The following is a 122,047-nucleotide window of genomic DNA, read 5'->3' as shown; positions in this document are numbered from 1 at the left end:
TATACATTGAATATTATATCATACTGTATACAATATTTTGATTAAGCAATTGCACATCCAGTGTCCAGTGGTAAATATTTTATGCATACTCAGGATGAGAACAATTTTACAATAAATCCAACAGGTAAGCTGACCTGACTGGAAAAGGATTTATGTTAGATAAGGCATAACTTTTTGCCTTGTATCAGGCCATGTTTAGACAATTCAAAGAGTTGTTGCGTGGAGTCTTTAAATTACAGAGAGCGTGACACTATCTTTACACGAGGCACCGGATTTAATATTCTTATTTCGTTTTTATACATCCCGCAAAGCCAATCGGACGCCCCTCTTGTTTAGAAATATGAAGTCTCTTTATCTCATTTAATTAGATTCACAATGTTTTGAATCTTTTATGGGAAATCATTTAGCATATATGGTATGTTACTTTCTACCACAGTAGAATGTGTTGTATTTTTTCATACAATATAAGTTACACATTTTGGCTGGGAGGGGTTATTTTGGATTAAATAAAACTTACCAACATCAGTCTACTTTTATTCTCTCTGGTGTTTTTTTTTTCGGGGGTGGAATTTTTAGTATTGTCGACTCGAAGTGAAATCAAAAGATGGAAAATTTATTCAAACCGGGGAACAAAATATTATATTGGTATACTTTTAGACAATGATCGATTACGATCTCTTATTCAACAACGTGTCGGAACACAAGTTGAGGAGCAGTCCGATGATGATAGCGACGATGAATCTGATACAGATAGCAATTCCACAGCATATCTTAATGTCTCGGCATTCGAACAAAATACACAGAGCCGCAAGCCAAAGGGGACTTTATTAATAGGCAGTTCGATTATCCGAGATTTCAATCAGACTAGATTTCAGTTGGATATCGCTCCGATTTGTGTCAGAGGAGGCAAAATTTTCGATATAACGGCAAAACTACTAAATCTGCCAGAAGATTCCTATCTCGAAAACATCATCCTGCAAGTAGGAAGTAATGACTGTCTTGACAAAGGTTTCCAAGTTGAATCGTTCAATGAAGAATATATGACTCTTGTAATGAAAGCCAAATCCTTATCGGAAAATGTTGTTGTCTCTGGTCTTTGTCCTCGTCTCGATGACAGATTAGGTAACATTCACAAGGCAAATGACATACTCCGAAAAATAGCCAATGATGAAAATTTGTATTATATTGATAATGAGAGTGTCCTCCGTTTGCAGAACGGTTCAGTAAATACAAGTCTCTACGAACCGGACGGTATACACCTGTCTATTCATGGTACCTATACAGTGGCTCATAATCTTAAAATTAATTCCCAGAAGGCAAAGATAACATCAGAAGAACGACAGGTGTTGATAAGTCAAGGGGTGGACCAAATTAAGTCTCAAAATCCGAAGTCCTCTAACATAAGACATGTGCAAAATACGTCTAGCACCAGAAAGCACGTACCGTACAGGAAACAAAGAGATTATCGAAAATCTAGAGAACCATACAGAACGAACAACAGATCATACAATTCTTCAAACAGAAGGAATGACAGAAATCGTACATATAACAAAGCGTATATGAGAAACGACTTCCACAGGAGTAATGACACTTCGTCCCGCTATGAGACAATGCAAACAGAAAATGACTTATCAAAATTCATGTTGGTACTGCGGTGAATTTAATCATACCGCCTCTGTATGTAGACATGGAAAATATGTTCAATGTAATAATTGTTATGAATATGGCCACAAGGCCAAACATTGTCAACATTAGGTTGTAGGCCATGAAGAGAGTGCCGTAAGGATAGGCAACTCTGAGAAAACGGGTTTTTCTGATGCAACTTCGTGTACGCGGAAAAAACTTAAATATGGTAAAAAACATAAACGAAGTAAGAAAAAGTCGAAAGGGACAAAACCCGAAATCGTTATAGATTATCTTAATATTCGCGGTATGACATCAAAGATACAGATGTTTAATAAACATTTACTTAATGATTATGTTTCAATTTTTAGTTTGGTTGAGACCTTTCTGAAAAATGATGAACGCCCCTCAAAATTAGATGTCTGATAAGGGGACGACCATTTGATATTCTGGGGGGGGGGGGGCAGGAGGATTTTGAAAATAAATAACTCAGCCTTGATAATCACAAAAATAAATGGTTTGTTCTGTGGTAGTTCGAAAATAAATAACCTGACTTAAAATGAATAACTCGGCAGATCTTTAAGCCATTTTATAAATGCTATTCGAAAGTATGAGGTGGCACCAGATTCTTCGTAAAATTCATCTTTTTCAAAAAAAATTCGGGAAACACTTCCCAAATCTTTTAATAATAAAGGTATAAATATTATTTAAATATACTTGAAATGTCTGAAAATGGGTTTCATTTAACTTGAGGTATATTGGCTCAGGAACACTTAACTCACTTTTATTACAGGGCTGTAACTACATTGAGGCAAATGCCTTTATGTAGGAAATTTTAAAACCAAAAGCTTGTCTTCATATCAAATTGTTTTCACAGCGAGTGTTTGCAAGAAGCAAGTTCTGTTCTCCCTTGGACGTAGCACCTGTTTTTTCGGGATCAATGTTTCTTTAAATTTGTCTTTTGTTCATTGATTGCCCTTCTGTATTCTCTTAGTGTTGCATTCCTTTTGTAATTTAGTAATTTTGTTTTCAACTTGATCATGAGTTTTATTTTATCTATGACTTTTTAGCTAATTTTACAACTTAACTACTTTAAATTGTATCCCAGTTAAGAGCTACATCAAGTTGTAATTAAAATATGTTATTAAATACTTGACATAGTTATATCACTGATAATCTGCCCCCTCTTAACTTAATTTGAATAAAACCCATATAATTTACAGGTATAAAAGATTTAAATTCTGCATGCCGAAACAACAACAAAAAAAAAACAAAAAAAAAACCAACAGCCACATACTTAACTATGTGAATTACATTTTTACTTCATTCTTCATATTGGTCTTTTGATGTTGTCCATAAAAACTTAAGTCTTACGCTGAATCTATACATTTTGCTTTGAGACCAAAATATTGTCAAAAAATTATTAAAACAGAATTTGCGTTTTCAGAAAAAGAAAGGGTCTGGGAACGCCCAGAAAGCACGATTTTGCATCATTTTTTCTATAGTTTCTTTGGGCTTTCAGCAGCTTCAAAACCTTTCAAAATTTTTTGGCAAATATATTTGGCAAGACTTTTAAAAGAGGCTAGTCACAGCCAAACTCTAATACCTTGTATGTATGCAATAAAATTGAGAATGGAAATGGGGAATGTGTCAAAGAGACAACAACCCGACCACAGAACAGACAACAGCAGAAGGCCACCAATACATGTATATGAAGTTTAGAATTCATAAGATTCATTTCCACAGAGGATGATGATTAATTCTGATTAAATGGTACATTATAATGACTTGACTGTACATGTATTATTTATAATAAAAAATGAATTTAAAAATTGTGTTTTCAAATATTATTAATATAGTTATGAAAATAAATAATCAGTCCCTTGTTTTAATGAAAATGAAAAATCTTGCTTCAACAGTGCAGAAAATAAATAATCTGTCCTCGTAGTTTACAAAAATAAATAACCGATCCAAAACAAATCCTCCTGCCCCCCCCCCCCCCCCCCCCCCCCCCAGAATATCAAATGGTCTTCCCCAATTGGGTTGGAAAGTGTAAGAAAAATGCCAAAGACAAAGGGGGTATAGGAATATGCTTACATGAAAATTACCCTATTCTAGATGATAATTTATTAAATAGTAAAAATGATAGTTATGAAAGATTATGGGTACTTACACGCATCAATGGACTGAAAACGGCTGTAGGGGTAGTTTATTTGCCAAATGATGGTATAAATAAACCAAAAACAGACGAAATAATGTTTCAACTTCTTGAAGATGTTTCAAACCTATATTCATTAGGCTATGAAGTTGTCATCACTGGCGATTTCAATGGGCGATGCATTGACATATGTGAATTTACCGGGCAAAATATAATGAAACTGTCTACTTCATACAATGGCCGTCGTTTAAGTCGATTTGTTGAAGCCTCTCAGCTAATTATTGCAAATACTCTTACTTCTTGTAGTGGACACTACACAAGAATACTAAATAATCAAAAATCAGCAATTGATTATATTCTTTTATCCTCAAATATAACGGAAGCCGTATCACGTGTCTATACTGATGAATCTGGAAATTTTGACCTACATAGCGACCACGTTATCCTTAGAGTAAACATTAAATCGAATACCAAATCCCTAAAACCTAAAAGTAATACAAATGCTATATTTTGGAATATCAATGAAAAGACGAATTGACCTGTTTTTGAAAGTAAACTGAGCGAAAACTTCTCTAATTTTAATGTATTGTGTAAAGAAACTATGAATGTTGATCAAATATGGAACAGCTGGAAAGAAAAGGTAGAAAATGCAGCTATAAATTCAATCGGTAAGGCAAAAACTGTCCGGAATGATAGAAGTTTTTGGGACAAAGAGTAAGATGAACTTTTAAAACAAAGGCGCGAGGCAAATCGACTTAAGCGTATACATGATAAAAACCACCCACACAACAATGAAGTAGGCCAGCGACTAACAAATATCTATAAAAAACGAAAAGAAAAAGTTCACCAAGCTATTAAAAGTAAAGAGCGTTTAGTAAAAATGAAACAGTTCACGAGCAAATGCACAAATTCAAAAAATAAAATTAAAGGCTTTTGGGATTTTCTTAAATTAAAGCAAAATGCTAGTGTGCCATGCGAAATAATAGATCCTGTTAATTCAGGTGTAAGATTAACGGAACCTGATTAAATTAATAAAGCCTTATCTGATCATTTTAATTCAATAGGATCAATGCAAAATAGCAAAACCGAATTAGCTAATGATGTTGAATCTTTGATGTATAGCCGGGTAAATGGAGTTCCGGCTAAATGGAAATCAAGAAGGAATATTTCGCTCCTTAAACTTTTATTTAAGCAGTCCGGCAAGACCGAACAACAAACTCCAAACCATATGTAAAGTAACATACAAACAATAACAATATATATAAGCACAAGCAATTAAAGGATTAAGATGATTAACATATGCCAAATAGAAATAACAATAGTTTAGAAGAGTAATTGATGTCCGACACGTATAAGTAAATTATTGTCTAAACTGTTACAGAGAATAAGTAATTAAATGAATAGAGTAAATGAATTTAAGTCCTTTGTCCAAGATTATGACATATAATCCGTGTAAAACACTTATGCCTAAATTTACGACAAAGTTCAGAATAATAAAATAAATGCAAAACCTAAATATACATTAAAACAATTGAATAAATAAAATGTTGTTTAAAACTATTTTCACACAGCACAGTCTAAATAGTCCGGTCATATATTCCCGCGGCCCTTGAAGACACGACCCGGGTCTTACTGTTCATCTGAAATTGTTCCGAAAGTTTCTTCTGTGATTGTGGCGTCCTCTTTAACGATAATTTTGGTTTGGATGATTATCTTCTCTTGTATTATTTCGAAAATTGTCCAATTCGTCTTCTAGTTTTGTGATTCGATCCCGCATATGTTCTTTGTCGCGTTGTAATTGGTATTGCTGGTCGATTGCTTCGCATCTTTGATCGTAAATCCGAAAATTAGCTTCTTCAAGATCAGTAATGCGTTCCCGTAATTTTTCCATATCTTTTTTATCATCTGCACCTTGTTTTTGAAGTTTTTCTAGATTGCTAACAACACTGGTATGCTTTTGATTTAACTCTTTAAACTTCCTCTCATAGTGTACACTTTTAATTTTGAATTTAACTCTCTCGGAATTCACTCGGTCGTGCCTGAGTCTTACGTTATCTATAAATTCCTTGATATATTCTAAGGTTGGAAAGAAGTCCATCAGTTCTATGGTATTAAGTTCCGCACAAGGAAACATTGACATAGCTTTCTGTTCTTTGAATTTTCTCATTCTTTCTGCGTCACGACGTAACTTTGATTTGGATTTAACTTTAACAACTTTCACGTCCGGTTGTCTGTGAAAGTTACACATTCTGGCGAAATGTCCAAAATTTCTGCACTTATAGCAAAATGACGTTTTTGCTATACATTGTCTAAAATGAAATTGATTGTTCACAGTCTTTCCACAAAGCTTACATAGGTAGTTGTCCATATGTTGAAAATTTCTTGTCTGAAAGGTAGTTCCATGATCAGACATCTGGTATCTCCAGTCTCGGCCAAAATTTCTGGTTCTCCGCGTATCCATTTTTCTGTTTGCTGGGGGATCAGCTTCACAGGTAGAACAAGGTAGATCCGATAGATGCGTTGCCCGGATGTCCTAACACCAGATATAGCCGGGTAAAATGGCGTTCCGGCTAAATGGAAATCAAGAAGGAATATTTCGCTCCTTAAACTTTTATTTAAGCAGTCCGGCAAGACCGAACAACAAACTCCAAACCATATGTAAAGTAACATACAAACAATAACAATATATATAAGCACAAGCAATTAAAGGATTAAGATGATTAACATATGCCAAATAGAAATAACAATAGTTTAGAAGAGTAATTGATGTCCGACACGTATAAGTAAATTATTGTCTAAACTGTTACAGAGAATAAGTAATTAAATGAATAGAGTAAATGAATTTAAGTCCTTTGTCCAAGATTATGACATATAATCCGTGTAAAACACTTATGCCTAAATTTACGACAAAGTTCAGAATAATAAAATAAATGCAAAACCTAAATATACATTAAAACAATTGAATAAATAAAATGTTGTTTAAAACTATTTTCACACTGCACAGTCTAAATAGTCCGGTCATAGATGTACAAAATAGATAACAATTTGATTCAGGCGGAAACACCTTTATTGCTTTCAATAGACCGACAAGAAATTACGCAAATTCTTAAGCGAATCAAAAACAGTAAAGCTAGTGGGTTCGACAACATACCCAATGAATTTCTAAAATACGGTGGTGATATACTTGTTGATTCCCTTGTTGAACTTTTCACTAAGATAACCGATTTGGAATGCATTCCTGTTGAATGGCATAAAGGTATTGTAAAATTAATTCACAAAGGAGGTTCGGTTCATGATTTGGCAATTTACAGGGGCATAACCTTAACTTCAAATGTATATAAGGTTTATTGTAAAATTATTGAGGACAAAATTATGAATTATATTGAAGATAAGAACTTATTAGGTGAAACTCAAGGCGCCTTTAGAAAAGACAGAAGAGTTGAAGATCATATTTTCACTCTTCATGGGCTCTGCTCCTTAAGAAAAACAAAAAAAGAAAAAACGTTTCTAGCTTTCTTAGATCTATCCTCTGCTTTTGATAAAGTCTGGAGAGATGGTCTTTTTTATCTTCTTTGGCAAAATGGTATTCAAGAAAAATGCTGGAAACTACTACGTTCCCTCTATAAAAAAGTAAGTAACAAGGTCATTTTTGGGAATTACGAATCAGACTGGTTTGATCAAGAATTTGGCCTAAAACAAGGATGTATATTATCTCCTACACTATTTTCTATTCTAATGTCTGATCTTGTCTCAATGATAAAAGAAAAGAATCTCGGTATCAATGTAGCGACTGAAGTTATAGGTAGTCTACTCTTCGCAGATGATATTGTTTTACTAGGGAAACTAAGAAGAATTACAAACCCTATTGAATATTGCCAGTGAATTTGTTTCTAAATGGAACCTAAAGTTTAATGCCAAAAAATCAAAAGTTCTAGTGGTAGGAAAAAGACTTAACGCATACAAAAGTTAAACTGGTTTAGGTGATGTTTTAATTGATGAAGTATACGAATATAAATACTTGGGAGTTTATTTCTCAAGAACGTTAAAATTTAATCATCATATCGAGAAATACCTTGAGGAAAACTTTGAAAAGAAACTTAACTATATTATTCGCGTTTTAGGAGAACATGGCGATTTTAATCGGTTTAATTTTGGCTGTGCTTTGTGGATTTCGGTTATACGTCCATCCATTGCTCATGCTTGTGGTGTATGGTACCTAACGTCAAAATCCGGAACCGAAATGCTAGACAGCTGGCAGTACAAAGTCGCAAAAGTTATAATAAACTCTAAAATGAACTTTCCAAAATGCTCTGTGTTATCAGAGTTAGGATGGGAATCTCTAACAAATTATATGGACCGTCAAAGGATCACATATTTTGCTAGATTAGACTCTCTACCTGGTACAAGATATTGCAAAATGATTTTTACCGAACTTAAGTTATTAAAAAATTCGTAAGGGTTCCGCGGAACCCAGTGTCTCGCCTACTTTTTCTGTTAATCGCAGGCTCAACAAAAATGAGGAAGTAAATCAATAAAAATATTCCTCTTGATACTGTCTTTTGGTTGTAAGAAGCTTCTGTCCAAGTTTGGTAAAAATCCAGGATAGTTTAGGAATCTAATAAATGTTTAAAAACTTTAACTGCAGACTGAATGTAATGTTAACTGGAAGAAAACAAAATTTCCTTCTGGATACTACCATTTGATCATAAACAAGCTTCTGTCCAACTTTGGTACAAATCCAAAATAGTATAAGAAAGTTATTAAAATTTTAAAAACTTTAACCACAGAGTGAATGTGTTGTTTCCTGGCAGAAAATCTAAGTCCATTTAAAAGTAAAATACGGAAAAAATGGATTTATTTTTTACAAAATGTCCTTCTAGATACTTGCTTTTGATCATAAACAAGCTTCTGTCCAAGTTTGGTACAAATCCAGGATAGTTAAAGTTATTAAAATTTTAAAAACTTTAACCACAGAGTGAATGTGTTGTTTCCTGACAGAAAATCTAAGCCCATTTAAAAGTAAAATAAGGAAAAGATGGATTTATTTTTTTACAAAATTTACTTCTGGATACTATCTTATGATCATAAACAAGCTTCTGTCCAAGTTTGGTACAAACCCAGGATAGTTTAAGAAAGTTATTAAAATTTTAAAAACTTTAACCACAGAGTGAATGTAATATTTCCCGGCAGAAAAACTAAGTCCATTTATAAGTAAAATACGGAAAAAATGGAATATTATTTTTACAAAATTTACTTCTGGATACTATCTTATGATCATAAACAAGCTTCTATCCAAGTTTGGTAGAAATCCAGGATAGTTTAAGAAAGTTATTAAAATTTCAAAAACTTTAACCACAGAGTGAATATTTGTGGACGCCGCCGACGACAACGACGACGCCGACGCCGACGGAATGTAGGATCGCTATGTCTCGCTTTTTCGACAAAAGTCGAAGGCTCGACAAAAATGAATATTTTAATCATATAAATGGCATATTCCAGTCCACTGGACTGGACCATTATATACATGGAAACGTTAATATAAAAACATTTAATAAGCTTTTTGGTATTGACGCTTGTAATAAGCTGAAGTCCGAAATTCTAGAAAAGCGAAGCCTAGGTGATTACCGTTCATTTTATGTCGCACAAGCACGACAATCGTATTTATCAAATGTAGACGATTTTTGGGCCTCTCGTCTTAAATTTCTGGCTAGAACGAATTGTCTTCCATTGAATGCTGTTTTATTCCGCATGAAATTGAAGGATAGTAATGCATGTGAAACGTGTTGTACTGAAGAATCCGTTTTACATATACTGTTAGAATGCCAAGCATATACTGATATTCGAGAACGTTTCCTTTCTGATTTGCACGATTTCCTTCTTAATGCAGGAACCGGCGTGTTTTTCTCAGAGTTGCCTCGTTTTAATAAACTTCAATTTATTATCGGTGATGATATCGGAAAAAAGGTTGATGAAATGGGAAAACAATATCTAACCTCACTCATTAAAGCTCGCAATGAGTTGTTGCATGTTAATGTCTAAATTATTTAAATGTATGAAAGTTTGAAATTGTGTCAAGTTTATGTGAATATGCATGTATTTTCAGAAAAAGTCTATGTATATATGTGTAATCTTTTAAAAATGTCGCAACGTACTTTTACGGTTTCTTTTATTCACTTTTATAATTTTTATTACCAAATGTTGGGTTTTAAAAGAAATTGTTTTACGAATATATTGACATTTTTAATGATAGTGATGTTTTTATTTATGTACACTGTATTTATAATATTTATAGTTTGTATGACGCAAACACTAATACCCTGTTGGTGTTTGTCCCCGATGTAAAGGGGTAGTTTCTCAATAAATATATATATATATATATATATATATATATATATATATATATATATTAGGGATGTTATAAATTAAAGAACAAAAGATTGCTCGCTCGTACTTTTACTTGAAATTAATAGTTTTGTTTAGTTGAAACTTATTTTATTTGCTGAAAATATTGCAAAAAGCATAAGACACATGTTAGTCAAACTTAAGATACAAAATAGACACTAGAATCTCATAAAATTGAGAATGGAAATGGGGAATGTGTCAAAGAGACAACAACCCGACCATAGAACAGACAACAGCAGGTCACCAACAGGTCTTCAATGCAGCGAGAAATTCAAGCACCCGGAGGCGTCCTTCAGCTGGCCCCTAAACAAATATATATACTATATATAGCATGTAAATGCTCAAATATATTGTAATATATAATTTTATACAAAACACATGTTTTTGAAGAGGCATTACTTACGATTAAGACTAACACAAGTAGAATATGTTTGAAGAAGATGAATATAAATATTGTGACAGATATTAGTGTACACATATTTTATTAATTAAATTCAAGTTACTTGTATGAATTCATCATTTATACTGCCTGTCTGCATCCACTATAAACGCTTCTGTATCTACTTTTACCTGAATTCATCATTTATACTGCCTGTCTGCATCCACTATAAACGTTTCTGTCTCTACTTTTACCTGAATTCGTCATTTATACTGCCTATCTGCATCCACTATAAACGCTTCTGTCTCTACGTTTACATGAATTCATCATTCATACTGCCTGTCTGCATCCACTATAAACGCTTCTGTCTATACTTTTTCCTGGATTCATCATTTATCCTGCCTGTCTGCATCCACTATAAACGTTTCTGTCTCTACTTTTACCTGAATTCATCATTTATACTGCCTGTCTGCATCCACTATAAACGCTTCTGTCTATACTTTTTCCTGGATTCATCATTTATACTGCCTGTCTGCATCCACTATAAACGCTTTTGTTTCTACTTTTACGTGAATTCGTCATTTATACTGCCTGTCTGCATCCACTATAAACGTTTCTGTCTCTACTTTTACCTGAATTCGTCATTTATACTGCCTGTCTGCATCCACTATAAACGCTTCTGTCTCTACTTTTACCTGAGTTCGTCATTTATACTGCCTGTCTGAATCCACTATCAACGCTTCTGTTTCTACTTTTTACCTGAATTCATCATTTATACTGCCTGTCTGCATACACTATAAACGCTTCTGTTTCTACTTTTACCTGAATTCATCATTTATACTGCCTGTCTGCATCCACTATAAACGTTTCTGTCTCTACTTTTACCTGAATTCGTAATTATTGTAATGAAGTGACAATGTAAATTAGTGATAATAAAATCTGCTCAATAAGCCATGAAACTAATCTAGTGTAACCTTCAGTCCTTGTATAATCAGTCTTCATAAACAATGTTAATATGTTCTAAAAATTTTCATAAATAGTTGCCAATTTTTCTTAAAACAAAAATGATTTCCATCATCTTTTTCTGAGTCTGGGACAGACATTTAACTTTGGCAGAGTCAGTCATTTCAAGTCATTTAACAGCACATTTCAAAAGTACAAAACAAAAAAATGTATGCAAATAAAAACATAAAACTATTTACAATTATATTAAAGGCTGAAATTTGTAATTAAAGACACAAACATAATCTCTATGGGTCAGTTCTCCTCTTGTATAATTCAGGGATTTTTCAAATGTTTCCTTTTTATGAAGGTAGGCTTGATTGTTACTTAGAACTGCATAATTTAATATTTTTTGCAATCAAAATTTTTATCAAAGTTCCTCCCTCTTTTCGATTGCTAAGCCAGACAGTAATCTGGTGTCAAAGATATCGGATATAATAATCCAGTGTTGATTTCCATGATTCTAGTTGGATGTTTCTAAGGATTGTACATATTCAGACAAATCTCTTACTGGTAATCATGGTAATTGTTACCCGTTGCGGTGTTTACTATCATGAACAATGTTAGGTGTGTAATTGCTTTGTCCATGCCACTTTGATCAAAACATTTCATTATCACTTCATTAGCTGCATGCCCTAACTTTGATCAAAACGTTTCATTATCACTTCTTTAGCTGCATGCCCTAACTTTGATCAAAACATTTCATTATCACTTCTTTAGCTGCATGCCCTAACTTTGATCAAAACGTTTCATTATTACTTCTTTAGCTGCATGTCCTAACTTTGAACAAAATATTTCATTATTACTTCTTTAGCTGCATGTCCTAACTTTGATCAAAACATTTCATTATCACTTCTTTAGCTGGCCTGCATGCCCTAACTTTGATCAAAACATTTCATTATCACTTCATTAGCTGCATTTCCTAACTTTGATCAAAACGTTTCATTATCACTTCTTTAGCTGCATGCCCTAATTTGATCAAAACGTTTCATTATCACTTCATTAGCTGCATGTCCTAACTTTGATCAAAACGTTTCATTATCACTTCATTAGCTGCATGTCCTAGCTTTGGATTTATGTATTCAGGATGTACATTTGTGTTTCAACATCAAAACCATTATTTTCATCTTCAATGTATTCTTCATCATTCTGACACTCATTCAGGTCTTCTTCAGCAATCTCACATTCATTCATGTCTTCTTCAATAACATTCTTTTCTTTGTCAATAAGTTTTAATATATAATCATCACTACTCTGTTCTACAATTACTTTATTCCTTTGACCTTTATTGTGGATCTTCATGTGTCTTGTAACTGATTTTTTGTGTGCAAAGACCTGATCACATAAAAGACACTGATATGGTTTTTTATTGGTATGAGTTTTTTCATGATAGACCAATGATCTACGATAAGCAAACCTAAAATTACAGATTTCACATTTATAAGGTTTATCCTTAAGATGTGTTTCTGAATGATTTATAAGAGCTGCTTTATCAATAAATTCTTCAGAACAAGTATTGCATTTAAATGGTTTTCCTCCAAAATGTACCGCATTAATATGACGAATGAGATTGCAATGCCAGCGGAATGTCTGTCCACAATGCTCACACTGGAGACCTTTTGTTTCTGTATGTATCTGTTTATGTGAAACCAAGTTTCTTGGGTCTGCGAACCCTTTATGACATATATCACAGACATGAGATTTATTGCCAGTGTGGATTTTGAGATGTATTCTGTAGGCTGTGACTAAATAAAACCCTTTACCACAATATTCACATTTGAACTGGCGATCATCATTTTTAATATGTATTTTTACATGTTTTCGTTTGTCATACTCGCTAGCAAATTTCTTTTGACAAGTTTCACATTCAAATGGTTTTTCAGTATTATGGCGTTTCTGATGTTTTCTCATTGTACTGGGATCACGGAAACCAATTCCACATACAGTGCAGGCATAGGGCTTCTCTCCTGTAATGAGATATCAATAAAAACATGAACTTAATGAATAATTAAAGAATTCTTTCTAATATTTAAACAAAGGAATTTGTACCAAAAAAAGTAAATACAATTACATTCCATAGGGTTAACAAACATGACAGAGATCTTTGTGCAACCAACACTACCATGTTTGCCACCGCACCAGATCAAATTAAATGAAGACCATTTGTAGGCAGCCTTCTTATTATCAATTCTCTTACATGTAAGTTTGAAAACATTTTGCATTTTTTTTAAATTGGCCAATCAGAATCAAAGATTGTCTCTGGACAAACATGTATAGTCAGGAATCTGATGTTCAGTAGTTGTTGTTTGTTGATGTGGTTCATAAGTGTTTCTCGTTTCTCGTTTTTTATATACATGTAGATTAGACTGTTGGTTTTCCCTTTTGAGTGGTTTTACACTAGTAATTTTGGGGGCCCTTTATAGCTTGCTGTTTGGTGTGAGCCAAGGCTCTGTGTTGAAGACCGTACTTTGACCTATAATGGTTTACTTTTATAAATTTTGACTTGGATGGAGAGTTGTCTCATTGGCACTCATACCACATCTTATATCTATATAACATATATATATATAAACAGTGTTCCCCCTGTGGCCTTTTAGCTATTTAAAATGATGTTCTTATATATAGATTGTGTTATGGATGTGATGCTATAATTTCTAGAAACAAGATGGTATTTAATAATTCCCTTTTAACCAGGATGCTATTTGAAAGTTGAAGGGAGAACACTGTATATATAAGTGTTTCTCGTAATATTTTATAAATTTTAATTTACAAAGGAACTATATTCAAGTATATATTAAAAGTTAAGTAGTTGTTCACAACTGATCAGGTTGTTCAGTTTTTCTTTTTATACCATATTTTGACCTTTGGTTGTTCTATATCAGTTGCTTTCACATTTGCATTGGATTATACATGTACAAAAAAAAATGTACATTGTTAAAGTATTCATTCTTTTTTTCAGTTGCTTTACTGACATTTCCAATCAAGATTGGTGGAACTTTTTTTTACCAATTGATTAGAAAAATATTTTTGGGTAAGATTTTTTACTTGACTGCAATATTAGAGTAATTATATATAGTCAAGTGACCTTTATATCAATAAATGTTTTAGATACGGCACAATTTATACGATCTAAATCAGTAACAAGTAAGGATTATTGTCTATAGAAAGAAAAAGACAAACAACAGTACACAAAATCTAAATTCAGGCAGTACTTTAAATTTACAAGAGAATATTTGAACCAAGCATCCTACATAAAATCCAGGCAATTAATTATTTATGTTTGACATACACATACATGTATATTATAATTGTGAATATTTTAAATATGACTTTGCATCTAAAAATAACAATGCTTATTCTGCTCATTGTGCTTAAAATTTAATGTACATGTATCATTACCTGTATGAATAGTCTTGTGTCTTGTAAAGCTGATTTTTTCAGCAAATGCTTTACCACAATCGTGACAAGTATATGCTTTCTTTGAATCATGTACTCTGTAGTGCCTAGTCAATGATTCTCTCAATACATATCTATTTCCACACACATCACATACATAAGGTTTCTCTTCACCATGAATCTGTACATGCTCATTGCAAGCAGCTTTTGTGATAAAAGATTTTAGACATATGCCACAAGTAAACAAATTCAGTCCATGGTCAGTTCTCAAATGTCCTTTTAAACCATTTTCACTTTTAAATCTTCTAGCACACATACTACACTTGACCTTTTTTCCATATTTATCCACTTTATCATTTTGATCGATGGAATGGAGTTCTGATTCATTTTCACTTTCAGGCTCCTGTTTAATTTCCATGTCTAAATCTGTGGTAACACTACATGTTACACTGTGTACTTTGAGTAGTTGTTCATTTTCAAAGTCAGTGCTACATTCATAACAGTGATATTTCACAATATTTCGACTTGGTTGATTCTTTCTTTTTGATTTTCTCTTAGAATTGTCATTAGACAACTGTAACTTTGAGCAATCTTCTTTAAAGTTTTTGTTGTGGATCTCCTTTCTTAGAAGAATATTTTCCTCTGTCATGCTATTCAATTCTGAATCATTGTCCTTTTCTAAATCAAAAGCATGAATGATTTTTATTCCTTTTTTGTCCATTTTTCAATTTTTCACCTCTGTAGTCAATATGGAGAGATTGAAAGACAATTTACTCCTATTGGACCTTTGTAATTGCAGCACAGTTATATTCTTGTTTATAAGTCTTGACATACTAATGTAGTCAAACTTAAATATAAAAATTCCATCAGATGTAATCTTCATCAATTATGATTTTCTCAACTGATGGACTTCCTTTAATAATACAAAGCAATTATTCTGAGAAGAGCTGTATTACATGTACATTGTAGATTGTGTACAACCCACAAAAAGATATGTATTTTGTGTCTGAAAAATAAAATGAAGTTTAATTGTATTTAATGTGTAAGAGTAAGAGTAGATAATAATGTGTAAGAGTAGATACTGGAATGAAAATACTTGATTCCTATTACCTATATTGTCACCTTTGTAATTCCTGGTATGGAATAATCCCGTTACTAGATGTATACCAGTCTAGCTAGTACCCACAAAAGAAGTCCCTTAATAAATCTACCATCTTTCAAATAGGATATTGTACCAAGATGAAAATTATGTAAAGATGCTTAAATTTGTAACATATTCAAAAGCTATTTATTAAACTTTAAATAAATTAAATTAAATTAACTGTTAAGTGATTCTGAAATGTATAGGGTGGATAATTGTCTTGAGTAAATGGTTCAAATTTTATTTTCCATTTTAACCAGGAAGTTAATAAAATGACCCTATTAATACTCATAACAGTATTTCTCTCTTAAATGCTGGTCATGACCCTTCGGGAAATATAATTATACATGTATCTAAAGTATGCAATATCATTACCCCTAGAACTAAATTAGTAATTATTCATGTTGATTGTTAATAAATAGAATTGGGAATTGAAACAGGGAATGGGGAAACATACCAATATCATTCATTTTTAAAAACTGAATCATGTAAAAGGAATAAAATTTAAATAAATTAAACCGCCTACCAATGTTTTACAATAATTAGTATAGTAAAGTTTGTTAAAAAACTAAAATATCAATTGACCAGTAATTGTCACTTTTGACCACCGTTTAATACTGCCCAACCTTGATTAAGTATAATTTGGGCTAGGGCATTTGTAGGGAGGACATTGTCTGTAATTTATAATTCTAAAATGTAAACACAATTGATGGCCTCAATAATAATATCAAAATCATTTTACTATACATAATTTTAATATGAGGACAAAGCCCTCAATAGCAGTGGAAAAATCAATAAAAAGAAAAATCTATATACTAATTAATAAATCCAAGATCGTTAACTTTTTTTCAGACTTCCACATTTGCAGAGAAATCCTTTTCAGTATAGTTTCTTGGACGTTAAACAAACAACAATCAATCAATCAGTATCGTTTCTCTCCTCTTTGGACCTTGTGTAAAATATAAGGAAGGAGCATCATATTTGTTGTATCTGATTACCAAAAGAATATTAGCAGTTAAACAATGAAAATAAATTCTGTTTCATTTTTAAATGAGTCTAGTGCTTATTCAACATATGATTTTATAAACAAAATGATTTCTCTGGGGAAAATCACCTGATCAAGCAGGCAGAATTTGTATCAGGGAATCAGACAAACAAATATTTTAATAGGCCTAATGTCTTTTTGGGACATATTAAACACTTTTCTATATTTCAATTACTATTTAGACAGAAATTATGATTGGAATTTGTTTTTGCAATTTTGCAATTTTTTGTTCAGCCCTCAGTCATCAAGCCAATATGATGTAGCTATAGAGTATCTCAAAAGTAATAGATTGTTTTTAAATGATACATTATAATATACATGTTATACAGACTTCTTCCTCTTTCATAGGTAACATCAGCCTCATATTATGAGAAATTGGGAGAAAGACCAAGAATAAGTTCCAGTAAGATTGTTAGACTACTTTAAACAAATAGCAGTCTCAGTCTCAAGTAAACTATATATAGCTACCATTTGGATTTCAATGAACTTAATCTTTATGCATTGCTGTTAAATTATTAAATTAGGGATTTCTTTATCACAAATTACTTAAAACCTTTACTAAATTCTTCCATAGATACAAAGATTTGGTATGGGAGTTTTGCTTTACCTGTAGAAAACTTATTTCAAATAGGATAGCACATCCTAATTTTTATGGAGATGTTGTTTACCGAGCCCTGAAATTTAGTTATGATCCTGGTAAACCTATTGATCCTTTAAATAACAACCCTGCCACATTCTGTATGTGCCTGTCCCAAGTCAGGAGCCTGTAACTCAGTTGTTGTCGTTTGTTGCTGTGTTACATATTTGTTTTTTGTTCATTATTTTTTACATAAATTAGGCCGTTACTTTTCTCGTTTGAATTGTTTTACATTTGTCATTTTGGGGGCTTTTATAGCTGACTATGCGGTAAGGGCTTTGCTCGTTGTTGAAGGCCGTATGGTGACCTATAGTTGTTAATTTCTGTGTCATTTGGTCTCTCTTCAAGAGTTGTCTCATTGGCAATCATACATCTTCTTTTTTATAATTATTCTAAAAGGCTGCCAATTCAACTCTCTAGTTAAACAGTCAGAGCTCAGACATAAACAAGTCGATTTTTGTTTTTGACTTATATAAGTCAAAAAATGTATTTGTTATAAAAATGTACTTTCATTTTCAGACTTATTTAAGTCAGAAAATGACAGACTTGTTTAGGTCTATTTATGTTTATGAAAAGACTTAATTTTAATTAGTGGCCCAAGTGCACCACCTATGACATCATTAACCTGTGTGAGAGTTCACAATGTCCTGAGCTATCTATATTTAATTATCTAATTGAACATGTTTACTTAACATAGATTATTTTCCTCATTTTGTGTGATTACACGTACAGATTGTTGCATTGTAAAGTAGATAAACATTATCTCTGATTTTTTAGACTCTCATGCATATTTTTCCTTAGAAGACAAAGCATTGTCTTTCAATGTTTCATAATTTCATGTAGATGCATGACCTTTTTATAAAAATGCATGGGTCTTGAAGTTGGTCAATTTTGGTAACTTATTGACTTGTAGGAGTCAATATTTGTAACTCTTTAATTTAGGTCAAATATTTCTTGCTTAACACTAATTGACTTATTGAAGTCAAAATTTGTCTTAAATTAAAGGGAGACAAATCTTGAAACTTTCAAATTTAGACCTCTATGAGTCAAAAGCAGATCTAGACTTATTTTTGTCTGAGCTCTGACTGTTAAATCTTTGAATATTGTTTTTATTAGTATAAATATTGATTTTGTTATCAGTTAATTAAAACCAAACTAAATATTATTGTTATATGTATACATAGGTACATCTGGGAACAGTATATCTAACGGGAAATGAATCTGATACGCTTTTCAGTATAAAATTGATAAAATCTCGGACTCCCCGAGACTTCCCGAGACTTACGGATTTTGGTAGCGTCTGACTGAAAAACTATCAGAACTGCTCAACAAATAAACGACATAACTCTAATTGTAAATAAATACAAGTTTTATCATTTAGTAGATATATTTTGTCATATAAAATTACCAAAATAAGTTTGATTTATTTGATGTGAAGTGTTTTATAATAGTTTGGGAATTGTAAATCATCGCGGCAATGGCCGCCATTTTTTTATTACCTTGTTTGCATTCTGCACAATTCTGTGATAAAATGCTTGCGATTTTAACAAATTTGAAGTGACAGAATACAAGTTTGATACACTAGCATCACTATAAAACTAGTTTGAATGACATTTTATTGATAATATCAGAAACTATTAGGATAATAGCGAGTCCGTTTTTAACACATGTCCGTTTCTGTATCGTATCTTTATTAACTATGGCACGACGATAAAATCGACTACAATCAGTTAGTATCAAGTCCCGTCAATATATATGTTCCTGGGTACATTCACTGTTCTACAATCTGTCGATACCTGTATGTTCATTCTTGGCATGGCTCACGGTCATGTTTTTCTCTGACTGATAATGACGTCTTTATACTAAATCCATTGGATGTTGGATGTGTACTGATTGATATTTTAGTCTTAGATACATGATATTTGTATTAGTTGTTTTTGGGTTTGAACTAGCTGTCAGTAACTGCGTGAACTCTCAGATCTGTACTTGTGTTTTTTGTTGTTGTGGGGGTGTATAAATTCCCTGCTACGTTACGTCTGTGTTAAATTGTTTTTATGCTTTGTATCAATCTGATGATGAGTTAAGTCTTTTCTGGATTTTATAGTTTTTTTCTTATGTCAATGTATGTTGTACTGTTACATCACTGTCCCAGGTTAGAAGGGGGGATGCCAGCAAATTAATTTAATCCCACATGTATGTGCCTGTAATTCTGTGGATGTTGTTTGTTGTTGTATATCAAATTTGTTTTTTTGTTCATTGTTTTGTACATAAATCAAGCTGTTAGTTTTCTCGTTTGTGTTATTTCAAGGCCTTTTATAGCTATGTGGAATGGGTTTTGCTCATTGTTGAAGGCTGTACGGTGACCTACCTATAGTTGTTTACTTATATGTCATTAGGGCTCTGGTGGAGAGTTGTATCATTGGCAATCATACTATGTACATCTTATTTTTATATCAGTAATAAGAAGAAGAGAGGAGTGATCAATTCAAAATCATGGGTCCCATTTCCTGTAATGTAAGCAATAACAATAATATCAATATATAGACTGCCACTACTTTTCTTACGCATGACATCTTTTCCTGAGATACAACTCTTGAAATAATGGATGTACAAATTATTTTGGTTCTTGTTTCTTTAAAAAAAAATATCCGGAAGTTGTGTAGTATTAATAAAATCCCTTCGGTCTTCGGAATGGACGCGTCTACATTTTCATTAGTTAGTACCGGTCTGTTTGTACATTGATCTACATTATCACATGAGATAAATATATAGATGTGATATGATGTACTAAAAAAAAGAAGAATGCATGCGCTGCTCATGCTACTTGAATAATTTTATATACACTGCTTTTTAAAATATAAATAAGGAAACAGAGTTATATCCCTGTTTTAATATCCTTGGATGTATCACCGTATTCCTATCAAGATCAAGATCAAGATCTGTCAAGAAAATAAAAACTTCAACTTAAAGAAAAAGAGAGTTTTACATGGACAAAAAACTTTATAGGGAAAATTAAGAAAAAAAACTCTATATGTAGGAAATCACTGAATAGCAACTAAAGATCCAAGTATAAGATTGGAGTACAATAACTGAGTACGAAATCAAGCCGGTAAAGACAATGACAAATAAACTGACTGAAAGGGAACATGTGCTAAGAAAACTTCAAATGCAATTTGGGAATATATTAAGTCTAAGTCTAAAATAAGATCAGGGATAGGTGAACTGTTGACCGACCAAAACGACGAAACGTCTAGAAAGACTGATGACGACAAAGAATAGACTGGAATTTTAGCAACGTTCTTTAACAGCGTATTTATAAAAGAACCAGAAGGAGAGGTACCTACCTTACCAATAAGAGACACTAAAAATAAAATGATACAAATGAATGTTAAGAAAGAAATAGTTGAAGTTTGATAAATCTCCGGGACCAGATAGGATACACCCCAAAATAATCAAAGAGTTAGCTGAAACACACCACCATTAGAAGGAAGATAAATTAAAAAAAATAAAGCCCACAAGAAGGCCAGGAAAACGAAAAAGAAAAGAGACATGGATAGATATAAGAGACTCAAACAGGAAACACAATGGGAAGTCAGGCAAGCCAACAAAAAATATATGGAAGAAGTAAGCACCAATTATAAAGACAACTCGAAGAAATTCTGGTCATATATAAAGAGCAAAGGTCAAGAATGGACAGGTGTAGCACCATTAAAGAACAAATTAGGATTTCTTCAAAGCGACAATAAAAGCAAAGCTGAGATACTCAATGATCAATTCCAGTCAGTATTCACAAAGGAAAACCTAAATAACTTTCCTAACAAAGGAAAGAGCCCATATTCCACCATGGATGATATCAAAATCAGCACTAAGGGCGTACACAAACTACTCAAAAACCTTAAACCACACAAAGCTACTGGTCCAGACTCAATTCCATCCTTCATCCTGAAAACAGCGGCAGACCAACTCGCTCCTTTTCTAACAGATCTGTACCAAACATCCCTTAACACCGGAGAAGTCCCACAAGATTGGAGAGATGCTAACGTGGTACCCCTATTCAAGAAAGATGAAAGACATTTAGCTTCCAACTATAGACCTGTATCATTAACTTCCATTACATGTAAGGTCTTGGAACACATAGTCCACAGCAGCATTATGGACCATTTTGACAAACACAACATACTTACCAACGCACAGCATGGGTTCCGCAAAAAACGATCATGCGAATCACAACTTATAATAACAATCAACGACATTGCAAAAAAACTGGAAAAAGGATCCCAAGTTGACATCATCCTTCTTGACTTTGCAAAGGCATTCGACAAAGTACCACACCACCGCCTTTTACACAAACTAGAATTTTATGGAGTAAACCCTAAAGCTACAAAATGGATTCAATCATTCCTTCAAAACAGAATGCAAAGCGTAATATTAGAAGGAGCTGTCTCCTCTCAAGTCCCGGTACTATCAGGCGTCCCCCAAGGCACAGTTCTTGGACCTCTATTGTTTCTAAGCTACATAAATGACATGCCAGAAACATCAACGTCATCTGAAACAAAACTTTTTGCAGACGATAGCCTACTTTTTAGAACAATAAACAACCAGGCAGACAGCGACCTTTTGCAAAAAGACTTAACATCATTGGAAGAATGGGAGAATAAATGGCAAATGAGTTTTAACGCCAAAAAATGCATAGTTATCAGAATAACGCAGAAGAACAAAGAAGTGAGAGATACATCATATAAACTCCACGGACACACACTAGACAATGTTGATGCAAGCAAATACTTAGGCGTAACTATCAGCAACAACCTATCCTGGGATAGACACATTGATAATATTGTAGGCAAAGGAAATAAAACATTGGGATTTATCCGAAGAAATCTGAAAGACTGCACAAAACCAGTAAAAGCAGCAGCATATACAGCCATGGTAAGACCTTCAGTGGAATATGCCTGCACAGTTTGGGATCCATCGAGCCAAAAAAAGATCAAATCATTAGAACAAGTTCAAAAAAGAGCAGCAAGATTTGTTCATAATAACTACTCAGACCGAACACCTGGCTGTGTAACACACATGGTTAAACAATTACAGTGGGAAAGCCTGGAAGAACGTAGGAAAACCAACAGACTATGTATGCTATTTAAAATCCAGCACGGGCTAATCGATATAGATAGACAACAATATCTAATACCCAACGACAGCCGGACCAGAGGTATAGGCCGCTTCTACCAAGAGAGAACAAAAACCGACACCTATGGACAGTCATTCTTCCCAAAGACCATCAGGGATTGGAATCAACTTCCAGCTAAAACAACATCGACTGACTCGATAGAGGGATTCAGAGCTGCTCTGAAAGCAGGATCTGGAAGGAAGTAAACAGAATAGCGTGTACATAATTTTAATTGTAAATTGGCGAACGTTTTAAATGTAAATAACCTTGAGAAGACTTGTTGCCTTGCCCGGCACTGCGCTAAGTTTTCGCGGGACCATACACATTCAAAATGAATTCGGTTCCTTACTTGGAAGAAGAAGAAGAAACAATATCAGCACCATTATGCCTAACTTTCAACGGCAATCAATAAGAACCAGTACTGTTCCAAGTAGACGAAAAGAAGCACAAATTAGCGCTATTTTCAAAAAGGGCAAAAAACGTATTGCTGGTAACTATTGACCTGTGAGCCTAACTTCAGTGGTGTGCAAAGTTATGGAAACATTGGTACGTGAACATATTGTCAAACATATGAAAAGCAACAAGTTCTTTACTGATCGTCAATATGGATTTATATCGGGCAGATCTACATCTCTTCACTTATTAAATGTACTAGAATGGCTAGAAGCCCTTGGTAATGGTAAATCTATCGATGTTATATACATGGACTATATGAAAGCATTTGGCACTGTTCCACACAAAAGACTAATGAACAAACTAAGAGCATATGGCACAGAAATTTCAGTTCTAAAATTGGTAGACATTTTTCTAAGTGACAGGATACAACACGTTTCGATTAACAACAAAACTTCATCATGGTCAAAAGTAACTTCGGGTATACCCCAATGATCTGTGCTGGGGCCTCTACCTTTTGTGTTATAGTAGTCTCAGTTAAATATTACTAATGAAGCAAGATTTAAATTTTTGTATACTTGCGGTGAGACTGATATAATTAGACTTATTGTAAAATTCATAAGCGACATGTACAACTCTAGAAATGCTTTATTGAGTACTAAATAACTTTGTGGTACTACCACCTCATCAGCAGAGATTATATACATTTATTATTGTTACAATATTTTCTTTTAACAAAGGAGGGAATATACAAATATATATATATACAATGTTTATAAATGTGGTCAGATATATGTTTGTATGTTTATGTATATGTCTTGGTAACAATCCTATAATTTTGGAATTTAAACCAATAAATATCTTATCTTATCTTATCTTATCTTACGAGTGGTAAAAACATGGAATACACTACCTATAGTGACATCACCAACCACAAATACATTTAAAGGTAGACTAGATAAATATTGGATGAACCAAACAATGATGTACGAAGACTACATTTTAGCAACAATCACCGGAAATGGAGAAGATTTAGATTAAGAGACTGAAAAGAGGAACCTAGTTCCTGCATCAGTAACAGAACCTAATTAGTAAACCTAAGTAAGTAAAAGAAACATTGAGACATTTTGATATATTTTTTATATATTTATCTTAAATTTCTAGATGACGAAGTACATAATATAGTTTCAAACTTTTTTATTTGATTTTTATAAAATTATCTATTTTTAAATAGTTACCATATACTTAATCAAAATTTTTAAACTTTTAAATTGGTAAAACATGCTTTACTTCTTTCTAAATTTCCTGCTAAATTGTAATTGCATGCTATGTGTGAGATTCAACTTTGTATTACAGGTTGTTTATATCTTAGACTGTTTTTTGTTTGTTATGTATATGTTTTTATATTCGGTCAAAAGCTCCTTAGAGCTTGTGTTGTAAATTTGACTTATGCCGAATCAAAATAAATTTTTCTTATCTTATCTAATAATATTTTTCGTAACTTTCCGTATTTTCGAAATTAGCACTTTCAGTGTTGCAGCAAATCTATTTCGTTCTAACATGTCTCTGGTTCAGATGACTTTATAAATCGCAAATATTCAAATTTCCAAATTTTATTTTTTTAACAAGAAATACCTAGGGTGGGAATATACCTATGGTAAGACTCTTTAAAATATACAGCTGCTGTTTTATGGAATGATCTATACCTGATGATTTTAGAAAAATTGCTTACTTCAGTTAGTTTAATAATATTTTGAAGTCCTGTCTTGGAATGGAAATGACTGTAATTGCACAGTTTGTGCATATTATTAATATATTTTATTAAATATTAAATTTTTACCATTTAGACCATATCCAAATTTAATACAACCGCACAAAATTTTCTTGAATTAGACTTTGTGCTACCTTAGTTAATCCAGACATAGTGGAAATTGTCCATACGTTAGTATGTATCCTTTATCATTTACATCCTTTATGTTTTCCTGTTTTAGTGCACAATGTGGGCCTTAGTTTTCAATATCTACTTCATGTCCGTTTGAAATGCCACCACCGAAATCAAAAGGCAAAACCCTGAGAAAAAGCGTTGATCGAAGATCTATATATACTTAGGGAACCTAGAGAATATTTTCGGCTAGGAAATATACATTATGAATACATTTACTGTGTGCATTTTCATCCGCTCTATTTTTTCAAATATTTATGCGTACTTGCATACCTTTCCAGGGCAATAGTATACAAACCTGCCATTTCAGCTTCCTTCGGGAGCCCATAGACGGCGTCTCATGTATAGTTTAATGCCGGCTGGTATGAATGAGAAAATGACTTAGATAAACGATGATTCTTTACTCAACAGTGTATTTTTTTTAATTATTGGCTTCTTGTCTGGCGCGTCTGTGGTGAAAATAAGATAAAAGAGTTGGAAAATGAATCAAGTAAGAACACTGATGACCGTAATAGCACTTATGGAATCTAATGGGCCAACTTTAAAGGGTCCGAAGATTGTCTTTTTGACTATAGCATTGATGGATTAGTGACTGCGAAGTTCTTGTAACCATTGTTGGTGCAATTGAACGAACAAATTAGTGACGAAGAAAAAGGTAAGCACTTTGCTACTGTAACTTGACTGTAAGTGTTGCTTTCAACCTATTGCAACTTATTAAAAATTTTTGCCCAAATTGCAATTTGTTCTATAAAACCAAACTGTTCAACTGGTCAGAAATTTGAACAAACTGCTGAAAAAAACCACAGTCAAGTCGTAAAAGTGCAAGGTGATAAAATAAAACATACTTACAATTCATTAAGACTTTAATTCCACTTCAATGTTATTATGAAAAATCAGTTTAACAGTTTGTATAGAAATTTTATTGTTATTGTCATGCTAAAGGTGATAGGTAGTAATTTTGAATTGCTATAAAAATGTCCAGACTAAGCTTTCATACAATTTTTCTTTCGAAAAGTCTTCTATATTCATAAGAATTAAACATCATTTGAATTAAAACATCTTACATTCAGTAAAATATGTGTGAAATTACAATACGTTGTTAATAAGTTTCCATGGGAGATAACCTAAAACATTATTCTTTTGAATATAGAAGACTTTTCGAAAGAAAAATTGATTATCTCCCATGATAATTGAACAGTTTGGATTTATAAAAAAAATTGCAACTAGGGGGGGGCTAGGATGAAATTTAAAAAAAAAAAGGCAGGACAGAAGTTTTGAGTAAAAAAAAAGGCAGGATGAGCAACTTGGCCAAAAAAAAAGGCAGGATGACAATTTATGTAAAAAAAGTCAGGATAAACTATTAAAAAAAAAGACAGGACCGAATAGAGAAAAAAATTAAAAGGCAGAACAGAGATCACAACTAAAAAAAAATGCAGGACAAAATTTTTCATCCTGGCCCCCCCACCCCCATAAAAATCAAATGGTAGCTCCCTAAACTTTGCTACTGTACCCGCCATGGATTAAAACCGACACAGTAAGTCATGGATCTACCACTTGAGAGAAAGGAATATACTCTACTAGCAAATGATGAATTGATTGTTGTTTGTTTAACTTCAAGTGGCAAATATTTCAGGGCGTAGCTAGCACATATCTATAGATCTATTTCGTCAAGTTAGGAGCTGTTAAACTTTTCCCAGAGACATATATATGTCTCTGCTTTTCCCCAATTCACGAATCCAATATCAAAATAAGGTATAATCGAAAGATGAATTTCCAGCTATAAAAATTCTTAAGTAGTAAGAAAACTTCTATTTGTAAAATCACTCTGCTATTTGGATTCTTTATCTAATATTTTCAATATAAAGGATAAAGTAAATTGCTTCGCTGAGCGCAGTTTGATACGACCGCAGAGGTCCACCCTGAACAGTTGGGGCAAAAATAGACACAATATTCGCGCTTTATACAGGTCTGAATTTGGATTGTAATTAAATATTTGGCACATAATAGGTTTCTGACACAGAATAACTGTAGTCAAAGAACTTAGAATTGGTTATTTGAATTTATATTCTATTTGTTGCTTTTGTGCAATACACTATGCTGTTGCGAATTGACCCCCCCCCCCCCCCAAAAAATAATTTGAATAATTTTTTTTTTAATTTCTGAAATCTGAAATGAGAAAAAATTGTCCTCCCCCCCAATTTTTTTTTCACCTCCCCCCCCCTTTTTTCCCCCCCAAAAATTCTTTCCCTCAAGATATGTTTATAATCTCAATTCAAATTTCCAATGGAGTTTGCAACCATAATTACCCATTTAAATACATCATAAAAGTCTTAAATAGAAAATGACATACTTAATCATGGCTAAAATTAATATTCCTTAATCAGCAGTTTTAAATAGTAACTTCTAAAAATAAATTGACAGCTAATCACCTCAAGACAATACAACATTTCTTTTAACATAATTTAAAAACAGTGTAAGGGAGGTAAACCAAACACAATATTGTACTTTTTTTTAATTGTCCATTAACCAGGAAACCCTTGTTTTCCCCCTTTTTTGCCCCTAATTCCTAAATGGTTTGAGCCATAACCCCCCAAAGCCAATCCTAACCATCCCTTTGTGGCATGGAAACTTGTGGTATAATTTCAGAGAGATTCATACACCATCCCACAAGTTATTGTCTGGAAGCTAGAAAAATGCTTATTTGGGCCCCTTTTTGGCCCCTAATTCCTAAACTGTTAGGACTATAACCCCCAAAATCAATCCCAACCTTCCTTTTGTGGTTATAAACCTTGTGTTTAAATTTCATAGATTTTTATTTACATTTACTAAAGTTATTGTCTGGAAACCAAGTGTCTTTGGACAAAGCTGACGACGAAGACGTGATACCAATATACGACCGCAAAAATTTTTGCGGTCGTGGTCGTATAAAAAGTAAACTTCTTAAGGTGAAATCTGTATATGTATGCCAATAGTTGTAATTGTCAAAGACTAAGAAGTGTTTTCAATTTGTATGTCTCTCTGATTACTTGGTCAGACAAAATTGTATGTTTTCATGAACAAAATAATTAGGTGATAGTCCAAACGTGAATTTTTCTTTTTTTTGTATTTTTAAAATTCCTGGAAATGTATTCAGAAGTTTTATGAATTCCTTTTTAGTGCATAACAATCAAAGTTTAATCAAGTGGACACGATAATCTATTATGATATTTCAATATGTTCAGGTTTTGCAACTGAAATCTTTCGTATTCTTTAAGTTCATTTTAACAGAGCAGTTGCAGATCTAGGATTTTGAAAAAGGACACCAACTAAAGGCAACATAAGGAGTCAGACTTGGTCCATGCATTAACCATATAATGTAGCTTCATAAGGAGTTGGAATTATACTTTATAAAGAGGATTTAATTTTGTGTTCAATGTATCAGAATATTTTTCTTCAAAAACGTATTATCGTTTCTTATGTCATTGAAAGTACAAAAACGCTCAATGTTGTGAGGACAGACTACAACAAGCTTTGTCAGGACGAAATGAACATTTTTAATGAGAGAAGTTCTGTCCGTTCAAACGTTACCAACCAATGAAATAATGAATATTTATAAGGCTATCTGCCGAAAAAATAAATAGCAATTTAATTAGTGCTGCTTTTATATGAGTCACAGTGTGACATTCAAACCGGAGCAAAACTCCTACCTCTCTGAAAGTTCAAGGCAGACCCAAGTATCTGTTTGAGCAGAATTCCCTGCTACCTATCAATAGTGCAACATCTTTTTATTTAAGCTAATATCAACAAATTGTTGTCTATACCAGACAAAGTGATAAATAAAAACTGGTATAATACTTCCTGTACATTGGCAGGTAATACTGTTGACATAGGGCAAGTAATTCAGATGTCCAGCATATTTATTTCGATTCACAGAAAAGGTATCCATAACTAGTAAATAATGGCCCCTTTTCTAGTGGAACTCATAATACACCTCGTAAAACTCATCAGTTGTCTGTTAGTGGTCAATTGATCAGAGTACTGTTATATTTCAGAAGAAACTAGTGACTACGAAATAGGTACCTGAAACATACATTTTTCTAGCCCTTGGCCATAGACTACATGTGTAGCAGTAGAGAACGATTTTCCTTCAAAATTTGCTACTGTACCAACCAACCAATGATGAAAACTAAATGTTGATGCTTGATCTGGGGTTTTTTTTTCTTGTTGTGTTTTTGATTGACATATACCCCCTCCTGTCATTCATTTCTGGCATGAGAATCCACTGAATTCTTTGATAAATCATTAGAACTCTGTCTTGTACCTAAAGAAAAGAACAATTTGTGATTCTTTATTCCTCTATCATGACTAGCAGAAATTTCTTTTTATTCATGTAGCATTTATTGATTCATATTCCATACATAAATATTTCTGTAAATGCCCTCTGAATATGATAAATATATGTCATGTATAATTAAAAAGTATGAGATTGAACTAACACTTGAAGATCAGTGAAGATAGTTTACTTTGATCATATGATATTTTTAATACAAAATTACTGGCATATATATATATTGTATATATAGTAATAACATACATATACAATTTCCATAAAATATTCCTGTACTTTTAATATTTTTTAGCTAAACAAAAAAAATGCAATGTTTCTAGATCATTTTTGTATGCAGCTTTTTATTTTTTAAAATGCTAAAAACCAGGTTTTCACAAATTTTTAATGATCGGAAAAAAATGTATTTTCTAATAAGTTGTGTCTCTATGAAAAATGAACATGAGGATTGAAATCAAACATTTAGTTTGTAAAGCATTGGTTTTGTCATGAGTGGTTCTTTTTTTGGCACAAACATTAAGTATGAAAAGCCTTAGCAAAACAATTTATAGTTTTACATGTCATGATAAACATTTTTTTTTTACTATTTTCTTTCTTTTTAAATTGACTTGTCATGACATGTAAAACAGACATCAACTGTTTTACAGAAAATCCACAATATTGGTTACCTGTCATGTTTAGTGACTTAACAACAGACATTATTGGGTAAGCATTACAAGGAACTAATTAAATCCTGAAAAACTGAACTAGATTAATAGTCTTAAAATGAGGTCAAGGACATTTTTTAATTTAGACATGCCAAATGAGCATATATTTGTTACGAATCCACATATCAACTATTGTTTTCCAATCATTGATAGTGAATGAGAAACAGAACTAAGCCTGAAAACTTTATACCACTGGAGCATGAAAATGAGATCAAAGTCAGGTGACAAAAAATTGAATTAGTAACCTCAATACAAATTTGGGAAAACCATATGAAAATTGGGAAATTTAGCTTTAATAATTATTTCATGTCAATGCTTTCCTCAGACAAATAATGATGTCCTGCCTTAATTGAATTTTCACATTCGAGACAGAATACAAATCATTTTGCTTTGGCATTTAGTTATGTTTTGCAATATGAGATCATTTGACAAACGAACACAATATGCTAATTCTATTTACTGAAAATTGGAGAGAAAAAAAAGGTTTTACTTACATAAAAGCAAGTGGTTTCACTTTCCATTTGATTGCTATTTTATTTATTTTTATTTTTTTATTCTGATGGAATTAAATAAAAATTACTCATATTTGAGGATTTATTATGTTATCCATACATAAAGTAACTTTTTAAATATTTATTCTATACCCTTTCTGATAAATAGCTAATACTTGCTAGAAATTGAAATAAAATGGTCCATTAGCTTGAATTAAAGTGTTAAAAAAAATCCCAGCATTTAAATGAATTACTATGAAACCTATCTCAATTATTACATTTGGAAAGTCAAGCATCTCACTTAATTTCAAAGAACAATTTTAGAAAGCAAATTATCATAAATTATATCAATTCTGTAAAAAAATCCCACTGTTCCATATATAGGATGAGAGTAACCCTACATGGGACCATACTGTGCTACTGCTACTTAATGATACTATATGGGCCATATACCATTAAATCATACAATTCTGATGTCTAACTAATGTCATGAAAATCTATTGGTGCATGTAAACAAGTCAACTTTAAAGATGACAATGCCACAAAGGTTAAGAAGCAATTAAAGGAACTATGTTTCAACAGTCCGATTGCTATAATACGTCAACAGATATGGAAAAGGTCAATAATTTTGATGATATTACATGTTTCAATTTAACCCCATTTTCAATGTAAATGTAAACAAATCTTTAATTATGATGAATTCTTTGCCATCTATTTCAATTTTTTTTAATGGCATTAATTAATAAACAGTTGGTATACTATTATGATGACCAACAGATGATCAATGGTAATTCAGTTACATCTCATCTCAGGTCTGTCCCCTTTTCGATGAGATTGTAGCTGAGAATCACATTCTTGTTTGAAAAACCAAATAATCTATAATTATCTATTGATTTTATAGTTAGTGATTTCACAAAAATGTCAAATTTGGCTGAATTGCATTTTATTCAGTATAATTATCTTTCCCTGAATTGAAAATGTTTAGTTGTATAAAAGTTATCAACAAGACTAATGTTTCCAAATAAATAAAAAGTAAAAATTGTGTACCATATTCTAAATGTATACCTTAATTGAAGAGTAAAAATGTTTTTACAAAGTGTATTTCCATGTTTATAGATTTGTCTGTTTGAAAATTTTGAAAATCTATTTGATATAAAACAAAGCACTAAATCTAAATTGGCTCTCATTATAAATGCCCATGTTAACAATATTAATAAGACTGATACAATAATGTTTTGTAAAGTACAAACCTGAAAAGTGTCAGTTCTTGGATTTCAAAAAAATCCACGATACTACTTTTGCATCAATTCAATTCATTACAACATTATCACAGACAATTATATTGCACAGATACTTCAATAAAATGGACAACTCATACTATAAGATACATAAATAATATTATAGAAATAAGAACATTTATATCTGGAACAAACTAAATGATTCAATACATCTACAGGCATACTTAATACAGACAAACTAGCTCAAAACTTAATAAGTAGATTCAATACATCTACAGGCTTACTTAATACAGACAAACTAGCTCAAAACTTAATAAGTACAATTAAAATCACTTCAATTTGAATGAGCATGTGTGACAGGGGAATTGCCATTTTAATAGCCATGTTATATTTCAGAAATAAGAAAAGTGATTTCTGGAAAAGATTAAATGACTCATAATTTCTGCTATCATAATTAAAACAAATATAGCTGAAAACTTAACAAGTGTAATTAAAATCATTCAAATTTGCATGAGCAGGACAGAGGGAATTGCCATTTTAATAACCATGCACACAAAATGTTTTTTTAAAATTTAGACCACAAATTGTAAAAAACACAGAAACAAATTTTAATGCCATGACATCTTATCTTCTGGTTCTCAAATACTTGCCTTTTTTTCAAATGAATTATGAGGAGTATGCTTAATTTGCATATTATTTTACACAATTTTTTTTTTATTATCAAGATTGTATCTCCCACACATGATGATTTTTGTCAATCTTTTAAAGAAATTTGTATTCAATGTTATTTCAGCAACAATAAAATAAATGGGCATGTTTTATTGTCATCTATCATCTTATTATTACATATAGACATTAGAAAACATACTCAAACATTTGAGACCTGAGCTAAAATGGATCTCCTTATTTTTACAGTATCTCAGGTACATGGAAACCATTCTAGATCCCTCATGAGATACATTTACAGATACATGTTTTTAAATCAATGCTGTATCTAGTTGAGGAATATTCAAAAGTGCATTAGCTTCAGAGGTAAAGAAAAATCTGAATTTATGTTTAAATTTGTGCATTATGTTCTGAATGTATATGTCCCAACTTTCACTTTCAAATTAAAAGGTATAAATGACACTGCTCAGTTGAAACAATGGGTTTTATTTAAACGTCCCTAACTTCCAACTATAAAAAATTGGTAAAAATCTAGAAATTAATATTGAAGTTAATTAAGTAAATCAGACCAAAACAAATCCAAGAAATTGCTGAATTTACCCTTTAGTAATTCCAGTCAATGGAAAAAACTATTTTAATGGCAGTAAAAACAAGCCAGAATGGCAGTGACTGAGAAACAAGTATAAACTTGTATAGTTATCATAAACTTAAGTATTAAGAACAGGCTTAAAATATCTGTTCTTTTATATGATTGACAGACTGACTGCTTCTCCTGAGTAAGGAGGGTATACAATGAACAAATTCACTAAGACTCTTCCTTATTTGTGTTTATGATATATAATTATAAATGACATTTTTTTTAAAAGCAGCTGAAATGTTGGTTTTTAAATTAATTTTTATCTTAAAATTTGTAAACGTTTTATATCTTGCTTCAAAAGGAGGGAGTATACTGGTTAACATCTGTCGGCCTGTCCGTACCTCCCATAAAATTTTGGTAAAGTTTATCTCAGGAACTAAAAATCAGAGCTTCCTGAAATTTGGTATGCAAGCTTCATGTGAGCATGAATTACTGTGCAATGCATTTTCAGGTTCATTGCTCATCCACTTCCTGTTTACCAAATAACTGTATATTCTTACACATAATACCATGTATAAAATTTGTGTTGCATGATGTCTATTTTCAGGTCACACTACAATGTATGTGATTTTTATCTTTTAAAATACAAAATTATTCTCCAAGGGTAAAAATGACATAATTAACATAAAAAAAATCGAAAAATAATTATTTAAGTTTGTACTACTAATTGAGAAAGATTGCATAATGAAAGAAAATATATATTTCTAAAAAATAATAATTAATTAGATATTTTAGAAAATTTCTAAAAAAAAATAAACGGACAATTTCTAAAATCTACAATAAAGTAAATATTTAAATATCAGACTGAAACACCATTATAGTCATGATTCTCTGAACTGCTAAACTAAATAGGTAATGAAAATCTAAATGTTAAAACTGCAATACCAGTACTTTATATCTTTAAAATAATCTGTGCCATTTATTTCCTTGAACAAGCTATTGTAATGCAACAAAATCTTGTTAGGGAAAATTTCACTATCATAAAAAGTACATTTGGAGTCTCATTTGCTCAAATCCCCTTCTTTGGTGGCAGAAATCTGATAGAAATAAAGTCAAACTTCTACATTAAAATGATGAAAATGATCATTTCTATTATGATTTATCCTTAGATTTCTAATGCAATGTTCCTTTTAAGTTTCGGACCACTTTCAATGCTCCAGTAAAATCTGCTGTAACCATAACTTCTCCTTCATCTTCATCTGAATCTTCTGCATATTTCTTCTTACTATTTGGTTTTAATAAGGAAGGCTTGGGAGCAAAGATGGCTGCTGTTACAACAGCATTGTGAACTGCAAAATGAAGAGATACATAAAACAAACTATAGAAATGATGCATTGTTTTGTTGCATTTCTTGCTAAATACTACAATTACACAATTTTGTATTTCATTCAAATTATTTCTCTTTCAGAGTCCACCAAGGACCCTTAAAAACATGGGACAATGATGATACCTGAATAGATTGTATCATAGAATGTATTATTAACTTGTTGCTATAATTTTAGAAAAACAGTATTAGTCAAAGTCCAATGGTGATATTAGAAAATACTCGGCACTCTGATTTTGCATTATTTATATTCTTGTTTAAAGATTTTTTTTGGTGTTCTGTTAATCTCTTTTTCATTGCTTCTGCCTGATATGTGTAATTCCCCTGTATATTGGATACAAAGATAATTCAAATTTGCACATTTCAAGAATGTCAGTTGCCTCTGGGAATAAGTAAGTGGTGATGAGGAAAGTGTTTTTAGCAATATGTTTAACATATCTGTTTCATAACATGTAAAAATAAAATTTTATGTCTTCATGTGCACTTATCATCATATTTATATATGTCATGAAAGTCTGTTACTTTTACAGCAGCTTATGCAAACATGTTTTTTTTTTTTGCAATTTTTTTTTTAAAAATCTGAGATAAATATGGCCTACTTTTTATTGCTTCCCAATAATCGTTACGATCTCTACGAGCTGATGAAAATTTGTAGAAATCATGATTCTGTTTCCAGATATAAACAAACTGGTCTTCTGATCCACAAATGATATATTTGGCTTTGGGACTGAAAATGCAAATGCATATAGGATTAATAATTTTCTTCTCAGGAATTTATATACAGTATATAATATTTCTATGGCCATACCGTTATTAGCAATAAAAAAATTCTTAACAAGACCAAGGAAAAACTGGAAATTATTCAACATGTATATATTTTGATGTTAAAAATTAAAAAGTATCTACTCTTGATTCATTTATGACTAGATGTGCCAGGACTCCTGTCATTCCTTGAAAAGAAAGTCTTCATCTGTAACTCGCCATAATAAAGTAACTAACCAAAAATCACCACAACATCTACAGGCATAGCAAAAAAAGTCAGGACAAGATCAATTTTAAATGACGTTTTTTTTTGTCAAAGGGTATCACTTCCATGCAAGTGTATGATATAAAGGCATCTCTAAAATCATGCCAAGGATAAGTGTCATGTGTCAAAATTACAAAAGCTCTAGTGATGTATCTATGAAAAACATACTGAGGGTCTAAATATTACCAATAAATCACTTGATCATGAAATCTTGACACTGTTTTAAAAAGCAACTGAACCATGTACCGGCAAATAAAGTAAAAACAAACTGATATATAATAGACAGTAACTTCAGAACATAAGCCAACTTTACACAAATTATGTATTATTAAGCTCTTCTTCTTTATATATACAAAACTTTTTAACCCTGCCACTAACTCCTGCACTGCTGGAATAGCATACTAGTCTCATTTTTTTTAAACAATTCAGCTTCTAACTCCCTCAGGCAAATTTGTCCTTAGATAAATCTGGTTATTCTTTTAGACTCCATTTGATCGTAAACCTCTTCACATGTTTAGGTCATTATACATCCTTAACTTTCAATTTTTGTCAGAGATAAATTTAGGGGGAAGAAGCTAATGCATAGACTTTACAAGTCCCACTCCTAAAGTTGCCTTATTGGTGGGTTTAAAGATCCTGGATCCCACTCCTAAAGCTGCCTTATTGGTGGGTTAAAACATACTGGATCCCACTCCTAAAGCTGCCTTATTGGTGGGTTTAAACATCCTGAATCCCACTCCTAAAGTTGCCTTATTGGTGGGTTTAAACATCCTAGATCCCACTCCTAAAGTTGCCTTATTGGTGGGTTTAAACATCCTAGATCCCACTCCTAAAGTTGCCTTATTGGTGGGTTTAAACATCCTAGATCCCACTCCTAAAGCTTCCTTATTGGTGGGTTTAAACATCCTAGATCCCACTCCTAAAGTTGCCTTATTGGTGGGTTTAATCATCCTGGATCCCACTCCTAAAGCTGCCTTATTGGTGGGTTTAAACATCCTAGATCCCACTCCTAAAGCTGCCTTATTGGTGGGTTTAAAAATCCTAGATCCCACTCCTAAAGCTGCCTTATTGGTGGGTTTAAACATCCTAGATCCCACTCCTAAAGTTGCCTTATTGGTGGGTTTAAACATCCTAGATCCCACTCCTAAAGTTGCCTTATTGGTGGGTTTAAACCAAGGCTTCCAAAACGGTCATATATTCCTGACATTTGAATAATGTCCGGTAAAAGTCCGGCTGGGCAAAGCATGAAACGGTCATCTACTTTTTAGTTTTCAAGGCTTTCTAAAGAGACGGTCATTTTAACATAATTCGCGATCTTAATGACCCAACCTTTTGCCTTTAACAGCCACACATTTCCGGTCATAAAAGTGACATGATCATTAAGTACTATCAAAACAACCCCTACTTTAATACCTTCTCATTTTAATCAAGGCTAATTAGTTGTCGAACAGCTGAAATTTACCTGTTCAGGTGACAGGTAAACTATTTTGAACCGGACATTGATCGGTATATTCAAAGTTATTTTCTTACATTTCAGCGGTTTGCATCTAATTAATTTAGTCAAAAAGATTTAAATTATCAGAAATACGTTTACAAATATGATTAATTATTTGATGAAAAAATTAAAAAGGTGAAATGAAAAATCGTCATAACCACGTTGTTTGAACCAGACACATGTCTCTGTTTGAACTAGTACACGTGTGCGCATGTGCGCAGGTGTGAAATTTAATTATGCATCCTAATTTCTTCAAAAGATGCTTAAATTGTCATTGATACCTTTATCCCACGTTTATTTAGAATATTTTCTTGAAGAAATAACGTAGAAAGAGCTACGTACACTCATTCATGCTTTGCAAATGTACACGGAATTTACGTATCCGTCTCAGGTCCATGTTTTACCATTGTCAAGATAACATCCGGTATAAGATTTTAACAAATGTAAAGTTTTTGACAATGTTATTTTGCACAAATAAAGAGTCTAAGGCAGATATAAGTACGCTGATGTTGCACACTTCAAATGATGCACTGCCAATTTAACAGTCAGAACTTCCAATTTGAATCTAAAGTTTAATATCGTTTTTTTTTTAATGTCAATCATTGGGATGGCCAACTCAGCAACTGAATACCATAATTGCCTTTTGTTTATTTAGTCTTAAGGGATTAAAATCAGGATAATATATAAAATGTCCGGCTGGCTAAAAATAATTTTGGAAGCCCTGGTTTAAACATCCTAGATCCCACTCCTAAAGTTGCCTTATTGGTGGGTTTAAACATCCTAGATCCCACTCCTAAAGTTGCCTTATTGGTGGGTTTAAACATCCTGGATCTGTATCTTTGAGTGTTCTTGATGAAGGTAAATACAGAAAAAATGCTTCAGACTCAAAAAAAAATTTACAAATTATTAATTTCATTTCTCCAGCACAGGGATGACAAAAGTTTATTTCTAATCTGAGACAATGCATATATATTCTAATAAATCATACATAAATCTTGACATTACCTAAAACTTGCTTTAATCTGGCTGCTGTTATTTGCACATCCTTTGTATTTACAAGTTAACATTTTATCTCGTAAATCATAAAGACGAATTCTTGAATCATTTGAAGTTACTAAAACCTGAAAATCATAAAAATTTTAAAACTATATGTGGACTATAGAAAATAGGGTAAAATAAATTCTGATGAATTATGGATAGATATATTTCTTTTAATTTTTTGATAATGTTCACACTGAAGTAGAGTGCCACTGTTAAACAGTGTCATGAATTAGTTGCTTATCTTATTAGTAGCGACCACAATTTTTTTGACTTAACTGAAAATTTATTTTTATTTTCAAAGAAATACATTTGTTCAAAAGGGCATAAGAATTGGTCAAGACTATCATGACAATAACTTAGTGGTTTAACAACAAATTCATAATCATCAATCATACTCTACGATTTATAGTTTTAATTGTTTAACACAGAAAGAATTACAGCACTGAAAAGCTGAAAGGTCATGTGGTATTTAAGTTACACTAACATATGCATGTATGAATTTTTCTCTAGATAAAATCTAAATTACGATTTAAATAGGTAAACAATAAAAATTTTGGGCAAAATATACCATAACAGTACCTGCAAACTATTGGTTTAAATTTGTTCTTAAAAAAATATGTTTTCTTAGGGTTACAATACTTTTTGTCATTAAAACAACACCTATTTATAAATGCAAGCTATTGTATCACAAAAGAAGACATTTTGCTTAAACAGATATTGATTTACCTTGATAACTTTGCATATTGTTGAAACTATGCCTTTTCATACCCCCTGGGTGCAATTCAATACAAAAAAATTATCTCAAACCTTGAAAAATGACAGAAATTATGTATAATGAATCTGTGCTGGCTGAAACGCACCTATTGGATCATATACACGTACATGTATCTCAACATGCAAAATATACATTATGTTTATTTATATTTACCTTATCTTCACCAGGGAGAGGTTCTATACCCGTGATTTTACTTCCTTTGGCATTCTTACCCCTGGTTGATCTTACATGGATCTGTGTATAATACTTTAATTGCTGTCAATATAAATCATTTATTAAACATACAACCTGTAATCTGAATTATTGACTTTTTGGATGAGTACATTGGCGTTGAGGGTCAAATGTAGAAAAAGTTGCTGATGCAAATCCATGCCAAATATCATCATTGGTTCTTATTAAATTGATCAAATCAACAACTTTGACAATTGTTGATTATGTAATGATTAACAACCCACAGCTCTGAAATGACAAATCTAAAAATCTTTGAAACTGAAAGTGACATTTTCTTCACACAACTAAACATTGATTTAAATTTTGTACAGACTAAGTTATCGCACACAGTAGGATGAACAGACAAACAGACAGCTGTATACCATTATACATCCATTGTTTGACATGCTTATCAAACAAATATGAAACTTTATCATCTATCCTAAGTTTATGATCAGTTATTTCCTAAAAACAATGCTTTTATTCAAGGCAATCTCGTTATTATTCAGAAGGAATGACTATTTCTATTATTTTTTTATGAGCATATACATGTAGATTTGTGAGCTATATAAAATAAGATGTAGTATGATTGCCAATGAGACAGAGAGTGAGACCAATGTCATAGATATATACCAGCCATCAGATTTTAAATAAAACTTTCCCAGTTGTATACATGGTCAGTGACACTATTTTACATTTATCAAATGAAAGAAAATACATGACAATACTTTAGCTATTAACCAATCAACATCATGGATACTTATATAAAGTATTATCACCAAGAAAAAAATGGACCGATATCATGTATTTAGTTCCTATTGTAGTCAATAATTCATCAGTTTCAAATCGAATATTATGCAAACTGACAAATTAGTAGATATATACCGGCCTAATTTATTAATGTATAGATTATAAAAATACCTTTAAAATATGTAATAAAATGCTTCCCCTAGCGCAGCCTGATACGACTGCAGAGGTCGAAACCTTGAACAGTTGGGGCAAGTTTGGACACAATATTCAAGCTTGATACTGTCTGAATTTGGATTGTGATCAAATTTTTGACATAATATAGGTTTCTGACACAAAATAAATGTGATCAAAGATCTTAAAAATTTGAAATGGGACATTTAATTTACCAAGTATGGTCTGATATCCAAAATCTAACAACATGGTTAGATTCAGCATATAAAAAACACCAAAAATTTAATTTTAGTTGAAATCAAACAATTTTTAATTTTGGACCCTTCAAACCTTAATATGGACTAATTTGAAAACAGGGCCCAAAATAAAAAATCTAAATGCACAATAAGATTCAGCATATCATAGAGCCGCAATAATTCAGTTTTTGATGAAATCAAACAAAGTTTAATTTTGGACCCTTTGGACCTCAATGTAGACCAATTTAAAAATGGGGCCCAATATCCAAAAAAGTAATACAAGGTTAGAACCCTCAAAAATTAAAGACTTAAATTAATCCCATTGAAATTGGTTAAGAGATTTGTATTTATTTTCAATTGAAGATGTCTTGCTATTGCGCAATACTGTGCTGTTTGGTGTGTATCTCCTGCCATATCAGTATTTGTTGCTTTTATATATAAATCAGAAATAATCTATGTAAAAATGGAAAATTTTTGGGAAAAAAAAACCCAAAAAATTATGAAAAAAAAATTCCCCCCCCCCCCCCCAAGAAATTTTGAAAAATCTTGAAGAAAAAAATATGAACCCCCCCCCCCCCCCCCTCCCCCATAAAAAAAATTTGCAAATTTCAAAATTTTGAAGAAAAAAAATATTTGAAACCCCCCCCAAATTTTTTTTTTTTTAAATTTTGAAGACTATTTTCTTTTCGGGAAAAATGTACAATTTCAGAGAGTTCCATAATCTTTAACACAAGTTATTGTGGAAACTAGAAAAATGCTTGTTTTTGGCCCCTTTTATGCCCCTAATTCCTAAAACATTAGGGCCAATTACCCCCAAACTCAATCCCAGCCTTTCTTTTGTGATATGGAACCTTGTGGTATAATTTCAGAGAGATCCATACACTTACACACAAGTTATTGTCCGGAAACTACAAAAATGCTTGTTTTTGCCCCCTAAACTGTTGGTACCATAACCCCCAAAATCAATCCCAACCTTCCTTTTGAGGTATTGAACCTTCTGGTAAAATTTTATAGAGATCCATTCACTTAAACTAAAGTTATTGTCCGGAAACCAAATGTGTCTTCGGACGCTGATGCCGAGAACGACGAAGACGACATGATAGCAATATACGAACAAAAATTTTTTGCGGTCGTATAAAAAGCACATAACTATACTAACCTCAGTCGTATAAAATATGCATTTTCCATCATAAGTGCCAACGACTGCTAGTTTGCCATTCCTACAGAAGTTAGCTGTTGTAATTAGTGCTGAAGGACCCTGCACTTCGTTCCATAATGTGACTTTCTTATCAGGAATATTCCACAGCCTCAATTTACCATCAAGTGATCCACTCAGAAAATATCTGTCATCCTAAAAACATTTATTATTATAAAGCAATTGGAAAATATAAATTACTTCATTCTGATAAAAATCAGTCATTAAGCTGAAATAAAACTCTTATCTGCAACTCCCCTGAACTTCAATACTCTATAATAAAATCACTGACTGCAATTTCTTATAATTTATCTATATGCCAAAAAAAAAATATGTGTCTCAATTAAATATCTATACCAGAAAAATTGTGAAAAACAAAAAATATGAAATTTTCTATTATTAAAGTTCTAAGCTTGTAATTTCAATAAAAATCATCCGCTGAAACATATTATATTGGAAATGTTACTTCTCAGAAAAAACTCAATAGCAAGAAAATCAGCTTATGTAATCCATAAAAGAAAAAAAAACATTTTTGGGAAATTTTGGAATCGAAATAAAATTAAAGTGTTTCCATTGGACACCAGGTCCAGTTGCAAACAAAGAGAATATTGTTGGAAATAAATTTTTCTCTCTCCAATTTTCAAGAAAAAAATAATGCACATATACTACATACTATGAACAACAACTGTACAACCCTAACTTGGCACATGTTTTAGAAAGTTCACATGTGTTCTCAGTTTCAAGTTGATGTGACCATAAATTTATAGTCGACTACCTTAAACTAAAGAGACATGGGTAACACTATATATTTGTCCCAAAATTGCAACTATGCAATGAAAATTGGTAAAAGTCTAAATGAAATCCATTTACTAGTGAGACTTTGTAGATAGGGGATACCTTGTGCACATAGTGTCAATTTTTTTATATGTAAAAACTCTTACTTTTCTGAAAAAATACAACAGCAGGTATACAAGTCAACAAAAAAAGAAATCTACTCAGCAGGTGTAAATATTCATTAATAAATTCTTATAACTCCTTACCTTTGGATGGAAGACAATAGATGTAACAAAGTCAATATGTTGGAAGGTACACAGACATTCTTTACGTGAGACATGCCACAAACGTACTGTTTTATCCATAGAGGAAGACAAAATAAAGTGGTTCTGAAAAAATAACATTATAGCTTCATCATTTTTGAAAACTGTAATTAAATCTGTCATAAATGACCTATTTCTTCAATTTATATTTTCAAGCTGATATAACAGTTTTAATTTTCAAGATTTTGTAAGTATCTTGGTAGGAATAATTTTCATGGTTTTATAACATTGGGATACAAAACAAGTATTTTTTCCATGTTACTATTTTTTGCACTGTACAATATATATATACATGCAGTTTTCTGAGGGTAATTTTTAGCATTCTACCATATATATATATATGCAGCTTATCAACTTACTGTACACCAATTGATACTTTTACAAAAAATACACAACAGGTACTTTTACTGTAATCAGGTGTTATACTTTTGGGCAATATCTTGGTACCTTGTAAATCAAAGAGATATAATGCTGACACAAAGCTCATAATAACTGTGTGTCAAGGGTAAGCTGTTCCTGATCAAATGGTGGAACCCCTTGTGTTGATCATGGTTATCAAAACTCAAGTGACAAGTCACGTTTCATGATGTCCACAACAAGAAAAGAAGGACAGGATTGTGGCTACAAACAAATGGAAAATATCATTGGTTATCCGCCCAACAGTTATTATTCCATGATGGCATCCTTTTCAACTTTCAGGGATTCTGAGTTGACTTCAACTTTATCGTTACAACCCTCTATCAAGGAAAACATAATAGGATAGGCAAGATCTACTGGAATTTGCAAGTAAAAAAATTAAGGGAATATAAATTGCCACAAATTTGTCAAACTTAGATCTGCTCTGATATGAATGTATCAACAAAGTTAAAAATCACAAATATATATTGATGCAGTTGGCTAGAAAGGACTAAATGCAAAAAAAGTAGACAGGAAAATATGTTGAACTGTGAGCTATGGCTCACTTATACCTTCGCTAAAAGTATTCAATTAACAGGAAGTTGATAAGTAATTGATGCCAAAATGCATCACACTGTACGGCATGCCAACATGAAACATGATTCCAAATTTTAGAAAACCTTGATTTGTATTTCCTGAGAAAAATGTGACAATAAGTTTCATACTTAGCAGTTATGTGTAAGAACAGCATCATTCAGTATAGCATGCTCACATCAATCTTGATACCAAAATTTCAGGAACCTCTCACTAGTAGTAACTAAGAAAAATGCAACCTTTGGAGCAGGGGTTCAATAAATTGGTTTTCAGTATATACTCCATTTACATGTGCTACACAAAAACAGGAAAAGTTCACAATGGGAAAATTTTAATCATCTGGTTTGTCTTTTAGTTTTAATCAACATTCAATGTCAATTACTTGATCTAAGTCAAAATTTGCAGTAGACCTAACAGTATAAATGGTACCTTTAAATGTCCATAGACTTCTGTTGTTTGGTGTTGGTCTCAGTTGACATTTATGCTTCATCTCCTTTGTTTCATATCTATATGTTGTATTACTGTGATAAATTATTGATCAGAGAATTATATCTATATCATATATATTTTAAATTGTATTTACTTTTGACCAGGAGACATCCAATACATCAGCAGTGTGTCCTCTAAATGTACAAAACGGTTTTGGCATGAATGGTGCTATTAAATCTTCAGGGTCATGGCCTCCGCTAGCTTGTTCCTGGTTAAAAAAAACCAGTTCATATCAAACATATGTAAACAAAGACTTTAAATATGACAAGCTTTCTTTTTTTACTAAATCAAAATTATACAACTGTGAATTTAATGCTTTCAACAGTGTTGAAATTTTGAATTATTAAAATAATATATTAGATTGATCTTTCTTTTTTTGAGACAATGGGATTACTTTTTTTAATTTTTTTTAGGACGAGACTAGATACATATGGCACAAATTTCAAATGATTTTTTTATAACTATCAAACAATTATACAATTAAAAAGACAGGATCATCAGATGGTTCAAATTCACATGAAATACCAAACTATATGAAAACTATTTAAAAAAAAACAAAAACAAATAAATGGAGAATGTGTCCCATGGACACAGATGATGCCCCTGCTTGCATATAATGTTATAAAGGGGCATAACTCGAGAACGGTAAAAGTGACACCACCCAAATTCAAACTTGATCTGTGTTTTGTGGTAATTGGCATTGTGTATAAGTTTCAAAATATTTGGTTGAGGCAAACTAAAGTTAGAGAACGAAAAACCAATTTCGGTACGTACGTATGGACAAGGGTAATACTTCAAGCCCCCTCCGGTGATGGCTGGGGCAAAAAAAAATGTAACCACACAACTTCAATCTACAAATGCAGCAGTGTTTCTAATCAATTGATCAATCAAATCTCATGTCAAACTAACAATTAAGATACACTTCCATGTCATATCAAAATGTTTTCTTTATTTTATTAAATAATAACAATAGCAGATTTCTGATACTTTTTGTTTAATTTTTTACCAACTTATCAACAATGATTTAGAGCTTGACATATTGCATGGACACCTGTCTATTGTCTGACTGTATGTTGCCCTCTAGATGTCTATTTGTGTTGCTGGGTCTCTATCTCATGGACCCATGCCCCAAATCTCATTCTATTCATGAACTATTATAAAGGATTTTGAATCTAAGACTACCTACAAATCAAAAGCCACTAAATTAACAGCTGTTCTTTTGAAATTTGAAGAACTTTACAATTAATAACCACTGACATAACAACAGTTCGTTTGATTTTTGGAGAAAAAAACTAGTACAATAAAAAAAAAAACACCAACAAAACAACTGTTTTTAAATTTTTAGACAAAAAAGTAGTACAATTAAACGCCACTGACATAACAGCTGTTCTTTTGAATTTTGGAGAAAATAAACTGTTGACACAGAGATATGTCTCGCCTGTCTGCATAAAATTCAGAAAATGACTGTTTGATGAACAGCAACATTGCTAATTAATTTAAAGTCCATTGACCATGAACTAGTGGGCAGGGCCTCGAATTGGTCAATAAACTGAGATGTACAGGCAGTAATGTAACTTTATAGAAAATATCTTTGTCTATTGTAAGTATTTCCTATCAAACTAACTTAAGCAGAAAAGTAAACATTGAAAATTGGTAAATAATTGAAAGTCACTGGACCATGACCCACAGAGGCAAAGAAGAAATTGTTGTCAAACTAACATGTACTGATAGTAATGCAACTTTAAAGTTCCTATCAAAAGGACTTAAGCAAAAAATGTAACACTGAAAATTGCTAAGTAATTCAGTCTCTGGACCATGACCTAGGGGGCAGGGTCACAAAATAGTCGTCAAACTGATATGTTCTATTAGTAATGCAGCTTTATAGAAAATATCATTGACCTATCACAAGTAGCTTCTATCAAACTAACTAAAGCAGAAAACTTAACAATTGTAAACTTTTGTCGCAGGAGAGACAAAAACAAGTACAATCAAAAGCCGCTGACATAACAACTATTTTTTTTTTATTTTTGGAGAACTCTACAATCAAAAGCCACTGTCATAACAACCGTTCCTTTGATTTTTGGGGGAAAAAAAACTTTACTGATTGACAAATTAAAAGCATTTGAGTTAGTTTAATATCACTTACCAGTAATTCTCCAGAACTACCAGAAAGAAACGAATTAAGGCTTTCCTGTGATGGAGCAGGTGATATAGTAACTGGAATAGAATAATAAAAAACATTGGAAACAAGGACATTTATGTTTATATCTAGTGCTTTATAAAACTGAAAGTGGGAGACCATATATGATGTTAAGAGCTTTTATAAAATAAAGATTGTTTGTTTATTGAATAATGTTAAGTGTCAGATATTTCATGCATACTCAGTGTGAGAGCAAATCAGCAATAAATATTTTATTTATATGTACTATCATTTCCAACTTGTTACCAGAGTCCTACATTTCACTATCATTCGTTATACAAAACTATTGTCCTTTGAACTTTTAAGTCTTTTGAAAACAAACTAATAAACACACAGACCTAAAGCTATTTGATAACACTTACCATCAGCATATTTTTGTTTCATATCATTAAAATAAGTAAAAGCAGATTTAAGCACCCAAATCCTCAGAGTATTATCTTGTCCACCAGTAGCCAGTAGTCTACCACAAGGAGAGAATTTCATGATCCATACAGCACCCTATGAAAAATATTTAACATAAAGACAAAGTAAAATAATGCATTCTTTTTGTGTTTTATGGTGTCTCGCTAATCAATATGCATTACATTAACATATCATAAAAAGGTGAAAAACATGAAACTTCATTTAAATTTTCTATGAAATCATTGTTTTACTTTTGTTTATAAATATTTGTAGTTTGCCAAAAAAATTATTAGTCTGAAGGATTCTTAATTCCTGGTTTCAGATTTCACATTCAGGACAGAATTTCCATCAGCTTCTGATTTGGGTTTTAATTAACCATAAAATGTATGCAATAATGTCTATATATCTCATTATTTACAATAACAATTATGTTATTATTCAATTTCCTATTTAAAGTAATTGTGACTTATTCCTTATCTTTGAAAAGTAGGTTATACAAAGTAAGCATTGTTTTTATCTGGATTTTTTTTTTATTGAGAAATATTTTTTTTACTGTTAACTGTTAAAAGCTTTGGTTTCAGATTTTGTTTCACTATCTTCATCAGCTATAATAAAAACTTACAGTATGAACACCTGTCATGTCTTGTAACAGTTGTAGTTTATCAAAGTCATGCTGCATTTTACTGGTTTTTGCTTTAATCTGAAATTAATCAACATTTACACCAGTCATTACTTTGACTTTTTATATCATTATAATAACATGTGTGATCAAACTGAAAAATGTGTCTTAAGTTTATATTTCTAGGACCCAACAGAGTATCTGTAAATTTCAAAAGATTTGTAATGGTTTTTATAAGCATATCCAGCAATAAAATGCAAATTATAAAGGAAAAGGGAGGTAATTATCATGGCTTTTTCTAATTTTGTTTCAGCAGGTTGAATATAGAGCATCCCCTTAAAGTGAGACTAAACCTCCATAATCACCTGTTATTGTTGTGATGTGACATGTACCTGAGCAGATAAGAGAAATTGTAAGTGTGAAATGAAAATCTACAAAGTTCCAAGAAATTTGGACAATGGACACAGGACATAGAGTGGACAGACAGGCTGTTTATTGTATAACCCATAAAAGTAATCTGTACAGGGGGATGGGGTAGTCAAAAAGTCAATACACAGAGCTGAATGTTTTTCTATGGAAAATCAATAGCAAATTATTTCATAAATGCATTCAATATCTTGCCAAATTAAGCAAGTACATGGATAGCTAGGAATGACTGAATTAAATTTAATGCATATTTACTTGTAGTAGTGTGTGCATATATTATCTAATCAATATTTGATATCAATTTTTAAAAAGTCAAGTATTTGTGATCATGTTGTCTACCAGTTTCATCATTAAACACTAACCTTGAACATTTTACCATCAAAAATTATTTCCTGTTCAACTGCAGTTTCTTCCATGTGCAATACTACAAAGTTAAATGTATAAAATTAGGTAATGTCTCAAAAAACATATTGTCACATGGATGTTAAGCATTAAACAATAAATAACGAATGTATGATATTGTTATTTGAGTCTTACAGGTTAATATTTTGAAGAAGTTAATTTGTGTGAAAACTCAACCAACTCACTCACAAACTGAAGTTGGAAGGACTTTATATTTCAGCCTTTAAGTTAAGCTACCAAGTGAAAAAATGAGTTTAAACATCAATTAAATCAGTAAAAATAATCTTTATTAGTTATAAAATGCACTAAATTATGTCCAAAATCAAAAATTTATCAACACTATTTCCAGTGTGTAGGAATTCATCGTATCATATCTATTTTTCAAAGTACTTTATCCTTCCAATCTAATCCATAAAAAATTAGAATATGTGTTCGAATCGATTATTCAACCAGTGAACATTTTTTTCTCAAAATATAACAAGATTTTTTTTCTATAAAACTGATGGTAAAGCAACCAAAAATCAGTCAACATAACTATGATTTACTTGTTTTAAGGCTTTCATTCTTTACTTTTTCTTCCATTAAATCATTAACATAACTTTAAAACCTCACCTTGGTCTGCTACTGATTTAAGTCTGTTGGTAGTGCGGTCTATTTTCTTTCCTAACATTTTCCTTAATCTAGACCTATATTTAAACAAGAAAAACATTTTTATCTGTATCCCATTGTTATATTTAGTTTTAATTAAACATGAGATGTTTATTTATAGCATATAATCATGATATTTTCTAAAAATGTCTGTAGTGTAGTGAAGAGGAGGGGTGAAAGGAAATTCTTTTAAATCATATTAGGAAATGTTTTGTAAAGTCAATAATTTAAAATTTTATGCATGGTGAGGCAAATTAAAAATGCTTTTCATCCAAGCTCCCATTCATTTCTTGAATAGTCCTCATACAATTTTCAAGGTCTACATAATCCCACTTGCTCTGATAAGTTACAAATTTAGAAAAAGATTTATTATAATGCATAAGTTTTAGCCAATTCTCTTACTAATCATCTTACTATAACAATATTTTATCAAATGGAAAATACATCTTGTGAAAAGTTGGATTCAAAATTCAGGCAACTAGTGTTGATTTATCTCCTCCTGGCTTGTTTTCGTCTTCTTATTTGACTGGGATTTTTTTTTTTTGTGAATATAACAGATACTGATGAGCCTACATTGTTTATAGACAATTAAAACACTAAATCCCTGGGGATGTGTTTTAGTTGATTTTAGTCTCTGATGCATGATTTTTTATTATTGTTTTTGGCTTTTAACTAGCTTTCAGTAACTGTGAGTACTCTCAAATCGTACTTTCGTGTTAATTTGACCTGTTACACAATTAGTAATGCATTTTTGTTATTCAATGTTTACTTATTTTGTCTTATATCTCGTCTCACTATTTTTAATATGTACCACCTATGTTAAGTATTTACCCCATAGTATGATGATAAATTTTCACTGCTGTTCTCGTACTATGAACAACAAATTTATTTATTTTGTAAAAATTATCTCTGTTCTCCTAACAACAAAATTATTATATTTAAATTTATCTGTGTACGTTATTTTATTTAACACCATTTTGTCCAAGGTCATAGTTGTCTTTTGACATTGTGTCATAGATCAAATTTATTCGTTCAGTGTATGTTTACTTGTTTTTGTTAATATGTCTGTTTGAATGAGTTAAGCCATTTCAATTGATATTTGTAATGTTACACTACTATTTTAGGTTAGGGTGAAGGTTGGCGCTTGTTAAAACGTTTAAACCCGCTGCATTTGTTTGCACCTGTCCTAAGTCAGGAGCCTGTTTCAGTGGTTGTCGTTTGTTGATGTGGTTCTTAAGTGTTTCTCGTTTCTTGTTTTTTATATAGATTAGACCGTTTGTTTTCCTGTTTGAATTGTTTTACACTAGTCATTTTGCTTTATAGCTTGCTGTTCGGTGTGAGCCAAGGCTCCGTGTTGAAGGCCGTACTTTGACCTATAATTGTTTACTTTTTACACATTGTGACGTGGATGGAGAGTTGTCTCATTGGCACTCATACCACATCTTCTTATTTCTGATTACAATCAAGCATAAATGAATTGTTATATACAAAATTTGTATTCTAATAATTCTAAGAAGCTTACACTTTTTTCTTTGTCCCTTGTTCCTCTGAGAGAGACATTGTTTCACTATGCATGTCATCGTCTATGCTCTCTGTGTCGCCTGCATGATCACGGTATTCCTTCGTCAGTCTCATTATATGTAACGATAATGGATTCATTCCCTTTGGAATCTTATCCTCGGCTACACTTAGGGGAACTTCTTCACCAGTGTCCAAGTTGACAACCATAACAGCATCTAGAATTTCCTGTAATCATAATTTTTTTTTTGTTGACATATTTCAAGTATCATTTAAAATAAGTGAAGAAAGGTAAAGGTAACACATACAATAATTTGTTAACACTATGCATACCACTTAAAGAAACTTTTGCAACACTTCCATTGATACTAATGGGGGTTAAACTTTGAGGGCTCATATCTTTGTAGAAAATGCTCAAAATGATCTGAAGTTACGGTGCAGTCCAGTGAATCTGAGCACCTAAGACTTTTAGCTTTACTTTGGTAAACTCATAAAACCAATAATCGGATAAATGTGAACAATTTCATGAAATCTTCGTAATGTATGATTTCACCCGTAAGATTTTGTGTAATGTGTGTCCAAAATTAGGGAAACCCCTGCTTTGACAGGTCTTCAAATGTCTGGTGATTTCGTACAGGCCTTTTAAAAATCGTAAATTTTGAATAAAGGAAGGATTTTATACTATGAAATACAGTTCAATTTGAACAAAACAGACTGCCAAGGATGCAGAGCAAAAGTTTTTTGCAGTTTGATAAAATTTGCCATAAAAAGGAAACCAATTTCTGATAATGTCATATTTTTTTATGGAAAATGGTTAAATATGGTTAATCATAGGATTGCAAATATAAATTTATGCTTGAACTTAACAATTTTAATCTTTTCTGTCCCTTCGGAAGACTAAAACAATTAAAAGAACAATTTTATTTATGTAATGTTGGGGATATGACAAAATCAGATGATACATACTTGGTTATATATAGTAAGTAATGCATGTACATACTTGGTTATCACTTGCTAATTACTTCTAAAACTGTCCTTACATTTAAATCCTGCCACTGGACATGAAACTGACTAATGAGTTATACACTCTAGGCATTCCATATTCTCCCCAGGATTCATCTTCAGCTGACCAAAATGTTTAAATTGAGTGATTATTTCATTTTACATCAGCTTCAATTGTTAAAAGTAATGTTTGTTGGACAAAGGGTCTTACATCAAACATTAATCAGTATGTTTTAATGCTATAGCACTTGTGCTCTTTGTTACTGATAACCAGTAGGAAATATTAAAACAATGAAAAAAGTGGATGTTTAGTGATATTCTAAATCTCTGTAAAGGAAGAGAATAGTACAGTTTGAATAGTTATTTCGTATTTTGGTATCTATTTATTAACACCATTTAGGTATATATTTTTTTTTTATCATTTTGAAAATTAAGCTTGAATTCCTACACTGTAAATGATTAAGGGCAGTGACCCTTTCTATTGAATGCCAGTGACCCTTTCTATTGAATGCCAGTGACACAAACTAATACTACAACCATTTGATCTACTTATTGTAGTAACCTGATCTGGCAACAGACAACCAGAGTTTGAGCCAGGCCTATACATCTGTATATTAGTTACCTGATCTGTCAACAGACGACCAGAGTTTGAGCAAGGCCTATACATCTGTATATTAATGACCTGATCTGTCAACAGAAATCCAGAGTTTGAGCCAGGTCTAAACATCTGTATATTGGTAACCTGATCTGTCAACAGATGACCAGAGTTTGAGCCAGGTCTCAACATCTGTATATTAGTGACCTGATCTGTCAACAGACAACCAGAGTTTGAGCCAGGTCTCAACATCTGTATATTAGTGACCTGATCTGTCAACAGACAACCAGAGTTTGAGCCAGGTTTAAACATCTGTATATTAGTTACCTGATCTGTCAACAGATGACCAGAGTTTGAGCCAGGCCTATACATCTGTATATTAATGACCTGATCTGTCAACAGAAATCCAGAGTTTGAGCCAGGTCTAAACATCTGTATATTGGTAACCTGATCTGTCAACAGATGACCAGAGTTTGAGCCAGGTCTCAACATCTGTATATTAGTTACCTGATCTGTCAACAAATGACCGGAGTTTGAGCCAGGTCTAAACATCTGTATATTAGTTACCTGATCTGTCAACAGATGACCAGAGTTTGAGCCAGGTCTCAACATCTGTATATTAGTGACCTGATCTGTCAACAGACAACCAGAGTTTGAGCCAGGTCTCAACATCTGTATATTAGTGACCTGATCTGTCAACAGACAACCAGAGTTTGAGCCAGGTTTAAACATCTGTATATTAGTTACCTGATCTGTCAACAGATGACCAGAGTTTGAGCCAGGCCTATACATCTGTATATTAATGACCTGATCTGTCAACAGAAATCCAGAGTTTGAGCCAGGTCTAAACATCTGTATATTGGTAACCTGATCTGTCAACAGATGACCAGAGTTTGAGCCAGGTCTCAACATCTGTATATTAGTGACCTGATCTGTCAACAGACAACCAGAGTTTGAGCCAGGTTTAAACATCTGTATATTAGTTACCTGATCTGTCAACAGATGACCAGAGTTTGAGCAAGGTCTAAACATCTGTATCTTAGTTACCTGATCTGTCAACAGACAACCAGAGTTTGAGCCAGGCCTATACAACTGTATATTAGTGACCTGATCTGTCAACAGATTACCAAAGTTTGCCCCAGGTCTAAACATCTGTATATTAGTTACCTGATCTGTCAACAAATGACCGGAGTTTGAGGCAGGTCTAAACATCTGTATATAAGTTACCTGATCTGTCAACAGACAACCAGAGTTTGATCCAGGTCTAAACATCTGTGTATTAGTTACCTGATCTGTCAACAGACGACCGGAGTTTGAGCAAGGCCTATACATCTGTATATTAGTTACCTGATCTGTCAACATGACGACCAGAGTTTGATCCAGGTCTAAACATCTTTATATTAGTTACCTGATCTGTCAACAGATGACGGAGTTTGAGCCAGGTCTAAACATCTGTATATTAGTTACCTGATCTGTCAACAGATGACCAGAGTTTGAGCCAGGTCTAAGCATCTGTATATTAGTTACCTGATCTGTCAACAGATGACCGGAGTTTGAGGCAGGTCTAAACATCTGTATATTAGTTACCTGATCTGTCAACAGACAACCAGAGTTTGAGCCAGGTTTAAACATCTGTATATTAGTTACCTGATCTGTCAACAGATGACCAGAGTTTGAGCCAGGTCTAAACATCTGTATATTAGTTACCTGATCTGTCAACAGATGACCAGAGTTTGAGCCAGGTTTAAACATCTGTATATTAGTTACCTGATCTGTCAACAGACAACCAGAGTTTGAGCAAGGCCTATACATCTGTATCTTAGTTACCTGATCTGTCAACAGACGACCAGAGTTTGAGCAAGACCTATACATCTGTATTTTAGGGACCTGATCTGTCAACAGACAACCAGAGTTTGAGCAAGGCCTATACATCTGTATCTTAGTTACCTGATCTGTCAACAGACGACCAGAGTTTGAGCAAGGCCTATACATCTGTATATTAGTTACCTGATCTGTCAACAGACGACCAGAGTTTGAGCCAGGCCTATACATCTGTATATTAATGACCTGATCTGTCAACAGAAATCCAGAGTTTGAGCCAGGTCTAAACATCTGTATATTGGTAACCTGATCTGTCAACAGATGACCAGAGTTTGAGCCAGGTCTCAACATCTGTATATTAGTGACCTGATCTGTCAACAGACAACCAGAGTTTGAGCCAGGTTTAAACATCTGTATATTAGTTACCTGATCTGTCAACAGATGACCAGAGTTTGAGCAAGGTCTAAACATCTGTATCTTAGTTACCTGATCTGTCAACAGACAACCAGAGTTTGAGCCAGGCCTATACAACTGTATATTAGTGACCTGATCTGTCAACAGATTACCAAAGTTTGAGCAAGGCCTATACATCTGTATCTTAGTTACCTGATCTGTCAACAGATTACCATAGTTTTGCCCAGGTCTAAACATCTGTATATTAGTTACCTGATCTGTCAACAAATGACCGGAGTTTGAGGCAGGTCTAAACATCTGTATATTAGTTACCTGATCTGTCAACAGACAACCAGAGTTTGATCCAGGTCTAAACATCTGTGTATTAGTTACCTGATCTGTCAACAGACGACCGGAGTTTGAGCAAGGCCTATACATCTGTATATTAGTTACCTGATCTGTCAACAGACAACCAGAGTTTGAGCCAGGTTTAAACATCTGTATATTAGTTACCTGATCTGTCAACAGATGACCGGAGTTTGAGGCAGGTCTAAACATCTGTATATTAGTTACCTGATCTGTTAACAGACGACCAGAGTTTGAGCGAGGCCTATACATCTGTAAATTAGAACTTGGAGATGATTCTGAATCTGATGAAATCTTTAATCTGTCTTCTGACTTAAAGAATCTTGGTTTGTCTGAGTTGATGGCATGTCCATCTACATCCTACAAAAGAAATCATGATGTAAGACTGACTTAAAATGATAAAGTTGACAACATAGTCTCCCTCAAAGTAGTGTACCCTAAAGGAGAAGTTTTGTCTATCTGAATGACACTTTAACCTGTATCACTCGAAATAACAAAATTGCAGACATGACCAAATCCCCCTATTAACCACTACATGCATATTTTATGTTTACTGTGGATTCAGTATTATTTGTGGGATATATATAAGTATGATTTTTTATAGTCTTGTATGCACATTTTGGCAAAACCATGAAATCAAATTTCCATCAATCCACCAAAATTTATACCCATGAAAATAAATAAATCCACAGTATTAACAATAACACAATGAACCAAACCTGTAACAACATTAAGAAAGAATTCTATCATGCCATCCTCTATACTCATTATTACATAGGTAGGCATTATATTTGTTGATATATTTATACTGAGCGTTAGCATTGATCGAAATACAAGTGACATTGTTTTTCATAAATTGTTTTGTTATAAACTAGGCTGTTAGTTTTCTTGTTTGAATTGTTTCACATTTTGTCATGTTATAGCTTTTATATCTGACTGTACAGTATGGGTTTTTCTCTTTGTTGAAGGGTGTACAGCGACCTATAATTGCTTTCATCCACTTCATTAAAACTCTGGTGGATAGTTTTGCAATTATACCACATCTCTTTTTTATAAACAAGAAAACTGATGCCCTGAATTATGCACAAAACAAAAAACAAATATGATAGACAGTAACCATTGATAACAAGCTGTGTTTGATCTGAGGATTGATTGTAGAGGACCTTCCAATCACCATTCATATTTCAAATTTGTTAAATATTGGCCAAGTTTTAGAAAGATGAAAATGTGTATGTTTAAAGACATCAGACAATAACTAATCACAGATGCCAAATCCTTTAGCACAGTAATTATAAAACTTATACATACTTCAGTTCTGATATGGCGTCCACCACCTAAGGCACTCTGAAGATCTAATGTGAATTCTAAATCTCTTGTCAATTTATCAACAGTTGAGGTAGGTGTAGGTAAAGTTAGAGATGTACGATTACTCCACTCTGAAGGACTGTCTGAAAGCTGTGGAAACAATATTGTTTCTTTATAGATATCTATAGCTACATGTATGTTTATTTTTTCCAAGGAAATAAAAACATGCTGCTATGTAAATGACATAATATACTTTAACTATTAACACTTCTATAAAATTAATGTTTACTTCTTAATGCCAACAGTATAGGAAATCCAGTAAATACATTAATAATACATATGAGAATCAGAGATTGAGGATAAGTAATGTGAATTCAAATTTATACATATATTTCTTATATTTTGATAGATAAACAAATTATTCAATTTCTAGTGAATCTTCAGCAAACTTTTATATTCCTATATAGTGATTCTTTGTTAAGCATTTTTTTTTCAAAATGAGAAATCATTCTCTTGCAAGCTATTGGAAAAATCAATTCAGACAATTCTTATTTTTAAACTTATTAATTCTTATTGGCATGTATTTACCTCAGTTTTAGTTTTTTACCTTTATTCATCATATCTTCTTAAAGGATTTATGAGGGGCCTGATGGGGGGGTCTCATCACGATTCACGAGTTGATTTTTTTGTCAATCACGATTCACAGAAAATAAATTTCCATGATCACGGATCACGAAAATATAAAAAAAAAAAATCTGTAGAAAAACGGATCACGATAGCGAAAATGCGCCGATCACGAAGAACGAAAATAACCCATCAGGCCCCTCATTTATGAGAATTAAACATAAACCAAAACTACTGTTGCCTCTAACTTATAATCTAAAGCTATCTTAAGAACTTCATAAAGTTGTGTATTTCCTACTTATACCCTCTAAAGTACAGCTTGGTTTTCAACTATTTGGCATTGAGCATTCCTGGTGAAGGCAGATCCAGAAAAACGCTTTGGACACATTTTATATAATTATAAAGTGTTGCTTTCATTTTTTGGAATTCACTGAAACTTATATGAGATATCAAAGAATTTCGTGAAAAAGAACCTCCTTTACTTTTTAACCTGTCTACAGTTGGAATGGGCCAGAGTAGGTAAAACTTCTAGATATTTCCTTCATACCACTATAATTAGGATGAACTACTATTAGCAATGTTTATATGTAGCTTTCCTACCATACTATGAAGGTCAAATATACAACTAGAGGTATGGATTTCTCATCTAGCAAAGATGTGCTATATAAGTATTTATGCAAAAATTAGGATAAAAATTTGCTATACAAAATCTTAATTTAAATAAAATTAAAAAAAGTTATTTTTAGGACAATATCTCCAATAAAAAGTCCATTGACAGTTTTGTCCATTAGATTTATTTAGATATCATTTTTGCTGTATACATTTTTCTTCTATCTTTTCAAAAGCAAACAACAATCAATCAATCTATTATTAATTTAAGTTTTCAAAATAATAGGCTAGGCCAAAATGATCAAATTGGTAAAAAAAAATCCCATTTAAAGGCAAGAACTCCTGTAAGGAGTAATCAGTCATCATGGTCATATTGATATTTTTTCTAGATCTTGTTTTGCTGTTTACAGTTTCTGTCTATATATTACTGAGTTAAAATTGGTAACATACTATCGTTTTAAGTCAATTATTGGTTTCTGTCTTATTGACAATTACAAGATCATTTTAAAAGTGTACAGTCTCTATTATAGTTTTCAAGATATGAGAATTTGTATAGGGTTTCAATAATTAATGAAACCCTGTGTTGTGCCTGCTCCTATCATTGTATAAGTGTACTATTTCTTGATTATAAAAAGGCTTCTGTTCAAGTTTCATAAAATTCCATGAAGGTTTGGATAAGTAATACAAATTTTAAAATCTTAAAAAATAGCTATATATAGAATGTACATAATGTTGACTGCTACATAACTGTCCATTCTTAAGTTAAAATTCAGAATAAAGAAGAAAAATCAAAATTCTGATCTAGATGGTAAATACTTGATTATGAAGAACCTTCTCTAAAAGTTTCCTGAAATTCAATTAAAGTTGGAAAAAGATTATTATTGATGTTTTAAAACTTATACTGTATCTAATTGTTATTTCCCAAAACTTAGTCTATTTATCAGTATAATATTAATTGAAAAGTTAAAAAAAATCATAATTCAAATTTTTTCTACAGATGCTTTTTCTTGATAATGAAGAAGCTTTGGTCCAAGTTTAATATTAAGGATAAAATAATTGGAAACCAAAGATATTTATATAAGAATCTAAGGCTAACAAAAGATGACTTGCCTTATTGATGTTAAGGCAAGTAAAGTTCTTAATCTATATTAGATAAAATGTTTTAACCAGAATGGAAATAGCAACACAGCAATGCAAAAAGTTAAAACACAGCATGAATTAAAAATTGTTTTAAATGTATTAAAACCAGAAACATTGACAAAAAAGACACTTTATCAATGACAAGACTTAACAAGTACAGTTAAAGTTATTAGTATTTTTTTTAACAAGAATTCTGAATATTTCAAACTCGTTGGCTTTGAAAAGACAAAAGAAAGCGGGGTACATGTATGTGAGTACTGTAATATAATAATTAATGGATAGAACTACCTTTTTCTGTCCCTGTTCATGAATGCAAAAAAAAATTCAGATTTTTACTGTATTTCATGTATTTAAAATATACATTCTAAATAGCTAAAAAAAACAGTTATACATTTTGACTATACATGATATTATTTTTCAGTTATATAAGGTTTTGGGAAGTTTTCTTTCTCCTTAAGCACATATAGGATATATATTTTAGCTTCACACTTTTCATCTAGATCTTCATTTGAAAATAATCAGAAATGCAGTCATAGTTCAAGTTTCAATCATCATTTTTCATCAAAGGTTTCTTCATAAACCTAAGCAGGGTCCAACTGCATTCTTTAAATATAAAAATAGATATCATGTTTATTTAAGAATTAATTCATGATGGCCATGGTTTATTGGAGATTGTTACTATGGTTGCATTGTTGATGGCCATGGTTTATTGGAGATGGTTACTATGGTTGCATTGTTGATGGCCATGGTTTATTGGAGATGGTTACTCTGGTTGCACTGTTGATGGCCATGGTTTATTGGAGATGGTTACTCTGGTTGCATTGTTGATGGCCATGGTTTATTGGAGATTGTTACTCTGGTTGCATTGTTGATGGCCATGGTTTATTGGAGATTGTTACTCTGGTTGCATTGTTGATGGCCATGGTTTATTGGAGATTGTTACTCTGGTTGCATTGTTGATGGCCATGGTTTATTGGAGATGGTTACTCTGGTTGCATTGTTGATGGCCATGGTTTATTGGAGATTGTTACTCTGGTTGCATTGTTTGTGTAAAATTTTAATGCTTGGGGTTCAATCTGACAAATGATGCATTACCAGTGATAAAATCATTAATAAAACATGGCTACCATGAATCAATTTGATTCTAGTAGGAAAATACAGAACTTACTTGCTTTCTCATAAGACATGTTTGATTTAGGAAGTGATTTAAATTTGATAAAGCAAAAAAATGTTCTATAAAATTTTGTGTTTTTAAATTAACAAATGTAATTAGAATTTCTTCTTATGAGATTTTATTGAATTTCATAAACAAGCAACACCCACAGAAATGTCCATTTTGATCCCCAGTGTCATTCAAATACAACTAACATTGCAAGTTCAATTGTGACAATAAGCATATGTGTTTAGTTGGTACTTGAACACAGCTTTGTTTTCAAAGTGAAAGAAGAGCATCATTTTAGAAAAAGAGGAAACAGATATCTCATAGAGATCTGCAGTTTTATCTTTTTCATATTTCTTTTTCATTTAGTCTTTAGACAGGTCATTAAAAAACATAACTAATAAATATGTTCACTTAGACCTGTTATTGCAAAAAAAAATAAATGGGGAATGTGTTCATGGGACACAGCTTGCATATAACGTTATAAAGGGACAAAACTCAAGAACTGTAAAAGTGATGCAATCCAAAGTTGTACTTGATCTGAGTTTTGTGGTATTAAGCATTGTGTATGCGTTTCATAACATTTAGTAGAGGCAAACTTAAGTTAGAGAACGGAAACGAAAAATTCAGTAATTTTTCCATTTGTAAAGGAGAATAACTGTAGAACGGTAAAAGTGTCACCACCAAAATTCGAACTTGATCTGTGTTTCTTGGTAATTAGCATTGTGCATAAGTTTCATAACATTTGGCAGAGGCAAACTTAAGTTAAAGAACAGAAACGAAAAATTCAGCAATTTTTCCATTTGTAAAGGGGCATAACTCTAGAACAGTAAAAGTGACACCACCAAAATTCAAACTTGATCTGTGTTTTGTTGTATTAAGCATTGTGTATAAGTTTCATAACATTTGGTTGAGGCAAACCAAAATATAGAGAACAGAAACGAAAAATTCAGCTTTTATTCCATTTGTAAAGGGGCATGCCTGATTTTTTTGGTAAACTATCAGGTAAGCCCAAAGGGCGTGCCTGATATTTCATGGAGATAAAGTCAGTTTCAAAAACAAAAAGTCCTTTATTCTTCTTTATCAGTAATTTGAAAACTGAGAAAATTACCATAAGAATAGAAGAAATAGCAAACAAACTACTTTACTGCATCGAATCAATGCAAATCACACAATGCCAAAGAATGGAAAATTTATAATTCTTTAATACCTTTTATTATTTCTGCTTTGAACATGCTTAAAAAAATACAGAATTGTTGATAACATAACGGTTACTCTAATTTCCTTCATGTTTCATTTTCATTTTTTTTCTTCAAAAAAGCATAGAAAGATATAGTCCAAATAATTATGACGTCTTGAAAGGCTATTTTTATTTTTTGCTGTGACACCTAGTTCATATAATTAATGGCGTCACAGCAAAAAATTAAAATAGCCTTTCAAGACTTCATTTGGACTAAGAATGATACAATCTGAATCCGCTTTCAACACCATTTTGCAAAATTTTATTTGTTTGAGAAGTATTGTTGTAGTTCAATCTTTTTCTTACTTGCTTTTAATTTGATGGATAATCTGTTTCAAAATCACATTTATCTTGTCAGCATAAGATGATCACATTCATTTTAGGAAAGCACTAATTATAGATTCAGGTATTGGCAACAAGTCTGTAGTTAATCGGAATTCATGTCATTATTTCAAATATTTAATAGATGTAACTCGACTTTGGTCTTTCTATTGTCGCTTATCATGCTTTTGCAAGATAATGTAATTTATTTTGCAACCCTGAATAGTTATATGAAATGTTGAAAAGCTAAGGCCCAAGCAGTTATTGTTATCATTATTGCTTTTGGTCTGTTAATTGTTGTCACATCGGCAATTATTCCACATCTCCTTATTCTTATATGGTGGTTCAACATTATCAATGTGTGTATATTTTATTTTTTGTTTTAGCTTCTCTCATGCAATGGCGACAGACACCTTTCTGGTTACTTTTTATGTGTTGCGTCTGAATATGAACTGTAACACTTTATAGTGACTGAACAGGTTGAACAAATCCTTCTCAAGAAACAGAAAAAAGAAGACACCTTGAAACAGTACCAGACAATTTTACATTCCAGCTTATAAATGAAAAGTCAGATCGGGATAGTAAGGTGAGCTATCAAAAAATATTCTAGATCAAGTTTTTCGTATATTTTTTTGTTCAAATTTTTACACCATTTAGACAATATCTCTTCAAACAAGCTTCACTAGGTCTGCCTTTACTGAAATAAAGACAAATATTTTATTCACAAAAACACTCATATTTCTGCGAAAAAAAGTCATGTGCAATTTTTTGTGAATGAAAGGAAAAGTAGATCCTTAACCGGTGTACTCGCGCATGTCAATTGTGAACTGACCCTATAACTTTTTTATCATGATCAGTCCACTGATACTGTTATTATCAGAGGGTACACATCAAACGAAAAATGTACAAATTCCCAATAAAAAAATTACATTTAAATCACAATGTTTGTGGTGAAAATGTTTGACATAATTTCCAGAGCGAAAAAAAATTAAGTCTTTGAAGTTTTTATCAAGCTAAAAAATTCTATGAAGAAACCTGATTTTAGATTACTGATTTTTTAAACAAACATGTTAACGAATGTAAATTGATGCCAAAAAACTGAACTATGACTGCATTGCAGAACTAAAAGCAATGATATACTTTTTGTACTGTCCATCCTATCATTCCTATAAAAACCTGAAATAAATATATTGAAAAACTTCAAATATCAAAATTATAAACAAAGTGTGAGAGCACTGCAAAGGCAATTGCCGCAAAGTCAATGTTTTTGTGACTTCTAGTTTTCATCCTTATGTAAAAGAATTACACCTGACAGTAGACTATATCAATCAAATTCAAAAAAGACTATTGACAATTTATTTTACACTACTTCAGAATCATATGGAGAAGTGACTTCTCTTTTTGAAACTTATAGGGAGAATTGGTGAGACTTTCAAAGTTTATGCCCTAAATTATCATTTATAGTTACAAAAGTCAATTGTTTCACTTGTAAGGAACTACATGTACATGTGTAAACAACTAAATATCTAGCACTGTTGCATATTCAAAGAAATAAAATTAAAATGGAAAACAAATTATCATTTATCAATTCAAGTTAAATAAGGAAAACTATTCAGTCGATGTTACATTTGTATTCATTGTTTTTAGTTACAAAATTTATAAATTTAACAAATTTAAGCAACTTTTAAAGTCAATAAATTGAAACAATGTAGTTGCATTAAAATATATACTGGTAATTAAGTGGATCCAATATGTATAACCGGATACATGTATATTAATAGGAGCTGAATACAAATTTTTCACTTTTAGGCTCATTATTCTCCAGTCATCTGAGACATGCATTTGTCTGCAGTTATAATCTTTAGACAACTTAAAATATGGAATTTTGACTGGGTATATGCTCATTATCATACAAATATATATCACTTAAATTAATACCTCACTACTCGAGCATTTCTTTTTCCTAGGTGGAGCAACTGGGAACGTAAGAGTATTATGAGGTGCTGATGGATACTGTAATGTAGATGGTGGAGTTCTAGTTTTTGTAATTCTAATAATATCTGGTTCATTTGAAGCTACTATAACTTCATTAACAATGGTATCTGATTCTGGAATACATCGACTCGTAACTACTGGTCCTTCACTTGCTGAAGAATTTATGGAAGAATTTGACCGACTGCGTAGAGGATCTTGAACCACTAAATTTGCGTGCAATAAAGGTCTGTCTTGTCTATTTGAATCCCCTCTCATTGAACTGGACCTACTGGTCTTAGTGTCTGGAATGGTAATGTTTGCTTGCAAGGTTGTTGGTCGTCCTGCTTCACACAAATTGGAGACTAGATTAGCACTGTTTATATCTGGAATGGATACATTAATATTTTCTGTGTAAACTGTTAATTTGATAGACACTGGATCCTTTGCTGATTCTTGTGACACATCTGAGTCACTGTCCTCTTTGGAATCAACCAGAATGTGGTCACTTCCATCAGAAACTCGCCGTCTCATTTGTTCTAATTTCCTTCTGCGTTTTTCATTTTCCTTCCTCCTCTTTTCCTCAATCTGAAAAAAAATACAGTCAAATAAAACTAGAATGGTTAAAGTGACGCCACCAAAATTCAAACTTGATCTGTGTTTTGTGGTAATTAGCATTGTGTATAAGTTTCATAACATTTGGTTGAGGCAAACTTAAGTTAGAGAACGGAAACTAAACATTTTGCAATTTTTCCATTTATAAAGGGCATAACTCTAGAACGGTTAAAGTGACGCCACCAAAATTCAAACTTGATCCGTGTTTTGTGGTAATAAGCATTGTGTATAAGTTTGATAACATTTGGTTGAGGCAAACTTAAGTTAGAGAACGGAAATTAAAAATTTTGCAATTTTTCCATTTATAAAGGGGCATAACTCTAGAACTGATAAAGTGACACCGCCAAAATTCAAACCTGATCTGTGTTTTCTGGTAATTAGCATTGTGTGTAAGTTTAATAACATTTGGTTGAGACAAACTCAAGCTAGAGAACGGAAACCAATTTTGGGACGTATGTACGTACGTACAGATGGACAAGGGTAAAACTTAATGATCCACCGCTACGGCGGGGGCATAAAAAAGTCTTGCATATCTTCCGCAGAAAACTTTACAAGTGTTGATGTCGTCAAGGAAAAGAAATCCCTATGTTTCGCTTTCCGCGACTTTTGTGGCAAGCGAGACAACTAGCTTTTTATTATTTGATAGCACTGCATACAAAATTTTCTGAAATCGCAGTTATTCATCAAGCATTTTTGTCCATTGTTCAAAAGTAGCAACAATAAATGCAAACACAAATTTCTAAATTTGCAGTATTAAAGTTTTGAATGCAACTAAAGACCTTGATTTATAAAAATATGTTCTATTTGGAAAATGTGAATACATGTCTAGCAGATCAAAATTGATTTTATATCTCTGAAGTTAAACATGCATATCATATGGTATTTTGTGTTTTAAAATTAAATTTTTATTTGGAAAAGCGGCTACCATGTTTTTAAGCTGATTTTAACTAAATGTAATTTGACTGCTGAATTAGGATTAAAAAACAAATTCAAGAAAAAAAAAAGAGTAATTTAGCACAAAAGTTAGGTACTGACATGCAGCTAAAATATCTATCACCTCTTAACTATCGACATTCATGCAAATTAAAACCCCACCTATCATCCAGTATTAAACCTGTTGATAATCAAGAAAAATGCCCTTTCTACCATTTCCCCTATCCAGTCATATACTTGACAGCCTAAAAAGAAGTCCCAATCTAGCAACATAGCTCCACCCAATCTAGCAACATAGCTCCACCCAAACCCTTTTTCATTTCAATTTACCATTTCCTTTTCTCTTTTCTTCCTTTTAAGTTCTTCCAGTTGATTTTGGAATTCTGCATCTTCTTTTTTCCTCCTAAAAATATAACTTATACTGTAATGTTATAGAGTTCAATGAAAAGAAAGAATGTCTCCAAATTATATCATTTTGTAAGGTAATCTTGAAAATATTATTATACAAGAAAATTCATACAGAAATTTGTCAAAATAATCATTTTGGAAAAATTATTACAAATCTAATGGCCAGTTTAAATTTGCAGACTGTTTCCCAAACAACATATGAGAATTAATGCATATTTAATTATATGTTAATATAAAAAAAATTTAAGGTTAAAAAATGCAGTAATCTGAAGTAGTAAATTCAAGCAAAATTTGTTGGAATATGTTCCTAAAATGCAGGAATAGATACATTTTTGTGAATCTTCAAAATCATGTAGTTACACCAAATATGCTAAAATCCACGGAAACCATTTCTCACCTACTATTGTTGCTGTCAAGTAATAGTGGTATGTTCACTGCTAAATGCAAAAACATTTTCTAACATTTTTTTTAGCTTTAAGTTTGAAAAATTTCTTAAAGGGTTTTGTAGAACCCTGGGGTGGAACCATGTGTCTTGCCTGATTTTGGCAAAAAAAAAAAAAAAAGTACTTTAATCAGTAAATACTGAAAAATTAAAAAAATATTTCAAAATTTTAAATAAACCATCATTATCAATCATAAACAGTCAGGGGTACTACTTGTACAAGTAATTTTTATTTACTTGAAGAAGTAATATTAATATACTCATATAAGTAAATTTGTAAGATACTTATACAAGTGTATTTAATTTACTTGTAAAGGTAAAAAAAATTGACTTAGTTATGTCCCTTAGACATTCAGATTTTTTTACTTATATAAGTGAAAAAGTCATCCTATCTTCTTTTCTTGAATTCTTAGGACTTCTTTGCTCTAATAGAATTTTAAATTGTCTGTCCTTTGCAGATGTCTTAACTTATCATTTAAGTGTAATTTCATGGACAATGAAAATCTCATTTGTCTGTTATCTTCAGAACACTGCTCATTTACAAGCCCCCAAGGAGCAATTTTTGAAGGCCTTGCGCAGCCCAATCAGTTTCTTTGTTGAATTAATGAGATGAAACATTGAACTCTAATAAAAAATTATGAGCTAACCTGGGAAAAATCATTAAAGGCATGTTTTTACATCTCAAAACTGGAGAATTTTTGTGGGATTGTAAAAAAAATTTACTTATACAAGTGAATTTTTGAGAAAATTAAGGGGAGATTATTCAAACATTATAATAAACTTATATAAGTATATTTTTTTTTACTTCTTCAAGTAAATAAAGATTACTTGTACAAGTAGTACCCCTGACTGATAAAAGAGGCTTCAGGCAAAGTGCCATAAATTCTATGGAGTTTTAACAAATTTATTGTTTTAAAAAACAAGCATTCTGAGAGTATTGCATGGCAATACATAGTCCCCTACCGGGCAAAAATTAATTATACTGGAACAAAAAGCTAACTTGTTCTCTAACTTGTCATGGTGTAAACAAAAAGAAAATATCAAGTCAATATCTTCAAGTGTGACTAAAAACAGTGTGGAAAACTGATTAAATGAGTGAATTTTCAAGTCCAAGGACCATAACTCTGCACAAAATTATCAGACCGAAACAAAATTTCGAACTTGATCTGTATAACTTGTCATGATTAAACTATATACCAATTATCAATCAATATCTTCAAGCATGATGAAAAAAAGTGTGGAAAACACTTTAACATTTAATATGATTAATAATTCTCTAAAATTAGATATGATATGATGTAATACAGTGTATATCTATTTTCAGATTATAATCAAATATAATGAATAGTTCCAAATATTTTTTCTGTTATTTGTCACAAACTAATATAGATTTGTAACTTATCTATAAAATGTCAACAATTTTTATCTACACAATGTAATGTAATATATTCATTAATAAAAATAGATTATTATCTAATTAAAGGATTTCACTTCATAATTTTTTTTATATATATATAGCATTCAGAAAATTAGTTTAAACAAAATAACAAACAACCTGCCAAAAAATTCTTCAAATAATTTACCAAAGAATGTCTTTTAAAAAATGAGTTATCTCCCTTTGTACAGAAATATGGTTTAACATAGTACTCCAACATTAGATATGGTCCAGAGTTATGGTCCATAACTCTGGACTAAATCATCTGACCAGAACAAAATTCGAACTTGATCTATAACTTTTCATGGCAAAACTATAAACCAAATATCAAATCAACATCTTCAAGAACGAAGAAAAAAAGTGTGGAAAGCTGATTTGACGGATGGACAGATGGACGGACAGACAGACGGACAGAGTGCAAACCTAAAGTCCCCTTCGACTTCGTCGATAGGGGACTAAAAACTTTAACCCAAGACTGTATCTACATGTAAATGTTAACTGCAAAAAAAAGTCCTTTTATCAGTAAAATACAGAAAAATTAAAAAAAATATCAAAAGTTTGCTCTGGACACTGCCTAAATTTTGATCATAAAAAAAGCTTCTGTCCAAGTTTCAGCCAGTCACAGAAAAGAAAAAAAAATTGTTTCGATATTTTGCTCTAAATACTGTCTTTTGAACATAAAAAAAGCTTCTGTTCAAGTTTCATACAATTCCATGAAGGTTTGTCAAAGTTTTTGACTTAAAAAAAAACTTTAATCACAGACTGAACTTAAATGTTGATGCTGCCGACGCCTGAATATAGGATCGTTATATCTGGCCTGCACAACAAAATGTTGTAGGCTCCAAAAAAATGTAAACAAAAGAATGTTCCTCTAAGGCCTGGACAATGATACTCCAAATTTGACCGTCAAAAGAAATATTTTGAGACCAGACACTTAACAATATCAGTGTAACTTTCTGAGAAAAGGATCTGAACACAAAGCTTAACCAAAGTTATATCAATCAATTCATGCAAGAAATATAGATCACATTTACTCACTAAATCATGTCTCAAAATATGCAATCAAGATTTTTGCCAAGTTGCAAAACATTATATACATGTTTGTATAAAAGAACCTAGAAAAAGACAAATGATAACTGTACGTACCGTATGTGTTCATGTCAAGTGCAATTATACATATTATGAAAATATAAGATATTGAGTTATACAGAAAAACTTCCTTCATAATAATTTCATTAGAAAATGTCCTAATTGAGATGAATTTGATGTCAAATAAACTTACAAAATATATACCAAGAAAATGCATGAATTTATATCACTTAAAATTCAGTTAAATTCAATATGATTTTTAACATCAATTCATATTTTTTCCTTTAATTTTTCAAATTATCAAATAAAACACAGTTATTTTTGATGAATTACTTCCAGTGCATGTGACCAAAAACATAATGTGAATAAAATAATCTTTTTCAATTTTTCCAAAAATATCAAGCAACATTTACATGTAATGCTTCCTATGAGATTGACAAGCTAACTTCAGGTAAATTTCTTTCTTATAATTGTCTAAGGAAAACATGTAAAAGGAATTGCCTACAAGTTTCATGCTTTGAATATTGAAGGTGATACATATTAATATCAAGGATTAAATTTCAGTAATTATAAAAGGAATTATTTTGTTTGTTGAGAAATGTGTTTTGTAGAATCTTACATCTTCACACCAGATTTTGCACTGTAAACAAAATTTTCATAATTAATCTTTTAGGGAAACCAAATTAATTCTTTTATTTCCTTTGTACATGTATATTCCCATATAATTTGTAAAGTAAACTCTCTATGAATGAACACGGCTTATTTGGTTCAAATAGTTCAAAAAGTACCAGAGGTTATAGGTAACTACTTAACATTTTCAGTGGCCACATAACTATATTACAACTATCAAAAATAACTACCTGGTAATCGGTCTCAGATACACAATTTTCTTATGAGTTGTTATCGGCTTTGAACTAGTTTTCAGTAACTGCAAGTACTCTCAGATGTGAACTTGTGTGAATTGTTATTTGGCGTTGTATCGATCTGAACAGTTAAGCCCTTTTCAACTGATTTTTACCGTTTGTTCTTAAGTTAAGCTGTTACATCACCGTCCCTGGTTAGGGGATGGTTGGTTCGCCCGCAAACATGTTAACCCTACCACATTCTGTATGTCCCTGTCCAAAGTCAGGAGCCTGTTATTCAGTGGTTGTCGTTTGTTGCTGTATATCATATTTGTTTTAATTTTCTTTGTTTTGTTCATAATTCAAGTCCTAAGTTTTTTCGTTTGAATTGATTTACATTTGTCATATTGGGATTTTTTATAGCTTGTTATGCGGTATGGGCATTCTTCATTGTTTAAGGCTGTGTACAGTGACCTATAGTTGCTAGCCTCTACCTCATTTGGTCTTTGGTGGAGAGTTGTCTCATTGGCAATCATACCACTTCTTCTTATATATATATCATCAGTTATTTATCATCAATGCTTCATTTCTTCCTAAGTAATTTGTATCTTCTCCTTGAATCTAAAAAAAAAGAAGATATTGCAAATACATGTACCTGTCCTCTTGAATTCTTCTGATTTCTTTTAACCTTGCCTCCTCTTCTAGAATAGAATCCGCTCGTTCAGGTCTGTTAGGAATAACAACTTTGTCATCAGAATCATCTGACTGGTCAGACTTATCTGGCTGATTTCTGATGGTAGTCCATTTTTCTGCTGTTCCATCCAACTCATCTAATTTAGATATTTTAAATTTGTCACTATGGACAGTCATCCATTTTTCCTCCTCGTCAACAGATTTTAAATTGTTTAATATGCCACTGTCAACTTCATCTGCACTTTCTTCAGAGTCTGTTACACATTCCTATAAAACATTAATAATAATAAAGAACCTGTGTCGCTCACCTTGATTTATGTCCATCTCCAAAATTGAAACCAGAATATATAATTCTGAATAAAAATATCTTTTTTGTTGATCTTGTATTGATGGTAATTTTTTTTTATTTTCAGTTTATCTCTGTTCTCTATTGTTTTTACCCAAGACCCAACAAAGGGTAAAATCACAATTCAAGGGCAATTAAATAACTTTTATAAGAAGTGGTCTTTATCAGCTTTGTCCTATTTGTACATGTAGATCTTGTCTTGTTGATCACTTATGCTGTCATGGCTGTTGACAGTTTCTCCCTATTCAAGGAAGATTGAGTACTTAATATACAGTCTTAGGTCAAAAATGTTTCACCTATTCCAAATTCTCTTTTTATTTCATATAAAAACACATATTTTTAAAACATTGTCAAAACATAATTTAAGGTTTTATTTTGATGAAATTTTACATGTTAATTATAAATTCACAAATGTATGGTTATTATGAAATATTCTAATGACATGTCTGACAGTCATTACTGAGCTCGCAATTAAAATCTTTTTCACAACACTTGTTCTGGTAATGGTGAACACTCATACCAAGCTCATGCATCATTACCTCACTCCTTGAGGTATATAAAGTTTATGAATCTGGATATGAGGCATTGTAAGGAAAGCTACTTTAAACTAATTATGTGACTTTGAACATCAGGCAAGAGATTCAAATCAATTTCATTATAAACCTTCTTGAAGTTCAGCAGTCTGCACCGTTAGCCACTAGTCTGGTGCCCCTTTTAAATTTTATTCTGACTAGTAAGTATTTGCAGATTTTTGTTTAGACATGCAAGAAAAATATCGAAATATTTGTCTTCCAACTATAGTTGGAAAAGATTTTGGTGCAGACTTGTAAATACTCATAAATAATATCATCTATTAACTCAATGGAGTATAGAGCAAACAGGAAGTGTTGAAAACACAGACACACTATAGGGTGACTTCCAAAGATGGTTGGGCCTGATAGCTACATTTTTGTAGTATTAATATGATTGATTGATGTGTGCTTTACGCTGCATCAGAGCAAAAAGGCTATATCACAGCAATTAATATTAATAGAATACATATATATTAGAATACAAGTTTGACTTAACATTGAAAATAAATAATCCAAAATTTATTACTTACAGAAAACTTCTCCAGAGCATCTTTCAATGAATTCTTCTGAACATACCTAAAAAGTATTAATGTACAATTTTAACTACTATGTATGTGTAAAACTTCATTTAAGTTGGAATTAACAAAATTTTACTTTTTTTTTTCAGCAATGGTGGGTTCAGCAGTAAGTGAAAGGCCACCACATCTGTTTTTAATTAATTTTGAAAGTTCCTTATGGAACTAAATCAAATTTAAAATTATACATGGAAATTTGCATGAGGAACAAAAATTTCAAAGTACTTTACCATTGTTTACACTTAATCTAAAGACACCTAAGAAAAACGAAAAAGTAACCATCAATTTTTGTTGAAATAAAACAAAATTTAAATTTGGACCCTTTGGACCCAGCTGATGTGGACCAATTTGAAAAATGGGCCCAAAATTCAAAGTCTAAATACATTATTATATTCAGCATATTGAAATCAATTAAAGTTTAATTTTGCACCCTAATTGGACTATAACAAACTCTGCCTACCAATATTTATATAAAGAATTTGGGTGAACAAACTCGGCCTATGATTTGTAGATAGCCTTTATCACTGTTTCTTTCTAATTATGTATATTTAACTTAATTTATAACAACTTTATATACTAGATAATAATAAATATTTTTAAAAAAATATATAAAAATGTATTAAAATAAAATCAGGGAATCCATAAGATATCGTTAAATATATATGTGTTATATTACATGTAGATGAAGTTTAGTTGAAATATAAGTTTAAACATAATACTTTAAATAAAGAATGATTAACTTCTATTTGATATTCAGTTGTGAATTTCTCGTTTTTAGGAAAATGAGGAATTATATTTCAATGGTCACATCAAACAGTTACTTAACAATCTAATTAAAATACAGATCTCTGATTTCATTATCCTCATATATATTAGCTTTTATATATACATGTACGAGCACGCGAGTTAAGATAGATCTGAATGTAAATCAGATTGGTTACTTAAGTCTACAATTATGTGTGAATAAAAAAATTCAGTGTTATAAATGTATGTAAATTTATTTCAATTGTTATATGCAGACAATGCTTGTGTGTTTTAGATTTTCTTGTTGACTTTTAAATATGGCATTGTGTTTTAGATTTTCTTGTTGTATTTTAAATATGGCTTTGTGTTTTAAATGTGCTATATATATATATATATGTAGGACTCTAATGTGCGATGGTACTCTAAAGTGCGATGGTCAAGCTAAAGTGCGATGGTATACGCTAAAGTGCGATGGTGTCAAACGCTAAAGTGCGATGGTATGACACGCTAAACTGCGATGGTATAGCACGCTAAAGTGCGATGGTGTAACAGGAATAGGGTTCATGCAATGGTTTTCGTTTGTTTATGTGTTCCTATTATTGTAGTTTATTGTTATATTTATTAATCAAGCCGTTGTCTTTGTCTTCTTATTTGTTTTACAATGGACATTGTGTGGCCCTATGTATATATAATATATAAATTGCTATGCGGCGTAGGCTAAGGCTCCACGTTAAAGGCCGTAGTTATTAGTTGCATATATCAACGACATTTGGTCTTGGGTATATTTGTGTCTTATTTTTTTTTTTTTTTCAAAGTACGATAGTTGTCAAAAAAGTGTAATGGTGACATTGCAGTTGCTAGTATATACGTTCAAGTTAGAATATTATGCGGTGATATAGCCAATGTTCTGCGTTAAACGCCATGTGGTAACCTATAGTTGCTTACATTAATGACATTTGGTCTATCTGGTCGTTATGTATTGTCTAGTTGACGTATATCCATATCTTTAACAGAAATAACGAACCATATTGTAAAAAAATGTTTTATAGGATGATTCCATTAGAAAGTATAAAGAAGATTTTATTTCACACAAGTTCATAACATCTGATTACAAACATAGAAGAAGCTGCTAAATTAAATTTCAACCATCTCTAGAATCTCCTTTTCCTCTTAAGTTAAATTATATTTTGTAACCTTAACATGATTAGTAGAAATACTAAAATTATTTCAGAATAAATTATCAAATGATCATGCATATGATTGTCCTGTATATATGCATGTGATATTTGCCACTATACGTTCAACAAGCAACAATAAGTTTATATTACTTTATCAATTAATTTTACCGAACTACTGAAAAATATGGTTTTCAAAGTGTTTCATACACATCGTCACTATCAAGGTAATCCACTTTTTCTTTTTTGTTGATTTCCATTGTTGTCGGGAAAACGCACTTTAGCGTATTGAGCCATCGGACTTTAGCGTGTTTCATTTAATAACACAGACCATCATACTTTAGCGTATCAAACCATCGCACTTTAGCGTAGACCATCGCACTTTAGCGTGACCATCACGTTTTGGCGTCCCCATCGCACTTTAGAGTCCTACATATATATAGCAGAATCTAATCTAATTCTCTTCTTGCTGGCTGGCAGACAAGGCTGAGATATGATTAAATTTACAATAAGATTTGTAATCAAATTTCAAAAAAGGACATTTCAAATTCTTTATTAACTTTGAGCAATACGGCTCACCTGTGTATTTAAATACAGTGAGTGTATACATATGGCATATTACAAACAATATTAACAATATGCAAAAATAACAATAGGTGGCGTCAGAAGTTTCATAATTACAAAATATCTTTACAATAAACTGTTTCTTAATTTAAAAGAGAAATGTATATATTTTCCTAAGTTACAAAGCTATTTTGTGTTTTCACCAGACAATAATTCTATTAACTTAAGAATTGATTGCCTAGACCAGTAATATTTTTATATTTTTTACGCAAACCAGTATATCTGCTACATAGTATTCATTTCATCCTCTATTACTCTTAAATCACAAAAAAATACAATTTCTTTCATTTCTAATAGTACCAACATAACGTCCAGTTTCAATACAAAGGTTATGTGAAGACAAACAAATCCTTGCTATACATTTACGAAAAAGTACAGGAATGCATAATAAACATCAGTAACACACATAGCAATCCAAGCTGCTACTGTGAAGTCATTGTGTATTTGGTTAATTACAATGTCATGTACATGAAATTACAGGTAGTTATGTTCTTACTTAGTTTTATGGGTGGGTGAACCATTGAAAAGGTGTCAACAGTGCACATGCCAATTATTAGTTTAAAGGTGATTAAAAAGGTGTCAACAATACATGTGGCAGTATGTCATCATAGGTCCAGTTCAATCAAGTAAGCCAATTCTTTATTACTTTGAAAAAGACAGTTCATCAGCATAGAATGCATTAATTTACAATTTTCAAGTTATATAGCTTGAACAAAAAAACAAAGATAGATATAATAAACATCAGAAATATCAGTCACATGTTAAACAGTTTGTGAGTTTCAAAATACATATACATGTAACATAAATATCTCATAAATATTCAATAAAAGGAAAGAAAAAATTTAGCAGATAGAAAAGACAAATTAGTGGTTATTTTTCATAATTAATTGAAATTAGTCTTACTCTTCTTTTTATATCTTGTTAACGTAATTGATCTTTCTTGCTTGTGATATTTGTTCAAATAATTTTTTTAATCATTCTAACACATATATATTTAATCTAAAATAAAGTATTGATAATTAATTTGAAATAAAGCAAATAACATTGTTTTTCATACTTATACTCTTCTTATAGTCATGGTAGTCAGAGTTTGTGAAGCTGATTTTGTTATGAGTATGAGATTGTTATGGGCTGAGTTATCAGGGAGTCCTTGAGAACACCGCCCAAAATCAAAATTGGACTTATAGAACCACACGTGCTAGAATACACCTTTAGTATCGCGCTATTTGTCTGACATTTCTGGACATCACAAAAGCTCCCATCAAATTTTGACGGGACAAGATTAAATGTCTGACGCCACAAATTAAAGGAAAAGTGATTGTTGTATGACATCAATACTAGTTCAAGTGTTGCAAATTCTCAGGTCAAGTCATTGAAGTGTTGCAGATCCCCAAATAGCAATAAGGTCTCCTGAATAAACAACTTCAAATTCGTGCATTTTTCATGCATTTCTTATGTCACAGTGCTTATGTTATTACATCACATCAAGTACTGATTTTTCAATGACGTCATTAACGCCGACTGAACTCGGGTCAACCGGTGAAACTCGATCATAAAAAACAACCGCTGCTGGATAACTCAGACTAAAACAAAATCGGCCTATCACAAAATCGGACTATAACAAACTTGGACTATTACAAACTCGGCCTACCATTATTTATATGCAGAAATATATTGAACAAACTCGGACTATGATTAGTAGATTGTGTTGTTAACGGGGTTTTTTTTCTGAGGGTTTTTTTTTTCTGACTTTAAAAAAAAATTATCTACAAAATATTATATGCGAATTTATGAGATAATGATAGATATTTTTGAAAAAACAATATAATATAGAAATGTATTAAAATAAACTTAGATCCATCATATAAAATATGTGTTATATGAGTTGAATTTGATATTTTTGAATGAGGATAATATACTTCTATTTGAAATATTATTGTGATTTTCTCGTTTGTTATGTTTATTGGCAAAAGGTGTTTTAATGATTGGCGTGTGTGCTTGTTTGTCTTGTGTTTAATCCTTGGTGTTTATAATTAGTATACAAACAAAGAGAAATTTGATTGACAGTGAATGGCTTCTTAACGGTGTCTTCTGGCTATTCCTACATTTTGTATTTTACTATTCTGGCTATTCCTACATGGGAGATTATGGGAAGAACAATAGAAATTACGCAAAGCAGCCGGATATGATGAAATTCCATCAGTGAGAGGTGCTTAAGAATGAAAGTGCGATCGACTTATTGTATGTCATATGCAATGGTTGTTTTGAACTGGGTAAAGTGCCTGAACAGTGGACATCTGGAGTTGTAAACCCCATATTATAACCGGGAACAAACGATAAACGCCTCCCAACAAACTTTAGGGGAATTACGATGACATCCGTACCGAGCAAAATCTACTGAAGTGTCTTGAATTCATGTTTATGTAAGCAGTTAGAGGACAACGATATTCTGTGTGAGGAACAAAATGGCTTTCGTCCAAAACGCAGTAGTAAAGAGCATATATATAGCCTGACTTCAATTATATCAAACAGAACAACATCAAAACAGTCTACATTCGTCAGTTTTATAGATATGAGGAAGGCGTTTGATTCAGTGTCTAGAAACCTATTGTGGTATAAACTTCGACATGCAGGTATTCAAGGAAAATTCCTGTCCGCCATTTGAATTTTTACAATATAGACTATAGACTAAAAATGACTTGTTTAATTAATTCTTTTAACATTTAGATTTTAGAAATGTTTGTACATAAGTGTCATAAAATAGATTTGGAGTAAAATTGAAAAAACAACAGAGATTTCTTTGATCTTACCAAATAGTTCTATAAAATAACATGAAAAAAATTTCCAATATCATTGTCAACATGGGTAACGATCACTGCGTCAAGTGTTCCAGAAAAGTGACAACAAAGCAACATGTAATCACACGACGTTACATCTTTTCTTATTCTATTTTAGGTTGGCACACAAGGATCAACTCCGACATCAGGAAAGCTAATGCCGCCTTCTACGTCTTGGTACTGGCGCTTCACCGGGAATCCAAGCTTGTTGCTCTCACTGTTCGCTTGGTTTCTGAAGAACAGGTCATCAGGAACCAATGTATTCGCTACAAGGAGCTGGAAGGTCGTCTTCATAATTTTTGGGACCAGTATACAGAAGGTGACATAACAGCATCCCGGCTACTTCGCGAGTGTGGCAACATCTACGGTCCGTCCAACGACTACCTGTTAATTACTCCTGCCTATGTTTATGATTCTGCTTCTTGACAATAACATTATTTTTCCATGTTGTCTTTTATATATTAAGATATGACTAGGAATTCTGTATGTGCTATGAATTTTTTGTATGTGATAGCTGTGTTTTAAATGTGCTATGTATGTTTTAAATGTGCTATGTATGCTTTAAATGTGCTTTGACAATGACTATTTATATCTGCATGGTGTCTGTCTTAGAGATGATGACAAAATGCCTTTGAGTTTTAAATGTGCTTTATGTGTTTTATATATGCTTCATATTATTCGTATGTAATTCAATATTTTTGAATGACGAAATCATTGTTATGTTTGTTGACATCTGCTGAAATAAAATTTGTAAACCTTATGTTTTCTTTAGTATTACATAGTATTACATTGTACAAATAAATTACACTGAGATTCAACCAATAAAAGTATGATCAGAAACATATTATTCACTACACTGTCTTATAATTACAAGAATTGTAATCAAACTATAAAAAAAAAAAGAACAAAGAACATGAAAACGTCAGTTATACACAAGCTGTTACTGCGAAGTCACTGGATATTTAGTTAATTACAACTTCATGTAATTACAGGTACCGTATTTTTGTTCTCCCTTGGGTGATTAAAAAGGTGTCAACGATACACGTAGTATGATGTCATATTTCCAGTTCAATCAAATAAATTTATTTTGAGAGGGACACTATATAGCTATTACAAATATTAATATAGAAAAGACAAATAAGTGGTAGATTTTCATTATTACATGAATGTATTCTTACTTTTCTTTTTATACATAACTTTTTAATGTAATTTATTTAATTAATACACCTTATCACTATTCCCGGCTGACCCGAGAATCTGTCCCGCTTGAACTTTTGACGTCATACAACAATCACTTTTCCATTGTGGCGTCAGATATTTTGTATTGTGACGTCAAAATTTTACGGGAACCTGTGTGATGTCCAGTAATGGCGGACAAATAGCGATAAGGTGTATTGTAAATCATAATTAATTTCAAATTAAGTATTGATAATTAATTTCCAATAAAGAAAACAACATCAAACATCATACTTATATTCTTCTAGTAGTCCGAGTTTGTTATAGTCCGATTTTGTGAGGCCTATTATGTTATAATATAGGCCGAGTTTGTTATAGGCCGAGATATCAGGGATTCAAAAACAACTAGAGTAGAGATTGCTCTTTACAAAAACAAATGTTTAGCATTATTTTTTACTAATAAACCCAATCCATACCGCTTTGGTGTTGCTTCTTCCGCGTCATAAAATTCTTCTAGTTCACTATCGGACGACATTTTGTCACCTGGAATGGACTGAAAACATTATTTACTGATATCAACAACTGTGTGTTGTCATTTCTGCTAAAATAATCCAAAAAAGGAAGTACAAAAGTTTTTCTCGGGGTTTATTTAGAAGTCAAGGGAAAAATCCGAGACAATCCGAATAACTTAGATTTCTGGAAATGCTCCCTGAAAGTCGATGTTCCGTACTTTTTTCGTTCAGATTATAGTTTAATTTTGATTAGAATTGATGAGTTTCGACCACAAACTTCTATTCTTTTGCATTTTAACTTCAGGACTGTGTAAGATATAAAGAGAGCGTGGAAAATACATAAATTTCCCATCATTCCCTGTGTTCAAAATGGAAAACCTTGTGGTAGAAGTTTGCGGGGCAAATGGAGCATTTTATCAGGTAAAATATTATGTCAAACAATGAGTATTTGTTGAAGTCTGAAGAAAAAAAAACGATATCAACAAAAGGAGCATATTGGCCCTTTCATTGATATCTCTTTAAAAAAGGATGTCCACAAATATACATGACAAGTTTCACTTTCACTTGTCAACTTTTAGAGAAACTTGTACTTTCGATTTACAAATTAGAAAAGGGTAAAGACCTTTTTTTCACTTAATTGTTTTGTAATTTCAAAATTAAATTTGATTTTAGCAATTAGGCTAGAATGTTTTTCAAATGAGTCATTTCGTCTTATCATGATTTTGTTGCTTCTCAGCTTCTGTAAACTTTGATTGATGGAATGATAAAAGCATGTGTAGTGTGTTTAAGTGTATTTGTTATTGCATATAAAAGTTTACGTATTTTTTTGTGAAGGAAGAATTGAAGTTTTTTATACAGTCATGCTAACTAAGAGCATCACCATTTTAATATATATGTATTACAATTACATAAATTCTATAGTTGAAGCATATATTTAAAAAAGTCCCAAAAGATATTAGATTTACAAAACAAAAAAACAAATGTAGCTAATGAGATAATACAACATGCAAGAGGAGCTTATATTAGTTTAAAAAATCATTTAAGAAAAAAGATAAAGAAAGATATGGAATTGTAAACCCAACAAAATTGGCATGGTCGTGTTCAAGCATTATGCCACACCAATTTGATGTCTAATTCTTCAGACAACTCCAAAAATATGGGGCGATGGAGCGAAATATTTTTGTTTTTTTCCCCTTTAAAATGAGTTTTTTTCAGGCAGACCTTATTAAAGTTTTTTAAATTGTGTGATTTAGAAGTTGTACAATTTATGTACATATTATAACTTGGTTATATTGTACTTCATTGAAAAACAAGGAGGACAACAGATGCCCTAATGCATATAGTTTGATTTATTGGTGCCTATACCATACCAGACTTTCTTGTCCCACTGTGGTTTAGCTAATTTTTGTTATTTTCTTCAAGTAAGCTTTGTCTGCTTGAATTTTCATTTAAATCCATATATATATTTAGGAAGCATAGCAACCACTGCATTTATCTAATAAAACATTTTTGTCATGCATATATGTTCATGGTACTCTTCTTCAAGGTGAAGTTTAGTAAAAGAGATTCAATGGTTTTACAAGAGGAATTATGTTAGTTAGGTAAATGACACATGTTGAATAAAATTAAAATATGTGTATGTATCCAAACCCGGGTTGGCAAAAACCCCGGGTTTTATGAGAATTGCCCAGCTCAGTGGGAAATACATGTACTGGGTTTGACTGGGTTTTACCGGGTTATATGAAATACTGGCCTGAATTTTAAAGAGGATTCAATGATTTATCACAAATGCAATACATTAAAGATTTTAAAAAAATAAGATATAGTATTTTAATTTATAAGTTCACTTGTTTGAGACTCTTTATATAAAGTGTATAAATCCAGCAACCCCTAAGACAAGTGTACAAGCGTCATATATTTTATGACGGTATAATACTAAACCCCTAACAGGAGGGATTGTGCCTGATATTCATATGATGAAGACATAATCTTTCATTCAATTTAATTGAGGTCTGGAGCTGGCATGTCAGTAAATGCTAGTAGTCTGTTGTTATTTATGTATTATTTTCTTTTGTTTCCTATTCTGACATCGGACTCAGACTTCTCTTAAACTGAGTTTTACTGTGAGTACTGTTGTACGTTTGTTTTTTCTACATTGGCTAGAGGTATAGGGGGAGGGTTGAGATCTAAAAAAACATGTTTAACCCCACCGCATTTTTGCGCCTGTCCCAAGTCAGGAGCCTCTGGCCTTTGTTAGTCTTGTATCATTTTTAATTTTAGTTTCTTGTGTATAATTTGGAGTTTAGTATGACATCCATTATCACTGAACTAGTATACATATTTGTTTAGGGGCCAGCTGAAGGACGCCTCCGGGTGCGGGAGTTTCTCGCTGCATTGAAGACCCATTGGTGGCGTTCGGCTGTTGTCTGCTCTATGGTCGGGTTGTTGTCTCTTTGACACATTCCCCATTTCCATTCTCAATTTTATGAAGACACATAAGACACATGTGAAAAGCTTTTCTTAATATTCCTTCTAAAAATCTAAATAATTGCCATTCTGTCTGGATTGGTCTGGTCAAAGTGTCAAAGAATTTAATTTGTTTTTGTCGCAGAAAGCTCGACATAAGGATAGTGATCCAGTGGCGGCAGCGTTAACTAACTTCTTAAAATCTTTATATTTTAGAAGGTGGAAGACCTGGATGCTTCATACTTTGTATATAGATGCCTTATGTTACGAAGTTTCCGTCTGTCACTTGTCCATTGTCCTTAAACTCATTTTCATGGGTCAGTGACTACTTGAAAAAAAAGTTAAGATTTTTTGTAATGTTAATTTCTCTCTTATTATGAGTAAGAGGATAACTATATTTGGTATGTGCCTACCTTGCAAGGTCCTCATGCCCGTCAGACAGTTTTCACTTGACCCTGACCTCATTTCATGGATCAGTGAACAAGGTTAAGTTTTGGTGGTCAAGTCCATATCTCGGATACTATAAGCAATAGGTCTAGTATATTTGGTGTATGGAAGGATTGTTAGGTGTACATGTCCAACTGGCAGGTGTGAGTTCCTTGACCTCATTTTCATGGTTCAGTGGTCAGAGTTAAAGTTTTTGTGTTTTGGTCGGTTTTTCTTATACTGTATGCAATAGGTCTACTATATTTGGTGTATGGAATAATTGTAAGGTGTACATGTCCAACTGGCAGATGTCATCTGACCTTGACCTCATTTTCATGGTTCAGTGGTCAGAGTTAAAGTTTTTTAGTTTTGGTCGGTTTTTCTTATACTGTATGCAATAGGTCTACTATATTTGGTGTATGGAATAATTGTAAGGTGTACATGTCCAACTGGCAGGTGTCATCTGACTTTGACCTCATTTTCATGGTTCAGTGGTCAAAGTTAAATTTTTTTTAGTTTTGGTCTTTTTTTCTAATACTATATGCAGTAGGTCAACTATATTTGGTGTATGGAAATATTTTATGATGTACATGTCAGTCTCTCAGGTTTTATTTGACCTTGAACTCATTTTAACGGTTCATTTCTCAGTGTTAAGTTTTTGTGTTTTGGTCTGTTTTTCTTAAACTATAAGTAATAGGTCAACTATATTTGTTGTATGGAAGGATTGTAAGCTGTACATGTCTGCCTGGCATGATTCATCTGACCTTGAACTCATTTTCATGGTTCATTGGTCAATGTTTAGTTTTCTTGGTTAAGTCTGTTTCTTAGAAACTATAAGCAATAGGTCAACTATATTGATTGTAAGGTGTACATATATTTATGCATGTATATTTCTGGTTTGGTTTATATGACCTTGACCTGCTTTATATTTAGGACTATCAACATAATATCAATGGTTAGTAAAGAAGGCGAGACATTTCAGCGTGTGCACTCTTGTTTTTTTAATAAATATAACTAATATTACATGATTAAGAATTAACAATTCTATGTAAGGTAAATTACTTTTACACATTTTTTGTCCATTCCTAAAAATGTTTACTAAGTTTTAGCATATGTTTATGTACATCACTAATTAATGAGTAATTATTCAGATTATAACACAGATTTGTTTATATAACAATAATCAGCCTTTTCATTTCTATTAGTGTTCATGGCCTGTCCCCTTAGGGTGTTTATGTAGCAATATGATTGTATAACAATTATAATTTACAATTCACTTAAACACTGCAATAAAATGCATTTTTCAAAAGTTTCAAATTGGATTATTGAAACAAAGCTTAAGCTTGAAAATTAACAAGGTATCCTGAAATGTCCAAAACTTGTATTCTGTCTACATTGAATTAGTGGAGAAAAGGAAGAAATTGAATTTTCAATCTTCTGGAATGACTATCAATGGTTATCTGTATAAAATGTATATATTTAGCTATAATACTATTAAACTACAAGTCTTTACTATTTTGTGTAAAAATAAGTTAGAAAAATCATATTACCCATGGCCAGTATTACCAGTTTCTAGGAGTATTGCGCATGCCCAGCCCGAGAAAAGCCGAGTTTTCCCACCGGATTTTCCCGCCGGATAATACTTTGCCAACCCTAATCCAAACAAATACCCTGAAAGATATTTATAGAAGTTGTTTTCATTATATGGTAATGATTGTTTATTGGCTGCTTGACATCCAGTTGGAACTATTCGTCCATACTCAGGGCCAAAATAATGAGCCAGATGAATATTTCTTGCTTTGTACTAAAACAACATGCTGAGCAAGATACATTTTGTAGTTATATTGCTATACATGTAGATCCCAAGGTATTAAACTGTTTCCCTAAAAATGCCTGTCACCCTATTCAGATACATTATTCTCACTGAGCAAAATACTCTTTCCCTTAACTCCTTAAACTATTAACCCTTCTTTGTTTTTTTGTTTTTTTGTTTTTTTAAATCAACCCTAATATAATTTTATAGGTATATTATCTGCTTAAATTTAGAAAATAATGATCCCTAATTAGTATTAAATATTTTATAGTTATAACTATTCAGCATGTCTATCAAATAAATTGCAGTTAAAACTATTTCATATTATGCTTTAATCTACTTTTATTAGTCCTGATTTGAAAACAATTATGATTGCTTCAGAATATTTATCAATAAAATTTTACCTTTTTTATTGTACACTGCTATTTTTATGTTTGACTGGGTTTGAGGAAGTCCTAAACTGGCTTATGTATGAATAGTATGGTGATGTTGGGCGGATATGGATGGGCGAGAGGTCAGGGAAAAGTGGGAACTCCTAATGTTTTTCAAACCAGACCCCTGAAACTTCACAGAAAGATTACACATATGTTGAAATTATGTACCTGCTTCTATGGAATTGTTTGAGGAATTTTTGCAGACTTTGAACGTTAGCCATTTTCCCACAAAATTTATGAAAGAGGGTACAAGCAGGGCTTTCAAAATAGTTGTATTGTCCATGTAAGTCAGATAAATTATATTCTAGTCTGTTTGTGCCATGCCTGAACCAGACTTCTATGGGTTTGCCATTTTAACATAAATTTGAAAAAAATAGAACATAAGTGTAAAATGCAAGTTTTGTCTATTTTATCATTTTATATAAAATCAGTCTTTTGTGTTGATCTACAGAACACATTGAGAATGTGCATTTTGAATTAAGATCTCTGTTTTCATAATAATTAAATTGGCTAATCATACATGACATACATTAATCATGTTAATAACACAGCAATCATTGACATGTTTAAAAAAGGTGTCTTAAACCGAACATTTTGCATATATATTTAAAAATGGTCAATATCTTTTTGCGCCAAAAATGAACTCATTTGCGCCAGTGCTACTTTTGCGCCACTTCATTTTGAAAACTAAAGGTATCATTTGCGCCAATAAAACAATCATCTAATTGCGCCAATTCTGTGAATTATTTTTACTTATATATATTTACTTAATGATTGACTTCCCATCTCCTTTATCGCAGCTTCTAAGCCAGCACTTCGGATTTCAATGTATGTCGTGGCCTGAACCTTTGTCAGGGTATCTAAAAACACAAACATTGACAGATGCGAAGCATACAATTGTTCGTTGCAATGATAGTGGAATGATTGCGGTCTGTTATTTGTTCTTTATGAATTGGAAGGAATTTCAGCCTATTCTGAAGGAGTAAACAACACATTATCCTCTATATATATTGATAATACGTTCTCAGTGAAGTCTTCTTTACCTTTGTAATATTTCGCATATCAGGAATTCAATCATCACTAAAGCTATCATTCACATATTCTGGTTTAAGGAACGATCATCCGAATATTTTATTCATTGGTGAGTTTTCCTAACTTTGATGAGTTTACTGTTTAATCTAAAGTGGATATGTAACATGTAAGATATAAGTACAAACAGTTCAGGTAAATGTGGCGCAATTGGATTCCATTTATTGGCGCAATTAATACCATCAGAAAAATAGAGAGTGGCGCAATTGATACATTTTCAAAACTGTAGTTCGCGCAAATTGATTCTGCCCATAAAAATAAGATATAAATAAATGTTTACAAAGTTGCTTTGTATATAATAGTTCAATAAAAATACAAAAATGATTTTAAAAAATAAGTGTTTTCTTTTTCAAAGAAAAATGGCCTAAAAAACTCAATTGTGACTTTTTTGTCCGTGACTTTTTGTTGGAGGCTGAACAGTGACCTTTTTTTGCTAAAATCAAGTCATTTAGACACTGGTAGATGGTTGTCTTATATGTAATCATACCACATCTCCTTATTTTAATATCAGGTAAATATATTTCCATTTACTATGGTTTTATATTTGTTTCTGCAGCCAGTCATATGATCAACCCTCAGGTTATAACAATTCAGCAAAGGGTATGAATGAAATTTAAATATACTCTTGGACCAAAAAAGTGTTTCAGTCACTTAGTTGACAATGGTTGAGAATGAGATTTACAAATCAAATTTTGATTCAACTTTATTTATTTGAACAGATTCGGAAGCATTGTCATGATTGTATTTATTTGAAAATGAATATTATCATAGTTGGTGAAATCTGTGTTATCAATTTGAAGATTGTGTATGGAATGTATTCCATTTGATAAGGTTTACATGTACAATGTATCTATAAAATGTTTTTATCTTGTAAGTATATCAATACACAATGTAATGCACATGAAAAGGAAAAAACAGTGATTTGTAATTGAATTGTGAACTGGGATTTGATAGGTCTTTGTAGAAATATAAACTAAAAGAGAGGTATAGCTTACTTTAATGAGATGACTACCTTAAAACATGATAAAGCTAGAATCTAGTAAAGACCTCTAGCAATGGTGACATTCAGTTATCAACAATAAACAAGTGTCTTTACCATTTTCTGTAAAGCTCTTAATAGACACAAACAACGCTTCCAAAATAAATTAGCCAATTTGACATTTTTGTTACCAGTACAATGTATACTGTTTTCAGTCATTCTAAACTTTGTAAATACTAAAATAGAGCCATTTAAACCAATCAAGGTTATAATTACAAGTGGGAAATCAAGGGCAATAATTTGGTCACATCACATGAAAATGATTACTTCATATTTATAATGTGGATTCCATGAACAAGCAGTATCTGACATCTTTTGAAGTGTGGAACACCACTGAGCAGACTTACATCTAGACTTTACTCTATATAAATGCAAAACTGCCTCGGTAGTCTTGTGGTAGTGTGTCGGCCTCCAGTGAGGGAGGTCGTGGATTCCAACCCCAGCCAGGTCAAACCAAAGACTTTAAAATTGGTATTTGCTGCTTCTCAGCTAAGCACTCTGCATTAAGGAGTAAGAGCAAAGACTGGTGAGCTCAGAGTCCGAATAATGTGTCCGGGTAAGGTGACATGTCTTCCTGCGGACAGTTACCTTGTGAACTAGCACATTGAAAATGCGGCTGAGAGTGTCGGTCTATAACAAAGCAGGGTTAATTAATATTCATATTACATTAATATGTTCTTGTCCTGAATATACATATTAATTTGTCGCTGGACGTTAAACAGCCATCCATCATAAATGTAATAACACTGATAAAAAAACTTTACTTTTGTTTTAAAAGCACACCTTTTATTAATACCTATGTTGACATGACAGTTATAAAACTTCAAACAGAGACAATACTTTAAAGCTGTGTACAATTTTGTTAGGCACTCTAAAACTGTGTACAATTTTGTTAGGCACTCCAGTTTATGTAGTTCTTTCCAAGTTGTTTCTTCATGTAAATTCTTGAGAAAAACAAGAATAGCTGGAATAACTTATTTTTTTCATTTTGAAAGCTTTTGGATGCTATCATCCCGGATCAGGTAGGGAATTTTTGAAGAAGTATGGAGGGCCCTTAGACTCTTATGGGCCAAAAACAAATGTCTGTTACAATCATGACTACAGACATGATTAGCCACGATTGATATAAGTACAAAAAATGTACTATTATGTAAATTTGACAAAATATTGAATACAAAAATTATTTTAAGAATCATTAGAAGGGCAAATTACATTTTTATACGACCGCAAAAATTGAAAATTTTTTATACGACCGCAAAAATTGAAAATTTTTTGGTCGTATATTGGTATGACGTTGGCGTCGTCGTCGTCGTCCAGCGTCGTCCGAAGACACATTAGTTTTCGCACTCTAACTTTAGTTTAAGTTAATGGATCTCCATGAAATTTTACCATAAGGTTCAATACCATGAAAGGAAGGTTGGGATTGATTTTGGGGGTTATGGTACCAACAGTTAAGGAATTAGGGGCCAAAAAGGGGCCAAAAATAAGCATTTTTGTAACTTCCAGACAATAACTTGTGTGTAAGTGTATGGATCTCTCTGACATTGTACCACAAGGTTCCATATCACATAGGGAAGGCTGTAATTGATTTTGGGGGTAATTGCCTCAAAATTTTAAGATAAGGGGCCAAAAAAGGGGCAAAAAACAAGCATTTTTCTAGTTTCATGACAATAACTTGTGTGTAAGTGTTTGGATATTTCTTAAATTGTACTACAAGGTTCCATATCACAAAGGGAAAGCTGGAATTGAGTTTGGGGGTAATTGCCCGAAACGTTTAGGAATTGGGGGCCAAAAAGGGGCCAAAAATAAGCATTTTTCTAGTTTCCAGACAATAACTTGTGTTCAATTGTATGGATCTCTCTGAAATTGTACTGCAAGATACCATACCACAAAGGGAAGGCTGGGATTGAGTTTGGGGGTGATGAATCATAAGGGGGTTCAAAAAATTTGGGGGGGGGGGGGGTTCTTTTTTTTTTCTTTTTTTCCTTTTTTTTTTCTTTTAAAATTTTCCATTTTAAGTTGGTTATTTCTGATTTATATTTAAAAGCAAATAATAATGATATGGTAGGAAATACACACCAAACAGGATGTGTAAATTATTATACAATAAGTATTGTGCAATAGCAAGAAATTTTCAATTGCACAGTATTGCACAATAGCAAGAAATCTTCAATTGCACAGTATTGCGCAATAGCAAGAAATCTTCAATTGCACAGTATTGCGCAATAGCAAGAAATATCCAATAGCACAATATTGCCCAATAGCAAGAAATTGTCAATTGTACAGTATTGCGCAATAGCAAGAAATATTCAATTGCACAGTATTGTGCAAAAGAATATACTTTGTATAAATTGCTTATTTCTTGATCAATTTCAATGGGGTTTTATTCTTGAATTCTTGGGGTTCTTTAATATGCTGAATCTAACCATGTATTAAGTTTTTGGATTTTGGGCCCTGTTTTTAAATTGGTCCACATTGAGGTCCAAAGGGTCCAAAATTTAACTTTGTTTGATTTCATCAAAAATTGAATTATTGGGGTTCTGTGATATGCCGAATCTAACCGTGTATTTAGATTCTTAATTTTTGGTTCCGTTTTCAAATTGGTCTACATAAAGGTCCAAAGGGTCCAAAATTAAACTTAGTTTGATTTCAACAAAAATTGAATATATGGGGTTCTTTGATATGCTGAATCTAACCATGTATTTAGATTTTTGATTATGGGCCCAGTTTTCAAGTTGGTCCAAATCGGGGTCCAAAATTAAACTTTATTTGATTTCAACAAAAATTGAATATATGGGGTTCTTTGATATGCTGAATCTAACCATGTATTTAGATTTTTGATTATGGGCCCAGTTTTCAAGTTGGTCCAAATCGGGGTCCAAAATTTAACTTTGTTTGATTTCAACAAAAATTGAATATATGGGGTTCTTTCATATGCTGAATATAACCGTGTATAAAGTTTTTGGATTTTGGGCCCCGTTTTTAAATTGGTCCACATTGAGGTCCAAAGGGTCCAAAATTTAACTTTGTTTGATTTCATCAAAAATTGAATTATTGGGGTTCTTTGATATGCCGAATCTAACCGTGTATTTAGATTCTTAAATTTTGGTTCCATTTTCAAATTGGTCTACATAAAGGTCCAAAGGGTCCAAAATTAAACTTAGTTTGATTTTAACAAAAATTGAATTTTTAGGGTTCTTTGATATGCTGAATCTAAACATGTGTTTAGATTTTTGATTATGGGCCCAGTTTTCAAGTTGGTCCAAATCGGGGTCCAAAATTAAACTTTATTTGATTTCAACAAAAATTGAATATATGGGGCTCTTTGATTTGCTGAATCTAACCATGTATTTAGATTTTTGATTTTTGGGCCCCGTTATCAACTTTGTCCACATTGAGATCAAAAGGGTCCAAAATTAAACTTTGTTTGATTTCATCAAAAAATGAATTCTTGGGGTTCTTTGATATGCTGAATCTAACCATGTATTTAGATTTTGGATATTGGACCATAATAGGTGAATGTCCAATTTAAAATTTTTAAGTTCTTAGACCACATTCATTCTGTGTCAGAAACCTATGCTGTGTCAAATATTTAATCACAATCCAAATTCAGAGCTGTATCAAGCTTGAATGTTGTGTCCATACTTGCCCCAACTGTTCAGGGTTCGACCTCTGCGGTCGTATCAAGCTGCGCCCTGCGGAGCATTTTATTACAATTTATTCCCTTTTAAGAATTATGGTTGATTGACACTAAAGACTTCATGTGATATTGGCATATATATTGGTGGGACTCTACTAAGAATTTAAGGTCAAGGCTCAGATAATTGCACACAACATGTTCACTTTTCATGAATACAACATGTTTTGTTTTTCAGTAGTTTTGGAATGAATATCATGTCAGTCCCCTGCAACTTTTTTTCTGAATGGTCATTGGGGTTTAAAAAGATTTTTCTTGTGCCTTAATATAAGTGCTTAATCAATTTCAAAAGTATCATGCTCCTTATGAAATATTGGAGTCTGTATAATGAATTACCAACAGATATCAGGAGAGATAGGTTCTAGATAATTTTTAGTTCCATGTTCGGTTGTTGACATATTGATACATACTCCATGCCACAACTCTTACACACAATGAATCTGTTACTTAAGTGATGTATCAGAGATATATAAATAACATCAAAGAGATTAAGAGGTGCCAAAATTGTGAAATTACATTGTTATAAGTAATATCTAAACATAATGATATATTGTCAGTTGTTCACTTCTCTACCTTGGATCATTATGAAATACTTATGTGATTTTTCATTGTATTGTAATTGCATGCATTTATTTGAAACAAAACACTAGCTGTGTGGGTGTATAAATACATTTTGAAGTAAAAGTAACATTTTATGTAGATAACAAATCAATGAGGAATTTGATTTGTATCATCAACTTGTTGCTTCAGATTTAAATCTCAGAGTACGCCTTCACTACACAGATGCACATTATCACAATTTTATCATATATTCTGATTAAATATTTTTGATTTTACAATTGCAATAAGCAAGGAAGACTTGAAAAATATAAAGACTTAACACTTATTCTTAGATACTAGTATATATATATTTAAAATATTGCAACCCTCTTTTCTTGCCAGTAAGTACATTTTTTGAGAAGTGTAAATTGGCTTATAGGAAAGGTACAATGTTAATGTGAATGTCCGGCACGCTTGTGTGTAGGGAAAAGAACACACTTGTTTTTATGTTATTCCCTCCTCTTACAGCTTTCAGCCCAGTGCCTTTTTAAAATGTTTGAATATACATCGAAAATATGCACCTGACTTCTTTGTTTACATATTAAATGGAAAATTTGTACTGGCTTTCCAGATGTTATAACTAAGCAAATTTGAGCATCCTTTTTGATGGAGGATACCCATTTGCAATGCAATGTATCATTAACTACTCCTACACTGTTTTAACCCAGATCCTTCAAACATGTTTGTATATATATGTAAGACTCAGATTGACGTATTTCTCTAATCGACATCCAAATCTGACATTATAATGAAATGAGATTTAAAATCTACGGCCAATTCTATATATGCCCCTCTAACAAATTGACGTCCAATTTTTTGCCATCTAATCTATGTTCTTTTTACGGACTTGCCACAATGACGTCACAACTTTATTGAATGAAAACAAATGTCATATTCCTGATTTAGTATATATACATTTTCAGAATGTAAGTGGTGAGCTGAAAGTAAAACTAAAAAAGTTGTGAAAAATATAAGATTTTTAATCTTGCAAAGTTGAAATAATAATACTTTTCCTCGATTGTTCTTCTTTATTCTGTTGAGACTTATATGTATATTGCCCTTTAGATGTCATTGGGTTATTATTGTCATTGGGTTATCTCATGGACACTGATTTGAGAACGTGACGTCACATTCGATTTGAAGAATGAACGTTGATCTGAGTCTAACATATATGTATTCATTTTTATGCCCCGCCGTGACGGAGGGGGCATTAAGTTTTACCCTTGTCCATGTGTATGTCCGTACAAATGTACTTCTGTCCGTGCATACGTCCCAAAGTTGGTTTCCATTCTCTAACTTTAGTTTGCCTCAACCAAATGTTATGAGACTTATACACAATGCTTATTACCACATAATACAGATCAAGTTGGAAATTGGGTGGCGTCACTTTTACCGTTCTTGAGTTATGCCTCTTTATAAACATAAAAATTGCTGAAATTTTGGTTTCCGTTTTCTAACGTTAGTTTGCCTCAATCAAATGTTATGAAACTTATACACAATGCTTATTTCCACAAAATACAGGTCAAGTTTTAATTTTGGTGGTGTTTACCGTTCTACAGTTATGCCTGTTGACAAATGGATAAATTGCTGAATTTTCGTTTCTGTTCTCTAACTTAAGTTAGCCTCAACCAAAGGTTATGAATCTTATATACAATGCTTATTACCACAAAACAGAGATCAAGTACAAACTTGGGTAGCGTCACTTTTACCGTTCTTCAGTTATGTCCCTTTATGACTTTATATGATATGCAAGTGTTCTTCAGTTATGTCCCTTTATAACTTTATATGATATGCAAACGGGGGCATCATCTGTGTCCCATGGACACATTCCCCATTTATTTTGTATTTACTGAAAATATGAATTTCTCTTTGTGTACACATTTGGATAACTTTTGTAGATTTTCTAAAAGGAAAAACCTAGTTAATTTTCAACAGCATTCTCGATAGAGGATACCTATTAGTAGGTCACCTGGCACCACCACTTGGCATCCAGTGTTGTCATCAGTCTGTCTTTCTTAAACTTTTTTAAATATCATCCCTGATGTATGGCATGTTCTCTATAAATCATAGCTGCCTCACCTATAAACAGACCATAAGAGTATATCTTTAATTTCTGGCTAATATATTAAAAACTAAAGCAGGTAGGGACATGGGGAATAAATGATCATTATGGTATCAACCTTATGCCAAGATTTATTTACCCTGGAGTTTTAAAAAATAAGCACAACACTCTTTACTAAAGACTTAACAAACCACCACATGCACTACAGCACAGAGTAGTTAATTCTTGTTGAGCTGGTAGATATCCTTACAATTCTTTACATTAAAAATGTCATATACATATATAAAAAGTGTTTAGGGAAGGGAGGCAAGGTAATTTTATATATATAATTTAAGTTCAAAAGATTTAAGTAAAAAATTTATTGTAATTATAAACTTGATAATTCTTGTCATTCTGTAAATTTATCTATATATTATTTTCTCCTGTTATTTTTATGCTGCCTACAATATTAGGTGAGCATTATGTTTTCCAGTCTTTGTGTCTGTCTGTTTGTCCGTTCTGTAACAAGATAAAGTTTTTGTTTAAGGTAAACTGAAGTTGTGGACACATTAACTTCAAACTTGGTACACATGTTCATTATGCGTGATGATGTGAAGTTTTAAAAAAAATATTTGCCAAATGAGGATTTTGAACTAGATTTTTCACCGATCAATGAACATCAGTATGTGATAATGTGAGGAGGGCAAGGGTCTGGAAACTGTCATATTTTCCAGTCATGTCCTAAATAGCAGATTGGGATTTAGGACCAAATTATTTTTTTAACAGAAATAATTTCTGTCATTTTATTGAGATTGGGTTTCTTAATCGCCATTTTGAGACAGAGTCATTAAAATCATTTTAATTTTAAACTGTTGCATTCCATAAACTCTTCTTGAACATTTTTAGAAAAATGGTAAGAAAATTAATGAAGTAAATGCAATGAAACAGTAAATACCTTTTGTTAATGCTATGCATCTAGTGTGAATAATTTCAACAGTTTGAAAAAAGGGCTGCAAATTTTAAGTCATCTCTGACAAAATGACCAAAATTGGATGACAAAATTTCTGGATCCTTGGAGCAGGGCATTATGTCCAATGGACACATATTCTTGTTAACATTACTTTAAATAAGTACAATAATCTGTTAACAAGGATTGCAGTACTAGTTCATCTTCAGTTAAAATCAATATGTGTAGATCAGTTGTGTTGGTCACATCTACATGATATTTAACGGATTTTAAACCCATCTGCCCAAACAATTTTTGTAAAGGTATAAATATTTTCACATAAATTACCATTTACTTTTAATGACATTATATTTTAAATTATTTCGACTGTGTCTAGTTTTTCATACAAAACAACACCTTTCATAGACTTATATCATAAAACTGTGTCTGTAAAGGGTGTGGTTCAGTATATACCTGTTTGTTATATATGATTTTTCACATGAATTGTTGTAATAAATGTCACCTTCTTAAAAAGCTGATATTTGATGGAATTTACACAAAAAATCATAATACGATCATGTTGTAATCGTTATGATTATGATGAAATGATTGCTTTATATTTTATTTCAAAATGTTTCAAATTATCAAGATTTAGTAGTCTTATCAAATTTATTGAAATCAAGGAATTTCAATTAGAATTTAAAACCTCTCATATGCACTTATAAATAAACTCACAATTCTTGATTTGAATTGCATTTTTAAATAATTAATTGATTAATTTTATGTTGTTTCACTTTCTAACATGTGGGAAATTTTGTGTAGATTGGAATTGGATTTTTGTCTCTCCTGTGATGTAAGACTCAAAGGCAAGGCATAGAGTTAGGTTTGAGAAGCATCTTCTTTGTGGTAAGATGTCTTCAAAAATTGATTTATAATTTTGGAATATACATGTATGCATTCCAAATTGTCGAAATTGCGTTAAAAAACTTAAATTTTGTCAAAAAGCAATAAATTTTTAGAACATTTTTTTTTGCTAGGATTTAAATGAAAAAGGTATCATTTGCTATTACGAAATGATTCTCTGTGTTGAAATGATTGGTTGCCTACCATTTACTAAAATGCCCACCAAATTACATAGTGTTGGGATTTTAACATCCTGAAATAATTGCTGGTTTCAAAGTTTATGAAAATTGACAACTTATGAACATTTGCTTTATTTGCATCAGTCTCTTTGCCCCACATAAAAATGTGAAAGCAGGGGGCCCTTGCTGACATGTCAGTTTTCTCTAGTTAAAACTTGTTTTCCTCTAAAACACAACAAACTTATGAGACCATGAAATCTAAGATAACAAAGCAAGAATGATCAGCTATTGCACTAATTATTCTAATTTGAATAATTCAATTAAAACCAGGAGATGTCACAGTGAAGCAATGCATGAAATTACATGTGTTTTTGATGGTTTTTTTTGCATGATTTAAGACAAAAACTGTGTTGAGCTGCACAAATGTTAGACCTAAATACCTATGTATGGATAATTTTAACAATTGTACAGATTATGATGAATCTGAATATTGGTAGTCAACAAATACCAGAAACAAACTGCTTAATTTATAATCTCTGGTTTTATGCACAAAAGGGGGCCTCAGGTCCTAGTGGTCTAAGTAGTACACCTACTGTCACTAGCCTGTCAACACTGAGGTTGCGAGTTCAAACCCGGCACAAAGCAGGTACATTCGACTCCAATCTTATATGACTAGGATTGCTACTGTCAGTTTCCTGCTGAAGGTTGGTGGTTCTCTACAGGCACTCCGTCTTCCTCCACAAATAAAAACTGGCTGCCAGGAAATAACCAACAGTGCTGAATGTGGCATTAAACACCAGAAATAATAATCAGTCAGTCATAAACAAAAAGTATTTCTTTATGTATTGTAAGTCTATCATTTTGATTGAAGGACATGTTTCATTTGAATGTTAAGTGACATATAGGTCCAACAGAACAGCTCCAGTATAACATCGATTCCCAATTTTCTAGAATAGATGTTTTTATTAGATGCACAATGTCACTATAATCTCCACACTTCCTTTTAAAGTATTTTAAATTCATGTTTGATGTTTGTTGATTTGAATTTTTTCAATCTTTTCAGGCACAAGTAAAAAATGTATATGATGATGATGAAGTTCTTGTTACATTTGAAAACAAGTAAGTTACATGACTTGATATTTCTGGCTTAGTATTAAATGAAAGCTTATTATACCCCCACTTTAAAATTACACCCCCTCTTTATAAAAATGTGGGGGTATACTGTTTTACCTCTGTCTGTCCATCCGTCCGTCCCATGAATATTTTTCGTCGTATCTTTCTCAGGAACTACATTACAAGGATTTCTGAAATTTGGTTTCAGGGTTTATATAATTCAGCTATACCGTGTATGCGTTTTCAGATTCATCACTCAACAACAAATACATATTTGGCTGGGGGTATCATCAGTGAGCAGTAGCTTGCAGTTTCACTTGTTATTTTTGTAGTATCTGGTAGTTTAGAGTTATTTCGATTTTGAGCAGAAATATAGCTGAAAACACATATCTCTCTAACCACAGTTAGATTGATATATTTTGAAATCATTAATAGTTTGGAAAAAACAGTTTTCAAACATTGCATATTTTATAAAAGTGTGATTCAGACTTTAAAAAATCAGTTTTTTATACGACCGCAAAAATCGTATATTGGTATCACGTCATCGTCGTCCGAAGACATTTGGTTTCCGAACAATAACTTTAGTATTAGTAAATAGAAATCTATGAAATTTAAACATAAGGTTTATAACCACAAAAGGAAGGTTGGGATTGATTTTGGGGGTTATGGTCCCAACAGTTTAGGAATAAGGGACCAAAAAAGGGCCCAAATAAGCATTTTTCTAGTTTCATGACAATAACTTGTGGAACAGTGTATGGATCTCTCTGAAATTATACCACAAAGGGATGGTTAGGTTTGGCTTTGGGGGGTTATGGCTCAAACCGATTAGGAATTAAGGGCCAGAACGGTGAGAAAAAACAAGGGTGTCCTGGTTATTGGACAATTACTTAAGTACAAATTACAGTGTAAGGGAGGTAATTCAAACACAAGTTTGAATTACCTCCCTTACACTGCTTTTAAATTATGTATTTAAAGAAATGTTGTATTGTCTTGAGGCGATTAGCTGTCAATTCATTTTTGTCGAGCCTGCGACTTTTGTCGCAGAAAGCTCGACATAGGGATAGTGATCCGGCGGCGGCGTTAGCTAACTTCTTAAAAGCTTTATATTTTAGAAGGTGGAAGGTCTGGATGCTTCATACTTTGTATATGGATGCCTCATGTTACAAAGTTTCCGTCAGTCACATGTCCAATGTCCTTGACCTCATTTTCATGGTTCAGTGACTACTTGAAAAAAAAGTTAAGATTTTTTGTAATGTTAGATTCTCTCTTATTATAAGTAATAGGATAACTATATTTGGTATGTGCGTACCTTGCAAGGTCCTCATGCCCGTCAGACAGTTTTCACTTGACCTCGACCTCATTTCATGGATCAGTGAACAAGGTTAAGTTTTGGTGGTCAAGTCCATATCTCAGATACTATAAGCAATAGGTCTAGTATATTTGGTGTATGGAAGGACTGTAAGGTGTACATGTCCTACTGGCAGGTGTCATCTGACCTTGACCTCATTTTCATGGTTCGGTGGTTATAGTTAAGTTTTTGTGTTTTGGTCTGTTTTTCTTATACTGTATGCCATAGGTCTACTATATTTGGTGTATGGAATGATTGTAAGGTGTACATGTCTAGCGGGCAGGTGTCATTTGACCTTGACCTCATTTTCATGGTTCAGTGGTCAAAGTTAAGTTTTTGAGTTTTGGTCTTTTTTTCTAATACTATGTGCAACAGTTCAACTATATTTGGTATGTGCGTACCTTGCAAGGTCCTCATGCCCGTCAGACAGTTTTCACTTGACCTCGACCTCATTTCATGGATCAATGAACAAGGTTAAGTTTTGGTGGTCAAGTCCATATCTCAGATACTATAAGCAATAGGTCTAGTATATTCGGTGTATGGAAGGACTGTAAGGTGTACATGTCCAACTGGCAGGTGTCATCTGACCTTGACCTCATTTTCATGGTTCGGTGGTTATAGTTAAGTTTTTGTGTTTTGGTCTGTTTTTCTTATACTGTATGCCATAGGCAGTGTTTTCCCTAGGCCATTCAAGCATTGCGGTACCGCTACGCATAAATTTCGACCGCCATGCTTTCATCATTGCCGCAATGCATCCCGCTATGTGTGAAAATTATAACTGTGTAAAATATTTATTATCGATATTTTGAAAGTGAAGTGACAAGTAACAACACTCCACAGGTGTTTTAAAACTCATCCGACTGATAATTGGATGCATCATGTCGCGCGTGCCGGGATTTTACAACCTTCTTGATTAGATGGTTATACATTTGTACATCGAGACTTCGGTTACATAATAGAAGTTGCCAGTTAGCTGATAAATAAATAGTCAGATTAATCTCCAATGCATATCTTTCTGTGCTAAATAAAAAGTTTAACCTTTTCCAGTATAAATTTCACCAAAAAAGGGGCCTGTGTTTAAATTGATATCGTTATTTTACGGTTCCTTATTTTACTGTGATCTTTAAAAAGTAAATTAAAAAAAAATTGGTATAGTCTCTGGTATTATAAAATAAAACTAACGTAGTTTCACCGAGAATGGACAAAACTTTTTTTTAAATAAAGTTTCGCAGTTTTTTCCATCAGCTATATCAATGTATATTTACATCGATGCATTATTTTTTGATTGGTCACAACAATCAGTTATTTTTAGATTAGTCGCGGTTGATTATATCAAAGAATACACATCACCGCAACCGGGCCGAGAAAAAGAAGTGTCTTATGTATGCCATAGGTCTACTATATTTGGTGTATGGAATGATTGTCAGGTGTACATGTCTAGCGGGCAGGTGTCATCTGACCTTGACCTCATTTTCATGGTTCAGTGGTCAAAGTTAAGTTTTTGAGTTTTGGTCTTTTTTTCTTATACTATGTGCAATAGTTCAACTATATTTGGTATGTGCGTACCTTGCAAGGTCCTCATGCCCGTCAAACAGTTTTCACTTGACCTCGACCTCATTTCATGGATCAATGAACAAGGTTAAGTTTTGGTGGTCAAGTCCATATCTCAGATACTATAAGCAATAGGTCTAGTATATTCGGTGTATGGAAGGACTGTAAGGTGTACATGTCCAACTGGCAGGTGTCATCTGACCTTGACCTCATTTTCATGGTTCAGTGGTTATAGTTAAGTTTTTGTGTTTTGGTCTGTTTTTCTTATACTGTATGCAATAGTTCAACTATATTTGGTGTATGGAAATATTTTATGATCTATTTGGCAGTCACGCAGGTTTTATTTGACCTTGACCTCATTTTCAAGGTTCATTGCTCAGTGTTAAGTTTTTGTGTTTTGGTCTGTTTTTCTTAAACTATAAGCAATAGGTCAACTCTATTTGTTGTATGGAAGAATTGTTAGCTGTACATGCCTGCCTAGCATGGTTCATCTGACCTTGACCTCATTTTCATGGTTCATTGGTCAATGTTTAGTTTACTTGGTTAATGTTAAGTTTATGTGACAGTTGTAATAAAGCTTTATATTTAGGACTATCAACATAATATCAATGATTAGTAAAGAAGGCGAGACATTTCAGCGTGTGCACTCTTGTTAGAAGTTACTAATTTAATAATTTTAAAAATGCTGATTAAGGTAAATTAATTTTAGCTATGATTATGTATGTCATTTTCTATTTTAAGACTTTAATGATGTATTTAAATGGGTTATTATGGTTGCAAACTCCATTGGAAAATTGAATTGAGATTATGTCTTGAGGGAAAGAATTTTTTATTGGAAAAAAGGGGGGGGAGGTTAAAAAAAAATTGGGGGGTAAAAAAAAAAATTTTTCGGAGGGGGGGGGAGGTCAATTCACAACAGCATAGTATATTGCACAAGAGCAAAAAATTTAATATAAATTCAAATCATATAACCAATTTTAAGTTCTTTGACTACAGTTATTCTGTGTCAGAAACCTATTATGTGTCAAATATTGAATTACAATCCAAATTCAGACCTATATCAAGCGCAAATATTGTGTCCATTTTTGCCCCAACTGTTCAGGGTTGGACCTCTGCGGTCCTATCCAGCTGCGCTCAGCGAAGCAATTTATTTTCATTTGATCAAAGAAAAGAAATAATTGACCAACTTTGTTGCTATGTCATTTTTAAATGACGGATTATTATAAGATGGAGCACATGGTTCTCAATGAGCAACAACAATTGACAAAGCTATAAACATCGGAAAGTCAACTTAACATCAATTACAGTCATCATGGTCATAGGTTAAAGTACACAATTTGTGAACAAAATTTAATGTCTTTTTTTGAATAATACCTTTTTAGCTAATACTTTAAGGTCTCTTGGTCATATAGCTGTTCATGTCTTTCAGAACTTTAAATCCTTTGCTTTCAAATATTTTGCTTATAGCGTCCATGATGAAGATAAATCCAGGAAATTGCCTCATACGCATAAATATATACTGTGTTATTTTCATTTTAATATCTTCAGTTGTTTAATGCAAAATATATTTTGCAACTGTTGCTGAATACTGCAATTGGATTTTAGAATTCCTTGAAAAAATATATATGTATTTTTCTCTTGCCCTTGCAGAACAACTGAAAACATAATTAACAACAGGTTGTAAGGGTTGGTATGATATCAATGTGGTATAGACTATAGACACAATGCTATCATGTTGAAAGATGACATAGCTTTCGCCATCAATTGTATTGCCTGTATTTAACATCTATTAAAACAAAATACTAAGTATTGCAAATAATTTTTAGCTGGCAGCCTGATCAGAGAGTTAAGTTTGGTAATGTACGCTTACCACCAAGTGACCAATCAAAGAAGACAGAATTCAAGGAAGGAGAGATTGTGGAGGTAAAGTTACTTGTTTTTGAAATTTTAAAACATGGCAGTTTCAAATTTGTTAAGTAGACATATTAAACAGACACTTCAAAATTGAATACTTGCATATCACAAATATTGAAAATAATGAAGAAAAAAATAATATATTATTTTAATATTTAAAGAATACCATTGTACATGTATTACCAAAGCACTATTTTGACTGTTCTGTTTAGGCTTTGTTTGTTTTGATGCTGACAAACATTTTAAGATTTGTCTCAAATCGATATGATGAATGCTGTTCCTGAAATGGTTGTGTGAACTGTAATTGGTATCATATATTTACATAACTTACACAGGGTTAGTACCCTTGCTTTTGAACTTTCAGTCCCCAAGGGTACCATCTGTACTGTGGCCAGTGCTTTTGGCATCATTAAAATGAAATTGACAGTTTATTAATAACATGTTTACTTCTAGGGTGACCATTGTTGGTTTTTATAATATTGCTATTTTGCCATTTGTAGGAGAAGATCTAGTGATGTTCACTGACTTCCTTACACTTCCTTTGAGTATTCATTGGTTCATAATAATATCCATCTCTTATAGAACAAATTATACAGGTCAGTTATATGTTGTGTTACTGTAACTTTCACAATTCTTATTTCAGGTTTTTACCCGAACCACTGAAAGTGAACAATGTGGGTGGTGGAAAGCCAAAGTGAAAATGTTAAAGGGTGAATTTTGTGTGATAGAATATATCGGATGGGAAGGATCATCATATAATGATATTGTTCCACTAGATCGTATTCGTTCTCTTAACCAAAGGTAAACACTAGAACAAACAAGAAACCATTTTTCTATAGAAGTATTAGACATTGTTGATGATTTAATATTTTTAATAGAACCCAATGTTATGTCTGATGATTTCTATTACTTTTCAATAGTATATTTTAAACAAGTTTCTTGGAAATCAATCAGTTCTTGAAATGCTGGAATTTTAATAAAGTGTTACTTGACTTTCTTAAACAAGGCAAACATTCTTCAGTAATTTCCTTCTATGTTAAGTATAAAATCACAAGCTTTTCAAAACCTGGTAACAACTATTAGTAATATTTTCTCTCCTTAGCAAATATAGTGACTATTTGTTCATAGATCTTGTGTTGTTTCAGTGCACCATTTAAAAACAGTTTCTTAAAGTATTCCATACCTATACCAGAGGATCTAAGAGAAATGTAAGTAAACTTAATCACAAAATAATTTAAAAAAACAGTAATTTTACATTTATAGAATTTTGCTCAAAGATCTGTGATTTTTGTCGAGCCTTCAACTTTTGTCAAAAAGCGAGACATAGCGATCCTACATTCCATCGTCGTCGTTGGCTGCGGCGTCCACAAATATTCACTCTGTGGTTAAAGTTTTTAAAATTTTAATAACTTTCTTAAACTATCCTGGATTTGTACCAAACTTGGACAGAAGCTTGTTTATGATTAAAAGCTAGTATCTAGAAGGACATTTTGTTAAAATTTTGTTCCATATTTTCTGTATTTTACTTATAAATGGACTTAGTTTTTCTTCCAGTTAACATTACATACAGTCTGCAGTTTAAGTTTTTAAAACATTTATTAGATTCATAAACTATCCTGGATTTTTACCAAACTTGGACAGAAGCTACTTACAATCAAAACATAGTATAGAGAGGAATATTTTTATTAATTTTTTTCCTCATTTTTGTTGAGCCTGCGATTAATAGCAAAAGTAGGCGAGACACTGGGTTCTGCGGAACCCTTACGAATTTTTATCTTAGGAGTTCTAATGTAAATCTGTAAAATGTAGCTGGTTGATTTTTAAAAAAATTATATCAGTTTCTCAGGTACTAGAATTATGTAAAATTGAGAATGGAAATAGGGAATGTGTCAAAGAGACAACAACCCGACCATAGAGCAGACAACAGCCGAAGGCCACCAATGGGTCTTCAATGCAGCGAGAAACTCCCCCACCCGGAGGCGTCCTTCAGCTGGCCCCTAAACAAATATGTATACTAGTTCAGTGATAATGGACGTCATACTAAACTCCAAATTATACACAAGAAACTAAAATTAAAAATGATACAAGACTAACAAAGGCTAGAGGCTCCTGACTTGGGACAGGCGCAAAAATGCGGCGGGGTTAAATATGTACATGTTCTGGACCATATGAGTATTTGAACCATATGTTTATGGTCATGACTCTTTGTGTATATACTCCTATGGTATGACTATAGGTGTGTATGGTCCGGGTATTTATACGATGAACGTTTAAATTACATAAGGTTGATTCAAGATGTCATAAATTAAGAGGTTCTTAAAACAAAATAAAGTGAATTTTCAGGTAGTAACTTGTGCTGAATTAGGTTCCTAGTAAGAGGTGTGTGTTCCTGCAAAGGAAGTTAGAACTTATTCTAAAAGTACTCATATGGTCTGGCCTGTTAATAACCAACCGAGTTTCATCTAGTATGGTTTGTATTTGTGATGTTGCAGCTAGTTTAACAATCAAAAAAAAAAAATGTTTTTAATACATTATTGTTTATTTAATCACATTTTGTTTTCACTTTGCAGTTGTTGTGAAGAAAATGCACATGTAGAATTTATTAAACATTGTGGTCCATCTTCTATTATATATAACGAAACAGAGTGTTCATTAGTTGTAATTGTAAGTATCCTTAAATTAAAGATTATGTGCCTCCTATGAGATACAATCTTCAAGAGCTATAAATGTAACAAAGGGCCTACATAATACTTGATTTCTGAAAAAATATCCTCATTTCAACTTAATTTGGCAAACTGTAAAAGGCCGGGACATTGCAAAATGTGAAACAATTCAAATGAGAAAACCAACCACCTGATTAATGTGCAGCATAGTGGTCAATGATATTCAAGTGTCCATACAATAAATTTGTCAAGCTATAAATTGCCTCAACTTTAAAACTAGTTGTGAATTAATTCAACTGAAAACACAACACATTATCTCATCAACATCATATTCCTTTAATGGACAAAATTGCTTAAAATACAACAACAAAAACTGACAAGGTTTTTCACTTAGCACAAGTACATCATAACTGGTTTGGGTTAAACTAGTTTCATGAATATGTAACCCTCATATTTCAAGTATTGTTTGAAGCTGTATTTATCTGTTTTCAGTCTACCTGTGAAAATGTAATAAAGAAAGCCACATTGTTGTCAGATATGCATTTAAAAAATTTACGTCAGAAGTTGTTATTAAAGCAAAGAACGGACGAAGCTGTTAAAAGATTACAGGTATGACATGTTTATTAAAAAAAGTAACAATTTTCCTCAAGATGAAAGTCATTAGTTCTTACATCATATTAGTTTGCAGGTAAAAAATTTAAGAGTTGTCTCTTTTATCTTTCTGTTTTAATGAATAAAATTATTTACATGATTATGGGTAAACTATAGTTGTTTAATCTTTACAGCTGGTATGTACTGTTTGGAAAAAAATGTTGATTTGGTAATTAAAACTTGTGTGTAAGGGTTCATCCGACCTGACCTCATTTTCAGCTATCGTTGATAATATTAGGCTTTTGTGATTCCAGAAGTAAGACATTGGATCTAAAAGACTTTCAGCATAAAACTGAGTAATTATTAGTTGAACAAGCAAAACATTTAAGTGTGTGAACTCTTGTTTGAGATGGGTTTTTTGTAATTATGAGCATTTTGCGACAGTTTTACTTAGTATCCTCTTGAATCAAGGATATAGAATGGGGTTGAGTTTTGAACCACCGCCAATTCTCAAGACTTGTCCTGCTGCTGGCCATACTTTAGAGGTTATGTGACCCACATTTCATGGTTTTTATGTCATAATTTACTTGGTGTAAGTGTACATTGGCGATATTCTTTTGTTTGTGAATCCATCTAGTTGTCTGTCCAATTCATCCCAAAAGTAGGTTATCCTAAGCAACATCACATACTTATTTGAATTTGAATTTTGTTAAGTTTAATGTTCTAGATTCAGTTTCTTATTTATTAAATGTCTATTATTATTACTGCCAATCATATCACTTTCTGTGTTTTTCTGCTTTAGTGTACATTGTCAAAATTGAAACAATACTATATGCAAAATATTATTACTTTCAGAGTTCAAAAGTGCGATCAGGATATATGGAGGAGTTTACAGTACGAGAAGATTTAATGGGATTGGCTATAGGTTCCCATGGTGCTACCATACAACAAGCTAGGCATGTTGAGGGTGTGACTGGAATAGAATTAGATGAGAAATCCTGTACTTTTAAAGTATATGGTGAAGTAAGTAACAGAAACGTCTATCTAAACATGTTGCTAAAGATTTCATTGTTCTTCATTCCCAGTAATATGTATACATGTCAATCAAAGGTTGTAGATTTGTATCCATACAATACTAAAAATAATATCAGAGGGATTGTTTAAACATGACTGTTTTTAGCTTAAAATATTTTTTACTTTTTGTTTATATTTATGCATATTGTGTTTAATATTGCAAAATTATTAAAATGATTTGAATTTTTTTTTTTAATTTCTTCAGTCACAGGAAGTAGTAAAAAAAGCGAGAGCAATGTTAGAATATGGAGAAGAAACATTACAAGTGCCAAGGGAATTAGTAGGTAAGTAATATAAAAACCCTTGTATGGTTCATTACTCTGCATGATGAGCTGAATAAACTTTTTATTTTTAACAATCAGAATGAATTAAATTGAACACAATGTTATCATGTTTAGAATGAGTATTAAGCAAGAGTTTTAATAGCTTCAAAGATTTGTTTACCATCATTACAATCCATCCTCAGCATTCAAATTTTTAAGTTTGAAGATTCTGATAATGGTTAATCCAGAAAGTCCTTACAACACACCAAATCTATAAAGTGTAATTATCATTGTATATATAAGTCAATATGGTTTGTATGAAGTAGATAAAAAAGATATTTTATAAGCATTGTTCTTTTACAGCAAAAGTAATAGGAAAAAATGGTAGAAATATTCAGGACATTGTTGATAAATCTGGTGTTGTTCGAGTCAAAATAGAAGGGGATAATGAGGCAGAAGTGCCACGACAAGAGGTATTCATTGGTTACCTTATAAGTCATCCATGTTTCTTCCAATAGCTTAACCTCCGGAAATATAACTTACATTTATGAACAAAAATTATGCTGTATTGTTAAGCATCTTTCCATGTAGTCATTTTGTAGATGAAACTGTATATGTTGTTCTTGAACATAACAATTATCAGTTATGATTTAATGATTTTGTATTGGTACCATTTTTTCATAGTTAACATATATTTTACTCAATTTTGTCTTGCAGAAATAAAAAAAAAACTGAATAAAGAAAAACCTAAATATATATTTTAAAACAAATCCTTCTGATAATTTTCAGGGACAAGTGCCTTTCTTGTTTGTTGGAACAATGGAAAGCATTGGAAATGCTAAAATTTTATTAGAGTATCAACTAGATCATTTAAAGGTGAGTCAAGAAATTTTGTTGGATATAAATGCTGGTATACTATTATTTAGGTTTCAGATTTAAATTATGTGTACAACATGTGTAAATGTAATTCTGAAATAACACATTTTCAAAAACAATTTGACAATGATTTAAAAAAAGATTAGTTTTTTCCTTCTAAAACTAATGACTTTGTTAACTCATGTTCTTGTAACTGATCTGTTCAATTGCAGTATATTCATAACTATTTAAACATTTTGTAAGATATTGAAATCAATGTAGCTCTGGTGAAACAGCTTCAGGTTGACTTTATCATACAAAAAAGATCAAAGGAAAAATACACAAAAAATGCGATAAACTAAATTATAAGCATTGTGATTACTTTTTCCTCTTGGACATTATTTTTGCACATTTTTTTTCAACACATTATATTTTGGTAACAGCTCTTCATAAAATTTAAACAGAATTGAACAGTTGCAAGAAAATGAATTAAACTTAAAATAGATATTATTATTATAAAGGTGTAAAGCCAAATCTAAAAGCTGAGATAATCACTAATCTTAAACAAAAAAATGTAAAGTTGTATAAGGCATTAAAGGCAAAATCAAACACTTATCAAGTTTATATTCTCAGCATATTATTTATATTTTAACTTTTTTTATCAGGAGGTAGAAAAATTAAGACAAGAAAAGATGGAAATAGACCAACAGTTACGAAATTTATCTGTCTCACAACCAGGGCCTTACTTCCCACCACCAAGGGAAAGGAGGTATGCTTTTATTGAAAGTTAAGCAAAAAATAATTGCATTTGAATGGCAATGATTTGACCAGTAGGTTAAATTCCTGATCAAGAAAATATAACATTCCCATGTTGATTGATGGTTTCAGGATTAAGATTTTTCTCTACTTAGTGGATTTGAATATTTCTTTTCAGTCACAAAATCTTTTAGATTTCCTCAACTTTTGGCAAATGAACAAAACAAATGATCCAAGGAGTTTCATATTGTCATAATTGTTGAGGATGCTTTAGTGTTCCAATCTGTTTGTGAGATTGATTTTGTTTTTCTGTATTAAAAGCTGTAATACAGTCTTGTAAGTGGAATGATACATTTGTGGAAGATATTAAGTGGATTCATTTTATCAAAACAAGTTATTCAAACCTAAGCACTTTTAAGTGTTACTTTTTTCTGGAATTATGATTCATTCTGTTAAAGTAGGTTCTTCATACTTTTGTTTTATCTTTTGGGTACTGTTATATTTTTGTTTACATTTACAAATATTTGTACAAATCTTGTATCTCTTGCAATTTAAATTTATTGTTTAAAGTAACTGTAGAACTCTTTCTTTTGTGTTTTTAGAAGTAGTAATGACCCTTACTCTGATGAAAGAGGTAGACGAGGTGGATCTGGTAGAGGAAGAGGACGTGGAGCTAGACGATGGGCTAATGAAAGACGAGGAATGAATTCTGGTATCCAGCTTAATACAAATTGTCTAAAAACTATCAGTATTAGTTAGGGGTTTTATATTGACTTGACTGATAGTTTTTCACTCTCTGTATTGTAATCAATTCAGAAATGTGATCTAATTAAAAGTTTATCAAATTACCCTGTTAAGTTGGTAAGAAATTGTAACGGAATTCTTTAAGAGAGTGACAGTCAAATAAATAAGGTTATTCTTTTATACATAGTGTGACACACAATTTAATTTCTCATTTATACAGTGTGGGGAACATTTTGCTATAGCTAACAATCTTGTTCATTATGATATTGTAGTGAACTAATCAGGTAAATATGTAATCCAATTAGTTATTGGTTTTATTAAAAATTATTTGTATATAATTCAGACCAGTGTTTAAATAGAACTTTCTGTTGAATAGGTGACGAATCTTTATCACGCCCCATAGGTGACTGGTCTGAGGAAGTAGCAGAGGAGGAACGGCAGAGAGGTTACAATACAGATAGTGTTCTCTCAGGGAGACAACGTGGACGTGGTCGAGGTAGAGGTCGAGCTTATCCATCATATAGAATGTCAGGTATACTGCTGTTATATAGAAGCCATCACTGGAATTAGCTTAAAAATGCACTGCATGTAAAAGCCTGTATTCTTTAATGTGTGTGTTTGATTCAGTAGAACAATATGCAGAATAAGAAGACATACATGGCACCTCCCTAAATAAAAAATTAATGATGAATATTTCAAAAATAACCATAATGTGAAAACAGTTTGTGTACTCTATAAAAAAAAAAAATTCCCAGACTAGTATTAAAAGATCAAGTTAGAAAACAACACAAGGAATTATATATATTTGGCAGCAACCCAGAAACAATAAATAGTTGAATGTTATGTATGGCATGATGCATGTTCCATCAACATTATTAATTTCATATTCCAAGCTTTGACTTTTATTTTGATATTTTTACTTTTGTTATGCATTATTTTGTAACCAACCACATTTTGTTTTATCACAGAACCATTCAACAGAAGACAACCATACCAATATCATTATGGACCTGAAAGTATGTTTTATTTTGCTAGCATATAATTTCAACAAATTGGAAAAAAAGGTTTTATCATATTTCAAATATATAAGTATAATATCTGGAAAAGGAGATGATTCCTAAATGTTTTTCAAGGTTAAAGGTAAAGCATGAGGTTAAGAGAGGTCAATAATCTCTCAATGCTATAGCAATTCTGTTCTCATCAAACTTCCTTTACACAATCATCCAAAGAGAGGAAATGATTTCACAAAAGTCAAATGTAAAGCAGAACTATAAGGTTGCTAGCAGCCTGAAATACATACTGACTTAATCATTTGGACTTCAAGAAAGCTTGTGCATCAACACAGTGAGAGATCAAATTTGGAATAGAAAATGAAAGGATATGGAGTAAATGTACATGGGACAAAATCGCACACAATACATAGAAAACATAGAAAATTATCAATGAACAGGGCTTTTATTCCTGTTCTTCATCTTGACAGTTGATGTAGGGCATTATCTCAATGTGAATGTTAATGCCTTAAAGTAATGGTGTAAAACTATTTCTTGAAAACACAAGAAGGGCCAAGAGAAAGCAAAAACTTGTATAAGTGAATGTCTTGTGTTACTTTTTGGAATGAAAATGCATGAAAAATTCTTTTACTTTTATTTTCATTACTAAATTTATTATATTCTAAGTTATAACTTGATCAAAGTCGGTGTAATATATAAAGAATTGTTTGGTGAGCCTTCAACATCTTGTTGTTTAGAAAATATCTTTTTCACCTTAAGGAATTCTTTGCCAAATTTATGAAAGCAATGTACCTCAAGTACTATAGACACCTATTGATAGTTAGGTTACAAAATCAATGGTCAAGGTTACAACACAAATTTTAGTTTCTAAATAATATCTTATAATATCTTCAGTCTTAAATCAAACTAAGGCAACTATGATTAGATTGGAATTTTTGGCTAGTTATGGTATGGTGAATGGCTGGTTGGCAGGTAGAGAAATATAGATTTCACCACTGCAACAAGTGTGTTACAATATTTCTCCACTCGAGTACAGTTAAAATTTTAATATTTAAAGCACGAGGCTTGCCGAGCTTTTTTAAATAATTAAAATTTAACTGTTGAGAGTGAAGAAATATCGTAATAAACGAGTTATAGTGGTGGAATCTGCTTCTCTAATGATTTTTATCCTTCCTTTTCAAAGATTTGCAGAAAGTTGTGTTCTTTATATGCTACGTCATCATGCATGGTCGCCTTTTTTCATGGCAAAACAATATGAAAATTCAGAAGAAACCAAGAAAATTTGACGTCATAACTAAATACTAATCATTTGCCGAGAACAGATATTTCACTAGTGAGGAGAAATATTTTTCTGACACCGATCAAGAAATGTGGAAATAGCATAAAAATTAGAGAAAGTGAACTTATTTTTAAGTAACCAACTTTTCATGCAGTATTCATTCCAAATTTTTTAAACTTTACAGAAAGTTTTTTATAAATGTAAAAGTTTTTCTAACACCCCTTCTCTCTATTTGATCTTTTTCTTTTTTGATTGTCATTTTGCTTCTGTTTATTTTTCTGAAATATACTTAAGTATACAATTCCATAATTCAGCATAATTGTTAATTTCATTTTTATACGACCGCAAAAATTGAAAATTTTTTGGTCGTATATTGGTATGACGTTGGCGTCGTCGTCGTCGTCGTCGTCGTAGTCGGCGACGTCCGGCGTCGTCCGAAGACACATTGGTTTTCGCACTCTAACTTTAGTTTAAGTGAATGGATCTCCATGAAATTTTACCATAAGGTTCAATACCACGAAAGGAAGGTGGGGATTGATTTTGGGGGTTATGGTACCAACAGTTAAGGAATTAGGGGCCAAAAAGGGGCCAAATATAAGCATTTTTGTAACTTCCAGACAATAACTTGTGTGTAAGTGTATGGATCTCTCTGACATTGTACCACAAGGTTCCATATCACAAAGGGAAGGCTGTAATTGATTTTGGGGGTAATTGCCTCAAAATTTTAGGAATTAGGGGCCAAAAAAGGGGCAAAAAACAAGCATTTTTCTAGTTTCATGACAATAACTTGTGTGTAAGTGTTTGGATATTTCTGAAATTGTATTACAAGGTTCCATATCACAAAGGGAAAGCTGGAATTGAGTTTGGGGGTAATTGTCCGAAACGTTTAGGAATTGGGGGCCAAAAAGGGGCCAAAAATAAGCATTTTTCTAGTTTCCAGACAATAACTTGTGTTCAAGTGTATGGATCTCTCTGAAATTGTACTGCAAGGTACCATACCACAAAGGGAAGGCTGGGATTGAGTTTGGGGGTGATGAATCATAAGGGGGGTTCAAAAAATTTTTGGGGGGGGATTTTTTTTTTTCTTTTTTTTTCTTTTTTTCCTTTTTTTTTCCTTTTAAAATTTTCCATTTTAAGTTGGTTATTTCTGATTAATATTTAAAAGCAAATAATAATGATATGGTAGGAGATACACACCAAACAGGATGTGTAAATTATTATATAATAAGTATTGTGCAATAGCAAGAAATTTTCAATTGCACAGTATTGCACAATTGCAAGAAATCTTCAATTGCACAGTATTGCGCAATAGCAAGAAATCTTCAATTGCACAGTATTGCGCAATAGCAAGAAATATCCAATAGCACAATATTGCGCAATAGCAAGAAATTGTCAATTGTACAGTATTGCACAATAGCAAGAAATATTCAATTGCACAGTATTGTGCAAAAGAAGATACTTCGTATAAATTGCTTATTTCTTGATCAATTTCAATGGGGTTTTATTCTTGAATTCTTGGGGTTCTTTAATATGCTGAATCTAACCGTGTATTAAGTTTTTGGATTTTGGGCCCGTTTTTAAATTGGTCCACATTGAGGTCCAAAGGGTCCAAAATTAAACTTTGTTTGATTTCATCAAAAATTGAAATATTGGGGTTCTTTGATATGCCGAATCTAACCGTGTATTTAGATTCTTAATTTTTGGTTCCGTTTTCAAATTGGTCTACATTAAGGTCAAAAGGGTCCAAAATTAAACTTAGTTTGATTTTAACAAAAATTGAATTTTTAGGGTACTTTGATATGCTGAATCTAAACATGTATTTAGATTTTTGATTATGGGCCCAGTTTTCAAGTTGGTCCAAATCGGGGTCCAAAATTAAACTTTGTTTGATTTCAACAAAAATTGAATATATGGGGTTCTTTGATATGCTGAATCTAACCATGTATTTAGATTTTTGATTTTTGGGCCCTGTTATCAACTTTGTCCACATTGAGGTCAAAAGGGTCCAAAATTAAACTTTGTTTGATTTCATCAAAAATTGAATTCTTGGGGTTCTTTGATATGCTGAATCTAACCATGTATTTAGATTTTTTATTTGTGGACCCGCTATCAAATTGGTTCATATTGAGGTCAAAAGGGTCCAAAATTAAACTTTGTTTGATTTCATCAAAAATTGAATTATTGGGGTTCTTTGATATGCCAAATCTAACCGTGTATTTAGATTTTTAATTTTGGGTCCCGTTTTTTAAATTGGTCTACATTAAGGTCCAAAGGGTCCAAAATTAAACTTAGTTTGATTTTAACAAAAATTGAATTTTTGGGTTCTTTGATATGCTGAATCTAAACATGTGTTTAGATTTTTGATTATGGGACCAGTTTTCAAGTTGGTCCAAGTTGGGGTCCAAAATTAAACTTTGTTTGATTTCAACAAAAATTGAATATATGGGGTTCTTTGATATGCTGAATCTAAACATGTATTTAGATTTTAGATTTTTGGCCCAGTTTTCAAGTTGGTCCAAATTGGGGTTCAAAATTAAACTTTGTTTGATTTCAACAAAAATTGAATATATGGGGTTCTTTGATATGCTGAATCTTACCATGTATTTAGATTTTTTATTTTGTGGGCCTGCTATCAAATTGGTTCATATTGAGGTCAAAAGGGTCCAAAATTAAACTTTGTTTGATTTCATCAAAAATTGGATTATTGGGGTTCTTTGATATGCCAAATCTAACCGTGTTTTTAGATTTTTAATTTTGGGTCCCGTTTTTTAAATTGGTCTACATTAAGGTCCAAAGGGTCCAAAATTAAACTTAGTTTGATTTTAACAAAAATTGAATTCTTGGGGTACTTTGATATGCTGAATCTAAACATGTGTTTAGATTTTTGATTATGGGACCAGTTTTCAAGTTTGTCCAAGTTGGGGTCCAAAATTAAACTTTGTTTGATTTCAACAAAAATTGAATATATGGGGTTCTTTGATATGCTGAATCTAACCATGTATTTTGATTTTGGACATTGGACCATAATAGGTAAATTAAAAAAATTGAAGTTCTTAGACCACATTCTTTCTGTGTCAGAAACCTTTGCTGTGTCAAATATTTAATCACAATCCAAATTCAGAGCTGTATCAAGCTTGAATGTTGTGTCCATACTTGCCCCAACTGTTCAGGGTTCGACCTCTGCGGTCGTATCAAGCTGCGCCCAGCGAAGCATTTTATTATTTTATGCAATTGATTTTGTTTGCCTTTACATTTAATAAGATCTTTCTTTATATATTTATTGCTGATCAATGTGATTATTAGTTTTGTTTATTCATTGAAGAGAACCTTTATAAGTTGAAACAACATGTGTCCGATTCTATTGTGTATTTCGCAAGAAAATATGTTTAAACTTACTCCTTTTATGACTAAAACTGTGCCACTTTTACTAAGAAGTTTTATAAAAAAAATCATATCCTGGAATGGAAATTTTACAAGCACTACATTTTTTGGGGCAAAGGTTAAAACTTCGGGTTATGCAGCATTTTACCACATTTATATGCCTCCAGTTTCATAGAGATTAACTTTATACTTTATTTTAACTGTTGGGGTTTTTATTGTTGTTATTTTAAATTGGCTAAAACAATTTTTTCTGAAAAATTTTAAAGTGGAAGGTACAATTTCATTGTTGCAGTTTTGTCTCATGGTAGTTTATTACAAGTAAGTAATAGTTAGTAACTTAAGTAATAAAGCTTTTAATTTTAGGTTCTTATGACACAGACGAAAACAGAGATTACTCGCGGCGGCGAAGAACTGATGATGATGATACAGTATTAGACAATGCTAGTGTTACTAGTCAAGATCAAGGTATGTTAAGATGAATAAGCTAAAGAATAAATTTATCTCCATGGAGATTAATTGACCATGCCCACTCAGTCATGATCTAGTGACTTTGAAACTTTTGTTTACTTAACATGTATTTGTAATTAGATCAGTTTAAGGAGAACCACTAGTATGTCAATGATATTGGTATGCAGTTGTATAAGCATTGTCATTTCTCATTTCCATGGAGGTTATTTGGCCCTGTAAAGTAAATGCCATTTTAATTCAACATATGCATTATACTATCAAAATTACATAAAGGCAAGACATTTCAACAGTTACTTTGAAAGATTTTTGTAGTTATTTTATTTTCTATCATATTACATTTATATTTTTTACAAATTCTGAGCCTTAAGTAAATGTTAAGTAGTTATTCAAAATATAGTTTGCAATGGTTTTGTTGATTAACTTTATTTGTACAAACTGTCAGACAAAAGGTACTATACTAATTGTCAGTAAGTTTTGAACTCATTTAGCTTTTTTAAGAGAATTTTGAATGTTTTTTTTATTACAGACAGCCAATCAGGTCGAGAAAGAAGGCCACCAGAGAGAAGACGAAAACGAAATAATAGAAGAAGTCGTTATCCTGGTAATGGTACAGACACAGGAACAGAAACCGATACTAGTGCTTCAAATTATCGTGGTGCTCCAAATAAACTTCAGTCAGCCCCAACACAAACTGTAAAGTCTGAACCATCTGCTAATTCATCAGACACCAGAGCAAATGGTAAAAATAGTACAGGAAATGCTGGGTCGCAAGCATCATACTCTGCTCCTAAGGAGCAGAGGGAGCCACGTAGTAAACCTAGCGGAGGTAGTTCAAGACCACCAATGCCAGCAAAGAATGGTGTTCGGCCCAGTGGTAGTGAATCAGATTCAAAAGGGGGGAAACCCAAACAGAGTTCAGCACCAAAGACAAAGGAACAGATGGTGAATGGAGAATAGTCCTCTGACTGTGAAAAGTTGAATCAAGTCAGCCACAAGACAAGAACAGCTGACAGTGGCTTTCTCCTCCCATTCATGACCCCCAGAAATGACGACTTTACTACTGATGTTGAAATGTTAATTTAATTCATACATCAAAATTTGTTGAAATCTCAAATATGAAAAAAAATGCTGAATTATAGCAAATATATTACTTAATTTTAGGCATTTGATATCATTTGTTTGTGATTTAGTTTTTAGTTATGTTAACAAAATATTTGTAAACTCCTTTTTAAAATTAATACATGTTGAATCAACTGTTAGGGCTGTTAAATAAAACATGCATGATGCTCTGACAAGAAAGATACTTTAAAAATTGATAAATTACCAATATAAATATTTTCTGTAAGGAAGCACTCACTATCAAAGTGGGTTCTCCTTGGGTGACCAAGAAACTATATGATTCTTAAGTTAAGTTTTATTTGCTCTTTAAAATTTTTTTTTTAAAAATTCAAAAATTGTAAATAAATACACAAGAGTGATTAAATTTTATTGAATTTGGTTGGAAATACAAGAACATGTATTACACAAATTAAGATTGATATCAAATGTTTAAACCATTTTACCTAAACTTGAGGGAATACTTACTAGAAATGTAACTTTTATCATGTCTGAAATTCATAGTTTAAAACATTCTGTGGAGAGAGAAAGAGTGAAGATCTCTCTACGTTTGTACAAAATGAAACATAAAAACTATGCATTTGGAACCAGTATTAAATATTTCATTGCTCGCTTATTGTGGATTCATTCACCTAAATAGCTATCATGGCTTCTCAAAAAAAATGATAAGTTGCTTTTCAAATTTACACCATTTTCTCTATTGAGAAATATGAATTCATTATCTATTAGTAGGACTGTGAAATATTAGAGCATGAGAAGTAAGAATCAACAGTTAGCAATACTAAATGCATAGTTACAGAGAGTTATTTGGTATTTTTAATGTTTATTAAGAGTTAGTAATTTATTAATGCTTTGAATGAATATATAGTAAAATCCTATTCACTCAATACTATTCTATGGGCATGTTTCAAAGAGAGAAATTGTATTTGAAGCATTAGATAATAGAACATTTAACTTTGTAGTTCAGTGATGAAATATGCCTACTTCCAAAAGAGTTTTGTTTTCAATAGTTGCTTTTGAGAAAACGAAGCATTATGAATTTCAGACATGAATATAAACAAGGTATAACTGTTGGCTAATTAAGCCTTTGACATGGATTTTATATACATATAAACATCTGAAAGCTATATTAATAAATTAGAAACAGTAGGTTTCTATCTTTTATTTTTGGAATGTATCGTATTATAATATTGTTGACTATTTAAGAGACAATTGGTGTGTGTTAATGTCATACTCAAAATTTATCCATTTATTGGTTTAGGAATTTTTTAGTAGTGGTCACCCTATTATTGATATGAAGTCTATTTGTGGCATGTTCCTTAATACTCAATAATCCATGATTGGAACAAATTGATGTCACAATAGGTTTGTGCACATAAAGATGATAAAGTCTTCAATAGGATAATTTTTTTGTAATACAAATTCCAAAGGAAGAGCTTCATACTAAAAATGTGTGCACAATCAATGCTTTCACAACTCTATAAAATAACAAAAAAAAGAACCATTTGATTCTGATAATTACATTTATATGTTTAACCATCAAAATATGAGTTATGTCAAGCTTTTCATTTGTTTTCTATGCATTGCTGTGACGTCTTTGGAAGCATGTGCAGTCATGCGAATGATGCATTTTATTGAGAAATAAAATTTGATTTTGGAAAGCTAGTTATTGTTATCAACCAATCAAAATATGGATTCTTAGGAAATATACATGTAATGTAATTATGTTCTATGTTCAATTTTCTGATATGATATATTCATAAAGAAGAACTTATGCCAGTTATGGTAGATTTTTGTTAAGTTTGTTGGTTCATTAGTAGCCTCGTATTTCTGTTTTTTTTTAATTCTAAAGCTTTGGAACTTTCAAATGTAAAGTTTTCTGGTTAGGTGTATTTATAAAGACTATCTAAACCATTTATATTTGGTATGCTATTAGCATTTCTACACATATCAGCTTTAAGCAGAATATAAGACTCCACCTTTTTAGTTATGCCTTGATGGCTTTGGAAGTTTCTTATTTTATAAATGGTAATTTTTCCAAGTGTGTTTCAGAATGTACTTACAACAGACCATTGGTACATGATATGCTGTTCCATTAGCTTTTAGGCCTCTTTAGAATTATATTCCGTCCTCTAAAACTACAACGGAGCAAGAATTATTCTACTTGGGGTCATGAATAATCGTGTTTTGCTTGTATATATTTCATATTGTTAAATTAATTAAGAATGTTTGTATATAAGGTTGGTTTTAAGTTGCTTCATTTGTTATTTATTTGTTTCCATGGAATCATCCTTGCTCTGCTTGTTAGATTGATTTATACCTGTAGAATCATATCCAAATATATAGAAAAACATGTACTCACATTTTATCAAGCATCTATTTATTTCACATAAAAAACATTTGTACCTTGAAATTATATGAATCCACAGCATGTGTGACAAGAAACTAGATTATGCATAATTGTAAAGAATACTGTGTTTATATTGTTATAAGTAACCTAATTCAGTAAATAGTTTTTAGGGTGTTTCTTATAGTTCACATGTAGATAATTCAATGAGAGGATTTTTCTGAGATACTGCACTAGCAAGGAAATTAAATTTTGTATGTGTTTTTGCTCATTGTTGAAGACTTTCTGGTAACCTGTATTTGTTTACATTCTGTGCTGTGGACACTTGTGGATAGTTTTCTCATTGGCAATCATACCACAACTCCTTATTTCAATTTGGTTTTTTCCAAATATTCACTTATTGTAAATATTATCATTTTGTCTGCAGTTCAATATCTTTTTGAGAGTGAATTATGATAAACATACATTTGGTGGTCTCTTAAGGTGTTCTAATGTATGCTTAAATAATCCCTACAACAATTTTGTTCATCAGAAACTATGTTGAATGTTAACCTATGGAAGTTTTCTCTTGCATGCATTAAAAAATATCATTCCGGTGTGAAATATTTGACCAATGATTACACCTTTTTTTACCTTTTATTGATTTTTGTCATTGGAATAGAAGAATTGGATATGAATTAATCATTTGAAAAAATTAGTTGTTAATAACTCAATTATATCAGTAAAAATTGTGTAATGGCAGAATTTGAGCAGTTATGAAAAAGAACATTTTGAATTAAATCTTTAATTCAGAGAATCCTCAAAAGGTTCATTTTGCAAGTCAGATTCTTCCTTTCTTAAAATGTCCCCTGCTGCCTTATATTACAGTTTTCATATTATGGTAACATATTTATGGTTCAGACTGGAAAAACAACACTTATCAACTATAGAACTCAAAATGAAGTAAAAACGGTAAAATTTGTACATTCAGGGGAAAATCGAATTTTGTCATTGTCATTTTAATAACACCTGCTATTGCATGAATTAACATGTATAAAAGTTTTGCTGAATTTTGTTATGAAATGCAGTTATTTACTTTTTTGTTGTACTCAAGGCATTCTATCACACAAAAATATTGGTTGTATCTCTTCATGATCGTTAGTATAAATAAATTGTTTATAACAGGGTATTAGAAATAACTAATGCCACTATTGACATTTTCGTTTTCCACTTTATTGAATGAACTATTCTATTCTCTGATAAATTTACTGGTAGTGCCTTGAACAAGATGTTCATCTTGGTCTGATAGTTCTACCATAGTATCAAACAATTATTTATATCAAATTGTAATAGGTGGCTCATACAATTCATGGTCAGGTCATCAGAGTTCTAATTATAACTGTTTTCATTGGCTGTAGTGCATGGTCTTTAGTTTGATTAATATGAAATCACAAAAACTGGCAGTGCTGTAGAAACTAGGTACATATATCTGTAAAAACAGAAATGTTTATTTATTTTAAAAACTTGACAAATAAAGAACTGTCTTTTTTGTTTTTGTTTGGTTATATATAAGAAAGATGACTATCAATTTTGGATTTCTTACTTTTTTCAATCAATTATTTATCAGTTTAATGAAGTTAGGTTACTTGATTTACCAATGAAATCATTGCCAGTTTTTGAGATTTCTATAACCTTACAAGTATTATGTCTTCATTTATGTGTAGACATTCCAAATTAAAGCTTTCAGATGTTTATACATTGTTTTTTGCCAGATTTGACATTTATTCGTACAAGTGTGAATGATGGTATTTGGAATTGTATGCTTGTGTTTAGTTTTGAATTGTATGCTTGTGTGTAGTTTTCAATTAATAGAAGTACTTAAGAATAAAAAAAAAACCATATCACAATTTCCATAGTTTGTTGGCTTACTGAACTATGTTAGGACTATGTGATACCTACTCATGATTGAAAAATACATAGTGATTTTCTAATTGCATTGAAGTTTCAGAGTTTTTCTTGATTGTGAATAAAGATTGCATTGCATGTTTTTGTTAGAGATGCAGTTTTATATGGCAAGTAATGTAGCATGTGCTTCATGTTTGTGCCAAATAAATCAAGTTCACTATGAAGTATTTTTTTTAGATTTTAATGCATATGATTGGTGTAAATATAAAAGATTGTCAACACATTTTACATTTGGAGACTTTACAGGAAAACTTATAACATAATTGATATCCTTAATAGTTAAATATTATCAACAAAAAATTAATTGTGCCAAAGTAAAACAAACTTTAAAGGAAGAAATGTTATATCAAAAAAGTGTGAATACAGAATATAGCAATAGATTATGAAAAGAACTGCGATATTCAGAATGTGCAATTTCTGTCTTTTTTCAGTTGAACTATTGATATCAGGCGTTATAAAGCATTGTAATTGAAGTAAATATTGAAAAGGAGAAGGTATGAAAAGTCCTATTTCTTTGGCCCCTTGAATTTAAAACTAAGAAGAACTATGTATCTATCAAACAAACCTTCAGATGTTCACAAGACGTTAGTCTGTCAGTTATCAGTATTTATATTAGTAATCTTGTCTTGCATATTTTCTTTAAACCTTTAAAACTAAAAAAATCAAAGCACTGTTAATGTCTCAAACCAGCCAATCTCACTTGATCACAAAAAGTAGCATGTCCTTACATGTAAATTATTACTTTAAATCATTTCTTAACAAAGGATTTATTGAAAGCAATTGTTGGATTGTGTTTTCTCAAGTATAGAAAGGGATATATATGTGACTTGGTTAAAAAGTCTCTAACTTTTGTTTTTGTAGATCTGATTTTAGACAAGCAAAATTCTGTTATCTGAATGGAGCACAATCAACAGTTAAGTAAACTTTTAAATGTCATCTTATATAATTTTGGATAACTGAGATTGATTGAATACAGCTTACATGGAATTTTATCTAATTACTTCTACAAGTATAAGATGCTGATAAAATACTATAATGATTTTAACTGTTTGAAAATTATATCTTACCTTTTTACCAAATCATAAACAGTAATATTTTATAAATTTTTATCAACATAGAAACTACTGGTATATGCAAGTGTATTTAATTAAAATAATTTAATTGGCATAACTTCAAACTATTTAATTTTTCATTTAATGGCAGATTACATATGATAAGCTGTTTATACTGTCTGTAAGTTATTAAAACATCTATGGTTTGATAACACATGCCTTTCAATCAAATTCTGTCCTATCATAAAATCTGGAGTAATGACATAGAGTAAAATTGGCCGACTCAAACTGATAAAATAACATTATTTTCAGATTTGTCATATATATGAACAACAGCCTCAATGTAAAGATATTTTGCTGCAAGATATCTTATACAAAGAAGTTAATATGAGTAAAACATCTTTGTTCGTAAGTCTGTTGCCAGATATCTTATTTTTTCCATAAACTTTGTGTACTGAAAACTCGGAAATTTTTGCTAAGTTTTTATTATTGCATAAATTGCAATTGAATAGGTTTCGCAAAAATAAATTTTCTGATATTGTAATAATTAATCCTTCATTTTTGTTCATTGATCTACAATCACAATAAATGAATGCACATGAAGAGAATATGAATTAAAAGACACATGGAGTGACCAGAATACCAGTACAGTTACCTATTTATAGATCAATAAAATTTATATCAATTGACTATTTTTACTTGTTAAGGTCCTAAATAATGGTTCATATCATACCTTCTCCTCTCCATACTGTAGCCTTTAAACAATTTTACATTTCTTTTTCTGGCATACTTTTCTTCATTGTAGGACAATCAGGTTGATGAGAAAAAAGCCATTATTTGGTGATTATATTCTGATCAAAGATTAAGAGTGTACAAATATGTTTAAAATGATTTCTAAATTTTCAATATGAACTTAGTACAAGATTTAGAAGTTCAGCTTTTGACTGAGATGTTAATCAGAAGAAAAGTCTGAAGTTTTTTTTTCTTCCAATAACAGAAACTTTAGTCATGAGATCTGTTAGTATATCAAAATTAGAATATAATTGATTTGATTTTGTCTTTTAGTGGGATATATAAAATACAAGAGAGGTTAGAAATTAAATTTTAGGATAGGTAGTTGTTATTTTACACTTAGATTTCTGTATTTGGTTATTTTTCCTCTGTTTATCTGACATAAGTTATGTATCATTTAGATATTTTTCTCCCGATCCAGTATGTATTTCAAAGTATATTAAATTGACACAATGATTGACTTACTGATGAAGGACAACAGTCTAAAATGATATTTTAATTGCATAAAAACTATACACTTATATGAAGTATCTTATATTACTGGTATTAAACAATGCAAAGGAAAGTATACACTGTGACTTTGAGATGAAGAACAGCTATACAAATGCTGTATTGAGTTTTGTCATTGGTGTAAAGATTGTGTGAACTAATACACCACCATATTCTTTCTTTTACATGATATCTCAACAAAATTCTGTGGTTTACCATAATGTACAAAACTGAAGTAATATAAAATTATCAAAGAATTTATGAAACATATGAATATCGCTTATATTAAGGTAATGTAATAAAGTTTTGATAATGTGGTTGTTAAGAGAAACAGATGATCATCTCATTAATTAGTAATAGAAATACTTTCATTGTTAGCCGTTACTTCTGTATTATTGACACTATGCATAGAGGTCAGTGTTATTGCTTTGAATAATACAATTGTGTTATAACCATCAGAGGTAAGACCATTTACATTGGACAAGATCTGTTTGATAATAATAATATTTTAAGCAAAAAATAATTTGTGTGTTTTTAAAGAAGGTATATTTTTCATGTGAGTTGAATCTTTATGTAGTTGATAAATTAAGATATGTTTTATAAGGGCTTTTAATTAAAGAAAATGAGGTTAATAAGTAACTACATTAAAGTTGATAAGAAACCTGAAAGTATTTTAGTTAAATATGATCCAGCTGATTATCTTGAACATTGTTGTTATTAACTGGTTTTGTATATTGAAATACATGATGCTGTTACTTAATTACTTTTTAAAAAACGTTGTTCACACCTAAAGACCTGAATAAATGAAAAATGGCAATAGTTCTTTTATTTTATTTGTCAATATGAATGAGTATAATTGCAGGGTGAATATAATTAAATATCTACCCAACGAAAGTTTATCATCTAGATATAAATCCATATTGTCCTTGACAATTGACCATTGGCCTACACTATATTGTAAGGTCTTAATTGGCACAGGTTTGGTCAAGTTTTGTGAATAAATTCAATAGTGGTGATAAAATACTCTTAGTAACATACCAAATTTATATATATATATAAAAATAAAAGCATTATTAGAAAGGGACATCTAAAGAATGATGGGAAGGTATCTGACCTTGACCACCATTCTTTTTATACTGTATTTGGTACAAATTAAAATTGAGAATGGAAATGGGGAATATGTCAAAGAGACAACAACCCGACCAAAGAGCAGACAACTGCCGAAGGACACCAATGGGTCTTCAATGCAGCGAGAAAATCCCGCACCCGGAGGTGTATATAAAATAATTTTAAGATGCACATCTTTCTAACAGGGTTCATGTGACTTTGATTTCATTTTTATACGACCGCAAAATTTTTTTTTTGCGTCATATATTGGTATGATGTCGTTGTCATTTGCGTTGTCCTCCGAAGACAAATTTGGTTTCCAGACAATAACTTTAGTTCAAGTGAATGGATCTCTATGAAATTTTACCAGAAGGTTCAATACCACAAAAGGAAGGTTGGGATTGATTTTGGGGGTTATGGTACCAACAGTTTAGGAATTAGGGGCCAAAAAGAAACATTTTTGTTGTTTCCGGACAATAACTTGTGTGTAAGTGTATTGATCTTTCTGAAATTGTACCACAAGGTTCCATATCACAAAAGGAATGCTTGGATTGAGTTTGGGGGTAATTGCCCAAAACGTTCTGGAATTGGGGGCCAAAAACAAGCATTTTTCTAGTTTCCAGACAA

At 31.8% G+C, this 122,047-nt stretch overlaps 3 protein-coding genes across 11 annotated transcripts; 1 reads left to right on the top strand and 2 right to left on the bottom strand.

Moving 5' to 3' along the window:
- Positions 1-10,648: 10,648 nt before the first annotated feature.
- LOC127737756 (zinc finger protein OZF-like) lies at positions 10,649-20,428 on the bottom strand. Of its 8 annotated transcripts, none has more exons than XM_052248652.1 (5): positions 20,348-20,428; positions 14,964-15,966; positions 12,393-13,531; positions 11,322-12,297; positions 11,051-11,257 (listed from the first exon to the last, which is right to left on the bottom strand). In XM_052248652.1, exons 2-3 carry the CDS (start codon positions 15,679-15,681, stop codon positions 12,639-12,641), a joined length of 1,611 nt encoding a protein of 536 aa, XP_052104612.1. In that variant the 5' UTR covers positions 15,682-15,966; positions 20,348-20,428; the 3' UTR covers positions 11,051-11,257; positions 11,322-12,297; positions 12,393-12,638. The 8 variants fall into 8 exon arrangements, 7 of the variants coding, with proteins under 7 accessions (XP_052104611.1, XP_052104615.1, XP_052104616.1 ...); XM_052248657.1 differs by having other exon boundaries at positions 11,051-11,194; XM_052248653.1 differs by having other exon boundaries at positions 11,385-12,297.
- Positions 20,429-29,604: 9,176 nt separating this feature from the next.
- Positions 29,605-78,032, bottom strand: LOC127737742 (WD repeat-containing protein 44-like). The gene is made up of 20 exons (XM_052248622.1): positions 77,895-78,032; positions 70,818-70,863; positions 69,332-69,636; positions 64,791-64,863; positions 62,880-63,500; positions 55,852-55,998; positions 54,751-54,903; positions 50,371-50,594; positions 48,813-48,886; positions 48,161-48,222; positions 47,376-47,453; positions 46,714-46,849; positions 46,298-46,368; positions 44,246-44,359; positions 42,616-42,738; positions 41,540-41,731; positions 39,167-39,268; positions 38,203-38,318; positions 35,275-35,402; positions 29,605-34,640 (listed from the first exon to the last, which is right to left on the bottom strand). The coding sequence occupies exons 1-20, from the start codon at positions 77,951-77,953 to the stop codon at positions 34,465-34,467; spliced, it is 3,000 nt and encodes a 999-aa protein (XP_052104582.1). The 5' UTR covers positions 77,954-78,032; the 3' UTR covers positions 29,605-34,464.
- A 61-nt stretch (positions 78,033-78,093) lies between these two features.
- Positions 78,094-121,132, top strand: LOC127737743 (RNA-binding protein FXR1-like). Of its 2 annotated transcripts, XM_052248623.1 has the most exons (17): positions 78,094-78,350; positions 94,627-94,682; positions 99,402-99,498; positions 100,133-100,290; positions 100,635-100,697; positions 102,060-102,153; positions 102,645-102,761; positions 103,599-103,766; positions 104,023-104,101; positions 104,444-104,553; positions 104,870-104,956; positions 105,601-105,704; positions 106,294-106,403; positions 106,812-106,967; positions 107,404-107,451; positions 112,469-112,570; positions 113,100-121,132. In XM_052248623.1, exons 1-17 carry the CDS (start codon positions 78,300-78,302, stop codon positions 113,528-113,530), a joined length of 2,031 nt encoding a protein of 676 aa, XP_052104583.1. In that variant the 5' UTR covers positions 78,094-78,299; the 3' UTR covers positions 113,531-121,132. The 2 variants fall into 2 exon arrangements, with proteins under 2 accessions (XP_052104583.1, XP_052104584.1); XM_052248624.1 differs by lacking the exon at positions 107,404-107,451.
- The last annotated feature ends 915 nt before the right edge of the window (positions 121,133-122,047 follow it).

Source organism: Mytilus californianus, unplaced genomic scaffold, assembly GCF_021869535.1.
Source record: "Mytilus californianus isolate M0D057914Y unplaced genomic scaffold, xbMytCali1.0.p SCAF_4, whole genome shotgun sequence".
Classification (NCBI taxonomy): domain Eukaryota; kingdom Metazoa; phylum Mollusca; class Bivalvia; order Mytilida; family Mytilidae; genus Mytilus; species Mytilus californianus.
This window is presented reverse-complemented; position numbering and strand designations above follow the sequence as displayed.

Coding starts and splice junctions, on each gene's coding strand:
- LOC127737756 (XM_052248651.1), bottom strand. CDS start 15,681: ATGGACAAAAAAGGAATAAAAATCATTCATGCTTTTGATTTAGAAAAG. Junction 13,532..14,963: donor ACACAAGACTATTCATACAG/GTAATGATACAT, acceptor ATCTCATTACAG/GAGAGAAGCCCTATGCCTGC.
- LOC127737742 (XM_052248622.1), bottom strand. CDS start 77,953: ATGTCGTCCGATAGTGAACTAGAAGAATTTTATGACGCGGAAGAAGCA. Junction 44,360..46,297: donor GTAGTTCTGGAGAATTACTG/GTAAGTGATATT, acceptor TTTTTTAACCAG/GAACAAGCTAGCGGAGGCCA. Junction 38,319..39,166: donor CTCTCCCTGGTGAAGATAAG/GTAAATATAAAT, acceptor TATGATTTTCAG/GTTTTAGTAACTTCAAATGA.
- LOC127737743 (XM_052248623.1), top strand. CDS start 78,300: ATGGAAAACCTTGTGGTAGAAGTTTGCGGGGCAAATGGAGCATTTTAT. Junction 102,154..102,644: donor AGTGTTCATTAGTTGTAATT/GTAAGTATCCTT, acceptor ATCTGTTTTCAG/TCTACCTGTGAAAATGTAAT. Junction 107,452..112,468: donor ATATCATTATGGACCTGAAA/GTATGTTTTATT, acceptor TTTTAATTTTAG/GTTCTTATGACACAGACGAA.